This window comes from Pholis gunnellus, assembly GCF_910591455.1.
Source record: "Pholis gunnellus genome assembly, chromosome: 1".
Taxonomy (NCBI): Eukaryota; Metazoa; Chordata; class Actinopteri; order Perciformes; family Pholidae; genus Pholis; species Pholis gunnellus.
The window spans coordinates 5136472-5279460 of NC_136528.1; the positions used below are offsets into that span (position 1 = coordinate 5136472).

General features: G+C 45.1%; 9 protein-coding genes across 11 annotated transcripts; 2 read left to right on the forward strand and 7 right to left on the reverse strand.

Annotated features, from left to right (window-relative positions):
- Window positions 1–3801: 3801 nt before the first annotated feature.
- larp6a (La ribonucleoprotein 6, translational regulator a) lies at window positions 3802–9194 on the forward strand (the record flags this gene model as incomplete). The annotated part of the gene is made up of 3 exons (XM_079166300.1): window positions 3802–4589; window positions 6249–6447; window positions 7240–9194. The coding sequence occupies 3 exons, from the start codon at window positions 3802–3804 to the stop codon at window positions 8338–8340; spliced, it is 2088 nt and encodes a 695-aa protein (XP_079022426.1). The 3' UTR covers window positions 8341–9194.
- A 4748-nt stretch (window positions 9195–13942) lies between these two features.
- On the reverse strand, window positions 13943–20810 carry tm2d3 (TM2 domain containing 3). The gene is made up of 6 exons (XM_079175184.1): window positions 20689–20810; window positions 19966–20067; window positions 18621–18793; window positions 16346–16520; window positions 15504–15579; window positions 13943–15361 (listed from the first exon to the last, which is right to left on the reverse strand). The coding sequence occupies exons 1-6, from the start codon at window positions 20792–20794 to the stop codon at window positions 15196–15198; spliced, it is 798 nt and encodes a 265-aa protein (XP_079031310.1). The 5' UTR covers window positions 20795–20810; the 3' UTR covers window positions 13943–15195.
- A 939-nt stretch (window positions 20811–21749) lies between these two features.
- tars3 (threonyl-tRNA synthetase 3) lies at window positions 21750–31677 on the reverse strand (the record flags this gene model as incomplete). 2 transcript variants are annotated; one of them, XM_079158070.1, is made up of 19 exons in its annotated part: window positions 21750–22314; window positions 22638–22752; window positions 22875–22947; window positions 23209–23313; window positions 23806–23906; window positions 24017–24094; window positions 24967–25104; window positions 25234–25396; window positions 25497–25663; window positions 27056–27154; window positions 28633–28779; window positions 28941–29019; window positions 29140–29204; window positions 29390–29507; window positions 29777–29901; window positions 30071–30194; window positions 30380–30564; window positions 30991–31083; window positions 31357–31677. In XM_079158070.1, the coding sequence occupies 19 exons, from the start codon at window positions 31675–31677 to the stop codon at window positions 22166–22168; spliced, it is 2445 nt and encodes an 814-aa protein (XP_079014196.1). In that variant the 3' UTR covers window positions 21750–22165. The 2 variants fall into 2 exon arrangements, with proteins under 2 accessions (XP_079014196.1, XP_079014195.1); XM_079158069.1 differs by having other exon boundaries at window positions 30380–30567.
- Window positions 31599–44317, forward strand: ulk3 (unc-51 like kinase 3). 2 transcript variants are annotated; one of them, XM_079158091.1, is made up of 17 exons: window positions 31599–31714; window positions 32870–33007; window positions 33279–33419; window positions 33668–33788; window positions 34112–34207; window positions 34439–34582; window positions 34942–35024; window positions 35954–36109; window positions 36252–36357; window positions 36504–36544; window positions 36718–36820; window positions 37189–37253; window positions 37594–37672; window positions 38920–38960; window positions 40934–40981; window positions 41191–41254; window positions 43146–44317. In XM_079158091.1, the coding sequence occupies exons 2-17, from the start codon at window positions 32909–32911 to the stop codon at window positions 43160–43162; spliced, it is 1404 nt and encodes a 467-aa protein (XP_079014217.1). In that variant the 5' UTR covers window positions 31599–31714; window positions 32870–32908; the 3' UTR covers window positions 43163–44317. The 2 variants fall into 2 exon arrangements, with proteins under 2 accessions (XP_079014217.1, XP_079014216.1); XM_079158090.1 differs by lacking the exon at window positions 31599–31714 and adding an exon at window positions 32160–32222.
- Window positions 44318–47640: 3323 nt separating this feature from the next.
- LOC306694709 (growth arrest-specific protein 1) lies at window positions 47641–50368 on the reverse strand. Its single transcript, XM_079157657.1, has one exon. The coding sequence runs from the start codon at window positions 49689–49691 to the stop codon at window positions 48939–48941; it is 753 nt and encodes a 250-aa protein (XP_079013783.1). The 5' UTR covers window positions 49692–50368; the 3' UTR covers window positions 47641–48938.
- A 4232-nt stretch (window positions 50369–54600) lies between these two features.
- Window positions 54601–57856, reverse strand: cplx3b (complexin 3b; the record flags this gene model as incomplete). The annotated part of the gene is made up of 3 exons (XM_079163506.1): window positions 54601–54825; window positions 55041–55128; window positions 57699–57856. 3 exons carry the CDS (start codon window positions 57854–57856, stop codon window positions 54601–54603), a joined length of 471 nt encoding a protein of 156 aa, XP_079019632.1.
- A 23428-nt stretch (window positions 57857–81284) lies between these two features.
- cskl (c-src tyrosine kinase-like) lies at window positions 81285–117768 on the reverse strand. Its single transcript, XM_079185808.1, has 13 exons — window positions 117521–117768; window positions 97098–97181; window positions 93650–93763; window positions 92941–93053; window positions 89049–89268; window positions 86028–86121; window positions 85509–85574; window positions 85296–85395; window positions 85108–85198; window positions 84467–84540; window positions 83652–83847; window positions 83119–83205; window positions 81285–82728 (listed from the first exon to the last, which is right to left on the reverse strand). The coding sequence occupies exons 2-13, from the start codon at window positions 97110–97112 to the stop codon at window positions 82546–82548; spliced, it is 1353 nt and encodes a 450-aa protein (XP_079041934.1). The 5' UTR covers window positions 97113–97181; window positions 117521–117768; the 3' UTR covers window positions 81285–82545.
- Window positions 117769–119416: 1648 nt separating this feature from the next.
- On the reverse strand, window positions 119417–137266 carry LOC306708014 (enhancer of mRNA-decapping protein 3-like). The gene is made up of 7 exons (XM_079175698.1): window positions 137210–137266; window positions 136135–136316; window positions 135287–135483; window positions 129153–129506; window positions 123182–123335; window positions 121761–121978; window positions 119417–121404 (listed from the first exon to the last, which is right to left on the reverse strand). Exons 2-7 carry the CDS (start codon window positions 136296–136298, stop codon window positions 121070–121072), a joined length of 1422 nt encoding a protein of 473 aa, XP_079031824.1. The 5' UTR covers window positions 136299–136316; window positions 137210–137266; the 3' UTR covers window positions 119417–121069.
- Window positions 137267–137436: 170 nt separating this feature from the next.
- cyp1a (cytochrome P450, family 1, subfamily A) lies at window positions 137437–140958 on the reverse strand. The gene is made up of 7 exons (XM_079164910.1): window positions 140855–140958; window positions 139535–140425; window positions 139314–139440; window positions 139124–139213; window positions 138881–139004; window positions 138631–138717; window positions 137437–138519 (listed from the first exon to the last, which is right to left on the reverse strand). Exons 2-7 carry the CDS (start codon window positions 140372–140374, stop codon window positions 138222–138224), a joined length of 1566 nt encoding a protein of 521 aa, XP_079021036.1. The 5' UTR covers window positions 140375–140425; window positions 140855–140958; the 3' UTR covers window positions 137437–138221.
- Between the last annotated feature and the right edge of the window lie 2031 nt (window positions 140959–142989).

Genomic DNA, 142989 nt, shown 5'->3' on the forward strand with positions numbered 1-142989 from the left:
AAAACAGATTGGATTCCACAGCCCCCTCCCATCTGCCAGGTCACACCGTGTCAATAATATCAAGCTTAGCAAAGAGAGGAGGGCTTCAGCGAGTGGGAATAAACAACAATTGTTTTCAGTGAGCTACATTTTGTTTTTTAAATCTTTGTTAAAAGTTCACACGCCTCATGTCAGCAAATTCCCTCCTGTCCTTAGTTGCTTTACCTCCTGCTCACAACAACAATGGCTGCAATTACGCAAGTGGTAAGGCAGGTTTTGACATTAGCATCCACCTAGAGTGACGACCTCAAAGGGAAGTGCATGTGCTGTTCACCCCCTGGCTTCATTCATCTTACTGGGTGAAGGTGGATGGATCTGTTGCACTTAAACCTCTGTCCTAATGCTAGCAGCTCTACTTAGGCACAGTAACGCTTAGAACTAAATGCTAACAACAGTATGCTAACATGCTGATGTTTAGCAGGCAGAACATTTAACATGTTCACCATCTTAGTTTGGCGGGTTGGCTTAGTAACATTTGCTAATTAGCATTAAACAAAGTTCAGCTGAGAGTTGGTTTTTCCTGTATTTGGAGATGAACCATAGTAGGCCTATTGGACAAATTAAAACTGTAACCACGTTACGCATGGCATGGCAAACCATCCAAAAGTCGTTAAAGGGCCACTCCAGTGATTTCGCATTGCACTCTAATTGAGTTGATGGACTCACAAGAGACAGACTGTAAAGAGGATTGCTCAAAACTGAAACAGATAAATGGACACTAGTTGGTAATATGACTACAGCATAAAAGAAAAGAAAAAAAAACAGACTCTACAATTCCCATGATGCAACTCAATGAGATCTTACACTGACCCTGATTACATCATTGGGTGGAAATAACCTTGATGATATCATCTGAGTATTATCTCAGACTTTAGAGAGCTCCATTCAGAGCCACACAGCCACATAGGACGTACACAACTCTTTTCACAGGTAATGTTAGTAATGTTGTGTTCACGTGTACAATCGGTGGAGGGCCCCTTGAAGACATTTCAGTCAAAACCACAAATGTAAATCTCAAGGTGGCGCTTGAGGAAAAGTCAGTGGATCATGAACATCCGTACCAAATTTTGTGAAAATTCATCCTACAGTTGTTGAGATATTTCAGTCTGGACCAAAGTGGCGGACTTAACTCTGACCCATTCGGGATGATGCATCATGAATTGTCTCAGCATTTGAGATATTATAATTAATTAACTTGTTTGTACTACTAGTAGATTCATGAATCTTCATTTACCATGGCTGCATTTGTCCTCTGCAAATAAGGGTCCTTAGAAACTGCACAGTCAAACATTAGGAATGTCAGCCAGTCCTACAAGTTAGACGAAGACTGTCAGAATTCCAGGATATAGACATACTGCAGTGAAAGCCCAGTGAGACTCATCTAAGAGGCTTCACTTCCACTGACTGGTTACGAGAGTAGTATCAATAGGATCACAGCACAATAAACAGTCAAGTTTATTTGAATACAATGTTCCAAGCCCTCCTGGTACCATAAGAAGAAGTAAAGGGACAAGAGAAAGGGACATAAAGAGGAAGGAAACGTGAAATCCTCTGGAGAAGAATCCTTGGGAGAGGCAATTCAAAGAGAGATTCTCCTTGGGGGCGTTGGTGATGCAATAGTAGTCAGAAGTGGGTAAATGGTTATGATGTAAATTAGAGGAAAAAAGCCCAGAGAGGGACTTCAGAATGGCATTGAGTTTCCAGCTCATTAATACACCTAGAAGCATTTTAATTAGTGCCAACAACCCTGTAATACATCCTGTCTTCGAGAGAGGTGTTGATAGGCTGTAGTTGGTGGTGCTGCTGAAATGCATTGTATAAGGGGCCTCTGTTTTTTTGTTCACCCCTAGTGACAAAATAATAGACACATCTTTCAACGAACATTTTGTGTACATTTTTGGATCGCGGTACTCATATGAGGAGGCCATCTATGCCAAACTGGGACAACCTCGCCTGAAAAGAGGAAGTGATCTGCGGTGCAGCTCACGGGTGCTTACAGTGCAGTCCTGACATCACTTCCTGGACTCACAGCTTTTACAACAATCTTCATCTCAATTCTGGGGGTTCAGGAATTGTATTGGAAATGGTTGAAATTACCCCGATGGCAAAGCTTCTTCTGAGAATATACTGTAAATCCTCGTCAAGAAACTAAATGCCTCACTTTATTTGATGCCAATCTCTTCCTCAAACCACTCTCCTCCCTCTTTCTCTCACTCATTGTCTCTCTGTCGCTCTTTCCCCCCATGTTGCATTGTACACAAACTGGAGAGTTGTATGGCATGTGGTGCAGGGAATGAGTCAGACTGCCCACCAGCTGTGAGCCTGGCTTGCCAGTGGGGAGGAATTAAAGATATTTCGTGCAGGGCAGGCAACAGCCGACAACACTGGTGTGTGTGATTTACAAGGCTATTAGGAAGGAGGCCAACGACAAGCAAAGAAAAGCAGGCCTGAGGTATAAGACACATTCAGGTTGACTGTAATAATAATAATTATGCTCTCACCGAAACACCTACATATGGCACTCCTGTGCTACAAATCCCCGGCAATGAAACCAGTGATTCTGGGCACCAACGCCTACTTTTAAAGTCCCAGTGGATCTCTGAGACCAAACAAATGAATCAGAGTTCACTTTGATTTTAGGGAGGGTTCACTGGTCCCATAGGCCAAGAGCAGCAGGGCCACATAGCATTAAGAACACTAAGGTCATGGCCTCAGTAAGCCAACTGTCTCTGGTAATTTGGGGAGTTTTTTCGGATTTGAGGGTGAGTTTGCATGACACAATATTTAGATTTTTGGACTCAATATCCTTCAATCATTCTTCGGTCAATACTGTTTTCAACAAAGGTGTATTTGTTCCACATTTTATACTGTTGTTCGGTCATATTTTCTGCCAAATTAATCTCCCTACATAATTTGATAAATATATATCATCATCCAAAAATATTGACTTCCTCGGCAGCTGTAGTGAGGAAATCTGAAGATCAATCAAGGTTTGAGTTGTTTTCTACTTTTGTCGTATAGTGACTTTTTTGTGGTAGGTAAACTCTAACTAGTAAATTATATCATTTGTAGCCAAAAACTATTTTCCAACTTGTTTTGTTCATAAATGGGAGTAGGCTATTTCGCATGTATATATAGTTTTATACACTGTTTTTCCGTAAAACAAATACAAATAAAAATAGAAAATGCTATGCAGACCATTGTGTGGGGAGATTGCCGTTGCAGAAAATATGACTGAATAACAGTATAAAATGTGAAATAAATACAATTTTGTTGAAAATAGAATTTACTTTTTGTCTTATTTTGGAGGGAGGGGGGGGGGCAAATTCCAACAGAGAGGAAGACTAATGCCTTTAGTATTTTTAAACTCCTTATTCTGGAGATGTCTGTAGTTTTGATACCCTAATGGTTTGCTGCTCTGTGATTTTGACTGCCATGAATACCCACGATTGACTTCCATGTTCCCTCCCTTCTTTTAGGTACAGGCTAACCTGCGCTACTTGGCTCGTGCGTGCCATACGCCAGACGCTGGAGCCCATTATCCAATTAGCGGCGTTAGAGAAGGGGTCGTCCTTGACACGGCTATTTCCCAATTAGAGAGGAACACGTGCATTTGCTCCCCTACTTAGCGCCGGGCCAACGGGTCATTCGTGTCTTCCCAGCAAAAGACAACACCCCTGTGTGTCCAAAAAAAACAACCAAAAAAAAAAATAATACAACCCCGTGTATGAAAGCAAAAAACAAAAAAAGAGAAAGAGGAATATGCACGCGTTGGTGAACGCCTTCATGCGCTGCCTCTCCTTCCTCTTGCCTCCCTCTTGGCTTTGTGTCAGCTTTTGCTTGTGGGCTGGGAATGAGTGCGAGGAGACGCTGCCGCCGCGGCCCAATCCCAGAGCTCGTTTCAAAAGCAGAAAGCCTCTTACATATGAGGAAGTGGCAGCACTAGCAGCGGCAGCTGTAGAAGACCAAGGAGGCTCCAGCCCGTCGGTCTCGCCAGGTCCACCAGGCTGCGTCTCGCCGGCTGCTACGAGCCCCGCTGCTCCTCAGGTCCCTCCGTCGGGTCGGATCTGGATCGGGGGCCTCTGGCGAGCCGTGGAGCGCGTCCTCGGAGCCCCCTGGGTCCTCCTCCGCCATCACTGGTGCCCGAATAAGAAGCGTCGAGCGGCTTTACGCGCCCCGTATCCTGTCTGTGCCTTCGCATCGAGCAAGATTCGAAGCGACCAGGGAGGCGCTGCTGCTGCTGCTGCTGCTACAGCCGCGGAAGGGAAGGGAGCGGGTGGAGGCACCTCGACGTGTTCGCCGAACATGAGCGGGTCCGCGGGGAGCCCCGACTTGAGCCCGGAGGAGAGCGTCCTGGATGCGTCAGCGGAGCGCAGCATCGATGAGGTAATCACCGTGGATCAGCACACGCAGGAGATGGGGACGGTGACGATCACGGTGGCCATTCAGGCGGCGGAGGACGAGGAGCCCGAGGAAGTGTCCGCCAATATTATTGACTTCCTCGGAGGCAGCTGTAGTGAGGACGAAATCGGAAGACATGACAAATCCAGGTTGGACTTATTTGCTACTTTTTTTTATTGTCTTAGTCAGTGATGCTTGTGGTTCAATTGTGGTCAATTATATAAATCACTTGGTGAACAAAAACCTGAATTCCTGGCCTTGACTGACTTACTTTAGTGCACTTGTTTCGTTCATAAATGGGAGCAGACTATTCCTCATGGTAGGCAGACCGGGTTCAGTTTAGGTCGGAGGGTGAATGACACGTTTTTCCTCTTGCTGTCAAGGTTATATTGGAACTCAATCGCATTTCTGCGTGGGAGATATATATATTATTACTGTATTGGCCCGTTACTTCAGTGAGTGAACTGCCGGCAGCGTGGGTATAGCTGGGACTGTTTTGTTTCACTGAAAGAATGCCAAGCGTGTTGAAGGAGAAAAGAAAAAATGCTGTGCAAACATAGAAGCGTAATCCCGACAGGTGTATTGCGGTGACGACAACAGAACAAAGCCACAAATGTGCGGGGCAGACAATAGATGCTCACAATCGGGGAGGCGTCAACGCTCACCCACGGACACTCTCGAGGGTTATTTGACTGGTCAAAGAGTGTTTTAACCACCTGTAGGCCGCGCGCAGGCGCTGCAGAACCAGAGCCACCTGAGAGATAAAGGGATGACACCCTTCACTTTAACCTAATTCCCCTGCGTCATGGCCACGCTATTTTTATCCTCCAGCCTATATGTCCCCCCCCCCCCTTCCCCCCCTCGAAATGCGTGCGCGAGGAGTGAGTCAGTAATAGAGGTCAACAGGGGGGGGCAATCCGTCAGTCCGGTGCCTCTCAGTTTGTTCTGCAGGTCACACCTTAAGGTCTCTCTCTCTCTCTCTCTGGCACAAAGAGCTGCTGTCACACCTGTGTTTTCCTTAACATCTGATATGAGAAACATGCTTTGGAGCAGGAGAGTGCACGTTGTCGGCTTAAAAAAAAAAACATTCCTCCAGAGTGCACTACTTGAGTGAACTTCATTCACAGCCTATTATAAAGTGAGGGGGAGAGAAAAAAGAAATCCCCAACATTTCCGATGTGTTACCTTTTTTAAATCCGCATATTAAACTGACCTCTTAAAGTTCAGCTCGTGGTTGTCTTTTTTTTATTAAATCTGAGGTCCTGGGGAAGCCTGCTCGCGCCAGCTGTGCGGTCAGCCTTGGCTCATGAGCTGTTGACTGAGGGTGTGCACTGGAGGAGGAGGAGGAGGAGGAGGAGGTGGTGATGAGTCATCCACAAAATTTCATCAGACCCCTCACTCTTAATCTGCCAGGCTACCTGACTGCTCTGTTTCACAGCTTCAGCTGGTTGTCTGTCTATCCAGTGTCCCAGATCCTTTTTTTTTTTTTTTTGGTGAGGCTACCATATTCTGTGTGGGAGGGGAGAGCCTGTGACTCTGGCGCCCTTCAGATGGAGAGGTCTTGGCAGTTATTGAGGATTGGTGGGGCACGGGTGTTGAGGTCTGGCTTCTGAGGCATGGTGACTGCACGCAGCTTGTCCACTGCAGAGGGAGATTTCAGGATGAGGGTGTTTTCCTCCCAAATGACTTGTAAGCCTCTGGCTCATTGTAGTAATGAAAGTCAGGTGTGTAACTGTTGCGGTGGTGTTTAACAGTTTTAGACTCACATTTGCATTTTGTCTTCCCCACATTCACACTCACACACACAGCGGTGCCGGCACCAGCGGAGGCGAGTTGGAGGAGGAGAGCTGGCAGCCCCCGGATTCAGAGCTCATCCAGAAGCTGGTCGCTCAGATCGAGTACTACCTGTCCGATGAGAACCTGGAGCACGACGCCTTCCTCCTTAAGCACGTCAGACGCAACAAACTGGGCTTTGTCAGCGTCAAGTTGCTCACTTCGTTCAAAAAGGTAACCATGGTTGCAATGCTCTTGGGTAGACTGGGGAAACACAATAGGAAATAATTGGAATTCCCTGTCCACAAACACACACACTAAATTGTAGCCTACGCGTCACATGCTATAATAGTAGTCATTATGTTCTTTTAATGTTGTCTATTAATATTCCTGCAGCGATTGGCAACCGGATACATGCACACTGACCAAAATGTACAAATGGAATTTTAAAGCAAGGCGGAGACGGTTGAACGAGGAACCTGGGCAGAGCATTTATCATTTTTAAAATTCCCAGTGACGTACAGGCTGTGTAATAATGCTTTTCTCACATGGATTCACACCAGCTGGTGTTTCTTTAGGCCCATGCATGCATGCATATTTGTTGGGTAGTTTGATTTTTTTTTAAAAACTTCTGTTTATGGCACCAATAATCCGAGGCCCCACGCACCCACTCATTTTTAATATAAACAAGGACACTCGTATATGAGCTTGAAGACACTTGAGGTGACGCATTCTACACCTGAGCAACGCTCACGCAGCGCTGAATTGAGTAATGTGGTGAGGCCAGGATGTTTGGTAGAGATATTGATTCAGGAAGTATGGCTGGAAGGAAGGCAGTGCAAGCGCTGCTGACTGATTCTGCTGATGGGCCTTATTGTTTAGCCATTTTTCATTTCACTGAAGCATCATAACTCTCTCAGAGAAGCGATTGCCGGGGGATCAATGGGTGCCCTAATGGTTATGAGAAGGCCCTCTTGGACTACTTGGCGTCTCACCCATGTAACACGAGCTTTGTCTCTTTTGCAGGTGAAACACTTGACTCGAGACTGGAGGACAACCGCTTACGCTCTGAGACACTCTGGTATACTCGAGCTGAATGAAGAGGGGCGCAAGGTGCGGCGCAAATCTGCAGTGCCGGTCTTTGCCAGCGAGTCGTTGCCCAGCCGCATGCTGCTGCTAAGTGATCTGCAGAGGTGGCCGGAGCTGGCAGCTCTCACTAAGGAAAATGGAGGCGGCGACTCAGCAGGAGCGACTCAGCAGGAGCAGCTGATGAAGTTGTTGCTGAAGGAGTTCGGAGCATACGGCGCCATTGCCTCCGTCAGAGTGCTGAAGCCTGGGAAGGACCTGCCGGCCGACCTGAAGAGGCTGAGCGGCCGCTACACTCAGCTGGGCACTGAGGAATGTGCCATTGTGGAGTTCGAGGAGGTGGAGGCCGCTGTCAAAGCCAACGAAGCCGTGGGGAGCGAGGATGGAGGCGCCGGTTCGCTGGGGTTGAAAGTCGTCCTGATCGGCACCAAGCCGCCCAAGAAGAAGGTACCCAAGGAAAGGCCGCGGGAGGAAGGAGGGATGCGCAAAAGTCGCTCGCTCAACAGCAGGGTGCGAGAGCTTCAGTACCACGGGGACGACTCGGCCTGCAGCTCCTCGGACACTGAGAGCAACCCTACGTCCCCGAGGCTGGCCAGGAAGTCCCAGTCCTGCAACAAGCTCAGCCCCACCACTGCGGGCCTCAACATCCAGAACAATCACCTCAGCCCCAGTATGTCCCCGCGCAACAGTCCCTGGTCGAGCCCCCGCACCAGCCCCTGTCCTCAGCGCAAATCCCCCCATTCTCACAAGTCTCCCTTAGCAAGCGAGGGCAGACTGAGCCCCGAGGCCGGGCGCCGCTGGGCAGACTACTCCTCGGACAGTAGCCTCACCCCTTCGGGGAGCCCGTGGGTTCAGCGGCGCAAGCAGGTGGCGTCGCAGGAGAGCAGCCCGGTCGGCAGTCCGATGATGGGTCGGAAGATCCAGAACGCCGACGGCCTGCCACTGGGGGTAACGAGGCTGCCCAGGGGTCCCGACGGAACCCGTGGCTTTCACTGTGTCTCTGTTGCTGAGAGGGGAAAGACTGCGGCTACTCAGACTTGATATGTGGAGCATCCTTACGCATTCCTTTACCCCTCCCCCCCCCAAAAAAAAATAAATAAAAATGATCTATTCGAGCTGTTCTTAGCAGCGGCTCTCAGTCCCCACCCCGCATTCGAGACTGTGTAGATATGTTTTTGTTCATTGTTTTTTTTGTTTTTTTGTTTTTTTTCTTGAGTTATATTTTTATACAACGTTATGAGTTACCATGGTAACATTAGTGATTTACTAATGGGAATTTGAGTGAATGTAAATTGATCTTGCTTTGAAATGGACCACGTCACCCCCATTGCCGTCTAAACTTGTTCTACATGGGGCGGGTTGGAGAGGGAATTCCACTTTTTTTTTTTGTTATTTTAATTGAAACGTGTCCTCTGTCTTGTGTGTAAAAGCTCACAACAGTGTCTGTGGATGGTGTATAAATGTATAAGTGGTATAGGCACATGGACCTGATAGAGATATCACCATATGCCTTTTCTGTATTTGTCTACTGTGTTTTTTTTTTTCGTTTCTTTTTTTTTTTACATACTATTTAAACTGAGGCCATAATCGCTCCACTGCCATAAAGGTTGGACAGCTAAATCTGGACATGTTTTTTTTATTATTTTATTTTGCCTTTTTTAATTTCAGTATTTTCCGTACGCTTTGGCACTAAGTTGAGAAGGGTGTCTTCTCGCCCTGTAAATGTTGATTTGTCCGGCAGGTAGCTGCTTTATTTATTTTTTAAGCTTTATTTTTATTTTTTTCTCCGAATCTAGCAATCAGTCCGAGCTGAGGTTTGAGGGATGTTCGGGTCAGGCAGAAGGAAAAAAAATGCGTTATGTTCTTGCCTTTACATCTGAGCTGGGGTATTTGTACAGTGCAATTCCTATTGTACAAATAAATCACTAAAATTGCAATTGACCAGACTTTCTTTCTCTTTGTTTGTGGCACATTTCAAGGCGGTCATGATGGTCTGAGACACCCATGATCCAATCTTATTTCGTTGTTTTTATTTCAGTATGTAAGTGAGTTTTGATTGAGACATTGTTTCAGTGGCAACACTGTAGAAGTGTCTACACTTGGAAAGCAGAATTGACACACTAGTGTGTTTTTTTTTTTAAATTTTTTAAATTTTAAATGGATTGCACAAATGAGATGGATTATAAACTCTATCAACCCTCCACAAACCTAGCAGACCAGTTGCACAAGTAATCGGTGGCGGCTGGTCAATAGAGGGCCATGGGGCCTGGCCCCACCTTGAGCCCCCCCCCAAAAAAGAAGAAGAAAAAAAATCCTGTGCTTTTATTTTGAAGGGGATTTTGTATGCAGCCTGTCTGCTCATCATCTCCGCCTGTGTGCACGTCTCAGAACGCGCAGCTAGTGGGGGACAACATTTGGCCCCACCGAGGCGGGTCTATGAAGCAGTTCAGCCAATTGCTTATTAAAGATAGAAATGAGTGACATACAATTTAGCCAATCAGCGTCCTCAAATAGATTCAGCGTGGGGCCAACATTGGCCCCAAGCTGCGCGTTCTCGTCAGGAGAAGTCTCTACAGGCGCGCGTGAGCGCCAGCGCGAGCACTCCTCCTCCCTGACCCGTATGAGAGGAGAAGTTTGGCGGAGATTCTGCAGTTAAAGAGCTGATCCCAGATCAGCCTGACCTCACAATCAGACAGCAGACTAGCGGGAAAGGGAAGCTTCTCTACTAGCTGTACACCAGACAGGTTTGGCTAGCTGGATGCAGTCATGCTAATAACTTATTTAGCTTTTTAAAACAACGGGGACAGATCCAGCACGGACAGTTAGGGAGTGAGGGATGAGGAGGTAAGGAAACATGAGAACACCAGGGCACACATGAGAACTCTGTCAAGCTACATATTAAGCAAAGTGAACATCTTTTCTTCTACATAGTTTCATGACAACTTGGTCATGGAGGCATCAACATTTAATTGAGATGGTAAATTAACAGTGAAAACTCATCATAGCTTATATCTATATATGTATGCGTGTGTTTTATATTATACTGAATATTATTATATGATATATATTATACTGTATATATATACTGAAGTCCCTGTAAGGGTGACTAAAATAAGATGTCCTGACGTGTTTATCAAAGTGTTATTTACTGCTTTTTTTCGTGTTGGAATAAATGTTAAATATTTAGCTGCACAGTAGTAATGCATGTTTGATACCTTAATTTCTTTTGCATTAAATCATACTGGGATGTTTGCTGAAATTGATTGGATGGCCCTACCTAGACCATTTTCCACCAGCCGCCACTGCAAGTAACGTGTTCCCAATGCGAGAAATGGTACTCTCTACTCTTCATGTTTTCGTTTTACAGTGTTGAATGTGATTAGGCTTTTTTTTTTTACACGTCAACAGGAAAACCTCAATGTCACAATGTCTACAAACGATCAAGATTGAAGTATATATCGCAACAATAACTGTGTTCACCACCTCCAGTCAACATGTCGTAGCAGAGGCCCCTTTTTTAACTGCAATTTGGAGTCTTAAGTGGATAGGTAGGCACATCTGGACATCCCCATTCATCCATTGTCCAAGCTCTATCACGTTGCATGGAGACGGGAGTGAACAGCAGTTATCAAGTCTCGCCACATTTTTGTGATTGAGGTTTGGATTCTGAATTGGGAGAGTAGGATTGTTGTTTTGGATACAGTGCATTCCTCTCTGGCTTCGGCTTTGTGTTGTCTTGTCGGAAAATAAGTCATCGCCCACAGACTACAACACATGCTCCTCTATGATTTCTCTGTATTTTCTGCAGCATTTGTGTTTAACCTTTCCTTGTCCTAATCTTTTTTCTTGTGCCTGCTGCTGAGGTGCATCCCCACAGCATCATGCTGCCACCAGAGGCTTCATGCCGGAGATGGGAAGCTTTCTGCTCATGTGCAGTGTTTGACTTTAGTATGCATGGTGACCATCTTGGTGCGTCAGTCTCCTCTCCTTGTCTTCTGGCAAAAACACTTGCCCATGATGTGAGCCAGAACCTGCGGTCCACTGGTGTTTCTCCTCACGTAGACATTTAGAATTTTCGGAAAGCCTTTCGAGGGATATTTAGCACATTTTCTAGCATCCTTCCACTTACTTCCACTTGCCCTAATGACTAACCAGCTGTTCAGATACAGATGTGTTGATCCTAATATCGCTTGGTTACATACAAGTGATCTCCACTCAACTAATGATGTCCCTTTTAAAGCATTATTGGCCTCACTAGCAATGATTTGCATGTGGGCGTGAGCACTTTGCGCAGTCATTTTGTTTCATACTTGTTCTTAATTTAGATCGTGTCATAGAGCTCGGTGTCATTAAATCGTATTCTGTGCCGACTGGTGGCAAACTAATTAATTACATCACCCTGATTCAATGGTGTGTTGCAAAAAGAAATTGGAGGAAAAGAAAGTCCAAGGGGTGGTGAATTCATTTTCTTTCATGTCCCGCGTTCAAATGCTCCCCAGCAACCGTCCAAGAAAGGAGCTCACAGTTGGATGCCTGGAGAGTCGTTAAGACTTCTGAATTCACGCGGTCGCAGCATTCTGTTTATCCACTTTGTACTTAGAGAAGTTATCTTGTGTAGGAGGTGAACATCATGGGAGGACACGATCTGTTAGACAGTGCCGTACACATGGGGGGGGGGGGGGTCAGAACCTATGCTCAGACATACAGAGCTAAGTGGTATTGCATAAGAGACGGATGAATAATCTTTTGTTCTCCTCTTCGCACGATTAGCAATTCAAAATCTGGACGTCGTGATTTTCGTCCGCCTCTGATTGACAATATTTTGTCTGGACTCTCGATGGCTGTTCATTCTAACGGTGCGAATAAAGACTGTTTGGGATAAGTACGGCAAAATTAAGCTATTATCCTCATGAGACAAAGCTATAATTACCTCTAAGGATGGTTTGTTATAATCGCAGCAAATGGGGAGACCACAAAGAGGGATAATGGCAAACCCAAATACCACTCTGGTCATTATTTGTAATTGGGCGGTAGCCATTGGTGTATGAATGAAAAGTTATCTAGTGCATTACTTTTTACCATTTACTATAAGATGATCAGATTACATGTTATAGAGTAGAACCTTTGTGTTTGAGCTCAGTATTGTAGAAGTTCATTTCACGACATTGTGCATTAAGCACATTGTACTAAAGAAGTATCATATTCATTATTAGTTTTAAATACATGTACAATACAATCATTCACCAATACTTACATGCATATACGCAGATGGATAAATCAGTGACAGGTATAAAACCACAGCATACTAAAGCAGACTGTAGCAAAAATCCAAATTTCATTTTTATAGCAGCTTTAAAAAAAGGAGTTTACAAATTGCTTTGACAGACGAAGACCAACAAAGCAAGACAAACTAAAAGTGAACTTTTCTGCTATATATTTTAGGGCCTGACCCAGATGTGCTTTAAAAGTGATCAGTAAAATCTTAAAATCAAGTCTTAAAACAAACAGGGAGCCAGTGAAGAGAAGCCAGGATTGGGGGTGATGTGATGTCGTCTGTTAAAACCAGCGAGAAGCCGAGCTGCTGCGTTCTGAACTAGTCGGACGCGGGAGAGCGACTTTTGGTTGATGCCAGAGAGGAGAGGAGTTCCAGTAGTCAAGTCTTGAGAAGATAAAGTGAGTTTTTTTTTCCAGGTCAGCGGGTGAGAGGATGGGTTTGATTTTTTGGAGATGGTTCTAATTTGAAGGAAGCGGAACTTTTTTTTTTTTATTTGTGGTTTGAAGCTTAATTAAATCTGAGTCAAATAGGGATCACAGGGAGCCTTTCATCAACATTTCCAAAAGGTGAGATAAAAAAAAAAAAGAAATTCTAACAGAACATAGGTGAGCGTTTCACGTCTCCACTTCAACTCGGAGTATGTGTGACACACGCTTGCATCAGTCTGTGGGAGGAAGCTGTGAGTGGGCGGTGAAACATTTTGAGGAGCTAGTATTAGGGTGGAGCAAATTTACAACAGCCAATTGGAAAAGTCGACACAGAAAACCAAGAAGTTACTAGAAAGGAAATGAAGCCCACCCCCTGTGATTTCTTTTCTTTTTTTCAACCTCACATTATGTAACATGAGCACAGGGGTTTCTACATGGATTGTTGAGTATAATAGTGCGGTTGTAAAAACGTGACATAACTGGTTCACTATAACTCTGTTCATGTTTAAGTACTGTGTTAGGAAAGCAGAGTTCCCCAGTCACTGGGTTACTCTCCTTACCCCCCCCCCCCCCCCCGTTTAATGTGAGAAAAGGCACAGACATGTGTGAAAATGACACGAGCTAATATTAGAGTCCTGAATTCCAACAGCATTGACGTCGAAGGCCCGAGCTCATGTCCCATCAGAACATCTGTGCTGTTCCCTAAAAGTGAAATGACGCTGAACTCTGACCTCATATCAAAGTATTGAGCGTCTCTCTGTCCGGGATGGGAAACAACGCTGCTCGCTTATTGCGAATGAAAAAGTTCGAAATGTAATTTCTGCACTTCTGCATTTCAGAATTGAAATAGCTTAGCTTTCAGTGTTTTGTTTCTTAATCCACTTCTCATTCCCCCATCAAACGCCACCATAACCCAACGAGTGAATTACAACAGTTGTCATATTTCACAATTTTATTAACATAACAAAAAAAAAAACTTTACAGTGTGAAACAGTTGACCCGACACTGAAAACAGAAAAACATATTTACATGAAGTGAGAGGAAGAGCCCATTGTGTGCCACGCGGCCTGGAGCAAAGAATCTTACAGTGTTAGTCCACAGAAGCCTTTCTACAATGTGAAGAATGATAGTGAAATACCAGCTGAATGCACTGGATACCTCTGATATATATATATATCCCCAACACGGGAAACCACAAGCAACTGCAGTTTTCTAGTGCAACACATTTCAAGGGTTTCACCATGTAGACACGTACACGGTTGAGATTCTGATCTCTGCCTTTCCCAAAAAGAAAAAAAAATAATTCTGACTACAGGTTGCTGCAAGTCATGACAGAAATGAGTCGTTCTGGTTCTCTAACAGTTCCAGCTTGAATATACAGTAACTCTTACGTATTCATTTACTACATATGAACTTTAATAATAAACATTAATTTTCAAACATTATTTGGGCACATTTGGGCTAAAGAACAGCATCGGTATCGTTTATCTATCCCTTAAGGCGATGTTTTTTTTTACAGTTGTGGCCTGACTCAATGTTTGAAAAAGTAAAAATAAAAACAAAATAACAAATTTTAAATAACTGTTGAACTCATCCACAAGACCAAATGTCTGCTGGAAATACAAACACCTGGACAAACTCCCTTCCGCATATTTAATGCTTTCTTTCAGGGCACACATATACTACCTTTTTAGCTTGTCTATTTTGTCTGATGTTACCATGGTTACCATCTGGAACCCCCCCCCCCCACCCCCCATTAATGCGTTGACCTTGCAATAGGGGAGGAGCAACACATGGCTCCAAGGTGGCAGGATGTCGGCGAGAGCGAACCCATCTCTACATCAGCATGACGGAGCCTGACCGCCGGTTAAGACAAAGCAACCAGAAAGACATAATGACCGGCTCCTCATCGCCGCGCACAGATCCATCCGCAGGATCTCAGCAGGAGACGGACGCCGAGTGATTGGGATCGATCTGATGGGCTGTGTGGGTAGACTCGTGGCTGGCGTAATGAGGAAAACACTTCCAGCCAGTTAGCAGATGGGATGGGGACGTGTTGCGCAGCGAGCTCGGGCGGGCAGAGCGTGCCAAGCACACAGCATCTCAGATCTTCTATCTTTGAGGGCGGAGCGGTGTGAAAGGGGGGAGGAGGGGGCACGAAACCACGCAGCCACGTGTCCCGGGGCTTCCGCCTCAGATGTATAGAGAGCCGTCGGCGGGTCCCACATAACCGACTCCTATCAGAAGAACGTCTATCAAAGTCCAAATGCCCAAGCCCCCGAAGCTGAACAGCTTGCCCAGACCCTCTCTCCACTGGCCCAGATAAAACCGGTCGGCCCCAAAACCACCGAGCGTAATGCTACGGAAAGACATGAGAGAAGACACACACGGGACAAAGACAGCTGTTAGAGCACACATCTGGATCCATGTTGACTTTTGTTGAGTGTTTCCAGCGTCTAAGCCGGTCATAACTCTTGCGATGACCCTAGTGGCAGGTTTACCTGAGCGCTAATGCCGTTGACCATTTGTATCCACCCGTCCAGTTACAAAATAAACGTTTCTGAAAACGCCTATTACCTGCAGACAAAAAAAAAATAGATTTAGCGGAAACAAAACATTTCCAAACACAAATGAAGAACACTAAAACCACAAATAAAATGTTGGTAAAACAAATTAGCACGACTGAAAACACATTTTCCTAATTTACAATATCTGTGGAAAACATTTCAAAAAGCTTGAGCCTATTATTGTACGAACTATTGTGGGTTCCCAGATTGTGTACCTGATGAGATCAAGATCCATAATTACTCAACAGTATTATTTTTAGATCACGCTAACAGACAGTCTAACCCGGCATAGGAGAATTTAAAGGAATACTTCATCAATTACTCACCCCGTGTTACCTTGAACTCTTGAAGAAAACTGGTCTTTGAAGTAAATAGGGGCCGTGTTTAAGAATGGCAAAGCTTGATCAAAACATCTGTTTACAACCTCTCACAAATCACATGCATTATCGTATATAACTATAACTATTCAAAACAATTCTTCCTTTCTCCGTTTTTCAAAATCTGCCTTTCCTGCACGCAAGAAAAATAAAGATATCTTCCAGAATTCCAGGTAACACGAGTTGAGTAATTGATAGACAAATTATCATTTTTGGGCAACCATGAATTGGAAGAAAAATTCACATTATTGTTCGAGGCAAAAGGGTCACTTTGTAAATCTTAACTGGGAGAAAAAAAAAAAATCTGTAAAACTCAAGTCTTAAAAGAAAACAAATGCCTGACTGAGACACTGAAGGTAAAGCAACCAAACAGGCTCTACAGCGGAGCCTTCGTCATACCTAAACAATGCACGTGGTTTAACACGTCACAGGTGGCGTTGTAGCGCTTGCGTGGGCAGGACACCGTCATGCAGTTGGTGGAGTTTGAGCAGCGGTACTCGGACGGATCCAGCTGCCAGCAGAACTGACAGCTGATGGAGAGAGAGAAGTTGGTTTGCTGCTGTCCCGACTCTCCCTTAAAAATACAAAGAGACATCAGGTCATCAATACACATGTATTCCAAAAAACAGCTTTTTCTTAAAATCACTAATTCTCAATAGTTGAGTAATATCACGGTTTCATGATTACATAGCTGAGAACTAAAGTATTTATCATCATCATCAACTGTAACAAGTTAGTTTTTACAGTGTAACCTATGGCTACATAAAAATCATTTATACTGGTTGTACAGAAATAGTCTATACACGCTGGTTACAGAAAGAGAGAGGACAACAGCTCCACCCTCAGCACAGAAGGTAATATGATATTCCTGCAAGATTCTGGAAGCAAACAGTAACACCTTGTGGACTACTTCTGGCCGAGTTTGAACTGTTTTGGTTCAGTTTATTACATTAGCTAGTTGAATTTTAGTTTTTAACCTTGACTCAAGCATAGAGGGGGTGGATGGAGGATGCTGGAACATATTGGAAGTGCTGGACCCCTTGCCGTCACTTTTCTACGACACTGTTTGCAAATTAAAATCCATCTTTTACAACAACTTCCTGGTCATTTTGTAGATATACAAAATGCTCCCACAATGCCGAATGAAGGTAGTGCTGGGCGGTATACTGGTTGAACATGTATACATACCGGTTCGTTTTAATTTCCCGTATGATATGAATTGCTGTCACTCAACAGGCAGCTAAATATATTGTTCGCCGCGGAGGGCGCTGCGGTCGGAGCTACTTGTCTCAAGTGTATTGAGAGGGACCCCTAGTCGTGGTTATAACTTTATAACAACAATTAATTATTAACAACTAATAACCCACAACTAACGCTCTGAACAGGGCAAAACACCACAACACAACAGTTTATGACAAATAAACCATTTGTAACACTAATAATTGTACATTTGTAGAATTTCACCGCCTAACTGCATGCTTGGTACAGCTAGCTAGTTAGCCAGCTAGCACAACAGTCTGCTAACAGCGAGAGTCTCTGTCGCTACAGTAACGTTACATTAAAGAACAGAACAGAGCGATGCAGGATGAACAAAGACAGACCGGAGATGCACCGATAGAGGCTGTGCCCAAGAGAGGCGCTGTAGCTGCTGTTTGGAAGTGTTTTGGTTTTAAAAAATCCGACGTTTTGCGAGTTCGTCGAGCCACTGTTGTTGACGCTGGTGGTAACACGAGCAACTTACTCCAGCACCTCAGCAGAAAACGTGTTGGAATACCAAGAGCGTGATTACGGCCGTCGGATTCGAGGCCGTCAACCAGTAACGTTAGCGTGAGTGAAAGTGAAGCCGAAGGGTCAGACATCGCTTGAAGAGGCATTTGCTCGAGGCAGCATATTACAAGAAAAGCAAGTGGCGGAGCGACATTACGAACACAATAATGATCCAGCTATTCAAAGACATGGTCCCGCTACAGACAGTCGAGAAAGACTCAGAGCAATGATTAAAACACTGGATTCAAGGTACGTCTTACCGGGGCGAAAATACTTCAGCCAAACTGCTATCCCAACATCATACGAACAAACGAGCAAACCCTAAAGAAAGCAAAGCCTTTATACACGATAACATTAAAATGTTTTTATATTCTATGTACTCCTGACAGTAGAGTAGTAAGCCATTATAAACCTATATAAAAACACAGTCAAGGGGGGGAAAAATACGTGATATACCGTGAAACCAGCAGAATCTTAAAAAATACCGTGATACACATTTGTGGTCATACCGCCCAGCACTAGTTGAAGGCACTTTTTTTTTTTTGGCGGAAATTAAGCTGGAATGTCGGGGCCCTCGGACATTTTTACAGCTCGTATTCTCAACGCTTCAGGTGAGTGGCCCGACGTGTAGAGTGACTCGTGCGTGGTGAGATTTTCCCGCACAACGTGTCTGGTGACAAAATCGGTTAATACCGACATCCCTATTTATACTTTCTTCAAGCAGCATTCTGATCATTTCCAGTTTCACAGCTGACACAAACGCTACAGGCACAACTTGACTTCTCCTGTCATGTTTCACTTCCCTTTTTATCAATAAGCAAAACTAGGTGTAGACCTCTGACTGTCGATCCTTTTTTTTGAAGGCAGCATATATATCATCTATCACATGATAAAAACTGCTACTCACTATGCAGTGAACTCCTTTTTTGGGTTTACAGGTGAAGGAAGCTGGTTTCTTGTAGGTGCAGTTGGGTTGGTAATTGTGTTGGTAATTGCAGTGCATGCAATCAGCTGGCAGGCGACTACACAAACCCCCACTAGGACACTTGGAAGTGTAGATCTCTTCATCTGCAGGAGACACTGAAAAACGGAAAACATTACGTTACAGCAGTGTTTTTTTTTTCCTTCTAGCAAGAATAATCAATGTAATGTAACAAAGCTTTGGCACAATTTCATGTGGAAGTGAACTTGTAAGTGCGTACCACTAATGGGGGTAAATGACTAACACTCTATCCTCAACAAAAAAACACCAACAAAGGGTCCTTGAACAGGGCCATTCATTCCTGATTGCGCCATTAAGGCTGCCTGCTGGCCAGCAGGACTATAAAAGGAAAATGTTCTTGCTCTGTTGAAAAGTATTTAACTCTTCCAAGTCTAGTCAACATGAGCTCAATATTCTCTCTGATACCGGGTAAAAAAAGAGAATCGATTTTAAAATTAAAAACCTAAAACATATATTTGAAAGTTGACCAATTCCTTCCTGAACAAACTGTTGCTTCTCTGGTCTTGTTTGTTTGCTATAACTAGGGATCATAAGAACAGGGTAATCAATGAAAGCTAATCACTCAGCTAATAAAATACTGCGACTGTATTTGGGAACTTTTTTGTAGATTGTCGGGCTGAGGCTGCAGCCATGACCCATCCCCCCCTCCCTCTACCACCGGTCCCCCCTCCCTCTACCACCGATCTGTCAGACACATCTGTCAGTGTGTATTGAGTTGTTTGATGCAAATGTATTAATAAGGGAAGCAGCTGTGTTGTTATAAGTTAGTGTTAGTTGTCGATATTGAAATAGTCAACAATAGTGATTTATTTAAACATTTCTGCTGTTGCAGTTCAATTATGACTATTTGTTTAGATATGAATAATAAAGCACTGTTGATTCTTTTTAAATTAATTGTCTTTTTTTTCTCACCAAATAATCAAAAAGAACTGATAAGAGTATCGAAGAGGAACCGATAAGCAGTATCGATAATAGTACTAGTAGCGATAAAATACCCATCCCTAGTTATAACATGGACAAATTAAGTCGAAGAAAGATAATTACCTTATTATATTATAGAGGTGACATAACCAGTATACCAATATGCCCAGATTTACCTACTACTCTCGGTTGTGCAGCATTTCTTTGTAAATATGTGCTAAAAACAACAACCTAAGAGTGGGTCCCTTTATGTGTTCATCGTTAACAAAAAGAAACTCTCGTTCCAGGTTCCAGTCAGTGTGATTAATGTTGATTAATATGTGTTCACCTGAGGCAGCAGCAGGGACCACTGGGCTGGTGATGACGGGTTCATGCTGGGCGTCTCTGGAGTAGGGAGGCTGCTGGCCAACGTGAGGGGAGCTCAGGTACCCTGACAAGCAACCACACAGGGAACAGTTCAACTCCCTCATCTGCCACAGCATGGTTATGAAACATAACGTCACAATAAACAATAGCCTTCGTGTTGTGCAGATTGTGGAAATGTTAAGTAATGATCAATAACGTTGATGCATTGGCGTGTTACGAATCAGACACGTTCATAACGTATGGTTAATATATAACGTTAAAAAGTCTAGTGGATGTGTTAGTGATCAAATATACAGTATTATATTTTCGCATTTAAGCTAAGCTAGCTAACGGTCCTGCCGTTCCTGCTTAACAGTAACTTTAGGCTTGAGGCGTTGAACGATCACAGTTATTGCAAATTAGCGTGGTAGTCAACTGTTAGCTCTTTATTATTGTTCATTAAAAATACATAAACTAAAGTGTCTGTTGTATTAGACAAGCAAATGTTCAATTAACGCTACTCATTGTATCCTGTTTGCTAACTAGCTAGGTGCACAATCGTTAGCTCGCTGGCTAACGTTAACCAGTTGAAATCAATGCTAACTGGGTGGGAGGAAGCTAACGTTCGTACAAAAACGACAAATGTAAGCTAGCCATATGGGCGAGTCCCGCGGTTTGACATCTGCAGCCGTACCCGTAACCTTACCGTTAACACATTGGAAGACCAGGTCCATAAACAACACGAAAACGATTCCGTAGGTTTTGAAACACCGACCTCGGTCGGGTCTCCATTTCTGACAGATGGTGGCCATTGTTGCAGCAGCGCTAACCAAAGCTACATTCAGGTCATGTAGGAAATGCGATTGTCAGCGATCCTCTGCTAGACTGAGTCAAGAGGAGGCAAGTGCTCACAAATACAGTAGTTCATGTTTTCGCTGGTTGTTTGACCTCTTAGCTAAAGCTTAGAGGATTCCATGGCAGATGTATTTAGTGGACAACAATTGTTCAAACAGTAATACTTTTGTTACACCCATTCACATAGCCTTGATGCAAAGTGAATTGTTGGTGTTTTTTTATATACAGTCTATGGGTTTGAGTTTAGACCTACCAGCAAAATTAAACATCAACTTCAATATCTTTACAGTGATCTTCAGAATAATAACTGCAACTATAACTTGTTGCGACTACCATCTTTAATTACATTCTTTCCCCACTTATTGCTATGCTTTATATTGTTCACCACAGCTATAACCACAGTTGGTGGCATCAAAATCCATGTTACAAAATATGTTAGTGTCTCCCCAAAACTCTTGTTTTAAAGTAATGTGGAAAAGACTGACACAAAAGATATACGGAAAAGACCTTGTGTTCCATATTTCCCATGACTGTTGAACGCAGCGTAAGCAGCAGAAGCAGAACGTCCTTCCACCCACAGAAACCCTTTGATCCATTCATTATGAACTGCTAACCTGTTATTAAAGTTTCTCCTGTAATGATGTCACATTTAATTCGGTGTTTGTGAGGTATGGCTTCTGTAGAAGACACTAAACTACTGTCCTGTCGTACGCACCAGCGCACTGACGTGGGAACAGATGCTCCTGATTCGATCTCGTCATAATATAGCACGTGGCTCTGTATTGCTCAGTTGGACAAATCGTTGCCACCATTAACGTTAGTACCGGTATTTCCATTGTTGACAACTACCAACAACCAATGCACTTCACAGAAAACTACTGCCTTCAAAAATAAAAGAAAACACCCGTTCAGTTTCATGTTAATTATTTTAATTGAGTAAACCAATCAAGCTCGGTTGCGTGTCTCGATTCAACACAGAGACCTTCGTGAAAAATCAGTGCAGAATTCACATAACCTTCAATATTTATGATCACATCGTTTCTTTAAATTATCCAGCAACTTCCCTTCAGATGACCTTACTTAGACATAATTTAACAACACGTACACAAACGTGTCCTTTTTTTAAATTTTACCCGTCACACATTAAAAGGTGTTACGAAGCACCATTCATCACATTCGGCTCCACCAGTTTCTTCTCCATCTGTGACTTCTGCTCTACACTTCCACTGCACCAGCTCTACATGAGCCATCACGTGTCCCTTTACTGCTCATCAGACTGTAGTTGAGGTATTCCGAGGCGAGGGTCCGGTCTGTCCTGTTGGTCTCGATCAGAACTCCTCCTCTGCGTTTGGACAGCGGCATTGTTTGAGCAGGGTCAGGCGAGCCAGCACCTCGGCCGCCGACAGCTCTCCGTGCACTTTGTTGTCCCGCGTGCGCACGTTGACGCCGCCGGTCATCTTCTCCTTCTCCCCGACCACTGCCAAGACACGAGCAGAGACAACAGCTCGACATGGGCCAAGTCACGCCACGGAGACACAGCTACCCTAACACGTTCCCCACTTTGCGCCGCTGAATTCAACAACTGGTGTTCGGCCAGCTCGGAGGTCCATTTGCTTTATAGACAACCAATTAAGAATCTTTTATTTGCACTCATTGTTATTCTAACGACTCCACTGTGAAGAAGCACCATAGCAGGGTTTTTTAGCTCATTTCATACAAATCACATGTTCTTTCTGTTGATTATTTTTTGAAAACCTTTCATTTGTAGCCACATGTAGCTAGGCCAGTAAATGTTCTCACCAAGAATAAAGTTGTATTGGGCCAACTGAGCGTTACGGATTTTCTTGTTGAGAAGACAGCCGGAGTCAAGGTCAGCGTCTGCCATGAAACCAGCTTCTGTAAACTGCTTACACACCTGAAAGGGTGGACAAAACAAAATCCTTTATGGTTCAGCATTATTATAGATAATCATTGTCTGCACTCATGTGGTGGCACTTGAATGTGGTTGAGATGTGGTGGTGGTGGTGGAAGACGTACCCTCTTGGCGTAATCCTCACAGGACGGGTTGACGGGCACTAACATCACCTGACGGGGAGAGAGCCAGAGAGGCCTGTTGGGAGGACGGACAGACTTTTAATGAAACTAGCGTTAAGAGCTTTGCCACCTACATTTCTCTCTTAAAACTACTGGGTGAAATCTTTATGGTATGGGGATGCTGAAAGGAGGGAGGATATTGTAAAAAAAAGAAATCTCATAATATAATGGCATCTGATGCATCCGGTGAAACATCACTGAGACAATTGAAAGCAGTGAGCAATTTTTTTGGTTTCCTTTTTTAATTAAATGAAAGCGTGACCAGAGGGCACTTCACCATTTGCCTGCGTAGTTCTCTGTGAGAATGGCAATCATCCTCTCCACGGAGCCCAAGATGGCGCGATGGATGATGACTGGTCGGGCTTTGTCATCCCCATCCTTCCTGTAAGACATTGCATCAGAGGGAGAGTATTACGGCTTTCTGGGAAGTGCGCCACTATGAATGCAAACTAGACGTATTCTTGGCCTTTCATGTTTATTGTTGTATTATTCGTCTTTAATTCAAATGAATTCTTATTTGCACCTGGCTAAGTCTGACTGTCTGCAACTTAAGTATCAATATCTATCCATCCTTCCACTGATCTACCGCCTTCTTCACTTTTCCATCTGTAATCCTGGGCTGATTGGACTAACGCACAAACTATTAAACATCTATTGCTGTACAGGATGTGCGGCTTTATAAATCCAGGGGATAAATCGACCCCGTCACCTGCTCAGTGGCTTCAAATTCATATTCATAAAAACACGACTACGTGGAACACAGCGCACAAGCTGAGCCATCTGACTCGGGGGGGGGGGGATTAACATATAAACCCTTGGTGCAGCAGAGCTCACGGACTCAGCAGTGTGTCAATGTTTTCATTAGCTGACTCACCCCACAAAGGTCAGGTCGAAGCGGACGGGCAGCTGGAAGTCCAGTTGAATGGTCGCGCACTGGTGGTAACGTCCAATTGCGTCTTTGATCTTGATGTCGATCTGTCGAAGGCACAGAAAGTAATGCAGGACTTTAAAGACCTCTGGGATTTAAAAAAATATATATATATATGATTTGGCATTTGGCAGGAGAAATCTTGAAATGTTCCGACCTTGGGTCCGTAAAAAGCCCCGTCTCCAGGGTTGAGTTTCCACGGCTCCCCGAACTCGTTCAGGCTGTTCTCCAGTTGCTGTCAAACACGATGCACAGTCAACACGTTAACGAGTTCAGTCTGTGCTTTGCACTGCCGAATCCTGTTCTACGTTTGCATTAGAAGTGATTCAATCTACGACAGTGCGATGTCTTCCAATGAAGACACACAACCTACAGAGATGAGAGGCTCTTCACAGTGACTCACAGATCTGATACTACTACCGGAGCCTCGTCTTTTCTCCTCCCGCTAAGCGCCCCCTCGAGTTACGCAGCGGTTTTGTCGGCCCCGGCTGTTTCGATCAAGCGGAAAATAAGCAGATAACTCCGAGGTCAGAGTGTTGCCAACAGCCCTTTCAACAATTCCAAGTTCAGGGCAGATTGAGTGGGAGAAATAGGCCAACAATAAATGTAGTTTTTATTAAAAAGTGGACACAATAATCAGCCCGGTTTTAAGTGTTGAGATGAGGCATGTTCCAGCTGATCCAAGAGGGTTTTTAAAGAATATATTTATCTTCAGAAGTAGGAGAAGCTTCTCAACCCACGAAGGAAAACTTAACTTATAAAGTGCTTACGTAACATGTCAGCCATTTGTTAAAAAACGATTAGATGCTAAAAATGATTGACCCAAATGAAAGGAAATCGTTTTTAATAGATTTGTTCAATTCAAATTCCCCTGGATTGATGGTCAATAAGAGAACAATGGAGCTGTTTAGCTGAAACAACGTCCTGTGATCAAACAGAGCAGTGAACCAACTCTTGTATTGTGCCAAATCATCTTATTATAGGCTAAACACTAAGGAGTGGCAAAGTCCCTGCATTTCATATATGCGTGTCACCAGAGCAGTGTCTCGCACCCGGAAGGCAAAGTCACATCTTCTACTGCGTATTCTCTTCTTTTGCGGGTTTTACCTTCTCTGCCTGGTTCCACACAGCGATGTCGCCCAGATACTTCTCCGGACGAGTGGAGAGGTGAAGCTGGAAGGAGAACCCGAACACATCATAGACGCAGCGCAGGAAGTCCAGGCAGCCCTTCATCTCTGACCCGATCTGTAGAAAGAAACAAAAACATGACTCAGAATTTTGGAAAATTACTCATAACTTGTTTTCCCCATGTTCAAAGACCTAAAAAATAAAAAAAAAAACTTGAAGAAAGCTGAAGACTACTGTTGTGGTCACCTGGTCCATCATGCAGAAAATGTGAGCGTCGTCCTGCTGGAAACGCCTCACTCTGGTCAGCCCGGTCAGCGTTCCAGACAGCTCGTTTCTGTGGAGGACCCCGAAATCTGCCAGCCTCAAGGGAAGCTCCCTCCACGAGCGAGGCCTGTGGCTGAACATCAGACTGCGGGGGACGACCAGAGAGCGAGGCACCGAAATGACATGAGACACACTTTAAACACCGTTTGATTTACGTTTTGGGGAGATGAGCGATCTGAAGTTACCAGTGCCCGGGACAGTTCATGGGCTTGAGCGCGAAGACGTCGTCTTCCACGGGGAAGGAGAATATGTTCTCGCTGTAGTGTTGCCAGTGGCCGGATGTCTCCCACAGTTTGCTGTTATAGATGTTGGGGGAGGCTACTTCCTGAAAGCCTCTCCTCCAGTACTCGTCCTAGAAAACAAACACAAAACAAAAGCACGTAAACGAGCTCGACCGGCCAGTTGAAAAACGCACAGGTTCTCTACTGAGAGCTGAGCTAAAATCATGACTTCTGGCACAAATCCCCGAGCGACTGCAGTGCAAATCAGATCCTGTGGGGTTTGTTTTCATAAAGCAAAACAGTTTAATGTCTCGTTGAGCTGCAAATATGTGTAACTGTGAATTAAAATCAGGAAGGAGCTTAAAAACACCATGCATGCCAGTACAATTTAGCACCAGAGAGATACAAAACTTCAACGTCATGCGCTAAGTGACAAGTGACTGCATCTCTTCCATTGCAGTCATTAGAAGCCACCCTCAAGTATTTAGACATGTCCTCAAAAACATTTGAGCAATACGTCGTCGAGGGAAATGCATTGCAGATTTTTTATTTTTTTTTCCCCAACACAGTGATAACTGAAGTGACGTGATAATGATCTTGCACCGCTTCTGTGCAATGTATGCGAGGTCTCCTTGGCTCCGTCCGCCGCGTTAGTGTCTTCCGAGATGTCAACACATCTCCGCGGGGACGTCACAGAGGCCAGTTCCTGTGCGGTCACACTAAAACTTCAGACACGTCTGCTCTTATCAGGGAGAACTTCTGCCCACTCGAGTCACTGTTCAACCTAATTAACTACGTATGGAAACCTGTCTTTAAAGTAAAGAAGAAGAAAAAAAAAAAAAAAACACTTTCAAATTTAGCGTCCCATGAGGCCAATCGGACGAATGAGACATTTCTGGTTCCGACACTTCTGACTTCAGCTCCGTGAAAAGCTCAGGTGTTAATTGAGCTTCTCTCGGGCTCCGAGCAGAGTTTGAACTGACTGAGCTGAACTAAAATATTCAGGTCACTGATTACATCATTGAGCTCCTTGGTGATCGCATGTTCTGTAGAAGTTCGTGGTCTGCATGTCAATGAGCCGACAGCCACTACAAGTACACTGGAAATGTAGAGCGTAGCCCGGGCCTCGTGCACTTGAGAGAGGTTTTAAGGGGCTTTGTGTTTTTTCAGCATCATTGTAATGCTCATAAAATACATTGGTTTTCAGTGATCTTGACAGAACATCCATTGAGGACGTTTTTTTAAAAAGAACAAATTATAATAAAGAAGAAATGTTTTTCAGGATCACGAAAAACAACACAGCCTTCCATGTTGAGGGGCACAAAACCTCTCAAGCATCCACAGGATGGGACACATACAAGCATTCACAACAAAACAGCAGACGGCGATCAAAGTCTTCACCTCAAAAGTCTTCATCCACATCGCTTGAGCCGCACTTGCTCATTTTGGTTATAGTAATGAGAATATAAGCAAATTCACATTAATGTGCTGAATGTACTGAGTAAGGGAGGCACCGCTCCTACCCTGATGAACTCCGTGAGTGTGTTGTAGATGTGGGCTCCGCGTGGCATGAAGAAACAACTGCCAGGGCTGAGGTCATGGAAGAAGAACAGCTCCTGATCCTGCGAAGCAGATAAAGAAAAAAATACTTCACATTTCACTTGTTATCTTGCAGGTACAAATAGCAAGAAGCACCGTAGAGAGCTCTGCAACCGTCACGCGGCGGGGCCGTCTGTCAGCGACCGGAAAGAAAACACAAGCTCAGTGGACTCGAGAGTGGAGGAAAAACGGAGAGAGATGGGTTTGGTGTGCCCTGGTAGTCTTATTCATTTCCCCCCCATTTATGTACCTTCCTTGTATTCATTTTTAAAACAGCAAGTTGTCTGTGTTCACACAGGCCCTCGCCTCACCTCTCTGTCTGCAGCTACAGCAGAAACAAATCACATCAGCCATTTACAGCACCAATCCAACAGCGTAAATACTAGAATTATGACGCTGCTTTGTCAAATTCACTTTGATTTGGAAGAAAAACTACAATTAGGCTTTTGTAACTGAAATGTCCAATAAAAAACTCCATCACAGACTATCAGAAAATCTTAAACAGCTGTACGGAGGAACCGTCCTCTGACAGATTGACTGGAACACCTGGTACTTTTGGCCTACTGCAACTGACTTACTACTCGACCTTTGTCCCGGCATACTAAATAGTAAAGGAACGCACAGTTATGCTGAAAACCAACCTGACCAGGACCGGGCTAGTCTGGAAGGAGAGGTTTCCAGGGCAACGTAGGACCGACTTACCTAAAACTGGTTTTAATAGAAATCTCGTTTAAGTAATCTACACCAGGCCTTCTCATGTCAAAACCGGTGAGGAACAACATGCTAATCCAATCATTGATCATAACACGATTTATTTTTCCTTCAATGCTATTGGTTAATATAACTGGATGTTCAAAATATACTGCCATCATGATGCACTACTCAAAAGTTAAGAGTGGCCTTGGGATCATGCCACAGAGCACCATCTTTAAAACAACATGTCGCTTTTGTCACCTCCTGTTGGATTCTCGGGGGGGTAATATAATTGGAATATGTGTTGCTATCGGTGCAGACTAAGGTGCTGCCGCCTGCCGTCTCCCATGCTGGGGAAGCAGCTGGGGTGCTCTGATGACTCACTGGCGGTCCTCGGTGTGTGATGTGAAGACACACAGCGCCCTCGGCTGGTACAAAGCAGCAACAGGCGATTTACTGGAATAAAAACTGTCCAAAACTGTAAAGAAAATGATAAAATAATAAAAAAGGATGACTTAACGTTTCCTAACCTCTGCGTGCCGTTGGATTTTGTTTGTATATTGTTTGCCCGGAAACTGTGATCCGGGTTCGTTCCGGGGTTTCACCACATCCACACAAAACCACAAAAACAGAGAGACTCTCACGAGGAAACACTCCTGCAAAAAGCTCCCTCAAAAAAGGAGATGAGTCAGCCATCATATCATACAATTACCAATCCAAATGTCACTTTGTACTGGGTTTCAGGCTCCGGTTTTAGGGCCTCGGCCAGCTGGGTTTGGTTTGAACAGGACTGCCTACAGTGACTCACTTTGCCAATCTTGCGATGGTCTCGGTTCTTGGCCTCCTCTTGAAAACGTTCCCACTCCTTCAGCATCTTTGAGTCGGGGAAGGAAATCCCATAGATCCTCTGTAGAGTCTCCATGTCGGAGCGGCCCTCCCAGTAGGTGGAAGAGTTCTGACGGCAGAGAAATATTAACATGATTATAGAGGAGCTACACACTGGGAAAGCTACTCTGGGAGCAAATTTTGTGAAATGTTAAAATGACAAAAATGTCAAAGTAAGAAATGACAACATTTGAAAATATTCATTATCCGGGAGAAGGACTTTCCACATACCTTGTAGACCTTCATGGCCTTGATCTTGCCGGTATGCCTGACATGGGGGCCTCTGCACAAGTCGATCAGGGGCCCACATCTAACCAGGATTCAGGAAACGACACAACCGTCAACTTCAAGACCCAAATAGAACTCAAGCATTAAAATAAAAAAAAAGTAGCAAATGAATATTTCTTCTTCTTTGGTATAAGCAACGTACCTGTAGACTGTAGTGGTGGGGGTGCTGACTTTCTCATTCAGAATGCGGCACTTGAACTTGTTGTACTGAAAGAAGCAAACATCTCGAGTTAGTTCGAAGATTTTCTTGTCTTTCATAGATAGATATTTTTTTTACCAAATTCCATACATGCATATAATAATTACACGACTGTGTGAGACTGAAGAAACCACGCTATGCGAGTTCATGGCTCGAGAACATTTTCTCCTCGTTTGTGAAACGGCTCGGTCACCTTGAACATCTTCAACAGGGTCTGCTTGCTGATTTCCAGCCTCTCAAAGGGCTGTTTTTCCTTCACCACGGCCTTACACAGAGTCTCCAGGTCCCCGAACTCCGTGCTGGACACCCCCCTGCAAACAGCACACGGGTTTGGTTAATACGAGTGCTCACAGTCGGTGTTGCTCCGATGCGTCTGTAACTACCGAATGCTGTTCGACAGTGTTTCAGCTTATTGTGGTTTTCAAGGAAAACAACATTTTTTTGTCTCAACAGAGCAAAACCGTCAATTAGTTTGAAAAGCAGTGACGTTCATGATTAGGATTGGACGTATTAAGAATGTATAACATGTTTTTAGACCAGAATGCATGTCGGAACAGTGATAGTGAAAATACTTGCTCACTTCTGTCCATCCAGGAACATGTCGTAGTAGAAGCCATTCTCAATGGGGGGTCCGTAACACAAACATCCACCATAAAAGTGCTCCATTGCCTCCCCCAGGATGTGAGCGCTGGAGTGCCAATACACCTAGGACACAGTACGAGTACATTGTGGGTCGGACATTTTTAACACAGGGGACATTTAAAGGTACAACTGATCACAGATACCGCTGTAAAACAGAACGCATCTCCGAGGTTTCCCCTCCGTAGCCGCCAGGCATGCATGGATCCATTTTAAAACCTCAAAATGTACTCACAGCCTGAGCATCCTCGTCGTCAAAGCGCAAGATCTCAAGAGAGCAGTCCTGCTCGAGGGGTCTGTCCAGGTCCCACAGCTCCCCGTTCACCCGGGAAATCACCGCGTTGTCGGCCAGGCCCTGGCTGAAAGATCAAGACAAGGTGGCCTCAGAAATGCTGCGTCATGAGTTGAGAACAAACAATGGGGGTGCAGTCACACGTGGGGGGAACAGGAGAGTCAAGTCTCCCTCTGAGGCGTCTGCTTGTGTCAGGCAATTTAACTGATGCTGCAGTCGGTGGATCTGGCCAGCTGTTTCAGCACCACCTACCTGATGTCACAGGCCAACTGGTACGGCGTGGTGACCCACGCTTTTCCCGCCACCGTACGTCCGTCCGGCAGCTCCACGGCGACGGGCTTGCCGTCCGCAGCTCTCTTTGCCAGCAGGGCGTCGCTCTCCCTCTTCAGCTCCTCATAGAGGCTGAGGCGCTCTGCGACGTACCCGGGCAACGACTTCTGCTACAGTGGAAAAATATTGCAGACAACAATCAAAACCCAAGACGTCGGATCGCTCAGGACAAACTAAAAAGCATGACCAGAGATTTGTCCCCGAGAGCCATCATGTTTCACGACTCGTGTTTTGTGAAGGGCAAGAACTGTGAGAGTTCGAAGTTGATGGACAACGTTTTTCCTCATGTTGAATTAGTAATGCGAGGATGTCGGGCAGGATTGGAGTGATGCGACGTCATCCGTTAGTTTCATGCACTACTGTTTTTGTTTTGCGTTTGTTGTGTTACAAATTGGTTACATCTGAATTTTGTTGTGCATCCCTGTGTTGCATAATAAACACATTTTAAAAAAGATCCTTGAATCCTTGAAAAGATTCTTTGTTTTTTGGTGATGGACTGAAGGAGTAGAGGTTGAGTTCCTTCTGTGCTTCACCTCTTTCACGGCTCCGTTTCCTTGTCCCTTATCCTGCTTTTTCTCCTTCTTGTTCTTGTCCCCTGGTTTAGTGTCCGGGGTCGTGACCCGCACCTGTCCACAAACAGAGACCAGTGAGTGTCCTCATACAATACGCTCTAATCACTATTTCTGTCTGAGTCACATCATCAGCCTGTATTGAAAGCGTGGCACACACTGTGGCATTGAGTGGGGAAGCTATTTCTGGAAATGAGGTGGTGTTGTTTGTCATTTGGCTTCTCTGGACTGGGGCCCAGCAGGAGCAGCACTGACGTTACAACTACTCACCCCCTCATCATATTACACATTTTAAACTGGGACAATATGCGCCGTCACAGTATTTAATACCTTTTTATCAGCTCGGTTGTTTGTCTGCTGCTCACTGCTGGTGTTTTTCTCCGGAGCTTTGCCACACTTCACTTGTCGTTTCTTGCCCTGCGCCTCCTCCAGCTCCAGCTCCGCCTGCAGACCCCTCCGGAGGTGCAGCAGCCGGTACTGGAGCTTCTCGTTCTCGGTCCGCAGGCTCTCCAGCTCTGGGGAGACCCACGAGGCAACACCGACGGCATCCACGCCGCGGCACAATCCTTCGTGGAGGGTGGAGATTTCCTTGGAGAGGAGCCGAATTTGCTCCTCCTGGGCGGTCAAGCGTGCGGCCAAGCACTCCGCCATCTTTAAATGACGACCCACAGTGACACCCTCACTTCCGGTGAGGGTTTTTTGAAAATAAAACCGCTAACGTTATATATAGTATGTTTATACGGGTATCCCCTGTCATAGAAATTGTGATATATATCTACACACACACACATACACACACACATATATATATATATATATATATATGTATACTTTATATACATATATGCGAATATGAGTTTAAAAATCTAACTAAAGCAAAAGACAATTACCACTTTTGTGGACGAAAGGAGAAATATAACGCTAGCTGCTTGACAAAACATTTGGATAAAATTATGAATTATTACTACATTATTACACCAGGTAGTTATATTTGCGGTCTGCTTTTGTGGTTTGTTTTATTTAAGATACATCTTTCAAACCTGCTGAATAGTGAAAGATATTTTGCAGTAATGAAGTGCCGACGCTAGAAGGCAGTAACGTATTTCCTAATACATGTTAATGTCAGCTGACCACTGCAGTACAGCAATGTAAACACTGACTTCCCATTCTTGTGATGTGGAGCTGTTAGCCTACAGGTAAGTGTCAGCTATTTGCATGTCTGTTTTACAAACCTACTTCACTATTATTTTTGGCGAACGGTTTTACTACTGTGCAGTCGTTGTACAACGTCAGCTACATGCTTGCTAACTGTTCGTTGCCAGCACCGAGAGTGCTACGTTAGCTAGCTCCCAAACCGGTGCACAACAAATCCAGTTCACTAAACTGGCTCTTTACTGTTTCCTTACTCATTAGGAAGACACATGTATTCCAGGATACGGCTTAAGACATTTAACACGCCTGTCACATATTCGGCGTGTATTCAGAACAAGTGAGGCGACAGTAACCAGGAAAACAATTCAGTGAACTTTGAACTTGTTCATCAGAATAAATGGTGCTCCTTACATCGGAAAAAAATACTATCGCTACAGTTATCTCTGTTAATGATTGACAAGCACATTGGTGAAATGATTATTAATTAATTATTAATGAACTTATATTGAAATTGGAATGGTGTCAGATAAACGTTCAGGTCCATGTCCTATAAAGCATCCCCTCTTTGTCCCAGTAGGTCAAAGGTTATTATCCCTATTCTGCAGCTGATCGTGACCTCTGACCTCCCCGTATAAGGGTGAAGAACAGTCCGTTCGTTCGGTGTAAATAGCATATTGATCTTCCATTCCAGGCCAGACTGATTGGGGAATTTGATGTCGCTGTCGTCAGAATGTCCTCCAGCTTTGCTCCTCCAAAACTGTCCGACTTCATCCTCACAGAGCGGCTGGGCAGTGGTACCTATGCTACAGTCTACAAGGCCTACAGAAAGGTGAGTCAGGGGAAACATCACATATATGTCAAAAAGTAGTCAAGTAATTTACTTTTTGTCTTCACTGTTTTAAAGCATCACTACACTGACCTTGACCTCACCATAGAAGTGGTGACGATCGGGCCATTTATTTGTTATAAATAGCATATTGATCTTGCAGAGAAATCTTATTGCATTGACTGTCAACACTGATATTATAAGGCCAGTGTGGTTGTTGTTGTTAAAAACAAAAGTGAAAGCTGAAGATACATTCCCATCTGTGACGTTGCAGGGGGACAGTCGAGAGGTGGTGGCGGTGAAGGTGGTTGGGAAGAAGACTCTGAACAGGGCGTCTACTGAAAACCTGCTCACAGAGATTGAAATCCTCAAGACGATGAGCCACCCTCACATAGTCCAGCTGAAAGACTTTCAGGTCAGCTCATTTGTGTCTTCTAGATGTGTTGCAGCTTGTACAAGGTAATAAAAAAACCAAGTCCATTCAGAGCAACTAAAACTAGTCCCTGCATATTTAAAAAAGGATGTGCATCTATCCACGCAAGCTACATGTTGATTTAGGAGGGCCGTGACGTCATTCGAAGGCGCAGCAGGAAACCACCACTCTCCCAGTAGAGATGGTTTCAACTTCTGTGTTCAACAAGCATACATGCATTCTTTCATCAGTGGGATGCTGAGAATATTTATCTGATCCTGGAGTGGTGCTCTGGTGGAGATCTATCCTGCTTCATACGCAGCCGCAGGATTATACCAGAGAGGGTGGTCCGGCGCTTCCTGCAGCAGATTGGTGAGTCAGACATTTTTTTTTTAACAAAATCACCACACCAGATTTGGTTCCATGTCAACAGAGCCTTTGCGTACCAGTCATTTTGATCTACAGCGTTTTAAAAGCCATGTATGCGTGTAAATTGTTTGAAGAAATAAATAGTAACTCACTCTAGAAATAGCATTCAATTTATTCTTATTCGATGTGTGTGTGTGTGTGTGTGTGTGTGTGTGTGTGTGTGTGTGTGTGTGTGTGTGTGTGTGTGTGTGTGTGTGTGTGTGTGTGTGTGTGTGTGTGTGTGTGTGTGTGTGTGTGTGTGTCTCTCTCTCTCTCTGCACAAACAGCCTGTGCCCTCCAGTTTCTTCATGAGCGAAACATCTCACACCTGGACTTGAAACCTCAGAACATTCTGCTCAGCGGCTCCGTCCTCAAACTAGCAGGTGATCTCCTGTCCACTCACACCAACAATCAAGTAAACACATATTGATTTGCAGTGGATTGAGAATCGAACACTATCATGCTGTTCTGCTTGCGGAGCCAGGAAGTCAACTTTCTTTTTGTGTATAAATAGCTTAGTAAACTCTACTTAAACTTGTGTGCGTTTTGCATTATAAACACGTCAGCTTTAGGAGGGGCTTGCACCCACTGATACCCGTCACATTTGTTCCCAGATTTCGGTTTCGCCCAGTACATGTCACCATGGGATGAGCAGAGTGTCCTGAGAGGCTCTCCTCTTTACATGGCTCCCGAGATGGTGTGCCGACGCCAGTACGACTCCAGGGTGGACCTCTGGTCAGTCGGGGTCATTCTCTATGGTGAGTACTTTGTGTTCACCCTTTCATCTCTTTTAAATGTGTAATAAACCTCAACATGAATGACACACTGCTTCAGATCATCTTCATTTGTGGTGCTGCGTGCGCAGAATGGGGTGCGACGGTGTTGCGCGAGTCCCCCGTAATCTTTTCTAACATCACTTCTTATTCAAAACAATATAAGGCAAATCAGTTGAAGGGCCGTGCAGGCTTGAGAGAGGACAAACAAAATTGTGCCATTAATCATAAACTGTAAACTCTGTTTTTTATTATTATTATTATTATTACTACAACAGTAGGTGCATCAGCTTCCAGATTATCCTTTTGGAATAGTCTACTCAACATTGCTTGTGTTCATATAGAGGCACTGTTTGGGCGAGCACCATTTGCATCAAGGTCATACGCCGAGTTGGTGGAGAAGATCCGGAGCAACCAACCCATCGAGGTAAGTGTTTGAGCATTGGTTGAGTTTCTCATCAGTGAATTGCTTGAAACAGTCAGCAATCCTGCTTAAATATATGTGGGGAGAAAAAAAACCTTTATAATAGTAGATCATCGTTGCCTGTATAAGGTTGACTGGACTGTAGGGCCTCTAGCTGGTACGCACATTAAAGGGATAGTTAGTGTTTTCTTTCTTATTTCTTATTCTGAGTTATTCTGAGCAGATTTATCTTTAATTACATTTGTAATGCTTACATGTTTATAAAAACACATTTCCCCTCAATTATTTAGTTTTTTTTTTTTTTTCACTGTATTTGTGAATGTTCAGCATTAAACCACTAGATGGCAGACTTCAACACTGTCCCCTTACTCCACTTCAGAAGGTGCTCAGCTGAAACAAGGACTCATTGCTCAACTCCAGTCTCCTATCTAGAATGTAAAGAAACAATCTGGGATTCAAATTCATTTTCATGTTTGTAAACTGGGCCTAAGAGACAAAATGTTTCATCTAGAAGTCTGAATTAATGATAGATGTGTAAACAGAGCTGTAATAAATATGGTTTAAAAATGCTAAATTGTTCAGGAGTTTGACATCTTGACATGAAAAATAACCGGTCGCTGACAATTAAGAGTCATAGTTGCGTCTCCGTCCTGATTTGCCGCGCTGAATTGCCAAACCAAATGTCAATCGCCATAGTGACGGTGTCGGAGAGCTGCACTTCTAATGATGGAGGGCTTAAAGGACACTTGAATTCTCGTGTCAAACATCGAGCTGAAGGGATGGCATTAGCACACGGCCCATTACCAGGGGATTCACAAGTGGCGGCGGGAGGTCTCTGGCAGCGATCTGCTGTGCCCCCCCCCCCCCCCCCCCCCCCCCCTCCCCCCCTGTGGCTGGCGCACAGCATAATAAGGTCATGTTTTGTCCATCAGCTCCCTCCCGGGGCCAAGGTATCCAAGGACTGCAGAGACCTTCTGCTGCGGCTGCTGGAGAGAAACCCAGATGCCCGGATCACCTTCGCCGAGTTCTTCGCCCACCCTTTCGTGGACATGGAGCACATGCCGAGCGCCGAGAGCCTAGTGAAAGCGGTGAGAGAGAGAGAGAGAGAGAGAGAGAGAGAGGGAGAGCGTGACCCTGACCCTGCAGGCGTGCATGAGCAATGGGGGGGGGGGGGGGGTTTTCCTGTTTTGCATCCGCTGATGCCAGTTTCCTGTTTTACTTCCTTTTCAGAAAGAGCTGGTCCTTCAGGCCGTCCAGAAGGACCAGGGGGGGGAGAGGTCCGCCGCTCTGTCTCTTTACTGCAGTGCCCTTGAGCACTTTGTGCCCTCCATTCACTGTAAGCACAGCAACAGCTACTCTCACATCCTGTCCGTGGCTTAAGCCCTTCAACAATGCAACCGCCTTTTGTTCCAGCGCAGTAAACTGGCAAGAGCATAATGCGCTAAATGTAAAACCCAAACATCTCTTCTCTCCTCCCTACAGACGAGACGGACCGACAACGTAAAGACGCCATCAGGCAGAAGGTAGGCCTGAAAACACTCCCCGCATTCACATTTGGAGCACGCTCTATGTATGTTTTTTCACACTCTGGTGGGCTTTCACTTGGAATGAGTTGTCTTCTCTGAAGACCATACGGTGTGGCTGGAGAGCATATGGTGTGGTTGACATGATTAAGTTGTGAGAGGACTTCCCGCAGGTCCGCCAGTATGTGTCCAGAGCCGAGGAGCTGAAGGCCCTGCTGGCCTCGGACAACAGGCTGAGCTTTGAGGAGGCCCGCACCTCCAGGGATGTCCTCCGAGGTAAAGAGCCCATCTCAGTGCAGAGGCCGGGGGCCACTGTATGACAGGACAACCTGAGTCATGCACTGTGTGGGTTTTTGTACTTTGGTTATTTTTCCCCCTAATGTTTAACTATTTTTCCGGTGAGTCCGTACATCTTGAAATGATGCTATTTTAGTAATTTAATTAAACTGCTGCTTAGCTAAGATGTTTTCCCGAAAATCAAGATTATGGAATCTTTAACAAAAAATCTAAGTATCTCTAGTCCACAATACTGGAGTCTGAGGATTCTGCCGATTACAAAGTGTTGCATATTGTCTTGCAGAATGCATTGATCGACGTACAGCAAGACTCAAAGTAGTATTTCCTGTTTTCTCCACTCACTCCAGAAATGTCTCGAGACCAACCACGGCTGCTGGCTGCTCTGGAGGTGGCCTCCGCTGCCATTGCTATGGTTAGGAGGGGAGGGGAGGGGGGGGGGGGGGGGGGGGGGGGTGATGCCACTGCTATAGAGAGCCACACAAAGGCAGGGTGAAGCAGAAGTAATACAAGAGAAAAAAACAACAATCCAGCAGGGTACAAACCAATCCCCTTTCAGAGATCGCTTTCCAAATCATTGGTGAACCAAAACCATCTCCTTTATGTGTCTCTGCCGTTTACGGCCTTCATCTGTTTTTTAATGTGAACACTAATGATAAACTCATTTTTGCAAAGCTAACAGACTGAAATAGCGGATCCATGCCAGCACCAGGGTGGCCCGAGTGCATTGCCTCATTTTCAATTTTCCGTTATAGGAGGAGAGCGGGGTGGATGATCTCGAGGCCCTGGATGTGTACCAACAGTGTTTAGGAGAGCTACTGTTGGCGCTAGCAGGTAGATGAACCCCTTTTCTTTCCATGCAAGATGGTTTTTACGCAATTATCGTACTTAACTGCTGTTGGCTACAGAGACGCTCCACTGGAGCCAAGGTTTAAGTCCTAATCTGATACGTCTGCGTTCAGAGACATCACCTCAGACCTCAGGCGGCCATGTGTGATTGCGGCCATATGTGTTATTAGAGAAGCGGACTTGAGAGACATGACCACTAGAGAAATTAATTAGTTAGGGTAGAGCCAGGAAATGACACAAGCCAAGATGTATCTGGACAGGGAAAATGATACGGGCTGAAAGAGAGAGAGACAAAAAGAACTTGGAGAGAGAGTCAAGATACAGAGATACTGAACTGGAAACAGAGAGAGCTTAGCAGCGAGGAATATAATAAGACTCAGGGAAAAGAAAATGTCAGCGAGACGGAAATTAACTGCGACGTGATTTAGAAAGTGTCAAAGACAAACTGACGGATTGGAGCAATGGACTCGGAGAGAGACGGGGCCACTTAATGCGCGACAGACAGACGCACCAGAGAAGAGACTCTCTGTGGCCCGGCGTCCATAAGGCCCGGGCTCGTGAGCTCATCTGGAAGATCGGCCTAATGGGAGAGGTGGGATAGAGTGATCCAGATGTGGCTTTGAGCCGAAATGAGACCCGGTGCCAGCACCCCCCGTGTGTGGTACGAGAGCCCGGGCCATCTGCTTCCCATTCCGTTCACACAGCGCACTTCGTTTCTTTCTCTTTATCACACGCTGGAAACAAATAAAAGATTTGATCTCGCTAATGAACGTAAACTATAGAGGATTCTTGGATTCATAAAAGCAAAGATTTGACTTGAGGTGACTGTGGGATGCTGCAACCTCGTCTTCTCAGCGGAATCGGCAATATACCGGTCCAACCAATCCCCTGCCATCCCGAGCAGCGGGAATATGCATGGAGAAAATAAACGTTTTCTCTTTGTTTGGCTAAGAGCTCTTTGTCGCGCAGCTTCCCAACATGCCTTGCCACCAGAGAGTTCTCCTCCCCTCTCCTTCCTTCTTCCCCTTCCACGGGGACCGACTGTGAAAACACCGGCCTACTTTAGAATCCACCCCCCCGTCTCCACGCCAGCGAAATCCAATCTAGTAGTTGACCTCTTCGTGAACAAACAAGGTGATTAGCTAGCGGACTCTCTCCTCCCTTCCTCTCCTCATTCATCTCTGTCTTTTTTCCCCCTGTCCTCTTTATTTTCTCTCTTTTTTGCGAGCCAGCCGAGCCCCAGGGCCGCAGGAGGGAGCTGCTCCACAGCGAGGTGAGTGTGGCCTACGGGTCGAGCGCCCGTGATTCAGAAGGACTAAGTCGTCACTTCCACCCGAGCCTCTCGGCCGATCACCCAGCGCCATCACATGACCCATGAGCCTTTTCCAGCTGTCACATGTGCATGTTTTGTTTGTGGTAAAGGCCAAATCCATCATCTATATTACTGTTCCACACACACACATAGATCACTGTCCACTTTATAATTGAACACTTAAAAGCTTTAGTGAATTGGTTTTATATCCCCAATGGATCGCATGGCCACTTGTATGTGAAAAGAGACAAACGTAGTGACAACCAAGACAATTATCGCCCCAAGTCGAGAGAGTTTTATAACATCTGTCAGCTCATTGGTTTGGTTTTTACCAACCACAACTTTACTGTTTTGGTTGCAGCCCTCATTATTGTTGTTTTCAGCCACAGCAGGCAGCAGTTTTGAGCGAAACCGCCCCACAACCAATCTAGACAATGTTAGCGACTCTCTGGTGAACGCGGTGTATCACGTGTGCTGCTAAGCTGTCCGATATTTACCTCGGGAGTTAGTGGAAACCAAGAAGAGCTAAACGGAAGAGTGACCACCCGAATGTTACGTTCATCAGATGAATGTATCTGATATGTAATGAGCAACTGTTTCCGAACAGGTTCGCCTTATTGACTTTAGGGTTAGGGTTTGGCCAAGGAGCCAAAACTATACAATTAACTTGTTAATGATTGTCACTGTCCTTAATTGAAATGAACATGCATAGGTAACTTCAAAGAGAAAGAAAATAGATGTGTGTGTATCCAATAAGCGTTACAAAAACATGTTTTTGTTTGGACAGAAAAACGTCTTTGGTGTTCTGATCAATTAATGAAATGAAAGTTAGTAACAGGAGTCAACTTTTAATAGAAAACTTTTTTTATGTAGACCACATACAAAGCCGAAAGTTTGATGGTCCAGTAAAGACAAAAAAACACATGCAAAGGACTTGTGCCTGTCTGCCGTTAAAGCTCCTAATCCCTTGTGTTTTGTGCATTGTTGTTGAGCCAACAACAGACACCAGTATTTCACCAACCAACCCCAGAAGGGTGATGGGGCTTTGAATGAGGCCTCATAGATCTCCCCATTTGAAGTTTTACGGGCGCTTGTCTTAAGTAAATTCAGATGCGGCCGCAATAATCTAACACAGCATTAGGGTGGCGGGGGTGGGGGACTCAATGGAAAGCACGTGTGTGTGTGTATGTATGTATGTGTGTCTGTGTGTGTGTGTGTGTATGTGAGAACCCAGAAGAGGCAGCACACATGCTGCCACGACTGGCCTCCGTGTGTGTTCGTATCTACTGTAGAGCACTCTTTAGCTTTTCAAAGCTGTAACTTAATAACCCAAATTGTCATTTGTTGATATAAGGTCATCGTGGCTAAAGAACAGATACGTTAGTTCCTGTTCTGTGGACTGCGTTTCAGTATAGGTACCTTTAAAACTCTGCAACAGTACGTGAGCCACGTAGATTTCCTCCACATTTTATTGCACTTGATGATTAAAGGTTTAAAGTTCTGTGGCTACATAAGGTTGGAGGTCAGGGCTGAATACTAAAAACCGGTGGGCAGAATGGTTATTTACCGCAACAGATTGGTGTTTTTAAATGGACATTATGGGAGCCGGCTTCGTACTGCGACATAGTGGTGATATAACTAGGTATGAGGTGCAGCCAAGAACCTTCATGATCAGCAGCGGACTGAATACCACAGTAAAGAGCACCCTCAAGCTGCTCGCACATGTGTGCCATATGACATGTTTTCAATTGAAAGATGCTTTTTTTTATTTTGTAGAGAATTATCTTCTAATTATATTATACACCAGAGGCCCTGAAAGTCAATTATAATGATTAGTCTTTATTAAACAAGGACAATGCACAAAAAAATAATGAATGCAGCAGAAAAGAAGTGAAAATTGTAATTACATTTACGGGAATTTTATGTCTCACCAGATTAAAAGCCTCATGACCAGAGCTGAATACCTCAAAAAGCATGTCAAGGTAAGCATGCATTCCTTGACACAATTGGTTTGAATTCAAAAATAGATTAGGGGTAAGAGTAAGACCCCTTTCTGGATACTACAATTTCTTTTACTTAACATTGATGCAAACGTTCAATGAAGGAAAACCTTTTGGTCCCCATATCTGTATGCAATGTCCGTGTTTGGTTGTTGGTTTTGGGTGATCACAAGTGTGTGTTTGTTTATCAGATGCAGGAGACTCAGAGGGACGCGTGTCTGGACCGAGAACATCTCGCGGACTCCGTCAGAAGCTGTGAGTTTCCCTGCAGCGTTGCATGAACCGCTCCTCTGCTCACGAGAGCTGTGTTTTTGAGAAGCCTGCTGTAGCCTACGACTACACGGAGGTTTGGTACGGGAAAGGTGGTGGTGGTGGTGGGGGGGGTCAAGTGAGGAATGGCCGCCCTAAAGTTGCAATGAAATGTCCTTTCATTAAAGCTTTTTTTTTCCACTTGTAAAATATGAGCCATTCTCTTGCTGTGCTGGCCGGCTCCGCAGGACTGTCTGGCTCTTTGATTTCATGTCAGGGCAGCCCTGGGCTCCTCCTGTCCTCTGCCCTCTTGTAAAATCCTGCCTCGTGAAAGTGAGACTCGCTGCGAGCAAAGAGTTCCTATCCTAACACACGCAAACACCAGAAACAACAGCACACATGTACACTTCATTCCTATCACATACTCGCATGCAAATGAGTTTTAAACACTGTAAGAATCAGTGTTCATTCAGTACAAATCTAAATAATGTTACATTTTATATACTGGAACTTCCCTGTCTGTACACTATACAAGCAAACTACTAAACTATATAAAAAGCAATGTATCATTGACAAAAGTTACATTTTACTAAATGAACTGATACACAGCCTAATTCCCAGTATTCTCTGAGTCTTAGTTCCTGGATGGATAGTGGATACCTAAAGCCCTGACAATATCCTGTTCTCAGAAAGAAATTCCTGGGGAATTATGAATTTAAAAAAAAATAATACAAAAGAATGGCGATGGGGGGAAGGGCCCCCAATGACTCTAGAGGCCGCTCAAGTTTCATGAAGAACGTGGCGCCTTATTCCTCTGCTGTTGTTTTAATAAAACCACACCACAGTCAGCCATACTAGCTGGCGCTGATCCAACAGCAGCTGTACTAGAGAGGGTCGCAGCAACGCCCAAGTCTGTCTGGTGACCTTAAAGACCGCCAAACAAGCAGCACCTTTTTTTTCTTTGCTCACAACCCCCCCAGCATGCATATTTCCATGGCTAGTAAAATCATCATCATGAAGATGAGTGAAATGTGTTCAACTGGTACGATGGGAAATGTAGGAAATTGGGGATTTCAGTAGAAGATGAGAGGAAGTAGGGTACAGAGAAAATGTCAATTTATACCAACCTTTCACATTATACACAGTGAAGCTAGAATTCCAATTCCAATTTGCAAATTACTGGTATTTAACAGTGTTTAGTTTTGGATTCACTTTCTTTTGTACATGAAAATGTTAAAAACAGATTTTAAAAATCTCTTGGTGTGAAAAGTACAGTAAAGCCAACGCTAAAATTCCTTGCATTCTTTCTAATGGTCATCAGGGGGCGACATTCGTGTTATTCCCTCAGTAAACATTGTAAACATGAGTTTATGGTCTCAATCTCTAGTTTCAAGTCTTCTTCAATACAGCATGGTGTTCATTTAGTAAGTCATGGTCCAGTTTAGAGACAAATAGACCATAAAGCGGAGTATGCTTTAGAGCGGGGCTACAGGTCGCTACCGCGGCGTTTTTGTCTCACTACATTAACCCTTTCACGGTGTGTTTTCATTTTATGAAAGTAAATTGTAACAATTGGGTAGCCTAAAAAGCGTTCGGCTATACCACTCTCTCGTGTAACTTCTGGTTGCAAAGAAACAAGATGGCAACTGTCAAAAAAAGCCAAAGGCTTCAAAACAGTAGTCCACAAACCAATGGGTGACGACATGGTGACCTACTTCACTTCTTATGTACGTCTATGTTGTCATTTTGTGGATGGCGGATGTGGTTACTGACCCACAGAGTCGTCTTTATTATTCAAACCATGGTGGTACATTTAGAATTGATGATGTGCAGTAATCTTGGGGAAAAAAAAAAAGAAAAGTGAAGCCTAACACATCAATCATTTGTGTTTTCTCAGCTTGCTGTTTGCAGTAAGCCGGACGGCCACCGTGGGAAGCTGGGCTGGGACGCCCAAGAGGAGCATCAGACTGCCTGTCGGTGCTCATGTTGGACACGGAGCCTCCACCTGACCAGGTTTCTGTCGGGGCCAAACTAAACCTGCAACACACCTCACCTTAACCACCCAACGCTGTCCGGGTGGGATATTACAGTTGCCAGCCAAATGTGCCCAATGTTTCAGTTGTTGCTGGAAAGTTGATAATTTGGCAGGTTGAGAACTTGTGTTTATACTTTTCGAAGGAAGAAAAAAAAAAAGAAAAGAAGTTTGGCTGTTAAAATACTGAAAGTAGCTCTAGAGTTTTGGATTTGCACACTGGTGAATGTGAAAGAGGTTCCCTGCTCATTACACGACGTTGTTGTCGCACCGCTTAGCCCTCGAATCCCTCCCCCTGACACGCCATTGATATGTAAATGACAGACAGCTTGTGTGACAATGGCCACACTGTCATGGTAAAACGAGTCAAACAGAGGCTGTTGCATTTATTGTCGCACGAGGAAAAAAAACTGTATTTGCGGGGCGCGCTGTGAATGCGATAAACGCAATCAAATGGGAGCTGTGGCGTGAAGAAGCATCGCGTCAAGTTCTGGACCCGTCATGTTAAGTATATTATACGGAGGCCTCTGCAAACATGCACATACTCCCTCGCCCTCCTTTCCCCACTGCCTTTGCTGTGGGTGGACCACAGGCTCACCATGCTCTCCCCGCTGATGGAGCCCTCTCCACCACTATGAGGGGAAAACTGGAGAGGTGCGGCCTCTGCCTTATTTACACTGGACTTGCATTTTTCGTAGGTTTGGCACTGGCCGGGTATGCGAGGGATCCGGCAGGGTTGCAAAGCCTTCATAACTAGGCCTCTGTGAAAAAAAGCTTAACAGTCGCTGTTGTAGGTCCTCACACACTGTTTTGATTTCAGAAAAGTAAAGTGCATGAATACCTAAAAGGGAGCTTTACTTTGCGGCTGCGGGAACGGGAGTCAAAGGGAGAAACGTTTAAATGTGTCTGCTGCCGAGATTTTCCACACCACTGTGTTGTTGTTGTTTTTTATTTGCGTGTTGACACAGCTGTGATTTTATATCGTATGTATTTATTAAATGAGAAATTCAGTGGGAAAATAAAACCTCCGAAGCCTCTCTGTAGTCTGCAACGTCTTTTTGTCGAGGCTCGTCTTTCAGAGCCTTTGGAAAGAGTTATGTGCCGCCGTGGGAGCAGCGCCGCTGGTCCCTCGCCACCGTCATCATCTGGAAGGCAGCAATGCAGGAACAGCTGGCTCGTGTCCACAGGGGGGGAGAAGGAGGGAGGAAGGCAGGCCAAGTAGGGACATTTGATAATTATATGATTCATGTGGAGGTTCTGCAAAACTGTGGAAACTGATTTTGAAGAATTCCCAGATCTCGAAGAACTGTGGAAATTACACACAGAAGTCGTTACAAGTACATTATCTTTAATTGCGCTCGTCTCCTCTATCATTCATGATAGCTCTAGCTGCTTTTACAACGCTACGGCAGTTGTACTTCTTACTACTGGTTGCCCTTTATTCCAGACAAAAGAAAAGTAACCTCGGGTGGAAATAAAGCAAAGAAAGTTAACCATTTTAGAAAGCTGGAGGAACACTGGATTAGAGCCACCAAGCGTAAGAGTAGTAGAAAACATAAAGTCAAATGTTTGAATTCAAAGGTGCACTCTATGAATTTCTCCACAAAGATCAGTTTACTAGTTCTGGTTAGTCCCTCTCAACCTGTGAAAACTGTTATAAGGTTTCCTGTTGCTCTGTCGGACTTAAAACATGTCTGAGAAAATACAAATATATTTAAAGGTGCCATACACGAGATTGGGAGCAGTTCAAACATGACAACAGTGCTGACAGAGTAAACCGTGTTTACCTGAGGGGGGAACCGGAGGGTGGGTGAAGGGACGGCATTATCAGCTGGAACCGACGTATGAGTGCAGAGCGGCGGCCCTTAACTGGACAGATTGGCACGCTCGCACACGCTACAATATACTAAATAATATGATACATTATGCACTGATGATCAATTATTGCACCTTTAACAAAAAGCCTGTGTTACGATCTGGAGGTGTGGAGTCAGGCTGATGAGGGTGGTTATTAGGTAGGGGGTCTACTCAAAGATGCTGTCTCATTGCATTATGGGGAATGTACTAAATCTCTCTTAAGGACCCCTTCAAAAAAGTGACTCCAAAAGGAGGTCAAATCCTGTAAAAAGAATCAATGAATTGCTAACTTTTAAAAAAAATGCATCTAGCTTTTCTACGAGCGTGTGGCTGTAGTTTCCTGAGGTTTAAACGGTGGTTTTCAGATCTGCCCACGACTCGCAGTAATGTTAGTTTTCTGCCATACCCGCTGGTTAATCACATTCACCTGGCCTGCCAGGTGTAAATCATTTCCACACTGTCTGGTTAAAACAGGGAGCTGCACAGCCCCCCCCCCCCCCCCCCCCCCGAGTCCTGGAGCAACGGAGGGGGCTCTAATTGGCCAACAGGGCCCATTGTGCTGGCTCAGCTTCGATGCTTTAATCACGACATGAGCACGTCGCTGCCAGGAAAACTTTGGACGCAGTTTTGACCCTGGTGCTTGCTTTGTTGCTTGTTCCTGGGAGATCTGCCAATTCATACTACACCCCCCCCCCCCCCCCCCCCCAAAAAAAAAAATACTGACTCTCTGCAACCCAGAGAGGGAGATTCAGAAATGGAAGGACCTCCAAGACTCCCCCCCCCAACCCCCAAATCTCCTCTCCAAAACCACAACCTACGGCATTGTGGCTGTAATTGGCCTCCATTTCGCTGCAGCTCCATCAACACTACTTCTTGCCCTTTCCCCTTCCAGGCTTCCCTCTCTCTCTCTGGCTACCGTCAATGGGACAGCGGTCGAGTCATATTGGCACCGGCGTCGCCCCCAGCAAAGAGGGGTCTCTGTGTTCTAGACCTGAAGGGAACCAGGGTGCCCTTGACTCCGGCACCCCCTGCGCCGAAAAAACATAGAGCGGGTCAGCCGCTCACTGCGGCTCGATCGCGGCCATTATGAATGGGACATTGTACCTACTGGGGGACAAGAGCCCCCTAAATCCCCGGGTCACTCCCACTTTGGAGCGGTGGAGTGCGGGGGGGGGGGGGGGGGTAGTCAGGGGGGTTTGTTCGAGACATGTTGAATAAAGATAATTTAGAAAATGGGCTCCAGCACAGTGCTGCCTCTGTGTCCCCCTCCCTGTTTCCCTCCACACATTCGACTCCCCCAGGCTTCTCTGCTCATGTTTGTTTTGATTTTGCTCCCAGAATCAGGGTGGGAGAGGGGAAAGGGAAGGGGGAGAGGGGGGGGGGGGGGGGGGGTGATTATGTTGGAGGACTTTAAGATGCATGGCAATGGTTAAGACAGATTGGACCAAAACAGCAATCCAACTAAACTGGAGGGAGTCATGCTATTGCTGCAGCCCAAGGCCCACTTTGTCTTTCTCTATCTCGCTGTTTAGTTTTTTTTACAACACAGTTGGACGGTTGGAAGCTCCGGAGGATTCCTGTGGTTAGCGAGAAAATCAGGAGAAGCTGTGCGGAAGTCATCTCCAGGCTTGAAGATGTTGAGATTTGGCACCTGTAACCCAAGTCACAAACGTGTAATTCCTCGTCACGTGCAGGGTCTATTTTGTCACGCAATCCTGGGGGGGGGGGGGGGGCATCCTGACGAATACAAGGTCATAGAAACGGGTCTTTTTATTTTCGGGTCAAGGAACAGGAAAGAGTTTGACATTGGAGGCAGGTTTAACAGAATGAGTTCCTTCTTGTCCTGGTAAACACCTTTTTTCTCTCGGTTTGTTAATGTTTTACTCTCGACACTGCACGGTGGCACCTTTTGGACGTGACTAAAGTGACATTGCTAAATGCCTCTTTTTTTTTTACAATTTGTCAATGACTTGTAAATACCAAAGCGAGTGTGGAACAAGCCCCAAATGGCTGCTTGCTCTGAAACAGTTGGTTCACTCGAGGTTTTGGTCATTAATACAAAAGAAAACAAAAAAAGTCCTCCTGATACACCAACTCAATTGGATAAACTCCAGAGTTTTATTGACTTTCCCTCTGCCCTCTTCTAAAAATCACGGTAGTTTAATTGCAACTTGAGCCTAAATTTGATAGAATCCTGAATTGTCTTTTTTTGCTTCAATCGAGATGGAGCTAGACACTTTAAATTCCTCACCGGCTTTCAGTTACACTGACCTCATCCCTTAAACATTAGACGGGAAGACATTCTGAGCTCACTTGACTTGAGAATGACATTTTCAGACAGTAACCTCTGCTTTTGAGGCTTTCAGATACGGTTCATCACACAAAGTAATCTAATATGGTATACGTATTACTGCACTCAGAGGAAAACCAGCTGATCTTTGTACTTCCTCTCTTGATCTCTCTCTGTGGACGAATCACATCACAACACCACGCATAGCTCATAAACATTTTATTATAAAACTCAACCTTCCCACATGGAAGACACGGCTCTGAAGTATTTACTGCACAAGATGAGATGGGGAAAAAAACCAAAGAGCCTAAATCATTTTTTTCCGCGTGCGCACAAAACCCTGGAGCTACGTGTCCGTACTGCGTCGAAGTGACCGCGTTGGCTTACTTTACTGCATATAACTGTCGAACACGTACACGTTCTTCATATTCTAGCTTCATAATTTAACGTTCAGCAACATTCTTTGAGACGTTGTGACAGAACAAAAACAAAAAAAAGATTAGCTTTGACACAACTTCAAGTGGCGAAGACACAAACCGGCGAAATCGGCCTAAAAGTGGAATAATGGACGAAAAGAGTGGGGCTGAAAGGCTGCTGGTTGGAATCTCTGGGCTATCGGTGTGGACCTCGGGTAACATCAGCAGCAGGTATGTTGACCTTTTGGCACCAGCAGCAGTCAGCTCTTTCCTGGCTTGTAGCTTCAGTGTGAGAGCAGTAATAAAGACAGGGGGTCTTTCTGAAGGCGTGAAAGGGGGCAGGCGGTGGAGAGGAGGAAGAGGGGGTGGGTGGCTGTCTCAGGAAAAGTTCAATAAAACAATCTCACATGGGTGGGGGGGGGGGGCCCAGACAGAGTGGCCTGGAAGAGGAGCTTCAGTTAATTTCAGTACTTGATCCCACAAACCCTCGCCTCGTCCTTCGACTGCTGCTCCTACAAATAGTTGAAGTGCGGTCGCTGCGACAATGCAGAGAGCCCCCCCCCCCCCCCTCCTGAAATGGAGAGCAGAGCAAACAGAGACCCGGGACGGGTCCAATGTTTGTCCAAGGTCTTAATAAAGCCACACTCCCAAGTACCATTGAAACCAACCAAACAAACAGGGAGCTACTTAAAGGCACTCCACTCAGCAACAAAGTCCGCCGTGGTTCACTTCCTCTCATCGTCACCTGGAACTACTTTGTTTTGCCAACAGGCTTCGACAAAAACAAAGTGCACTTTCGCTCAGAGAGAGATGTGCTGTCGAAGACGAATTACTATGCAAATTGTACGGTTCTGGGAAGCACACGGAAATCACTACTGTCGCCCTGCAACTAAAATGGAATGGCAGGGAGGCCTTGAGGGTGTATAAAATAGCTCTCCCTTATCCGGCAGACCTGAGTTCGAGTCCATGCCGAGGCCAATGCCGAAGCGTCTCTAAATCAAGTCACTGATTCCATCCCAACTCCAGCTGGACTCTTGGCTCTCAGGAGGGGGATTTCTCTCTCTCTCTCATAAATCCAATAAATGTTGCATTGTCTCAGTACAATATCCGTGCTAGAGGAAGAAACAGGAGCGTCAAGTAGCCGGGCAACCTCTGTGAACCAGAGGAATGATCGGAAAACTCCTCCTCTCTGTCACCTTTAGGGTCATAGTCTTCATCCTCATACAGGTCCTCCACATCCGGCTGGTCTGAAATAACCATGTGGTCCCCTATGGAGCAAAGTTTGCTCATGTTCTCCTTCACCACCTCGCAGAAGGGCCTCTCCACCCCGTCGCAAACGCAGCGGTTCAGCAGCACGCCGTTCGGGATGAACAACATCTGCTGGATGGTGGCCTTGCACTTGAACGAGCACTTCCGCCCGTTGAACAGCTGCCCGCAGTATGACAGGTAGGCCGCGAGGGAGGCGTGGCAGTCGCCGTCCTCCTCGCAGCGCTGCCGGGCCTCCATGCAGCCGATGCCGCCGGCGTCGCTCGGGTGCCGGCGGGGGAGGCACGGCTCGACGGCGCGCTTGGCGCCGAGGCACTCCAGGTCCCGCGCGCAGTCGCAGATCTCTAGGTCCGGCCCGCTGCGGGTGTGATTGAGCCGGATCAGCGCGTTGATGCAGTGGCTCGGACACTGCCTCCTCGTGCCCCTGATGTTCCCCTCACAGGCCGCCAGGTACTGGCCGTACGCGAGGTCGCACTCGGGCTCCTCGTGGCACCGCAGGAGCGCCTGCCAGCAGATGAGCTGGGCATCCAAGGCCACCAGCACCCAGGGGAGAAGTGCCAGGGCGCCGCACCAGCATCTCATGCTTGGGATGGAGGTCTAGCTCGGCGACGTGCTCTTTCTCCACCAGCGCATTAGGACCAGGAACAATGCGGGCTTCACACTCGGACACACGGACTGGAGTTCATGAGTATTCCGCACACGCGATGCGTTCTGCGAGCAAGCGGCTCGTTACCAAGTCAGTCTTAACAAAAACACACTCGGTCCGTTATTAATGATCCCCCAAAACCTAAGATAAGTTTGCCTCCTCCCGGGGAGCTTTGCAGCAAGGGAAGTCAGGATCTGACTCAGGGGAAATCACCACGCGTGGCTGCAACAAAAAAAAAAAGAGAGAAAAAGTAATTCCGGGAAAGCACGTCCGTTCATAAGTGGGCGACCATTCTCCACAACTGCAGCCCGAGCCCCTCGCTCCGTGCCACCGCGGCGCAGATCTCACCATCCAAAGTTACCGCAACGCTCTCTAAACCGCAGCTTTTGTCCGCGACTCGGTTTGTAGACTCGAACTCATCTTTCTCGCCATCGCCGGTCGCGACTCCTCTTTTCCCCGCAGCTCCGTCGCTTCCAACATCCATCCACGCATTCCGATGTTGTTGTTTTTTGTCAAAACTTTTTTTTAGCTGGAAGAGGTTTCTGTCTGTCGCATTTTGTCCCGCTATGTGCGTCTTTGTCCCTCTTCTCGCTGCTACGCTTCACGGTCCGCCGAGCACTTTTTCCCCACAACACCCCTCCTTCTGTCGAAAAAAAAAAAAAGAAAGAAAAGTTTTCCTTCACCCCCCCCCCCCTCTCTCTCTCTGTCTCTCTCTCATTTACAATCCTGGCCACCGATTGGTCGTCATTGAGGAGTCAGCCGTGGGACCCATTTCCAGGCCTGCAGCACAGCTCCTCTACACGAAGAGATAGTCTGGATAAGAAAAAAGAATGTTTACGATATTCCCTGCATGAAACCCAGGACGCGTGTGGTCCCCTCTCCTCTTGTAGCAATAACACAAGTGAAATAGGGGGGGGGGGGGGGCTTGCAAAGACGCATTCCTCTTGCAAGAAGCTCACATCTGCAACTTCACTGCTCCCTATTTTCAGCGCGGAAAAAAACCCTAAAACAAATCTGATCCCTTCCACAAAGTGGAGAGTTTTCACTGTAAAAGTGCTCGTTAAATGTCGCTCTTTCTCCCCCCTCCCTGCCTGCCTCTCATTCTGCAGGTTTTCAGCCCTGATTGATAGAAGAGAATAGGGGGGGGGGGGGGGAGTATTTTCTGGATCGTTTCACCCCACTTGTGTGAGCTTGGCCATGCAGCGGCCCAGCGTCTCTCCCCGGGGCTGGAGATTTGTCCACGCACCGCGGCCTATCAATGGAGACGGGGTTTTAGGCGTCAATATATTTTACAGCGAGCCCCCCCCCCCCCCCCCTTTCACACCGCACTTGAGAACTACCAAACAGCTCAGGCTTTCCTGCCATTCAAATGGTAACTAACTTGATTTCTTTTTTTCCCCAAGTCTAACCCCCAACTGAGAGGCTGTGCCAGCATAGTGTTGCAGAAGCTCCACACAACCAGACGGGTGTCCGACCTGAGATCTGTTCGATTCTACAGTATGGAGGGATATGCTGTAGGCCTGCAGCTTCAGGTGACACTGACTTCATTAAAACTACCTAGAACCCTGGATTTTAGGCCATCCACACTCTTCACTTGTGACATAAAAGGATTAGAGTCCTTCAGAAATATGTTTTACAAACTACAAATTGTCATACAAATATATTTGATATATATATATATATATATATATATATATATATATATATATATATATATAAATATATCAGATATCATTTCATTCGTGTCCCTGGGGTTTTCCCTCAGTCTTGTTACCCTGACACATTTCTCCATTTTAACAATTCTAGACATCAGAGGTCACATGATCAACAGGAAGTAGCATCATTTGAGTCTCCTGAGGCCCAAGGAAAGACAAGGTAAGTTCTCTCATGTATTTTGGATCATATTGTAAGTATGACTGACAATGTCAACCTAAATGTCCAGTACTGTGTTGTTCTCCATTTGAAGGTGCTAAGTGTTCTCATGCTATTAGCATTGGTGTCATGTGGCTACGTCTCATGTGTTAGCTAACGCTATGATATAACAACTCAGTCCCGTTACCTGTACGGCCGACTTCCATTTAGAAACCATGTCAATACAATAAAATGGCCTGAGACTGACCTTTTTTATTTAGATTTTTTTTTTTAAAGGATTTATTTTGAAAAGTTACAACATACAAATCGAACCGATTCGGTGTAATGGCTCTAAAACATGCATATGATTAGCATTAGACCTATATAAATAAAAGGAACAAAATAACAAGAACAACAGGATTTATAGTGCAGCCCAAAGTAACACCACAAATGAAGTTAAATCAACAATTATAAGCGTCACAGAGCTGCATTTTTATGGGCTGTATTGTATTATTTTGTCTATCTCCTGTAGATCTAGTGGCCACTTTATTAGGTACACTTGTACAATCTATTGCAATTCAATACAAAAGCTCTGCCATAGATTCTACCCCTACTGTATTTTGTCTCCACCTGGTGTTCTGGTTGCTGCAAATGTGCGAGGAAAAATCACACACAATTCATTATTCAAAAAATCAGTTTATTGCAGTTAAAACAAAAACATATCACTGAAATGCTTTCTGAGACAGAATGATAGAGGTACTGTCAAACAAAGAACGACAAGAAACTGTGTGTCATGGCAGCCATTTTCTGAAAAACAAAAACATTTACACAGGATGACTACACACGAAAAAGACAATTGTATATTATTATTATTATTGAATTGTTATTTCAAGTCACACACACACACACACACACACGTTCAAAGCAAAACGGTTTTCTTTATGGCTTCTGTTCCACCTATTGATATTGTCTCACGATTCTAGTAGCTTTATTATAAAAGGAAGTTATTGCAAGTTTTCCTCCGCTTTATATAATTTAAACGTTATGAATATATTGTTCATCTTTCACATTACGGCAAATGTTTGGCCTCAGCTTTCATTCAGCAGTGGTGCGACACCTACAGCAGGGAAATTACCGCTCATCTTTTGTTGCCCATATTTCCTCCAAATTAAAAAGTTCACACTTAAGATGCAAAACTTTTATGATCATAAAGCACCCAAAGGAGCTGACATCGAAGCTGACATCGCCACCGGCACCACGGCTACGATAAAATCAAACACGGTCAAAAATTGTAGCGTACGTGGATGTAACACAACATCAACGACACCCCCCCCCCCCCCCCCCCCCCCCATCCCCTCTTGCTTGGCTCACGTTTGACTAGAAACCAACACAGACAGAATACCGAGTTACAAAAGACACCACTGGACGCATCACATCGGCTAAACAACACGAATCCACCAGCACACAACACGGCACCACTGGGACGCAGTTGGAGGAACGGGTCAAAGGTCAACACTGTGAAGACCTCGGCGAAGAAAAACGGAGCGAAGAGCGACCCGCTGTCGACGGCACGGGCAAACAGCAGATATACGTTTTACGTCTCACACAACATAAATACTTGTATGTGGATTTATACTCACGCCACAGTTACACATGTTGGACATATTTGGGGCCATTTTCCTTCATGTTGGTCAAAGTGTTTTCAACGAAGGCTTTGGCGTACGACTTCTAAAGCATTTACACGTCTCTCATCTGAGCAGCTTTATTTTTTTTTTTTTTAAAGGGACAGTTCACCCTATTCTCAAAAATACATACTTTGACTGTTACTTGTAGTGCTATTTTTCAGTCTGGATGGTTTTGGTGTGAGTTGCCTAGTTTTGGAGATATCGGCCAAAACATATACTTGAAAAACACACTAGAGGCAATATATATGTGTTTTTAAATGTTTGGGGTGAGCTGTCCCTTTAACCTCTGGATGCAGCACAAACACAGATTTGCTCCCTTTGTAGTTGATGCTAAATTCAATCTCGGGAGGACAGTTATTGTACACACTTAAACTGTAAATTCAAATACTACATACAAAATGCAGCACACAGTTTTGGCCTGCTCACAAAATATTCGTTGCTCTTAATGAAACTAAAAGTAAGAAATGTACTGCAACAAACAAGAAGGCCCGTCCTCGTAAAAAAGTAGCTTACAGATGTTGGAGCTCTGGAGAAGACAACCTTGTACGGACGTCCAAGGCACGCTGAAGTACGAAAAGAGCTAAAAAACAACAACAACTTTATAATGATATGTCTAGGAATATATTAAAATGAAGATTAATGCAGCTCACAGGGAGCTTTAATCAGGGCACCAGGGGGCCAACATCAGTAAGCTACTTATGACAAAAATCAGCCTCAGTTGTTGCTCGTAAATGGTTTTGTGCTTTTGTACGTGGAATATAAATAACCCCACACGACTTTTTCCCAAATTCAACACAACACACGCATGGCCTCCTCACAACAGTGTGTGTCTCACACACACACACACACACCTGAAACCTCTGCCTTTAGAATCCCATTGTGTTATCACTGGACACGTGAGGTACGGAGAGAGCCAGGGGGAGGTTAGGGAATGAAGGGAGCAAAGGATTTAATAGATTCATATTTCTCAGAGGAGGAGTTGCTCTGAAGGCAGAATTAATCTCGTCGGTTAAATCTCAATGGGAAGAGCCGAATAAATCTTTTAAGAGTGCAAGTTGGCTAATTTCAAGAAAAATGTGGATGACATTCGTGACTGTTAAGATGTCTGAAGGTCAACAGGAAAGCTAACTGAACTAATAAGACAAACCCCGGACTTTTCTGCAGGGTCTCCGTCTACAGTTACTATGTGCCCACTGACACTCCTCTTAAAGCAATAAGGATACGTCTACCTCCAGAGTACAGCTCTGCCTCTGAAAAATATTTGCACAAGTAAAACTCTAATCTCCTGGGACTCGAGAGCTGGATACGATCACATGAGGCTGCAATTCTCCGTCTGCTTTTTGAGGTCTTCCAGCGTGGCCTGGGCTTTGTCCTTCAGCTGGTCGATGTCCACGTTCTGGATGTTGGACAGCTGGCCCAGCACCGACTGCTTGTGCGTCTCCTCCTGGTTGTCCTCGGCGATCATCTTGGCCAGCTCCGTGGGCAGCACCACGTCGTCCCCCGCCTGCTGGATCTGGGTCTCGTCCATCTCGTTCTGGGGTGGATACCCAACAGGACAGGGGGGGAGAGAGAGAGGGACAAGACGTTTAGAACCAAAAGGTTTTCTAGCCCGTTGTACTTTTAGAGACACGTAGAGTACACGGCTGCGAGGATGTGAGTGTTTTTTACGAAGGCAGTGATACGATCTGCCCTTCAGTCCAAATATGCATCGCTTTTTTCTTTTACCAAAGCAGAGCTGGAGTCGTTTACCTTTGGTAGTCTGTACTTATCCCGGAAATGACTTCTAATGGTGGCTCTCTCTGCTTTCTTCTGGGCAAAATTGGCTTCTCGTTCTTGTCTGCAAGAAAGGAGGAAAAGTATTGCTCTGGGGCAAAAATGACCAAACAGTGTCACTGAAACATACAAATGTAAACCAACTCAGTTACCGAACAAACCCGGCGAAGGAATGTGCGAGGCTTCGGAATAGCGACGGTAACTTCAAGAACCACACATTCAAATCAATACACCCCCCCAAAAAAATGTTTACAAACAAACCGCACATAGTATCCGGAAATGAGGAAAATCTACTGTTCATTACCGCCGTGTGCAGTTGCACCTCTCGGAGCATCACGAGGCTCCTGCTGGATTTGGAGCCTTGGAGGCCTCGGTGAAGCTTAGCATCACCGTGTCCCCCGCTTAACGCTGGTGACAGATTGTAGAGCAGCGGCAGTGAAATGACGGAGGTTCTGCTTATGTTTTGGAGCTCCGGACGCAGCATCCTCCCTAGCTGCACTTAAACATCTGACCGTCTGGGCTGGAAACCCACAAAAGAGCTTCTCAACTGTCGGGCAGTTTAAGGCAAAAACCAATCCAAGAAATGAAAGATGACTCTCCAAACGTCTTCTTAATTGCCTTAAAAACTCACTCTTGTACACCACCCAGCCTACATTATGTGATGCCTCCAGCAGAGGGCAGGCTTTGAGCTGCTGGCAATGCTCTCTCCACTCTGTCACTGGAATATTTATGGCTTCAGTGTCGTTCATAATTGCCTGAATTGCCACATGTGCTGGAATGCCTCTAAAATCACGAGTCAACAAACGTGACACAGTGCATAGCAAACTTGCTTGTACGGCCCGAGGGCCAAACACAGCACGGATACGGTGACGAAAGGCCGCATTTCATCAGAGTCGGCGAAGGTGCTTGTAACAAAAATAAACACAATAGATGATATTCTTCAAAAGGAAATGGTGGCAGAGGTTGCACTGCGCGTGTATCAGCAGCATGATCTAAAGGCAGGGATGGGGATGGGGGGATGGGGTTGGTGCCGGAGTACCAGGGGCATGGTTTTTGTGAAGTGTTTGCACCCAATGTGTCAGGAGGAAGGTCGTTCTATCTGGAGATGCAGCGTTTCATGGCGCTGTCCGTGCGAGTTCACTTTGTGTTAACGTGAGCGGGGAGCCGAAACGGGTTCCCGTGCGGCGCTCGCTCGCAGCCAATGAGCGGAGCTCTGTGTCTTCCCCCCTCTCAAGGGCGTCGGGTTGACCTGGGTTGTCTATGCGGCCCCCGGGTTGCTGAGGGTGATAGAACGTCTACATGTGACACCTCTCCACTTCCTCCGCTCCAGCCTCGTTCCGCTTTAATCGCAGCATTATGGTTCTTTCGGCGATCTATAGGCTCGTGTTTAGCACCTCGGACTAATAACTCACTCCCACTGAAGGTCACATGTGACGGCAGAGCGTTAAGCATCTCGCCATGCCTCCTGTGGAGCTCCGTGGGCCGAGCTGAGTGTAAATGCTGCGTTAGGACTTCGCTTCCCACTCGAAATGCCTACATGCTAGTTTGTGTTGATTGGAAGGAGCCGGTGTGTGTTCCTCTCAGCGGAGAGCGTGCAGTGCTGCTTTAGGACGCCTACAATTTGTGTCACAACTGAAAATATGTAACCAGAATCTACCGGGGTTCTTTCTGTACAACTCTTTATTCCACATCATTGATCTATGGTATAGCTTATTCTACGAGCGGGACAACGATGGCCTGATATGTGAGTCCTGCTCTGAGGGAAGCTTCACGCTAATCAATAGTGAGCTGCTGTCTGCTGGGTCAACTCTTGTCTGGCAAAATGACCTTGTTGTTTGTTACTTCACATTGCCTGCCCCCCCCCCCCCCCCCTGTGCCCGAGGAGATAAAACACCATGACGGCTATGTAAATCAGGCAACATTAACATGTGAAGAATTCACTGCTGCAGGTTAGACACAGAGCAAAGACTTAAGAGATAAAAGCAAGTTGCTGGACTCAGCTGTGAATATATATTCTAAAAGAATCACCTAAGAACATAATATAGCCATGTAATAGAGGCCATACCGTTCTAAATTCAATGTATCCACTTGTTCAGGGATGCAATACATTTGTGTAATGTATATGAATTGCATCCATCTTGAGTAGTAATTATGAATGATAAAAGTCGACTAATAAACAAGACAAAACAAAAAAACAATATTAGTTTATGGGCTGTTTGCAGAATGATAATATCCAAATAGCATTTTTACTTCACCCCACTTTATTTACCAAACAATCTGGCTCATTAGTCAGTCGCACGCACAGTTTCGCCCAAGGCACCAATCCCTGTAGACATTTCCATGGACTAATGATTCCAGGAATCCCAAATTATAAAAAAAACAAAAACGGCGCTACATAATTTGCCGACGCTCAGAGACGGACAGCTCCCTGGGCGAGAGGAGCAGCTGTGTGTGGAGCGCTCATGTTATTGCATTGATGCGTAAAGAGAGCGCGCGGCGCACTGGGAGCGCTCTGCTAATTTACACACACAAACGCACTGTTTAAACATGCCCCGCTCTTCCGACACACGCACACTATTTGTTTTTTTCATCACAACTTCAAACAACCACAAAAAGCTTCAATCATTGCCTTACTTTTCCTCCTCTAACTGTTGCTGGTACTGTTCAAATTCCTCTTGAGTCATCCCCTGCGCGGCGGCGTCCGTCTTCTCCGCTTCGGGTTTCTCCTCCCCCAGTCCGCCCGTCAGGTTCTTCAGCTGCCCCCCCACCACGTGTTTCACCATGAAAGCCATGGCTGCGCCTCTCGGAGAGTCCTGTTATTTTTTGGATCGGCCGAGAAGTTGAAGGCGATGCGCTCTTCGGATAGAGCGGCGGCGGCGGATGAATATCCGTCAAGTGACGCTCAAACCGACACGCGTGTAACTTTCCAAAAAAAAAAAAAAAAAGGCTCGATGGGAGCGATCAAACCGTGATAGGGGTGGGGGTGGGGGGGTTAGAATCTCCAACGGAGCTGGCAGTTTCAGCACCACTGGCCCGTGGACAGCTCCGCGCCGTGAAGAGATGGGAGAGGGAGCCCGTTCGGTTATGAGTCAACAAGTTTGGAGCTGAACTCTACCAATCCCGTGACTCCGTCCGCAGCCACCACACTCTCCGCCCAATCCCAGGCACTGACGGACTGTGTGCGTGTGTGTCTGTGTCTGTGTATGCGCGCTCGAATGGTGCGCGCCGGCGCGTCGCTGCTCCCGTGATTTTGCCGTCTGACGATGGAAGGCGCGCGGAAGGACTCGTGGGGAGGGGGGGCACGTGACTCGGTTTTCTCTTGGCTGTTTTGGTGCCCGTGTCCCTCTTAGGGTCATCTGCGATGTCAACAGCTTTTCTAATTGCAAGTGAGTCAAATGGTTGTCTATTAGGCCACTGGCATGCGTCCGGTCTGTTGGTCTAATCACTCAGAAAATGATGAGTGTCTTCCCAGCAGGGTTTGCCCACAAGAACAAGCTCACTCCCACTGAAATGACGGAGCGCGTGTGCAGCGCGCAAGTAAACGCACCTCGTGCCCCAACGCGCATCTTAATGTCCTCGCACATATTCCTCGCCCCTCACAATTCAGGAGCCGGGCCGACATCCTAAAATTAGAAAAGTTTGCCTCCACTTGCATCAGCATAATACTCCTGTCGTGACTCATGTATGTAGCACCCACAAGTGAGATTATGATATTAGTGTCTTATGCTTATTAGGCCTCCTGTAGGATTTTTTTCTGTGCTACTCCCTCTCATGTTTCTGTGCATCTCTGACGGGTATAGAGGCGGGTGAATAGTTCAACCTCCATCACCGGGAAAAGATGAATTATGAAAAAAGGGGGGGGAGGCTGGGTGGTTCTGGATGACACTGCGTGACGCAGTGTTCGGTCTGCCTAAAAATATGACCTACATGGTGTGTGAGAGGAATATGGAATATTTTAAATCTCTCCTCTCTTTTCCGTCTGTGAGATTCTTGACACCCAAAGTGTGAAAAGGGAACTTTGAATATAAGTCAACAACTTCGGCGTCCTGATCCTCGCAGCAGTCTGACGCTGAAACCTGGCCTACTCCCCCCCCCCCCCCCCTCCCACCCCTCCCCTCCCCTCCCGGTTCCCTGTGGATCAGGAGAGACAGAGAGCGTCTCAGTGTCTTTTTTTGTCACAGGCTTAGAGAGAGGCCCTGTTAGCCCGTACCTGCCTCACTTTATAAATCTCCCTCCGACTTCAAAGCTGCCATCCGCTGAATGGATGGAAACGTAACGCGGTGAAAGAGATCCAAACTGTAATCTCTGTGAAATTTAATAAAGAGAAAGAATTTGCCTAACCAGCATGTTTCGACATCAAATTATATCTTCTTTTTTTTTTAAAGCACACCCATGGGATCTGTTCCCCCGGAGCAGGTCTCACTCACTATTTCTTCTATTTTTTTTTTCTTTACGGATTATCACTGAGCCCTGACTACAGGTGCTCCAGCAGGGGGTTTGAATCCAAGATGACACACACACACACACACACTCGGAGGCTTAACGGCGAAATTCATGCATTTCAGTGAAGACGATGATGACATGTTCTGGCAGCTGAGCCTCAGAGGACAGTCGTGTTGGCCTTAAGAGTGAGACCAGAGTCCCTTTTCTCGAGCTGACGCTGACCCCTTCTTTTTAAATGAGAATGGCGTCGCTTGTCAAGAGGGCTCAATGGATTTATAACGTAAAGCCCCGATAACCACTGCGGGGTGCAACGATGGGTCAAAAACATAAATCAACATGTATCCATGGGCTTCCATGGGAGCGCTCACCCAACGAGCAGACCATCACACGTTTTGGTGCTGCGAAAACGCACCTTCATCAAATAATGACCACAAATGTGAACATAGGTTGGTATTCCTAAAAATTTGCCACGTCACCAATATCAGATACTGAAACAAGACTGCCATCTCACTCTCTTGAGGTTTCTGTTGCAATCAGTAAAATTGTTCCTCAAAACATGATAATTTTGCAAAAAAGAACACGCAATCAGCCGTTTGTTAATGGCGGCAACCTCCGGGTCTGAAATCTGAAGCCAATGCGGAAGTGGCCTAAACCTGCATTCTGCTGGCCACCAGGGGGCGACTTTTCTGGTTTGCAAAAATAAGTGAGATTATATAGAAGTCTATGAGAAAATGACCCTATATGACTTGATTTATTACCTCAGTGAACATTGTAAACATGCGTTTATGGTCTCAATCACTAGTTTCAAGTCTTCTTCAATACAGCGTGATGTTCATTTAGTAAATGATGCTCCATTTAGAGTAAATGGACATTTAGGGCGTGGCTACCTTGTGATCGACAGGTCGCTACCAGGGCGTTGTCCGTGTTTTCATCTTAGAACTTTAACCCTATCACAGTGTGTTTTCAATTTATGGAAGTTAATAACATTTTTGTTTGCCAAAAAATGTTAGCGTTCAGTTGTACTTATAGCTCCACCCTCTCGTGTCACTTCTGGTTGCAAACCAACCAAGATGGCGACGGACAAAATGTCAAATTTAAGGCTTTAAAAACACAAACCAATCACATCATGGTGACTACGTCCACTTCTTATATACATTTGCTAAATCAGAGCATGTGGCAGTAAAATTAGACCTTTGTGGTCAGATACAGAAACAACATTATTCACTGTACCTGATTCATAAATGCTCATGTAAATGCGCCCTGGCTCCTGTTTGTGTTTGGTTCATTTTACTGCTTACGGCACCGTGACAATTAACAGTTCTATGTTAAGCATACATGAAGCCAAGTGCATGCAAACCCTGCACACAGATGTTTACTGTAAAAGCCATGCATGGCTGCACACAAACCGGACACGTTACTTTCCCTTACTGCGTAAACATCTGTGCTTAGTCTTCAGAAGTGTCTTTTTTTTTTTCTCCCCCAGCTCTGTCAAAATGTCATTGGTGAAAAACGATGCAGATGTAGAACGATGATGAAAAATAACAGAATGTGCGTGCAAGGTGGGGAAACATTTGGCCTTCAAATAAAAAAAGGAGAAGTGAATGTTTGAATCAAAAGGCGACAAAAGGTTACAGGAGTACGACACACTGTGGTTTGTTGCGAGGCAGGAGGAGGGATCACGGCGTGAGTCAACACGCGCCGGGAGCATCACGCTGGCTGCCGCCCAGTCACACTTCCAGCCTGGTTACACTTGATCTTCTAAGGATTATTAAGAGCCTGTGTGGGATTGGGAGAGATGGATTTATGTACACCATGACACATGCACACACACACACACACATACATTTATCCTCAGCAGCCGAATGTTACACCTTTTGTTTCTTTAGTCAAGGGATTAGACTCATCAAACAAATGTGCCCTGCAGCAAACAATAAGCGCATTCAGGGACTTTTTTCTTTTTTTCTATTCGCACAGGCGGAGATGACGCCATTAGCAAGTCGCTGGGATATCTTTTTTAAGGAAAGCAGAGTGTGAGCTCCCCCCCCCTCGCTCGTGAGATGACTAAATATCACGCTAATCCCATTAGAAATGAAAAGTGCTCCGTGCACTCGATGACAAAATCGAGGAAGGCTCTGAGGCCGTTTGGATGGTCTGACGTTTTATTTGCATGAGATTTTTTTTTTGTCTTCCCGCGTTGGCCCCTCGAATGGAGATCGAACGGACAGGGTCACAGCGGCGGCTCGGCGCCATACGGTGGGAAGCGAGTCACCCCAGCGGTGTTGGTTTGACGCCCCGCAGGCTGTCTGGGAGGTGTTGAACTACACTGCATGCCGGCATGGCAACTGTCCCCCTCAAGCAAACGTCAACGGCTTCCTCCTGAGCTGAACATTATGGCGCCGCAGCGGAGCAAAAGACGACCATCTCAACTTTTGAACTTGACATTTAAAGCTGCAGTAAAACTGGGTCTGAAATGTGGTTTGTGTACATGTTGCTATACAAACTATAACCACCATACAGATATAATTACATTTAAAGAAAATCACTACATGTCTTCCCAAGAATAACTCTGGCTAATCCACCAGAGCATACTGTCTCTTCAGTGGAAAGTAGTTGAAAACTGTTCACAGTGAGGTCTGTGGATTATCCAGGGTAGCCTACTCTGTTTCTGGAAAGAAATGTTAAATATATTTTTCAAATGTTTCAAGCAGATTCTGTCGTTTTGGGGCAGTGGCAGAGCTCTCAGAGACAGACCTTTTCCTGCATACAGCTGCTTATATCAATAATCAATCATTTTTATTGGATCATGTGCATCATCAGCAGATGCAATCTCCTTTCCAGCTTGTTTCAAGAAACTTTGACGAGAAAACAGTCTATATATCCATTTCAGAGTTAAAAGACAAATTGTATCACTCCTCAACAACCTGGCGTCAAAGAACAAGATATGAACAGTAACATCAAAAAGCAGCCACGGTGAAAAAGTGAGGCGAGTTCTCTTAGTTTCGTGCTTTTGCTCATGACTGTTAGTGCAGGATTCACTGTTTAAAAATATATATGATACAAAAAATTATAAAAAATATAATGAAAAAAGTGTAGTATTTCATAAAAATGTCATAAAAAAGTCACAATATTATGTCATAAAAAGTCATAGTATAGTGTGTCATAAAAAATGTCATTAGAGCGGCTGAAGGGGGAATGAAAACGATGCTGTAGGATCATCGGCATTCCGTCTTCTTCTCTTCCATCACCGGGTGAAAGGCGTGATGAGGCCGCTCTGCGCATCCTCACCAACATACTCAAGGACATTAAAAGTGTGAAAAGAGGCTGCTAAGAAGACACACTCGGCCACAAAATTCACAGCAGAAAAATGCGTGGATCAAGAGTGAGAAAGACGAAACTTAAATGTTCAGAGAGCTGAAATAGGTTGTGAAATTGAGTGTGAACAGTAAATGTCCCAGCATGCCGTGATATTTTAAACAACAGTCTGCTTCCAACTGGGGACGTCGCTTCAAAGTGACAATCCCCTAACGGACAAAGGTTAATAAAGGAAGGGTTTTCACATCTGTGTTCCTTCTTACCCACAATGCAATACCTACACTTCCTGCAAACTGCAGTGCTGTTATAATACTCTCATTTACACACACACACACACACACTCACTCACAAGTGTTGTTTAATCCGCACACAGTGCACTAAGTGTTGCTGCCAACCTGTTAAACCACTTTCAAGAAAATTGCCCGACATGAAATGCAGCTCCTATCTCCATGCATGTGCAGACTAGTATTAATATTAGCTCGCTCCAATTCTGTGCGTTTAAATGCACAAACTTGTATTAGTGTAAGTAGCTCCGGTGGGTTTAAACCGTATGAGCATTTTGCAGCTTTTATTGCTTGTACCAGCCGGGCTCCAGGCTGTGGGCTAAGTCGCTGCACAGCGAGACAGTCTGCGATATCATCTGTGCGCTAGATTTAAAATGATTACAAAAATAAAAGAGGAGGGGATGTCAATCAAAATATAACTGTGGCTAAACTAGTAGTAGGGAGTGAAAGTAAAATCGAGCGACAATAACGAGAGAGATATTGGTATGTAAGGAAAATGTGTCATTCAGGAGACAGCAAAGAGAGGCGGGAGAGAGAAGATGGCAAGCAGGAAAGGTCATGGGTGAGATTTGAGTCCACGTCATGAGCATATGGATGAGGCTGTGATGTCTAGCTTCTCTTTCCTCTCGTGCTTCTTCGAAACCTCTCCCTCACTGCTCTCACACTTTGGCTTTACTCTCAGCCTTTCTCCCCCTCTCTTCTAACACTTCCTTCTTATCCTCCCTTGCCCTCCTTCCTCACCCCCAGCCCTCATTTCTTCCCTCCCTCAAATCCCTACCACCCTCCCCCCCCCCCCTCCTGCCTGATTTAGACCTCCTGCCTGAGAGGAGCATCAGAGCACAATGGGTTGGCGCTGGCTGAGCTTAAATGGAATGAGAAAACCGTAAAATTCTCCTTCGTGGAATAGAAGCAAACAATCGGCGGTGCGAGGGTGAGCGGAGGAGAGGAGGATGAGATAAAGCAGGCCGGGTGGCAAGAGGAGTGAGACAAGGATGGAGAGAAATGGCTGCTGGGATGGCTGGAAGATGGGGTAAAGGTCAGCGGAGAGGGGGGGGGGGGGGACGGGACAGAGAATGAAGGTTTTTAATTCCAGAAGCCATTTTTACAACAATTTGTTTCATGACAGTTTTTGTGACAGGCTTTTTAATATACTGCAGATAATCCCATGCTTGTGTTTTTTTTTTTTTTTAGGAAAAAGGTCCTCGATTTGAAGACACTTTCAATAACAATCTGCTTTGAGTTTCATATGAAGCTTTTCAAGGATTTTCTAAGTTCGAAGGTGACAGTCTCTACTTTCTACACCCTGTTTCAGTTATAATAGTGTCTACATGAGTATAGAGAATCCATTCACTTTAATTACATTGAAAATGTATATTAGGTTTGATGCTATATACCTAGTTAAGCTAGGTGGTAAATGTCCTTCAACAATGTGACACGTGCTTGGCTGTGTTTGACATATGCCGTCATTAATATCAGGTAAAAGTGAGATTGTCTAACTTTTCAAAACAACAAAATAACACAATTGTCCTCTTTTTGTCCAAACAATAGTTTGTTGACTCTGTGACTCTTCGCTACTTGTGCTAGAGTTACGCTACATGTCGCAGATAAACATTCCAATGGCTTTATCGCAGTAAAATAAGGCGTAAACATATCGTCTCTCACCAGAAGTTGTTTGTTGTTGCTTGTGGGTCCATTCCATGGATGTATAAAGAGAACTGGATACAGCAATGGAGGCGGGGGATCTGTTCATTCAAAGTTGCTTTGTGGCGCATGAGGCCAAAAAAACAGTTTGACTTCTGAGTGTAAAATTCAGATAAAATTACCCTGATCTTCCGGCAATCTTTCGCATCCATGGGCCCAAATAGAGCAAGGGCATGAGCGTTTCTTCAACCCCACCTCCCAGCTCGCTCCGGACCGAGGTCTTGGGATATTCAAGTGTTCGTACTGGGAAGTTGAAATACCTCAAAAATCTCTTTCCCCATGTAAGTCTATAGGAAAAAGTATTTTTTACCACCGTTTGGCCACTATACAGATATTTTGTTTCAAAAACCCGGCGCTCTTCCTGACAGCTTGGTCCAATCCATCGCTCTCAGGCCATGTCCACACTACTCCGTTTCCATTTGAAAACGCAGATGTTTTGCTACGTTTACGCTGAGCGTCCACACTACGCCGGCGTTTTCGAGCAGCAGTTTCGAATATATTTTACTGAGATGAGTTTTTATTGTTTTATATTACTAATTTTAATTTTGTGTGCTTACTGTTTTCAAATGTGTGCTTGCGGTACTCATTACACACTATACGATACTTCATATTTCCCATGATGCAGCATGCCCCATCTTCTTTATATATCTCGTCATCTTGCTGTGACCCCTGAGGTCTGCCTGAAGCATCATACTCCATCTGTTTCTTGTGTGTTAAAGAGTTACAGCTTCCTTACTCCCTCTCTCCTTCTCCCTCCCCCCTCCGTCTCTCTGACTCTCTCTCGCAGCCATGCCAACAACATACATTCCTTTCTGCTGCTTACATAACTCCCCTCCCCCAACAGCACCACGAGAAGTTATGACAGAAGTTATGACCCCAAGTCTGTAACACGTCCTCACTTCTGTAAAAACAATGTATGCGCTCTCACTCACACACACACACACACACACACACACACACACACACACACACACACACACACAGGCTTTGATGTCACTGGAACGATGACGTTTCCCAGCAGCAGTTGAGTCACAGCAGAGCTCGGCTTGTATTTACATTCAAATAAATACAGCATTGGTGTGTGTGTGTGTGTGTGGTCCCCCCAACATTTTTTTGGGCCGAATTTAAGGATTTAAAGCAAACAATGGAAAAGAAAAGAGAGCCCCTGCCTCAGGAATGAGAGTGATTTTCTGGATTTCCGAGACCCTTATGGCGAAGACGTGCCGCCTGCAGCCTAACTGTCAGCCACACTGACCCAACTCCCTCCAAAATATCCTCACCGACAATGTGTGTGTGTGTGTGTGTTTGTTCGCCTTTGCGTGCAGCTTCCCTGTCTGTCCATCCACTGGAAGGTTTTGAGCACCGATGTTGAACGCGGTCTCAGCGGACACAACCGATCTGAGAACAGCTCAACCGTCGCAAACACGAGGCCGCGTGGATTCGGGACAGACCTGCACGGGGGCATTCTCAAGCGCTATAAATAGGAGTCCGACATTTGTTTCCAATCACGCAAATGGTGCTTTTTAGAGCTTATTAATGGCAGCATGCAAGTTGTGTGATTTAACTTTCAATGACATGCACGACTTCATGGGGGGAAACAAAGCTGATTAAATGCCTATCTCCAGCCGCTCTGGTATCAGATGTATCTGAAACATCTGTTTTGCTTTTTTCATACGCTAAATGTGTGACATATGCTATAACTAAGAGCATCCGCTCCCTCTCACAAAACACAAGCAGCTGACCTCACAGAGCTGCTGCTCTGCACAAACTCCTCCAAGCTCGCCTTGCCTGGTGACCTCATCTGATCTCGGCGCTCGCACATCACTGCCTCTGATGCCCAGTTATCCTTAGAGGCCTCATAACCGTAAACACCAAAATATTAACACACACACACACACACACACACACACAGTGATTTAGTGAGAGGCCGTGTTGTTCCCCATGTGAGGAGGGAGTATGAGTCAGTATGAGTCAGTGTGTCCCTGTGCACGTGCAGCGGGGATGGGTGGAGGTGGGGCTCGTCCTCATCCTGTCACTTCCTCTGTTCCTCTGCCTGCTCAGGTTCTGGGACGACCGTACGGACAAATAAACCGACCTCAGATGAAGAACAGGTTATACGTATCGGCCTCTTCTTCAGCTCGCACCGATGGCCACAAAAAGTCTTCACTTTTCCAAAAAGGACATTTGTTAGCTACGGCACAACACTGGACATACAAGGAACAGTAGAGCTTGCCATGTTTCTCTAATTAGCAGTAACAGTAGAAGAAGAAACAGCATATGAAATGCATATTCTTCATTATCATAATCAGTTTATTACATTAATTCAGAATTACAACAAAAATACAGTTGCCTGATAAAAGTTTTTTGCAAAAGCTGGATAAAGAAATGATATACAAAATAAGAACTGAAATGATAAGGGCTTGAAGGTGGCTTCTGCACTGGTCCTGTCATGAAGAGGACAAGATGTATCAGTGAATTAAATTGAACCAAATTTTTCTGTTGACAATATGCTACTTGGTGTATATTGTACAAATTAGTGTTCAAACAAATGATCACAAGCTAAACGACACACAGCAAACCAAAGGCAGGTAGTGCTCCAGCTCAGAAATACTGGCTGCTTCTCTGCAAAATGGAAATGCATGTATTTGGGGCTTAATACGACTTTTACGAGATGTTGCTTTTTTATTCTTAAATTAAGTGTCGGTGCTCCAACCCCGCAAAGGTCAAATTAATTCACCTCCGTTGTGTTGGGATGAAGAAATCGCAGTGAAGGTATCCCAAAACCTAGACAAATCCAAATGTTAGGTAACACTAGAGGTAGTTAAGAAAGAAATAGAAAGGAGTAGAAGGGACATTCCCGTTGAAATCAAGGTTGCAGGATGGTGAGAGCGTGAATGTGTACAGTTGCCATGATGACCAATGTAGCGAGCTAAATTCCAAATAAACTACACAGACTTACCGCAAGTCAGGTGAGGTTTTGCAGTAACGACTAAAACGAGCATGTGGAGTACTAACGTTATGAAGGTATAGAGAGCCAGAGTAAATTAGTAGAATTGAACTACATGCTACATCCACTCATTCTTGTCCCAGCGTAAGAAAGCACATTTGCTATCTTTTCTGTAATCAGTGTAGCGTTAAAGAGTGGTAGAATTAGAGAGCTAGCCAGCTAACTAGCGGACAGCTGGCTAGTTAGCTAGCCTGCTAATTCAACTGTGCTGCAATGTGTTATGTTCAACATTTCTCATCAAGGAAAAGGAGCGTCTTTGTTCCAGGAGAGTCTCTGAAATGTCTCATATTACACATTCTTCACCACATCGATCAGCTTCAGGGATTGGCTCTTCCTGCCCTGTGACCGATTGGTCTGTGCTCAGACACACTTTTCAGCAACATCCCCTTCTTTCCGTAGACCGTGTCTTAGTTCCTGTGGCAGAATTTATTACCTTTTATGGCGGTGAGGTGAACAGGTCTGGTTTCTTTCACAGTGCACAATACATTCGGTGACTTTACTTTTAGTTTAAACCTTTTACAAGTAAATATATTGTATCACATAATATCCATCACTAGGAGCGCTTTTAAACATAGATTTCTCACAAACGCTACGCTGGTTACAGAAAATGAGTCGACCAGCGCGGTGGTGGCAGTGTCCACCTCACCCGCCGCTCCAGAGAAGGACAAGCTAACTAGCTAATAGCCAGCCACCCGTCTCCAGGGGCTGCATCCGCTCTCTTCCCGGCGAGCTGTGACAACACTTTACAGCTTCACTGACCTGTGTTGTCACCATAACAACTAACAACAAAAGCCATTTTCTTTTGTACAAGTCAAATGAACACATTTCTTCCCTGAAACCTGTTAAAATGTTGGCTACAGATAAACGAGACGTGATAACACTGGACTCCCTTCTCCTCGAACATTCAAGCCAGGTTTCCCCAAAGCCACTCGCCCAGCAGAGCACAAGGAGTCGTTACATAAGACCCTGTGTGTTGGTAAATGTCTCTGCCCAACCTCATGCGCACCCCTTCCCAAACCCAGACAACACGAGGCCCGCTCTGATGAAACCGACTGAAAACGGCTCATATGCTCTACTGAATCAAGCCCTCGCCCCAAAGGCAAACTCATCATCTTCATCCCTGCTGGAGCGATAACGGTCCCTTCCTCTCCTCCCTCTTCCCTTGGTGTCAGACCTTTCGCTCACCAAAATTCAATTAACTGTGGCTCAATCAGAGCGTCACAGCCGAAGGTGAAGGTTAGGCGAGTTACCAAAGTAGGCCGTTGACGTCTGAGAAGTCAGGGACGTGTGCCGGAGCCATCAAACTTCCGGGAGGCTGGACAGGATGTGGGATTTATCTGACAGGCTGCCTGAAGACGTTAGCATTCCTGAGCGTCACGGACCTTCGCCAAGGCGATGGTCTTCTCGCCACGTGACATAGACGGCTGCACGTAGACGTTTCCCCTCGCAGCCATGGGAGAGTGTCCGTCACGGCCTGTCCCCGCCAACCATGCGACCTGTCACAGCCCAACACCGCACACCTGGCTGAGGCATCACAGGAAACGCAGCAGTTATATAAACGCCAGAACAAGACAAATCCCTTTGGATACGTTCAGCTGCACAAGTAATCAGAAAGACCATGATATTAAAAATGCAATTAAATGGCACGTCGTATCTGTGTCTGTTCAATGTCATATTTGTGTGTTTAATATATAAGTGTTGAATATCTTAAGCCTTTTTAAATTCGTAGCAAATGTGCTAGAGAAATGCGTTTTAAGACAAGCATTATGCAATGAAAGATAAATACATAGAAGTTGGCCTGATGGCTAGACAAAGACGGACTTGAAGTCCTTAAACGTAGACGAAAACATGCTTTTGACAGGTAGGCTGCCGGTTTAAATCCCTGGACTTTCTGGCAAAACCTGGACCGGGATGTTTGAAGTCCTTCAGCCGCCTGTCCTGACTGTGGTGGTGCTCTACCTGTGAGTGCTCCTGTGGGGCTGTTAACAGGCCAAGGAAACATGAATTGGTTGAACTGAGGCAGCTCTCATTTCATGTCGTCAATATGTGATTCACAGAAAGAACATTCGCTATTCAAATTGCTCGCTGTGGGTGTCAGGGTAAATGGCACTGTACATGTATGTGGATTTAGCTGCCTCAGACTAACTCACTATAAATGCAGGTAAAGAGCAGCAAGCAGCAATTTCTCCACACAGGAGGCCAAAGTGTCAGTTAATCACAGCCTCAACTAATGCTCGCATCTCTTCAAGCCAGTGCAGAGTTAAAGTGAACATGGGGCCACGTGCGTCATGCACGACGTCGCTGCCCACGTCTGTGTGTGTGTGTGTGTGTGTGTGTGTTACTGATGAGTAATCCAGCTTGGACCGAGGCAGGAGGCGAGCCTCTGAAGCCAAGTCTCAGCAGAGCGGGGAAATATTGAAGCACAGACCGACGGGGCTGAACACACCGCTGATGCAAATCAGTGAAGGCAGAGACGGGCCAGTTAGTCACCTGGGTCAAAATTCAACTGTTTGATGTCCATTTGATCCCATTCGGTGGTTTTCATGTCTCAATGACATAATATGATAATAGGTTGCTAGTTCATTAAGGCAGCCAGCTGAGCTCGAATGAACTCTTGACCGTCACCGTCGCGGCGGGAACGATCCGCAGCAGAACGGCTGCAAGAGCACGAAAGCGGTGAAGTGAAACTGGCCTCGGGCCTGCACGAACAACGAGAGGTTGCATGTAATTGTTACGTAAAGTGTATCAGTGGACGTGAGGTCACCGCTGTCGGCCGAACCAGGGGTCAGATGGCAGCCAATCCAAGCTCCACTCAACCAATCGTGCAGAGGTGACATCATCCCGCAGGAGGAGCAAGCACCAAGCATTTATCCTTCCATTTTAGTTTTGACGGCTATGAGGAGTAGAATACTGAAGAGCTGAAACAATTTGTGGATTAATTGACGAGTGGAGAAAATTCATCTGCCACTATCTTAATAAAAGGTTAATAGTTTAAGCAAAAACAACAAACCTTTACTAGTTCCAATGTGAGGATGTTTCTGTTTTTTTTTACCAGCGTTGAATTTTTCCATGATGTTTTATTTTTGCCAGAGACTACCCTTACCTTAGTGGGGGCAGTGGCTTAAAAATGAAATCTTAATTAATTTTCTACAGGCTTGTTAAATGAGATCCAGGTTGAATGAAGATGACAGGCGCAAAGTCATCAGAAAAGGCAAAACTATATTTAGGCGGCCTGCAGGTGTCTAAGAATGCATGAGAAGCAACATATTCAAAAGGAGCAAATTTCCCAGAAGACATCTGCTTGCACTGGACAGAATTATTAAACAAAGACTCCACCTCCTCCTCTCATAACACTGGTGGGAGGGGTTGGCTCAGCACTGCTGCACCGCTATCCGCCAGGTCACCAGACTATCGCAGCGCTGACACATGTCCCGCACTAAACAATCACATTTAAAAGGGTTTGCCTGTCAAAGACCTGGTGTTTAATGAAGCTAAATGTAGTAACTGACATAAAATCCTACATTACGGAATTATTTGAGTGCATTCTACGACTTATCAAAAGGAAAAGGAAGTCCTGCCTCTGGGCGTTGGTGAGTACGAGGCAATGGGTCCATGCCAAGTGAGATGAAGAAGAGGAGGATGTCACACCAGCCTTAACCAGCATTTTCTCAGTAAATCCCAAAAGGGCTGAGTCAAGGTGAGAGGGGATAGCATAGTGGGGGGGGGGACGGATAATTACTGAGCTGGTTATCAACACGCTGACATTGAGGCTGTGATGTTTTGTCTTCTTGACGCCGAGGCTGCCGTGCCTCAGCGTGCATCATCTGGCTGAACCAAAAATGGTCCATCAGCACACCAGATCTTCTCAGGTGGAGGTCATTGTAAACATGAGTTCATGGTCTCAATCGCTAGTTTTGCAATACAGCATGATGTTCATTTAGTAAATCATGGTCCCATTTAGAGTCAAACCGACCATAAAGCAGAGTATGCTTCAGGGCGGGCTTACTGTGATCGACAGGTCGTCACGGTGAGTACATCCACCTTTTACATAATGACTGGCACATATACAGAAATGTTGATTAATGTGTGTTGTCCTAAATCAAACAAAATCCTCTCTGCAAACCCCACGGGCCCCAACATGAAATCATTGTCTAGCACAGCAGGAGTTACAGGTTGAATTGTCCAGTTGTAATGTCGTTGTTAAATGTGTTCCAGGTTCATGCTCACCTTTAGCTGTCCACCAGATGTGCGTGGTCGAAGTTATCTCAGCTGAATCCATCAAATTTGCCCGACACGGGAGTACAATCTTACACTTATCTTTAAGTTCAGCACCCACATTATCCCCGCAGGTAGAAATCCGTGTTATAGTCAGGATGTGAATAACAATAATTACAGCGCATTATCACAATCATTATATTTCACAGAGTGATGAGGATAGCCGTTATGCAACATCCACAACACACAAAAGGTGGTAACGTGCTGTGGTGATCAACAACATGATTTTGAATAGCTCTGCTTTTTCTAATGATCGCATCATCACAGTTCCCACACAAAGCAGCCAACAGGAATACATCGGCCATTGCGAGGCGCTGAGGCGAAGTGAAACAAAAGTGAAAAGGGGTCGAGCAAAGCCCCGAGTGTGCTTCATGTTAGAGACCTACAGCACCCGGCGGCGTTGTCCATATCAACACAAGCTTTCATCGAAAAAACCACACAAACCCTCCTACTGTATTTAGCCTTCTGTTTGGCGGTCATGGAGAACACGTGTGTGTGAGCTCGCCAGCAGCTTACTTTGCTGCGGCTATGTGATCATACATGTCTGTTCACATGCGAGTTGCCGCGATGCATCAACTTAATTAACGTAAACGTGCTCGGAGTCATTCCTGCCCAAGGTGGAGAGAGAGAGACACACACACACACACACACACACACACACACACACACACACACACACACACACACACACACACACACACACACACACACACACACACACACACACACACACTCTTCTGCCTGTGTATGTGGAGTAATGTTCTCCTTGTAGATATAGCCGAAACAAAACCCCTGTTCATTTGTTGTTCTTAGTGAGCCATTCCTGCCTATATATATATATATATATATATATATATATATATATATATATATATATATTCAGGGAGCCGTGGTGGTCTGTGCCGTGGAGCTGCAGCTGCTGACTTCTGGCTGCGTTCGTTAGCTCCTGTGTTTCTACAAGCTCTGGCTTAACAACCCCCGCACGGGCTTGCAGCCCTCATCTGTGTCTCTCCTCCCCCTGCCCTCCGTGCAGGGCTGCAAGGAGTGAAGCTCAGACGGTGTGTGTGTGTGTGTGTGTGTGTATGTGTGTGTGTGGTCCCCTCCTCCCTCCATGGGTGCACAGGGGGCACTGGGTGGGCAAAGGGGGGGGGGGGGGGGTTATGGGTGCTCACAGAGCGAGTGGGGCCCATTCTTAAAAAAAGAGTTTGTCACAAATTCGTCCTCGCAAACAAAAACAATATTGGGTGAATATTATCGTGTGCACGCCTTAATCCGGCACCCCATCAAAATATTCATACACGTTGCTGCAGTGGTGAGTTGATGTGCTCTCAAACCCCAAGGCAAGTCCTTAAATTGCTAACAACCCCCCCCCCCCCCCCCCCCCCCCCCCACACACACACACACACACCCACACCACCATCACCAAAAAAAATCAAAGAATGTAGCTGTAAACGTACAGTTGTGACAAGCCTTTGACTGTTTTATTTGCGGTCTCTGAGGCGTTTCGTGAACCTTAACATTACTCATGGTTGGCTGCGGTTCCTCGTGTGTCACAACAGTTTACAATCCGTCCTCTGTGGACGTTCGCTACATCAACAAAAAAAACAGAGCCCGGGTCATTTGTGAGGGTGGAAACCTCGAGACTGACTTTTTTTTTAGCGACAGAAAATGTTCTTCTCCTCAGTTTATCATTACATCTCAGCAACTGTCGCACCACGCATGTCAGCGTCACTGTAAGTCTATGTGGCTACAGAGTTCTTGTGGGTTTGCTTTTCTTTTTAAATACAGAAAACTGTGATTACATTCGGTATTAAGTCTTACTCGCACTCACGCAATGAATGTTGTCAGCTCATGCAGCCTGACACCCGGCCTGCTGCCGGTCTATAAAAAGTGACAACAAAACACCTACTTCTGAATGAGAGCGAGCGTGACGAGCCGTCGGTGTCAGACTCTTTGCTGTGACTCACACAACGAGGGATTCATCAAACCTCACATCATCTGCTGCCGGGCCCCGGCACCGTCGGGAGAGAAGATGCTTTCAAGCTGAACCAACAAAAACTTTGCGCACTAGCGTCTCCAAATGGCTATAAAAAGGATTTGAACTTCAAAACCCAGAAATCCTGAAAGATGATGTCAGTGAGCTGCAGCCTGGCTGTTCGTGTTACCCGATCCAAAGCAGTATGTGGCGCTTCATACCACAGGATGGGTGGGGGACTGATACCTGACGCAAGGATGGATGGGATGCCTTGGTCTATTTCGCCTGTCAGTGTAGATAGCACACTTAAAAATAAGTTATTTAAGCACAAGGGCTAGCTAGCTAGCTTGTTTTCTCATAGTGCACTATATAACATCACATGGAGAATGTAGCACTCTGAAATGCATCAAATCCACTTGTTACACTTCTTTGTTGCAGTTCAATGAGTCACACAACGCTAGCATGTTCACACAGATTACATACTACTTCAATGTTACAACATACCTCCGGCATATAGCCTCACACACGCTGGCAAAGTTACACAGCTGAGAGAGGGCAACCAGGTCAACGAGAGCGGTCAGACTTGAAGTCGCTAAGTTGTGGCCTGAAAACTAAAATAATGACTTTAAAAAGCTCCAGCGACCCCTTCAGCTTTAAAGAGAGAATCGTTAAAGCTGCTGAAGCCGACATTCAGAGAGTATAATGTGATTGAGGGATAGCCTCCACACGGCTAGTGGAGGCTAACGGTGCTAACGCCACAGACAGCGCAAAGGAAACGGCCTTGGTGCTGACAGAGCTGTCAGTGTTTACCTGAGGGGGGAATCGGAGGGTGGGTGCTACGCTTCCGGGACGCCGTTTTCAGCTGTAACTGCCTCAGGAGCGCCGTGCAGAGCTGTGGCGATTAGCTAGTCAGAGGGGCGCACACACACAGAGAGAGAGAGAGAGAGTCACATGCATTAACATGCATTTGCGGGGCTGGCTATGTAATAGTTGTTTGCTGCAATATCAAAGCTCTGAATTTCGAATTTAGCACCTAAAATATCTAAATGTATTACTTCTACATTCTTCTCTGATGCAGCTTTATTTGTGATTTTATGTTGAAGTTGTTCCTGGTGCAGCTTGTTTGTTCCTCTCTTCTGCCATTTTCAGCATTTTTAAGACAGCGAGATGAACAATGTAGGTTGGAAAGCTACTAGTGGAGTGGAATGGTATCACAATGGTGACTCCCAGGGGCCGTGGGGCCCTTCACCCTCTCTTTATTGGGATGTGGGTTGGCACGGTCCCCCCCCCCCCCCCCCCTCCCGCTGGCCACCAGCAGGCCGGGGGCCCTGAGGCAGGGGGAGGTGAAATGTCAGGAGCGAAATGCAAATTCATGCTGACAAGCGGCGCAGAAAACATGTTCTCTGCGACTCGGTGGAACCTTGATATTTCTCAAAGTCAAATGAACATGTCAGCCAACACTGCAGGGCAACTATTGGGTTATTTAAAGAGGAGGTTCAGAAAGCAGGCCGGTGTTACATCACAGGCAGCGGGGACTGTTTACGTGCAGCTCAGCGGACAAGGCTCGCCTTTTGTTGTGGTCGTTATCCTCCTCCTCCAGTCTCCCTCTGTTTGTGAGCCATCACCGACTCTCAGAGTGAGACACTACGAGGGTGGGCCGATGGAGGAGACACATACTGGCTCGCATTAGTCCGTCAGTACATCACTGCTGCGCTTTCATCCTCCACATTTGCTGCCGGGCCCGGTCCCCGTGTGTTATCCGCCTCCAGCACTGAGCTCCCAGATGCACTATGTGGCTCACAGCTCAGGCTTTGATTAGCAGCAGGACACCATCAAGACCTAATAATAATAATAATCATAATAATCTCAAACTGTATTAATTCAGCCTGCTGTTGCTGTTGAATGCTGTTAAAGGGTAAAACGTAGCGGGAGGATGCACATAACACCTAACCTTGCTTTGCTGGTGGCTCAGTGGGTGGTAATGTCAGTCTGTTGGTCAGTCCAACGCTTTTGTCCAGACGGAAATATCTTTAAAAATGATTGGATAGATTACCACAAAACTTTGTTCAGACACTCATGGTCCCCAGAGGATGAATATGGGGGATCCTCTGATGTTTCCTATACCGCAACCAGCAGGTAACATTTCAGTATGCCCAATACTTCAGTTTATGACCAAATCCCCTGCAAAACAAATGGCATTCCCATCAACATCAGAGGTACTTTTTGTTAATTAGTAAATGTTGAAGATGGTGAACATGCTAAACATCAGCTTGTTAGCTTTGCTATTGTGAGCATGCTAGCATGCTGATGTTAGCATTTAGCTTAGAGGCAGGGTTGGTAATATTGTACAAATAAGTTTTTGATATTTTTGTTGAAATTGTCATATCCTGACAACAACAAATGCCTCAAATGCTCTGACAAAAAAAGTGAAGTAATGATTGGCAGGGCTACCTGCCTGTAAGTATTCTGCCTGCTAGCTGCTAGCTTTTCAGCTCTAACAAGAGCCATGTTCGTTGTCTACGATCATTAAGATAATCATTAGCGCAGTGGTTTTGGAGGTAGGCCTGAACTTTTGGAGCGAGTGCTGCTAGCTACTTTTCATTGGAAAAGAGTTGGCAACCCTGGACTGTGTTTTTTCAGTTGGATCATTTAAAAAATCTTGCGTACTCTTGCTCTAACAGCGCTAACACCGCCACGTTAAGGGATGGACTCACATTTGTTCAAGTCTGTTTAAAACAATACCCACATGCCCATACATTGAACGTTTTATTTGTTGTTGGACGTGTTCCTCCTCCCCATATGGGCCGTGAAGTGACCCCTTCCTGGTGAGAATTTAGAGATGGGAATAAAATCCATGTTGCTTCTTCGGCGTAAAAAACACAATCTAACCAAATTAGCCAGATTTAATACGCTTCAGCAGTCTGTGTTGGACAAATCAAATGAATCAATCTGCCAATGTTGTCGACTTTTTAGTACAACATTCCCTCAGTTTGTTACTATGTCTCCACTGCAGCTCAGCAAGGAAACAGTCCATGAAAATATTTTATTACCTACACTTTTCACAGAGATGTGACAAATGATTGTGTTAGGATAGGATCTTGTCACAGCTAATATAATTACAACGACCCAATAAGATGTTTTACTGCACGTACGTGCGTGTGGATACTGTTTTAAGATAGACTGGCAATATGTTAACCTATCCTGTCAGGGGTTGAATTCAAAATGTACGTGCTGCACAGTATGTACCAAATGCAAATTAGTTTTTTTAAATATAAAATATGTCTGAATAAACCATGAGCTCATAATGCCTGCATCTAATTTATGTCTGAATATCTGTTCCTTCAGTACAGGGAGTCGTGACGATGCTCTCCGGCTGTGACGTCTGAGGTCGTGTCACTTCTGTCTTGAAGCTTATGGATCGTCGCTGCGCTGATGAGTTTACGAGGTCATGCCCCCCGCGGTCAAGACATGAAAAAATACACAGAGCTCTCGATGCAGCTGAGAATCAGAACCCGCAAATGTGACATTGAAGACGTCAATATTTATGCGGCACACGCAACCAATGCTGCATCAGAGTAAATAGAGCGTGCGGTAGAATCCACCCTGAATGCTGCATATGGTGAACAAAGGAGGGATTCAAGCTGCTAAAACCTCCAACTCCACAAAACTGCTGAGACACAGCAACAAGGGCCTGAATGCAAAAAGTGGCACTCATGTGTGAAAGGCTGACTTCACGCGAAGATAAATGTCCCCCAAATAGAAGCTAATTGCAACAGGAAACTGCATATTTTTAGGCCGTGTTTGGCAAAGTGGCAAGCCCGAGACAGGAAAAGGCATGTGAATCGCCCGAGTGATGTATCCGTGTGAAAGGATCCTGTCACTGAGGACATGTGCACATTTGACACAGCCGGCCGCACACTGGCCTGATAATGTCAATATCATTTCAGTCATCTCCTGTCAACCCCGACGCCCCGCTCCTGAAACGAGCAGGAAATGGAGGCTTAACTCCGACGCTGACTCAATGTATAAACAAACCGCTCAGTGTCAGTAACTCAGGGGAACCCAGACTTTCTCCTCCTGCAATCTACTGACTCTCTCCGACCGGCCTTTAAAGGAACGGTTCAACTTTTATTTATTTTTTTGGCAATCGATACCACTCTCGTGTTCGTAGGGCAAACTATGGCGCTACGGCGAGAAGTACAAATAAAATGAAAACAGTGATGGTGGGAAATCTGTTAATGCCGTGTGATCCGGGGCTAGAGATGTGCGTCTTCCCGGTGAGTCATCAAGAAATCTGCCATGCGGTAACCAAGCAACGGCACATGAAGCCGAGGCCTCGCCGCCTCACCCTCATTCTGTCACGCATGTAAATCCGTCAGGTCCAGGGCGACAACGCACATGCTAACTCCACAATAAGACACGTGCGGCCCTCAGCATCTTCCCTCGGACTCGTCCCCTCCCCACCAAAAAATGGTGTTGGCGTAATCAGATTAAATCCAGGAGCTAATTTGTTGCCGTCGAGTGTGTGCCTCAGTAGCACAGATCCATAACTTATCGAAAGCTGATTAACGCACCAAACCTACTGCTTGTGCCTGCTCGGAACGCCGAGCTGTGCGGTTGTCAGGATTGCTTAAGTGTGAACGGACGACCGAGGCATCCCGACGTGAGAGCTGCACGTTAACGCTCACTCCTGTCACCACAAGCTCTCATCACAGCGATACCTCCAGCTGGGCTTTACATTTTCATTTTTAAATGTATCATAATAGCACAACGGTTACTGTACTATGGGTGTTTAAATGAAGGATGTGCTGATATGCAGGCTGATTGTTCGGAGACAATGACAAGATTGAGTCTCCACAGTGACTGCTGTGTCCAGGCACTGAAGGTCATTTCAGGATGCAGCTGCTTCTGACCTTTGACCCCTCTGACTGGTTCTTGTGTCTTGTGAGTTTGCTCTTGTCATTGTCCTAATTACATTGATTTTGACTATATGCATTGTCCGTTAATGACTAAGCATCATGTCATGCACGTATTCATGTATCGGTTTTCTTTAACAAAGCAAGAATTATGGTCTGGAGAAATGGGGATTGTGTGGTGATTGCTTTATCCCTGTTTGAATCAGTAGGGAACAGCTGCCTAAACGCTGCGGGGAGAGTTTGTAGCTTGTGTGCTGCTGTTGTTTTCCTGCTAAGCTAGTTTAGCATAGTGTGCGTCCCAGAACACATGTGCATCACCAGAGTACAATGGTTTTCTTCCGTGGTGGGCGTGTCAGACAGCACGTTGGGTGGGTTGCCAGGTTGAGCGCAGTGGTTCCACCGAAAGAACATTACATTTCCCACAATTTAAGCTTCTGCATTTTCCAAATGAACTCGTACTATTCAAACGCATTGTTTGGTTCGTAAGCCCGTGTAGTTCAGTGAGCAGTTTCACACGAACTTTAACTTTGACTAGCAAAATTATCTTTTAAATTGACAAACATGTGTAATTCATATCGCAAAATCAAACGCCATCGCCTACTGTGCATGTTTCTCCTGAAATGAGGTCCCATGGGGGACACCGGAAAGCTTCGCCTCGCTGTTGATCGTGTACTGCAAGCAGCAGTTTGTACTTTGTAAGGGCACAAAGGGCAGTTATGTATACTAAAACTCTTTTAATCAGTTATTTAAGCTCTGTGTTGCTCCCTTTGAGGACTCGGACTGAATAAAGCCTCCCGGCGGTGACGTCTGGAAGTCAGGCGACATACAAAAATGTTCCCCGAACCGACTAATGAGCATTTTTTTCTTTTTTTTTTTGTTGAGCCAGTGAGGAGACAAACTGAGTGCGGCGGAGGGAGGGAGGGAGGGAGGGGGACCTCTGCAGCGGGCCCCGTCTCGTGCTGCCGTAGCAGGGCGGTTAAACCGGAGCTGGCGTGATACGTCCTGACAGCGGCACAGTCTTGGCCACGAGCACAAACTGCCTCGCTTACGTAACCAGCCCATTGTCACCGCCTACGTCGCTGTCATTACAAATCCATAGGAATCACATCAAAGTATACAAGACGAGGTTTGAATGAGCGGAAGCAGACGATAAATCCAGTAAACTGGTCTCGTCTCATCCCAGTCTGTAAATGATGCTGGAGGAGGAGCGCGGAGGCGGCACAGTTGAACCCAGCTGACACAACACACTCCTTCACACCTTTAAGCCTCCGCTGACACCTCACCACCTGTTCGTGGCACTTCTGCGATCAGAAGATGATCACTGGTGGACTTTATTTATAGCTCGTGAAGAGACTTTTTTTTGAGTACAGAGGTGAGACACACTTTAAAAAAAAAAAAAATAGAGCATCAGTCAGCCGCTTTGTCTTGTGACCCCTCTTCACGCAGCGCTGAATAGTTTAAAATCAAAAGGACTATTTTCTCTGTTCTCTGTTTGACGCGATTCAAGGAGACAGGGAAGCTGAAACACGAGTCCGCGTTTTAGAAAGAAGACAAAACCTGTTGTAGTGACGACGCGTTTTCCGTCCCGGAAGCCTAAAAAACCCAGACACCTGGATGGCACTTTGAGCAAGGCATTCATCTTAATACAATACTCAAATGTACACTGAATTAGTTCTGGGTCACTTGAATCATTCATCCTGTTCATATATTTTTGTTTATTTGTATATTCTATGTATGTACGTTGAGAGCAATGTGTAAACCGGAGTCATACTCCATGTATGCGTCAATAAAGCTGATTCTGATTCTGGCCATGATGAAATCCCTTCATAGTGTCCCCCACAATAAGATATTGGGGACCGCATCTTGTGTTTGTGCAAAAAAAACATTAAAACATTTTTTTAAACAACGCATTTTTTCACAGAACTGTGGATTTCGTCCCCTCATCTCTTCCATTGTGAGCGCCTCAATAAGGAGTCTGTAAATGGCCAGTGATTAGAGTGAGCAAAACGATTCCAATGTATAATCAAGAGTACGACTTGAAAAATGTGAACCCACCCTTTAGTATAGTCATGCTAATCTCAAATATGTCTTCATACACTCTAGGACTGTAAACCATGTTGTAGGTTGAAAAGTGTTCTTAAGATCTCCATTGTGGAACCTGGATGGGTTAGGGTTAGGGTTAGGCCCTCTTCATCAACCATTACGGCTAAATATTCAACTTGAAACCCTGAGACAGTGCGCCCTCCGATCCTCACACACACACATACACGCTGATACAATGATGCAGGTGTTTCCACGCTGTTCAGATGGAATGATTTATTCATAATCATGGTAGCATAATAAAACAATGAACATTGAAAGCACTGACAGTTGAACCCAAGGCCTCTCACACACAGCATGCACCACCCCGACCCCAGCGTTCACAGAGACACTGAACGTTCCTAACGCCAAGAGAAAGTCCTCCTTTTGTTGTTTTGTATTCTTCGCCCTAGTCAGTTTTTTCCTTGTTCGTTTTTTTTTATTTTTTTTATGTGAATCCTTTAAATATATTTTGATATAAAAACGAGCCCACGTATGATGAATCAACCATGTTTGTGAACTGCCTCTCCACCCGTCTCCCGTTATTGTCCTGTATGCCCCCCCCCCTCCTCCCCTCCTCAGTCCTCCAGACTATCGGCTAGAGGACAAACATGATACTGGCCTCCTACATCCTCTCTCTTCCTGTTCACGCTCTCTTCATGGACACGTGGTGCAAAAAAAAAAAACTCCCAGTCTGATAGGGTGATGATGGCGGTGCAGGAGATGGCACTAAAATAAAAAAACGGTTCGATAACCTCCCTGAAAAAAAATGAAAGCAATAAAAAAAGATCTCTTAAAAAAAGCAATAAAAAAAACTACAACAGTCCAGCTGAAAGACATGCTGGAGGGAAGTGTGGAGCTCTGTAGACTGGAGGCACTTTAGCACAGAACGAAGGCCCCACGCCTGACACCACGCCGAGGGGAGAAAGGGAAGGATGGAATGACGAGAGCTGGGCTGAATTCATGCAGAGCAACACGGCGATGCAGAGATCCAGGAATGATGGGGGTGGGGGGAGAAAGAGCACCTGACAAACATGGAGGAAAAAGGGCCAGCCTCCCCTCCAGTTAATGCCATGTTCAGGAGAGGAGGAGGAGGGGAAAAAAATAAGAAAAATAGGGATCTTCCAGGTGGAGGAGGAAGAGGAACTTGGACCAGGAGAGAGGAGAGAGAAGAGAGAAGAGAGAGACAGTGGGGATCGAGTGAGGAAAGAGCAGTGGCCCGTCGAGAGGAGAGGAAACAGTCTGGCAAAAGCTTTACAACACAAACAGGGAAACGGTCCTTGTGTGGAGGCAGAGGGCGGCCGGCGGGAACGCCTTAGGTCAAAGGTGGGGGGGAGGGGGCCACAGTATGGCAGTCCCACAGGTCAGCAGGCAGGAGGAAGATGCTGTGGTCCCTCTTCTTCTTCTTCTTCTTCTCCTCCTCCTCCTCCTCCTACCACCACTGTGTCTCGCCCTCCCCCTCTCCCCCCCCGCCCCCTGTGTCTCCTCTTCACAGGTAGAGCTCCTTAGCTCTGATATGCTGCAGCTTGTCCCTCAGCATGCGGAAGGAGGGCCGCACGACAGAGTCCAGGGTCCAGCACTGCTTCATCAGGTCGTACACCACGGGCGGGCAACCGTCAGGGGCGTCCATCTTGTATCCCTTCTCCACCCGGGGCACCACCTCTTTCAGCGGCTGAGAGACGGGGGGACGGGGGAGAGAGAGAGAGAGAGAGTTAAACATGTAAACTGATGTTCAGCTGCACCGTGGCATCCAAACTAATAGGTTAATGAACAAAATGACTAAACATTTAGATGCAACAATGCAAAAATATTTAAATTCCTAATAAAGCACACATCGTGTCACATTTGCTCCAGTAGTTCTAATGGCACAAATATCTTTGAGGTCACTTCACTAATTCTGTTCACAAATAACACACACACACACACACACAAGTAAAACACACACAAATAAAACAAACACACACACATGAACACACACACACATCCCAGCAATGAAGCCTGCCATCTGCTGGTGTGCCTCGGACCTCGGCGAGCCACACAAATGTGGTGTTCAGGTACTTACAATTCTAGGGTAAGGCACGCGCCCGAAGGAGTAAATCTCCCAAAGCAGGATTCCGTAACTCCAAACGTCTGATTTGGTGGAAAACCTCTGTCGGACAAAAAAAAAAGAAAAAGGGGGGAGCGTTAATTTACACATCAGACAAGTGCATTCAGGTATTTTCTGCTTCCTCTAGCCATAAAAAATGCTCTTGCCTTGTTTGTTTTGGTGCCATTTCAAGAGTTCAAGTGAGGAAACATGAATAGCGTGACAATAAACACAGACGTAACAACAAAATGTGCTCAGTGAGTTTGAATTCCACGTCAGCGTAGGCTCCAAAGAGCATGTGCACATGCAGATTTGAGGGAAGAAAATGAAGGAAGTTAAACTACTGCTGCTATCAAACAAAAGTGCCAGGAGTAACATTTTTAGCACTTTGAATGTTAACGATAGCAGTGTCAACCTTAAAAGAGTGTACTTAAGAATGGTCCTACTTTAACTCTTTCTAATGCTGGTACTAGATGAAAGTCCCAGTGCATTAGCTCATCCCCTCTCACCTTCTCTCTTATTGCCTCGGGGGAGGTCCACTTGACGGGCAGCTTGCCCGTGTCCTGTATGGAGGACGCCTCCTTGGTGAGGCCGAAGTCGCTGACCTTGGCGATGTTGTCGTCGGACACCAGCACGTTTCGGGCCGCCAGGTCTCTGTGGACGAAGTTGTTGGCCTCCAGGTACTCCATGGCTTCGCACACGTCACTGGGCGAACACAGCGAGACAGGAGACATGACGGCTGAGACGACGGCAAACCCACAGGTGTGCGTCCCCCAATCTACGTGGACATTTCTGTGGCCTCGCCAGACACGTCAAATGACAAATGCCGCTCAAATATAATTGGAATCAGAAAGTACTGCAGAATGATTTTCCTCCTTTGCTCGCTTCCTAAAGTCTAATCCCCTGCACATGTCTGACAAGGATTCAGTCAAGGGACACGTGACTCACACTGAAAATGAATCATGAAATACTTCCTTGTGGATGCATGGTTTCATGCCTGTGTTGCAGTCATTTTGAGTTGTGCCGGGTTACAGCGTCGGCTAAATGACTGTTAAGAGTTAAAAGACTTTGAGGCACTTGACTCGCAGATAAAGCGCCCACTTATCAAGGCGAACAACCTGCGCGATGGTTGCTTGGGTAAACAAAGGCTTCTTTTATGTTCGCCAGTTTGTGAGCGTGACAACGTTCTCTTGAAGCTCCATTCAGATCCTGACAGCTAAAGAGCAGCAGTTTAACTCTCGACCCCCCCCTGAGCTGTGCTGATTAAACGTTTGTCTGTTGTACAAATGTAACGAGAACCTGAAGAGAGGTGAAGAGGACTCACAGCGAGAACTTGAGTAAGCAGTCTCCGCCGAGCACGGTCCGTCCTCTGGAGCGCAGGTAGTCCACTAGGCTGCCCTGTGACACAGAGGAGAGGAGGACGTTTTCAGTATGGGGGGATTATTCGCTCTTATTAATAGATTATTTCGGTGATTAATAAGAACAGCTTAACATGTGCTCATCTCTATTCTAGGTTCCATCTATGACATAAAAAGGAATAGTTCCACATTTTTGGCAGAGAGTTAGATGACAAGATCGCTACTACTCTCATATCTGCACAGGAAATATGAGGCTGCCGCCGGCAGTCGGTTAGCTTAGCTTAGCATAAAGACTTGAACCAGGGGGGAAGACAGCCAGTTTGGCTGTGAAAAAAAATAATCCACAAAGTATCTCAGATGCGCCGTTTGTCGTTTGTTTAATCCACATGTTACGTTGTGTACGGTTCGGGTGCCAGACTACTTCTTGTCAGGGAGCAGTTGCCAGCGGGAACTCCGACGTCACTGCATCCAGCCAAGAAACGGCCCCGTACATAATCCCCCGTAAAAACGGCTTCCGCTTTTGTAGAGATTAAACCAACCACATACAGTTTTCCCAATACTGTTTCCACATGTATTAAAAACATGAAAAAAAACTTGTGCGACGAACCTTGGCCATGTACTCCGTGACGATGTAGAGACTGCCCCTCTCCTCGACTATTACACCGAGCAACTGCACCAGGTTGTTGTGCCTCAGTTGCCTGAGAGCAGAAGCAGAAAACATGTGATGGGAACAATACATTTAAAAGAAAATGATAGAAAACAACTTTTTACGTATTTACTATCAAGGCATCTTACGTCATGACGGAGGCCTCGGCGATGAAAGCCTGCGCCGTGGCGTCATTTTTGATGCACTTGACCGCCACCTTGTTCCCTCTGTAGTCTCCTACCATCACATCTGATGAGGACACGGTCGGGGGGGGAGACGTTTTAGTACAGTATGAGAGGCGACCGTGGCCTCTTGTTACTACGGCTCACATATATGAAATGAGATGATGCAGAAATCCTCACCTCCAAACTCCCCTTTGCCAATGGTCTGCAGGAGTTTCAGCTCCTTTCTGTTCAAGGCCCAGCCGCCTGCCAAGAGAGGACAGATAACACTTAGCAGGCTTCACAGGCGAAGACCGTAACGCTACAAGTCTAATAGCATTACTGTAAAAAAAACAATGTATATATTCATAAAGGAGTTTCAAATACATCTTCTAGTCAGAGTACTTCAACTCTCTGAATGACGCATCCGTTATTTGGGAGGAGAAATGTTGATTTATCCGAACGGTTAGCGTTAAAGAGTTAGCGGGTCAGAAGGGTACACGGCGAGGAACGAAAGAAAGCCAGAGGAAGACTCGGGTTGACCTTGGGAACTCATCCCCAGACACACCAGCATTAATTACCCCTCTGTCGATTAATGCCATCAGGACCCACTGTCTGCACGCTGAGCGCTCGGGAGGTTATTGTGACAGTACGGAAACACAACAATGACAGCGTCCCCGGGGGGGTGAGTGGTGTTTAATGAGCGCAGTGTGTCCTTACTCCTGGAGAACTCGTCTTGTGCTGCCACCGTTCCCTCCATCAACTTGGGTTTGATCAGCCGGGTGCAAAGGCCATCGGCGTCTTTGGTGTAGTGCTGGGGACAGACAAGAGACAATTACTTTCATTGTTCTTTTTCAATACGGGAGGACAAGAGTCAGTGTGTTAAGGTTGGAGATTACGTTGTCATTTTCATAAAGGATTTCATCGTTTGACTTTTTCTAAACCCGATGTCTGCGGATTATACTGCGATAGTTCACTCTCACTCGACCTATTGAATGGAGGGCTGATGTTAAAAGATCAAATCTGAGAGGTGGATCCGTGTACAAGCTTTTGAGGATTCAGGCAAGAGTTGATGTGCGGAAGCTCAGTCGACGTCATGCGTACGAGGAGATCAGTGGTGTTCGCCTTCAACGATGAAGAGGAGGAAACTCCCGCCACAAAAGATGAATAGAAGGAGATGAGTAGAGGTAACGCTTATTGGAGCACTGAGCTCCTCAAATCAGCTCCAAGGGCGTAAAGAAAGTAGTGAAGTTCTTTCTTCCATCGTTTTTCTTTCAGTCGGACACTCGTCTCATACACAAACATAATTGGACTAAACCAGATCACTGAAACCCAATGCAACCGTATTGCGATCATTTATCGATTGAGGTGACAGGATGGGTCTTTGTAAATGAATGAACCTCTGATGAAGATTGACGGTATGCACGAGGCGCCTTAAGAGGAGCTGTGAAGGCTTTTTGTGAGAACCAGCAGCAGCAGCAGGAGGATGACAAGTGGGTGGGCGTGAGAGAGGTCAATGCATCTGATCTTTTACACCCCCCCCCAATCAATTAAAGCAACAGAAGACGCTACCCCACCGAAAACAAAACAAACGGTCTGGCTTAAGGTTGTACAACTGCAGCATGCCGAATAGACCACAGAGTGTAAGTCGCTGTGGCGACCACCAGGGGGCAGCATGGTGAAGGAGGGGAGGGGAGGGGGGGGGGGGGGGGTCAGCTCCACTACATTGTTCAGCACTGTGGCCACTTATGTCGAAGAACAACACACAAATGTAGATTCAACACTTTCAGACAACTCAGAATGTTGCATAATAAGCACCGCTTGTTTCCTTAAAATCCAGTAATTTAATGCGTGAAAATGTGTTTTTATAACACAATTGTGCTGAATAAATCAAGATCCACCCATATGTAATTAAAGCAGAAGGGTGTAAACACAGAGTACAAATACTGAATGAGGATTGTAGTTGTGAAAAACGTTCCCCCCGTGCTGTCACACCCTTTTAAAATAACACACGGAGCCATCTTTGTTTCACTCCATGCAGAATCACGGCATTCATGGGACACATAATGACATTGTGGCTGCTGTGATTGACAGGGAGGAGGCCCGGGTGTCTCAGCATATATGCGTGTATAAATATAAATATATATATAAACACACAAGAATGCGAGGCATCCTCTCACAGCCTGTTATGGAGAGAAAGGAGAAGGCGCAGGGGAATGCAGACGGTGGAGAGGATAAAGATGTAGTGAGAGAGAGAGAAACTGAGGGCGGGCGAGGCGGGGGAAGAGGTTGAGGTGGATAACAAAGAGAGGAGGAGAGGAAGCAATATGCCAGGTATACACGAGGGAGGTGGAGGAAGGGAGTGGAAGGCAGAAGCAAGCCTGGGGGGTGTGAACGAGAGAGAGAGAGAGAGAGAGAGAGAGAGAGAGAGAGAAAAGATTGCGGGCGGCTGATATGTAGAATGCAGCGGGGATGTAGATGGTCTCGGTGCCAGCTGACACATTCCTGTCGTCCACTTCCAAACGGCCCGCGAGGCAAAGAGATGGGGTCCAATTAAAAGTGTGATAGGCGTCAATCCAGCTCCTCTCTTAATCTGAGAGGATGAAAGCCCCCCCCCCCCCCCTCCCCCCTCCTCTCCTTTCCTATCACTGTCTCACGTCTTCCCCTCTCCACACTCTGTCCTTCCTGTGAACCGTCTCGCAGATAACAGGCAGTGAGTGAGAGGATCAGACGGCTTTTTGAAGAATGTGAACAAGTACTTGAGTCTGATTTTAAGGGGGAACTCCACGGGGACACTCAATGTGTGTGTGTGTGTGTGTGTGTGTGTGTGTGTGTTTCTTATGTTTACAGAGTTATGTAATCGTACCACTGCATGATTGATCGCAGTTTAACTCAATTTAAGTTGACTAATGGCACGCCATTTCAAGCTGGATTCCAAATCTCAAATCGTAACATGATGAATGTAAACAGACCTGGATTGCTTCAATAGACTGATTGATCATGAGTGGGGACTTCTTGGTCTCCAGGTAAAGATCGGCGACTGTTTTTGCACATAGATTGAAAACAAGAGCTGACAAAAATCCAATACAGCCTCCTGGGGCTTTAACTAATGAATGACTCTGCAGATTGTTTTCTTGAATAGTCATTTGGTTTATAGAATGTCAATAAATGGTGAAGAATGCCCGTCGCTATTTCCTCCAGTCTAATGTGAGGTCTTCACTTTAGCATGTTTTGAAATATTCAGTTAACCGTCAAAGAAAACAGCAAGATAATATTTGACATTTTTTGATTTAAAAAAATAAAAAAATAATCAAAATGCAGATGTTTTCTCTGACGACCAACGGACTCCTTTCAACTCTCCAGTCTTCCTGAGGAAACTGTGATGAGGCATGAAGTTCGTGGAATCCCGTTTTCTGCCGCTGCAGAACGAGTTGCCGGTAGCCTGACAAAGTTCGCGCTACATCTCGATGGCTTTTTAGGAGAGAGGAAGTATCTTCTGGGGCAACATGAAACGAGAGTGGTCAATGGTTTCCTTTTCGTGACCACAACTTCCTTTATCCGCGGTTTGGCTGAAACACTCTGTGACTTTCACTTCTCATGATGATTAAGCTTGAAGACAAACCGAGCTACTGGCACAGATAACGGGAGGCCAATTACACTTTTTCCATCTGCCAGACTGAGCGCCAAGCGGAACATGGGTACCAAGAGCATCATGTGAGGAGAAGATGGGAGTCGCCTCACCTCAACCAGCTGCATGAGGTTCTCGAAGTACTCCTCCTCGTCGATGGTGAGCTTGCCGTTGTGGTAGATGATGCGGTAGTGCTCCACCTTGCCGTCACAGCTGACGCACAGGGTGTAATCGCCGGGATAGTTGGTGCTCTCCCTCACCAGGAACAAGCCCGTCTCCGGAGGGTAGAGGAGCCGCTCGGCCTGCTCCCGCGTTATCTTCCCGTGGAACCAGCTGCGAGGAGGGAAAGGTGGGCAAAAAGTTAATGACAAGACAGGGAGAAAATGATGGAGAGATAGTGTAAAAAGAAGGAGAGCATATAATGAAGAGGGAGAAACAAGGAGATGGTGAGTCAGACATCAAAATGACAAATGTGGACAAAGAATGTGAGCGAGGAAAAGGGAATGGTTTGACATTCAAAAACTGGCATGTACTGTTCGCATGCCCACACACACACAGTGCAGACGTTTATATAACAATCGCAGAATATTAAAGAAACAAGTGTGATCCATGCGCTGCTACAACTGAAATCCTCATCTGCTCTGTCAGCGCTGCTATCCGCCTCCACGCATCGCGGCCTGCAGCCCTTCTCTGAAAAGATCAAATAAAAACGAGAGCCTGTCGCGTTGACGGGAAGCCGGTCGGCGCCACTTCCGGTCCGTTTGGCTTGAGCGGAGCGGGGGGGGGGGGGGGGGGGGGGGGGGGGGGGGGGGAGTACCTGGACCCAAACAACAGGAAGCTCGGTGTTCTCACACACACACACAAGGAGCCTGAGGCAGAGTCGGAAACTGACACGCACCAACTGCAATAACAGGAAAGTGCTCAGACGAGGCGTTGGACCGGACACAGCCAAGTCACCAGTTCCTGGCGGAGATCAGGGAGACCAAGAGATGGACTGACTAAGGAGTTTGATTTGTTTTTAACTCGAGCTTCTGCAGAGATGGAAAAGAAAAGCCTGCTCTCTGAGAACAAATGAAGCTCTTGCTTTGCTGGCTGTGTAACCATGCTTCACCCTCACCATATGGCCCGGTGGCTATAGCTATATGCTACTTATTGATGGATTAGACAGCTGCGTTACAGTGAGTGCCTTTACATGCACATCAGAATCCTGGCTGTCAGCATTACCATGGTTTGGGTGATATTGGCAATATGGTTGTGTACATGGAACACAGAGAAACTTGGTTATTCACACACACACACACACACACACACACACACACACACACACACACCTAACAGTATGCTGATTTTACAGTAGTCTGTGTGCAGTGTAGTGATTCCTTAACATGGCAACCTCTTGTTTCTGACTGGGTTTTTGTATTTAACAGCAAATTAATTGTAACCTTTGATCTACAACATATCCAAGTGTAATGTATGTTACATTTCCCAATGAAATACAAAATCCTCATTGTAAGAATTTGGATATCGTTCATCTGTGGTCCTGAGCTCACACACACAAACACACACACAAACACACACACCACCATCCCATCGATTCATATCACTCCTCGTGTGAAAAGGTTGTGTTAGAGGCAAGTGGTAGCAGCCTACAGGGTCTCTCTCTGTCCGTCTTGGATAGTGAAGTAGAGGTAATCAACGGCTCCAATTGATTCAGCCTTGTTTTCCCGCGGCTGCCTCAGTCACTCCCTACGCCTCTTCTTCACACTCGTCCTCCTCATGCAGCGGAGGCCCTTGTGGCAAAGCAGCTTAGTGCGGGTTGAGTTGATTAGATCAGTGCGGGCGGCTTCTCCGATCGCTAATCCGAGCGCGGGCACGCCAAGCGTGGCCCTGCCCAGAGACAGACACACACACACACACACACACACTTGGCCTCTTTGGTGGACACACACTGGCTGCTCTGTCTACGTTACTCAACTGCAGTAGTCGTACATTAAATCATACTGAAATAAAGGCACAAACCATGTGGTAAACAACAGGGAAGGAGGACTGAACACCCCGGCATTCTTTAGTGGGAGGTGCACGTTATGTGTGGCAGATATCTGCCACACGGGGGCAGCAGAGAGAACAAGCTGTTGGGACGCCATTGCAAGGGAGGGGAGGACTGTATTCACTGCCGAGTATCAATCGGTCAGGGCTCGAATGGGGACAGGAGGGACCACAGCTGAACCCTTATGTAACCCAGAAGAGGAGGAGAGGTCGTCAGGGAGACATCTGTTAGAGATTCATAACTAAAGTCAAGGAGTCCCCGTGGGTTACGGACGATGGCTCCAGATAATGACTTCTGATGACTTGAGTGTTTAAAAAAAAAAAAACACTTCTCAAGAACAGCTGTGAGGACATGAGGTCATCAAGTAGAACCATGCAAACTGTTTTCGTGAATAAGTGAGAAAAAAAGAGAGGCAAAAGTGGACTACTTGTCAGACTGCAGGAATCATAACATGATCAATCAAAGTGATCAATCTCTGAACTTAAATCTAAATCAGAGCGGCAAAGTAGGAGCTAGCACTGGAGTTTAGTAGCTCATGCCGCTGTTGTTGTTGTGTTTGCAAAGCCCTCCCGGTTGCACGAGGCTAACTTAAAGATAGCTCCTCAGACCACACATGCAGCGACGTGCCAGAGCTGGGTGACCCCCCGTGACCACGCTGAAAATTGGTGCAGAAGGGCGGAGTCAGTGGCGCAAAAGGGAGAGAGGTTAAAGCGCTCAGCGGCAGTTGATGAAGTGAGACAAAGAGGGTCAAAAGTCTATTTAAATGTTTCCTGCCAACAGGATGTTACAGTGGCATACCACCGCTGAACAACAGACGGGTCGGCTGAGTCACACAAGGCAGCGCCTAATATCGTAAAGCCAATATTATTATTATAATAATAGAGATTATATTCTCTATAAACTGAAAAAAATTATATTGTACAAATTGTTGATGTATACGTGCATGCTGCAAATAAGGGTACTGATTCAAATATTTTAAACTTTATTTAGTATTATTGTTATCAGTGGTTGGTAGATTTGGACACAAAACACTGTGGGGTGTGTTCTGAGGACCCTCACAGCGCCACACTGGTTTCTCCGGGTCGGTTTTAGGGGCTGTACACCGACACAGAGGAGACCTGCAGTGAGGTTACACGCTTTTTCAGTGTAATAGAGACCTGTAGTGGATTTAAGTCTCGGTGGGAAATTGGGAGTGTTTGCTTCTGGCCTCAGACACCTTGGTACTGAATATTAACTGTGCACTTTCAGACTTTATGTTCAATAAGTCTCAAATGACCTCCATTACCTCATTCTATGTTTATCTTCTTTTATTGTAAAGCACCCTGGGCTGTATTTCTTGTATGAAAGGTGCTAAATAAATATAGTTTATCATCATTGTTATGAATACAGTTGATGGTGGAACATGTCTCACAGAGCACCACTTCTCTGTGAGAGTAACTATCCTCGTCTTATAATCCTACACTTCCTCTTAACTGAAACGCTTAAATTAAAAACTCCTCTTAATCTGTAAAGTTTAACTACTGGGCACAAATGCTTTGGCGGCTATGAGATGTTGTCATCTGAAAGCCATGTGATGATACCGCTGCAGCCCGTATTGCTCTCGGCCTTCCTGTCGCTCCTCATTTGCATATGCCTGTCGTTATGTTTTGCCTCTTTTTTAAATAGCTGCCGTTTCAAAGAGCCTGATTCACATGTAGTGCACAGCTGGTCCTGGCCTCTGTGGCAGCCAGATGCAGACAAGAGAGAAGACGCGCATCACGAGCTGAAAGACTGCAAAAGATGGAATTTCCATCTTTTGATGCTTTAACTCACTTTTTGAAATCAACACTACATTTTCCCGCGCTGCAGGGAACTAAAGTCTGATGTCTCACGACAACTTGTTCACACACTTAAAAAAGGAAATGATGTAGCAAAGTTGTAGTTAGTTTGGGTTTCCTCCATTACCCCGTGGTACTTACGGCATGAGACTGAGCTTCCCTCCTGACTTGACTCCTTCCCTTTTCTGGACATAGTTAGCCGGGATGGTGCCCTCTCTGCCCACCGAGTTCCTCGCTCTGTACCAGTTGGGATCCTGCAACAGCCAAACGAGCAACAACACAGCCTTAGTACTGGTGATAATAACTGAGGTAAGCTGGAGGTCCTCCTGTGGGTGAGGAGCATTAAAGTCCCTCATGTCCCTCTCTAAACACAGGTGGCAGCAGAAGTGAAGCAGTGGGGTTACACAGCTGCAGTACTCTACACGTACTGGAGAATGGATACTTAAATGTCATGACCTTAATTCATTTAGAATAAGTAGGTTGAGAATAGTGCTGCTTGTCTTGACAGTCCTGCAAATTTAAGATGACATGATTGTAATCCGCAAGGTCACCATTTATTTTTTCCCTCAATATTGCAATTGCAAATTTCCAGTATTCAGAACATGATCATTAACCGGGGAAACAGAAACGGCGCCATATCATTCTATATACTTAACTGTACAACCTCATGAAGAAGTACGTTAAAATGAATGAACATTTGGCCCGGATGGCAGCTATGAGCAATATATATATATATATATATATATATATATATATATATATATATATATATATATATATATATATATATATATATATATATATATATATATATATATACATACATACATACATACACATACACACTTACCCTGGTGGCTCCGATGATGGTCAGTAAATCTCCTTTACAGAAAGGCAGGTCCTGTTCGTTGGCAGTCTGGAAGTTGTACTTGGCTACACACTCTGTGCCAGTCGACCATGGTGCCTAAATCACATCAGACAGAGAAGAACAAAGATTCTGTGATTTTCTTTCACACATAGCACATCCTTTATAATTAATTGCAAGAAAAAAAAGACATTTAACATAGCTAGAGGAATGTTATAGTGGTAATATGTACCATTATAAACTTCAGCCTGCATTTTCAAAACACATGTGACAGTATCTTAAAATGAAATTGAGTGCAAGCACAGATCCCCGGCAATAATCGATCTCTGTGCATATGCATGCTAACACCACCCACTTCACGGATTAGAGAGATGAATATAACCCGAGGTGGTTGTGTGAATCTTGGCAAAAGGTTGAGGAGACTGTAGCTCCTGCTCGCTGCAGGGCAGTGCAGACAGCGAAGTTGAGATGAAGTTTTCAGGCTGCACGGTAAACTGTGAAACCAACAGACTGGTTGGAATTAGGGCTGCAACTGATTATTTTAATAATCGATTAATCTGTCGATTATTTTTTAGATTAATCGGATAAAAAAACAAAAAAGCTAAACTCAATACACTAAACTCAACAAACCATCGGCCTACATGAAGTTTCATGTGTTGTGAAGTTGGACTCATTCCTATTGCTGACCTGTCCAAGGTCAATGACCACGTTTACATGCACACCCATATTCCACTATTATTCAGAAAATCACAATATTTTGAATTCAATGACTCATCTAAACATCATACTCCGTTTGGATATTCTGAATTAGGTCTTATTCCGAATGGAGCATTTCCAGATTAAGACATCTGGGATATGCGGATATTATTCCGGTTTTAGGACCAGTCTTTGGACATGTATACAGTGCGTTTGAAAAGTTGAAGTAGAGATGCATGCTCATAAGAAAAGCCTACATTTCTGGTCGGAAGAAGAAACACTCCTACTTTTAAGCAGTGTGAAGGACTTGGATGAACAGTTTTTTGGATATGCGCAAATATTGCAACACCGACCCTTTCAAGAAGGTGGTTTTACGTTATTCGGAATATGCACGGCTGTATGTAAACGGGAATATTCATTCTTATTAGCCATGCAAACAGCTTAGTAGGAATATTTTGTCTTTTTTGGAATAAGGGCAAAAAACGGAATATTGTGTGCATGTAAACGTAGTCATTGACTACACAGCTGGGACAGTCTTCAGTGTTTTCACTGATCCCTCCTCAGAACTCATAATGCTACGTGCACAGGCGGCACAACTTCCACCTTCATTCATCTTGTTGGTGTGTTGGAGTGTTGTGAGCTCAGGTAATTTCTTGCGTGGCTCCACACAACAGGGCAGAGGCCTAAAAAACTCAAAACCCCTGTGTGGGTTTAGCAGTATCTTACTTTTAAAGACTAAATTAATCTGTGCCGTGTGTGAGGGACATCTCCTGTTCTCTGGCTCATCTTAAACAAAGTCATTACATCACAGTCGCTGCCTCCCAATTTGCTTTTCTGAATACGTCTTGAAAAAGGCCAGCTGCGCTCATCGTCAGTCACTCTGAATAATGTAAACGTGGCAGCAGCGTGCCTAAAATATAAATGGAAATGACAGCTGGGATGAGGAGGCTTTGTGCATTCAGTTTGCGCCTGTTACATCGGCACGGTGAGCGTGATCAAAAACATACCGCGATAGAGCGGATGAGATGAAACGAGAAAGCCGGAGTACAAAGCAGCAGGTGCGAGTCCTCGTACGAGCCGCTTTATTCCCGACAACACACGGTACAGCTGAGCGCGTCCGAAGCGCTCTCGGGCCAATACCGCGTGATGAGTCTGGACCACTGGTGATGGCTGCGACTCCACGGTGATGTAGATACAGAATCACCCTTGAATTCTCAGCTGTTATTAACTTCCAACAAAAGGACTTTATGAAAACTAGTTTTACTGGACAAATTGTGTTACTGGGGATATTTCCTTGAGGATCTTTAGTCATTTAAAATGTAGCCGAGTACACAAAGCAACGAGGGAAGAAAACCACAGGCTGCATCTCACCTGAAGTTGCATTCACATATTTTTGTATCAAACATAGGCTTACCCGTTACTTCCACTTTATTGTTTCAGCTTTGACTGAAAATGTCTAAAAGGCATATTCACGTTAGCATCTTCCCCCAGCATAGTCACACATATTTGAAGGTGTATAGTGTTTCATCAATACTTGACATCCAACTCTAGTTCACCTCCTGATTTTCCCACAAGTCAGTTTGGTTTATTACACTCACTGAATCTTCACAGTTCTGTGACCAGCACAGGTCACAGTGCAGGTCCTCAAAACAGTCTGGGTCCAATAAATTCGGTGACCTCTTGATCTATTTCTGGAAACTCGCCGCTATTCTTTAAGCCAGAGTCACACTGAATCCATAATGCATCGATGGTGCTATGAACCACAGAGTTTTCTGTCAGGGTCTCAAGGCCGAAATATTCTGACATGATTATTGATTGTGGCATTACAACATCCATTATTATTAGTTGCAATTAACATTTACTACCAAAAACATGATGAAATCTTCAGAAGTCTGAATCCAGCTTTGTCCTTTTGGAAATTATTTTTTAAAAATCTTTCCCCGACTGCAGTGGAGCGTCGTCGTGTGTCAGATCAAAAACGACCGGGATCAATAAGGACATCTGAAGGCAGGAAGCAGGAGAGAAAGTGATCGGAAGCCAGCACTTGTGAAGCATTAGTTAAACCACTGCGACGGTCGGGTAACGTGAGACCACTAAACACGGAGCCGGGCACTTTGATGGACGTGTGCTCAGCAGCTATGTGCATTCATGCACCGCTACAGATACGGGTTTCTGTCAGCACCTCATGCTCACGTTGGTGTGTGTGCCAGCTCGTTAATCTGTATTTTGAGTCGAGTCGTCTCAGGGAAACGGACACACGTGACAGGAAGGTATGACCAAAAGGTACATATTTTGAATAAGAACAATACTTAACAAGGTGCATCTTTCATTCCCCCCAAATCCTCTCGGTATGTTTTCTTAAAAAAAAACTAATGATGCCAAATTCCTTAAGTTAACGGTTTGATAATTGATTGAAGCAAAACTGAATAACTTTTGATTTTGAAATGCTGGTTTGACAAAACAAAGAAACAAAGAAGTCACATTGAAAGTTTTTATTTTTTTACGTCATTTAAAAATAATTAGCTGATTAATTAGTAACGGTTAATGATCATTAGTCGTAGCTACGTCCGTGGTTTACCCTTTAATGTCTCACTTCCTTGTTAATATGGACTGTTAGCTACTGCTTGTTTAGATGCGTGTAGTTTTATGAAATGTAGAGCAGGTCGTGTTTACAAAGCGTTTGCCTACCTGTAAACCTACTGGGTAGGTAATTAAGGGTAAAAAAACATTCACTTACGTGCATCCCAGACATGATGAAGGGAATTGGGCAGCAGGTGTCCTCGGGCAGGTAGCGGTCACTGTTCAGCTAGTACCATCAGAGCTGTGAAAAATACAAATAAATCAAAGCATTAGAAATACAACCAACAACCGGTTTATAAATGTAAGATGTATTCTGTCTTGGGGCCATTGTTTTAGAACCATAAGGCCTCCGATGACAATGGTCCATATTTTAATATGTTGACAAGTGTATATGGACATTTCATTTATGGACAAGCAAAACCAAACAACAACAGCCGGCTTCCCAGTCAAGTAGATGAACTGCCGACATAATAAAGTTACTGTCCTTGGTGCAAATGCATTAAACAAGCCTTAAATGTGCAAATGTAAACACACATTGCACATGAAAACTGTTGAGATGTGTTGCGGCAACTGTAAAACAAACTAAAATCCCACCGTGGTACAAATATCATACACGTTTTTATGATTGTAGTTCAATAAGAATGAATGTACGAATCACAAAATAAATACATTTTACAGCACAACAAACTCAATAGGGTTTTCTAACACTAACCCAATGTAAGAGATATGAATATATAATACTCAATATCGGTGATTCCAAAGTGTGTATTTTTACATCTCTTAACCGCCACACGGACCTTAAAAAGGTGTTAAATCAGCTGTTTAAAGGTGTAACATTAACTGAATATGGCCCCCCACAGCAGACTGCTTCCATTCAAAGCTTCTCACATCCGACCAGCCGAGAGAACAGGAAGCTGAAAAACGGGGAGGGAGGCGAGTGAGAGGGAGGAAGTGGTTGGCGCATATTTTCCAGTGCTTTGTACGAGGTAGGGAGGAGCCTTTAGATGTCCAGAGTGAGTGTGGGTACTCTGGCCAACTTGTCAACAACTTGAGTATAATTCATAACTCAATGATCCCGGCTAAAAATGTGTTCTTTAACATCTCCCTTCTCTTTGATTTCCCCTGCACTTCTGACGCAATAAATAAATGCCCATATCTTTCACTTTGATTAAGTCCGTTTCATGGAAAGTAACATTTTGTCCACTGAGCGAGCCCGTTGCTCTCCCACATGCAAAGCAGCTGTGTCATTTAGGAGCCATGAGAATGATGCATCTCCTTCAGACGGCCTGGCTAGCATGCTCCCTGAGAGCATCTATGGCCGAGCTTCACAGCGCCGCTGTGTCCTGCGCTCAAACAGGAAACGGCCTAATTGCAGGCCGCTGCAGATCTGTATGTGCACACTGACGGAGCCAAATATATCCGAGGCCGAGCTGCTCCGCTGCGCCCAGAGGGCACCCGCTTCTTTTCCCTTTGCCGTACTTTAACGTTGTGAGAGCAGCACTGCTGGAACCGAGCGGCGTGGCTTGCCAGTCAGAGGCCACGCCGCCCAGCCAATAGCGAGAGAGAGTAAGAGAGAGAGGGCGAGCGCTATTCTTATCTCTCTCCAGCGACGAGGAACGCCTGCAAGCTATTCAGGAGCTTCGGCATCACACTGCTCACATTGCTCAAGTGGTGCTCAGTAAAGGCTGCGAGTGAAAGAAGTTCTGCTTCAATTGAATTGTCTTTGGCGGACTGTAGAGTGACGCCACTGTGTACACTTTCTCACGGAGAAGAATATGGTCGCAACGCCCGTGCTGAAAATAAATTAACTGAGATGCCATCTATGTTTTGAGCTGAGAAAGAAGGCATAGCTATGTAGTGCATGTGTTGAGATCAACAATGGCACTGCGCCAAAAAAGAAAGAAAGCAAGGTGCTATGTGTATTTGGGCGTGTTGCTACAGTTACCAGTCAGAGGAAGAAGCTTATCAGACACCAAGACACAGCACAACAGTTTATATCCCTTTAAAACAGGATTTTACATCTCTGGAAAGTTATTACCACAGCGATGACTTGCTACTCTTGACTTAATGCCTGCCATGTAAACCGTAGAATTAGCAATGGTGAAAGGTACTTTACCTGGTTTGTGTGTGTGTTTTGCATCGATTGGCTTGGCTTGAAGACAAAGCGTTTCCCGTTGATGTTGCCCTGCGGAGCAAAGCATTTTTTGTTGCCGAAACTAACAACGTTCTAATTTGTTGACTAAACCTACGGTTCCGTACTTATTTGAAACCCCACCATGATGTTTCTCTTGGCTTCGGTCGAGGACTAGCCGAGCGCTCGACACTAAACCTAACAGAGGCATCACTTTCCTTCTCCTCTCCTCCTAATTTTCTGTCCCTGTGCAACAGGGGCTGCTGCTGGCAGCGCCATGGCAACACACGGTGATGTAACAGCAGCCTTCTGTAGCGCTGCCGGATGGCAGTGATATCATCACCGCTTGTGTCCTGCGCGCCGTTTTCATTCGAACTGTTCTACTTACGCACCGTTCTACTTAAAACGGTGCGCCCGACTCTTTGTGCTCCACGTCTGCTGCTGCTCCGCAGCCTCTTTGATGAATCCAGATGAAAGTGATAAGAGTGACTTTGGGGTCCTGTTGCTCATCTACTAATCATCTCGTTACACCGCATTAATATTTCACTGCCCTGTGCCTTGTAGACAAATCCCTGCATATTCATTATACTTTTGAGAATAAAGCGATGTTTTGTTGTCCGCTCTACGCCAGCATCCAGCCTCCTGGAGCTACGTGCTGCTCTGTTTAACACAAAACGTGACTGCAAAGAGACGGCAAACAAACAAAAAGACATCCTGTGGCAAGTCTGCGTCTTTGCTCTGAGCCACCCGGGCCTCGTTATGGACTTCTTAAAGGTGTTGGAAAACAATTCAGCTCCATCTCTTCCAGCTCGCTGAGTCAGCAGTGAAGAAAAGATTCCTGCTACACTCACATATCGGGGGTGAAACCAAAGTACAGAGAAAAGGAAGGTTTAAATTATAGATAATAAAACGGTAACTTTGACAATTACACCGTTTTACACACTGTTACACAATTACACACTGTTTCCTTTGAAAGGTATGCTGGAGTTTGTGTAGTTCATTCGGGTCTCTGCTTGTCATATTGTTTCTTTTGCAGCGGAGTTTGATCACAACAGCTCATTATGCAATGTGCTTCTCTTTGCTCCGTGTAGATGCTATTTGTTTGGACACCATTAAACACCACGAAAAATACAAAACCCAACTGGATGAGAGACTGACTTTATTCTGTGACGTACAGACGATGATGGCAGAGTAATAGCACGTGATTCACAATTGTGAAACTAAGTTTGTCTAATAAAAGCTTAAATCACCAACTTACAATTTCACAAATCAGTCTCCCGGTTCCCTGTCAACGGAGAAGATCTGTCTCTTGATAGTTATGAGCATCCTATCTCCATATTTCTGCTTATAGAAGCAGGCTACCATTTAAAATGTCAGGCATTTATCTTACACTCTAATCCAGCTCCTATTAGCTGACGCTCATCCGAAAGAAGCACAGCGCTGTTTGTGCTGGAAACCTACCATGTGAATGTTTAGCTGATTGTTGCTCTGTCAGCTTTCCCTGCAGAAATAAAAGCTTTGACGGAAATCCCCACGGAGGGCTGGTGTTTAACTGAGACTGCTGTCAGATTCCAAAACTACGGTGGCAAAAGCCTCGGGTTGTGTCAACAGGAAGTGTGGTCCGAGCAGGACCAAGGCCATCCGCAGATTACGGTCCTGCTAACACAGCGTCTACGGGAGCTTATAAAAGTCTACCTTTAAATCAGGATGTCATTAATTGTGCCGGGGGAAATTCAATTTACCGAGCCGCCATTAAACAACAGCTCCCGTCACACTGAACAAAAGACGGCATTATATAAAATCGAGCAGTAAACAACATTCCCATCAAATTCCAAGTCTGGTTAGTCAAGTTAGGCCACACAAGAGCTCTGTATGCTGCAGAGAGAGCACTATACACACCACGCCAACGGGATTCAGGAAGCATTCGATCTGACCAAAGTCCTGTCATGTCAGGGTTGGCTTTTGAAAAAGAGAACCACAGTCTGTTAACCAACTTCAGGTGCAGACACAGAGCTAAACATCTGTTTATGTACAGCCCTGTCTATGACTGACTGCCTTTGGGGCCGGGAGGGGAGGTGGATGGGTCAAAACGTCTTTCAAATCACGAGACCGGTGTTCCTGTCCCAAAGTGTTGTGAAGCGACATATTCATGGCATTCTTCCTAAACCTAACTAAGTTTGTTTTGTTGCCTAAACCTAAAGTTTGTTTTGTTGCCTAAACCTAAGTTTGCGTACTTATTTGAAACCTCACCATGATGTTTTTCCTAAACCTAACCGAGTGGCTTTGTTACTATTTGAAAGTCTTGCTGAGCTACACCAAAAAAAAAAATCAGTAGATAAAAATTGCGTGACTATGTCATAAGACTGTGTTGTATCGAATTATCAAAGTCGGTGTCAACCTGTGTTAAAAGGTTTACTTACAGTATTGTATAACCACATGTACTGACTGTCTATCTCTAACCATGTAATAATCCCTTCAACAAAGTATAGTGCAGCTATCGGACCTTGACTCAGGCTTAGCAAAGACAGTAGAGTTTATATGGTAGAGTGTACCGTGAGCAAAAGAAACAGGGGGGAATATTATGGAAATGTGACCTACTGGGTATGCAAATACACAACATAAGCTCACAAAAAAAACGCTCACGGTGCTGGAAGCTCTGCAGAGTAGACAGCATGGAACTGTCAACAACAAATGACTCGTGGCGGCATCACATTGCCCCTTATGTAAAGGACTTGACAGCAGGCCTGTTTGCAACAGCAAGTGATGAACACATGTGAGGCTAATTACCAGTCAGTGAACAAATAAGATACCCCTGGTTGGGAAATATGCAAATACAGACGAGTGGACAGAAATGAGGTAATAGATTTTAGTGCCTGTCACCAACTAGTATTTACCCGTCAGTTTCAAATTTGAATATGTATACATTGCTTCTTCTCAATTACAGGATAAACCCTTCGTCTATATGACCAATCCGCTGTTCAAACTGTAAGCCCTGGCTTCCAGTAACCATGTTGAGTCGTGTGTGACAAATATAGCCCAATCAAAGGAAATGCAGGCGGTCACGCTGAGTGCAAACCAACAGTAAGTGCAAGTCTAACGATAAGTGGCACACACGGAAACCACAGACAACAACGACGTCTCCATTACACCACAGCGTAGTGCAAGGCCGACAGGCTGGCAGTTGAATAGGAGTAGAAAAAAACCAAATATGACTTAATTTTTCCCCATTTGTTTATCATCGCAGGTATGAAAAACAAAAAAATAAACAAAATTACATAAGGAAACTCGAGTCAGCAAAATGTGTAGTGCAACGTCATGTGAAGGTCTGTACTTTTGTTTTGAGGCTGATGATGCTTTGCTCATCTCATTTAGACTCATGCATGTTCTGCCTGTTGCTGTGTATGGCTCCACATCCAGATATTGTTAAGTTTTCCACTCAGACAGCGGGATTATTGTCCTTAGCGAAGATGTACAATTAATGTGGAGTCTGTATTCGATACCTGATCGGTGCAGGGGTGAAGCAAAAATCCCCGTACAGTTTCTCCACCGGGTCCAAACGAGGCCAAGCAGCGTTCTTTTAAAAGAACTCCAGAATAAGGTTGCATATGGAAGAAATGTCCACAATGACGCCCCGATAGGAGCCCATCTGGGTATATCTCACTGGAGGAAGAAGCTCCACTCTGTGACACAACCGTACAATCAGAGTCTTGCAGTGGGTCCAACGACTCCAAAAGAGTGCAGAGTCTTCTCTCCAGCGGATTGCATCTTGACAAATGTGTCACTTCAACGTTTCAGTAAATATGAGAACGGATCAGACTCTGTATCGGCAGATACCCCCCAATATTAAAATACTTGGATTGGGGCTAAAAATACCTGATTGGGACTTCTTTAACCACAGCTGTTTAAATACAAAGTGACATAGTTATCTTTATTGGAGACCTCCTTCTCAGCGCCTCTCAATGCAAGGTCCATGGTCCCTCTTGCTTTAGACCCGGTTATATCTAGGTCTGTGGCTTGTTGTTAGTTGTTCAACTCTCTTTCAGACAACCCTTATATATTAAATACTTGATCTCACTGTCATTACCCGCCGAGCACGTAAAGAACAGCGGGCATTCTGGCTCAGACACACTGACTGGAGTGAATGAGCTGAAGACTGGGATGTTGATGTTTAGTGGGGTTGGCAGTAAAAGCAACATTTTGACACGAGTCGGTCAATAGATTTATGTTTATTTTGAAAATATATTGCATGTCTAAAATGTCAAAAGATAAGAAGAAGATAAGGGTGGTTACTTTGTAGTGCCGACCAACACAATATACAGGTTAAACTAACTTCCATCATGTTCTGTATTCTATATTAAATCCATATGCTGATATAGAAATGTGTCAACCAGCACTGATGCTTCAACGCCACTCAAGCTGTTCCCTTATAATTTGCGGGTACATTAGTCCATTGAAGGCTAATTTACATATCACTAAGCAGGACTGCTTTAAGGCGGTATTTTTTATATGGTAGTAATGATTAAGTACCTTGATTTGTTAGGTATTTCACATGCTACATTAGCTAAAGAATTCAGACGATGAGCAGGGTAATTAAGAGCAGATATGCAACTTCAAAATATGTCCCTCTCCTTGCTGGAGAGAAATCTAAATCCACATCGACAACATAAATCACGTCACTAATCAAACATTTCAAACCAGCGAAGATTAGAAATATACGACTAAATATGAACTTTAAAAGGCTCGGGTGCTGAGCAGATCGATTCCTGCTCCTGAGAGAGACGGCTGAGATTCTACCGTAGTTGAGTACAGACAGGTGCACGGAGGAGACACTGAAAACTCAAGTAGAGCAGACGGACAGGAGAGAGCTGCGAGGGATGGTTAATAATAAAAAGAGCAGAAATAAGTCGAGAGAGACTGTGGCGTACTCAGCCATTACGACCGCGTGCTGCCATCTGCCACATGAAGCATATCTAGCCTTCTTCACCTTTTTTTTATTTGTATTATTGCTGTGGTGGCATTTTCACTGTCCCACAGAAACTCGGTTTCTCTGCTTTTCTCTTTGGCTCAACCGCCACAGAAGGAAAGACAAATGCAGGGTTGAGGTTTGCTGTGATCTTTGGGGGAAAAAAAAAAATGCTGCCCAAATCAACCACAGGCTTCTAACATCATCAACCAGCAGCTGCACTGGAGGGATTAGAGATAAGTGCCTTGCTCAAGCGTATCTTGCTGTTAATCATCATTCCGGGAGGAGAGGGAAAGCGAGATTAAAGACATGTCCTCTGTACAGATTCACCAGATGGCTTCGGAGGTTTGAACTAACAACCTCCAGTGCACACTTGACACTGGATCGCTTTACTGACTTTAACAGATAGTAATAACACAACGAATGCAACACGTACCATGAACGCAACCAGGAATACCAACAAAAGAACACAGTGGTGTTCTACTGGAGTTCTGAACTGAGCAAGAGAAGAAGAAAAAATTGCATCCTTTTCTTTATAGCGGCGCACCGGAGTCATGTGCGTGTCTAATCTCCCCCCCTCATCTTTATCTCACTGAATGAAAAATAGAGCAGCGTGACGGGGAGACCTCTCCCAGCGCAGGCAGACAGGTGGGTAAGACTGCCTCTCTGACGCAACGAGTGACGGGCTCGGGCTCACCGCGGGTGACAGATTACAAAAGCGGGGAGGCAGGAAATGGGAGAAAGAAAGGAAGAGCCAAACTCCCCTTCCCTCCCCTCCCCTCTTGAGCCTCTGGGAGGCCGCTGGACTGGAGAAAGCGGAGGGGAGGAAGGGTAGTGGCGGCGGCTTATTGTTAGAGCCCCATGCGCTGCGGTTCCAGTGTCAGCACACACTCGACCAGGACCGGCTATTTATATCCTCTCAATATCCATGCAGGCGGAGGAGGGCTGCAGTCGCTTTTCATCGTTGCTTGTGTTAAGGAGACGCGGCGTGTGCGCCTGCTCGTACTGCTTTTCTTTCAGGGATTTCCCCCACTAACGTTTGGACCATGTTGGCTGCCGCTGCTGTACACTGTTTTATAGAAGCGCCAAGTACAAAAATGTAGCATTGTTCAACCAGCTGAAACAAAAAATGAACGGCTAAACTATATGAACAAAGTTAGAGAAAGAAAATACGGGGTCTTTAGTCAAGCTCCAAAAAAGCTGGACCCTACATTTCCCATAATACAACTCAAAAGCATCTGCCGCAATATCGCATGATGATTTCATCATCAGGGTTTATTTTCAGTTATTTTTAGTTAAGAAGGCTACATCTTAAAGAATGAGACTGGCATTCTTTATAGTCTTATATTATCTTGGAAAAACTATTTTTTGCAAACAATTATTTATCGGAGTCAAATTTTTGCAGGTTGCAGGCTTGTGGAGGATTCTGGGAGGCTCTGTGCTCCTCTGACAAGACATCTGCTTGGCAGGTGCACACACACACACACACACACACACACACACACACACACACACACACACACACACACACACACACACACACACACACACACACACACACACACACACACACACACACACACACACACACACACACACACACACACACACTCTTCAACCTTAGCTTATCCTCTCACTGTCAATGAATAAACAGTGCACGCACACACACATCCACTGAAGTACCCACAAAATGCCCTCATCCTCTGGCCTATTATATGCTGCTACTTGCACACATATGCAAAACGCATTCTTCAACCATAGTTTAATATATGCTGTCTCTCAAACACATACAGAAGTTGCATCAAACATCCCAGGAGCTGAGAGAGAATGAGTGAGGAAAACGAGGAAGAAGGGGGGGGCAGTTGCTTGCCGCTGCTTTCATTGCCTCTCCTCCTCCTTTGATGGCAACACATGACAAGCCCTCCATTCAGACCAGAGGAGGAGGAGGAGGAGACGAGGCTGCGAAGCACGAGGATGGAGACACAAAGAATGTCATTAGCAGCAGCCACAGCGGGATGCTGGTACAATATGGCAGCGGCATTAGTGGTGACTGGCGCTCCAAATCTCTTCAAATAAAAAGAAGCATTCAGAGGCAGCAGCACTGACACCATGGAGGAAAACACCAGGCTCAGTGGACAAAAAAAAAAAAAAGGAGGGAGAGAGAGGAACGTAGGGAGAAAATGGAGACTGAAAGGGAGAAGCTGAGGCAAAAATCGAAAATCACAAAGCACACTGGAATATTATTTGGCTCCAAAAAAAGAGATTATACAGATTACCTGAGCACACAGTAATCCCAAATTGAGAAATTGACTTGTGTAGACACAAGGACAGATGGAGTAAGAGCTGTACTTTCTTATGAAACATGAGACGCACTCATCAGGTTGTCACGTTCAACACAAGAGAAGACAGCGGTCCAAATTTGGGGCGCTGGAAAACTGTGCAACCGTTTCTGCTCGGCAATCCTCCCTGAAATTACCTGAAATATATGATTTAGCCGTATTGGCAGAAAACGTGGTAAAAGTCAGTTGAGTGAAGCTGCCCTGACGTTCATTACTCTGTTCAAGTAGTTGTGAATTTGAGCTGCATTTCAGGCCCAGCTGAATACCTGTATTTCTTTTCTTTTACGCGACATTTTCTGATTGGAAATTCAGGAACCGTTTTGTTCTGAGGACGCATATTTGAATTCAGAGTTCACGGCGAGAGAGAGAATGTATAGGAGACAGCACAACAACAGACATGGGGAGATGTAGAACAGGGGGATGATACACACACACAGAGACAGAGACAGAGAGAGAGAGAGAGAGAGACGCAGATGGAGAGGACAGAGATCAGGAGAGGAAAAGCGCAGCAATGGAGGAGTGGAGCAGAGGGGCGTGGAGGACGGAGGATGGCGGACGGCTGCCGCTGCTTAATATTAACAACAGTCATCTGTCGGTTCCAATGCCAACCATGAATAATAGAGGCTCCACCCAGCTATGCCAGCGCTCTGAATTATTAATTCACAACCACAGACTTGCATTAGCGCACAGTGTGGGGGCACTCTTCGCAGCGGGGCACAGGCCTGCTTAGCTCCAACCCTATGCGTGTGTGTGTGTGTGTGTGCATGTGCACAGATTCGACACTCTCCTGCATGCATATTCACGCATAAGTTTGTACTCTCTGAAGTGTCTCGCAGGTTTTTCCCTTAGAAAACTTCCACTGCTGGTTCTTGGAATAAAACATTGCTGTTAATGTCACGTCACCATATTTTAGAGTCGAGGATTGATAGTCGAGGAATTATGGGCATTCAATCAACACTACTGAAGAGTCTTTATGTCTGTTGCTGAAAAATGGCAAAACACTGATACAAAATACTAGAGGAGTAGTTGGTTCCCCAGATTTTTAGGTTAAGTGATAAAAAAACAGCCTGGCCAATATCTAGCAGAATAACCAGATTATAATCACCAGTGTTTCAGCTACAACAGCACGACCCTGGAGACCATGTTAACTAGGTCATTAGCTTCTTTTCATAGGCTCAGTTAAGAGATGTAGCCTAATTATCTGACAGGAGGACCGCCTGACGGATGTAAATCAGTGCACCGCTGCTTCGATAGTTCGTCGTACATGCAGGTGAAGGTCTGGGCGTGTGTCTGTGTCGGTGTGTGTGTGGGAGTCACAGATGAAACACTGTGGCATGTGATGTCACTTCCCATATACAGTGTGCCCCAGTTTGAATCACACCACACAAACAACAACGAGTAATCGTGTGTTCACACACCGGCTGAAGCGGAACAAAACACAGCTGAAAAATCGACACTGAACAATGTTATGTTCTAAAAAGAACATAGAGCTGAGTTAAAGTATTTGAATGTGTGTGTGTGTGTGTGTGTATGCACCACATTCAGAGTGTGTTTTCACCTGTAGAAGAAGGACAGTGGGTGATGAGGTGATGGTGAGCGATATGGGTGAGGAAAGGCAGACAGACAGACAGTCACACACACACACACACACACACACACACACACGAGGGATCACGGAGGAGAATTTCTGCTAATGCAGAGCCAATGTTTGCAGAGGCAGCAACTGCAAATCTTGCCCACGGAGAGCAGGGCTCAGGAATTTCTACGGTGAATTCACAAAAGCCTCGCGCTCTCACGCACACACAGCGCAGTGATAACCCCGTTCACTCTCACAGCCTTAAAGAGAAGTCTGTGTGAATAGGCCTGAGCAGTAAAGGACCGCAGTAGCTTTTCAATATTCCCTCTGGGAACAATGTATCGTTTTGTACGCTGTAACATTTCTATTGAACATGATTTTACGCGAGAACAAACTCTCCTCTAAATGTAACCTGGTCTCATATTAAATAAAACCAAGACCAAAACTGAACCGCTGGTGTGTGCGCACAGCATTAATGGTTCCTACAAATCATAGCGGTACCAACTACCGGTTATTCTTTGAGCTGCACCGATTACTGATTGATAGCAAAGGAATCAGCTACTATTCTGATTATCGATTTATTGTTGGGAGTCGTTTTACAGTTTCACAAATGGGAATTTATTCTGCTATCTGGTCGGCATTTTCCACTTTCTATTCCATTTTCTGGCATTTTGTAGACCAGACGATTAATAGAGAAAAATAACTTTAACTTATCATCAGCTGCAGCCTGTGTCATTTTTATTATGCATTTGTCTCTGATTATGTTTTTAGCCTACTAAATGTCCTAGAATAGCCAAAAAATATGTGTTACAATTGTTTCTAAGAGTTCAATGTGATGTCTTCCAATGGCGCGTTATTTTTCTGGTCAACAGTTAAAATACTTTTATTCAATTTACAATTATACAAAGAGAAAAACATTGTAGGCCTAATGAAATAAACAATTAGCAAAGACATTGTCGATTCATTTTCTGTCAATCAGCTTATCGATTAATTGCTTCAGCATTGAATTAGATTTTTCGAATACAAAGTGGTGACACACGGCAGAGAGACAGCAGGAAGGACCAGCTCAGGACTCCCTGTGGACACCGGAGCAAACATCCTGACCTCGCATCGCATTTTACAGTTAAACAGCATGACGCAGGCTCTTAAGAATGTAGTAGAATGAGACTTCAGCCGTGTGCTGGCTTCACCAACAACACACCATTCAATACATTTAGATTGCGCTTAGAACAGTGTACGGGACTGTTGCAGGAAAACAGCCTTACGAGGGTACTTTATTGCTGCAGTAACATCACGGAGACAACATGGAGGGCCTCCTTTGCCAATAACAATAGACAATATTCTGGCTGAGCTAAATGCAGGAAGCATGTTTGGCAACAAGCATGAAACTAATCTACAACTTAACATGTATCTAAAGCCCCTAGCATGACACAATGAGGTTGACACTGAAACAAGCTGGGGGGGGGGGGGTGTCTGCGTATTCTAAATGGCGGGTACATTCCTACGCTCCCCAGAGAGGCGAGACGGGGCCGTGCGGAAACTCCAGACCGGTGGCTTTGTTTTCCTTATGACGCGGACCCCGTGGTCTACTCGGAGGCAAGGACAGCAGAACGGAGAGTGACCCTGTGATAATATAAATACGAGAGCGCACAAGTCCGGGGTGGCTGCGGAAATGGAATGAGCGGAAGTGTTGATGCGACTGCGAGTGAGTCGACGAGTTAGTGACGTCCGCCCCGACTATAAATAAGAATCACAGTCAACCGCAGTCATCACGTTTCTTCATTTGACCGACGCAGCAAAAAGCGTGGGTATCGCCTCACTTCATTGATCATGAAATAAGATGTATTGGGTTCTGGGTGGATAACCACCTTGGCGGAACAACTTCCAGCGAGAGAAGCTGTATCGGGTGGACAAAACATTTCATACAAGAATAATAAAGCAATGTTGATTCTTTTCTTTATCAATTGTCTTTTTTTCTCAGAATATAATCAAAAAGAAACCGATAAGCAGTATCAATAAGAGTACTAATATTGATCAAATCCTACCGATGGGACAGAGAGGAACTATGTACATGCACAATCATATTCTGAAAATGATATCCTGGTTCTTTACTGGGTTACATATTGCATGAAACAACCGGTACACAGTTTATTCCAGGCATCTGTTTGGAGGGAGATTGTCTTTTAATATTTAATAGTTTTCGTCCTGCGTTCTGCAGTGGTGTGTTACTTTGACACTCACAACTCCATGGAAACAGCACCCCAACACAAAAACGGGATATTGTGGTTAATGAGTGCATGCAACAACTCCCATTCCGTGAAGATATCCTGAGTAGGACGATGATAACAGGGTGCACGCATGCGAAGCGAATGAGCGAGAGGAGCATAAGAATTAAGCAAAGAGGCATTGGCCCACATGTGGAGTGGGGCTAGCTGACACGTTGGTGAGTGGTAACGAGGATCCAAATAAATAATTAAACTTATTAGATACTGGAGAACAGGATCCCAGCTTCGGATGTGACAGCATTTGACAGGATGTAGCTGAAACCCTTCTTCAGATATGGATAATTTAACTAAATGTTCAACATGTCCAGCTGTGATTGAAAAGGTATGGGCCACAGGACACACGGTCACGATGATGGCTTTCCTGTGCTCCTAGGATTTGCGTGTATGATGAAATGGGAGAAGATAAGTCCTGAAGAATGATCCATCTGCCTCGTATCTCTAAATCCATCATTCTGGATCTATTTCTGCACCCACGATGCAGCCTTCCTCTCAGTAAGTCATGGGGCTCATCACAAACGTGCCCAGATGTAGGCCGCGATCAACAATAAGCATCTCTATGCCACGCAGCTTTTTAATCTCTCAACTAAAAACATCAGGAAAAGAATGTTTGCTTTGATAAAAGAAAAAGAAAAGATAGCCTGAGGGAAATTTCTACGCAAAGGAAACACCACGTTAAATAATCTTCCCTTCATAGAAAAGGCTGTGTTTGAGTAGAGACCTAATTCAGGTCACTTAGCTTTCCAGCGCTCTCTGTGGCATCATTACAGCAGAAGCATTTACGTGCATCTTTGTGAATCTGAGCTGTGCGATGCACTTCAAACACGACTCTGGAGTGCATGGGACGGCGGATAAAAGAGGAAGCACTGGAGCCTCCCCCGCTGAGACGGGATTCATTGTCACTATCGTCGCCGTCAGTGATTCATCCTGTGATCTTTTTAGGAAATTCCCAATAATGGCAGTGGAGTTTACTACGTCTATAAAGGGGGAAAACCCGTCAACTTTATACTGACTGCACTACTTCCTCTTTGTCTCCACATATTGGCCTACATACGATGGACTAGAGTGAACCAGGACACAAGCGTTGTTGTTGTGTGCAGGGAGACAAGAGATCAGACACTGGAGGTGAGCATGGGAAGGCCCCCGGTCTTTGGCTTGGTCCACTTCCTGTTTGAACAGGGAACTCATGTCCTGAGTTCAGAGATCAGTTTGACACTCCATCGTACATTTGTGTTCATCACGAGCGCTACACACGGTGACGTGGTGCATTCTCTGGGGATTCATATTAGTAACAGTTCATGGGTTAAAAGACCAGATGGTAATGTCTGATTTGGGCTAATCCACTGAAAAAGATACCTGACAAATTAAACTTCACTGCAATGAAAAATCATTTAACTCCAGTTTTGACCTAAAGCTATTCTGTTGATTTGCAGCTTTGCTCCCAAACGCCTCAATCGACTATATATATTAAATCAGTGACAGCTGCTTCCATATATACGGCATGGAGAATTCACAACCAACGGACAAATCTCAGGCTACAGTGTATATCATCACAAATGCTTAATAAAATGCCGTTACAATTGACGCCCTTTCTTCCCCCGCTACAACTCTAATGCACATTTTCAACAGATTCCCTTTTCAAGATGAGGGCGGTTTAAACCCGAATAGTCACAAAACAAAACCTCATTATTCAAAAAAATAAGAAAACCAGGCTGAGGTTGGACATGAGGCTTGAGAAAAGTACAGTTTTGGTCATCAGCATTATTTCACACAGGGACTAAAGGCGACTACATCAAGCAGCAACTGAACTTATCACAAAAGGTGAAGATCTTATCAAACTATCAATGTCAACGTCAGCTGGAAACGTGAAAGGTTTGATTCCTGGCACATGTAAGACGGCGCTCAGCACTGCTGATCAATTGCCATGTTTAAGTTAGACTCAAGTTACTTTATCAAGTTGTTAGTTTGTTTTACAGGCGCACACGACTTTTCCTTTCTAAACACAATGGGGCTGGAATGCCTTATCACATACCCACAATACAGCAGCTCGCTGTATTACAATGCCCCGCCACTTATTAACTTATTTTCTTATCAGATTCAATCCTACTCTAGTTATATAGGGCGGTTTCCCCCGTTTAAGCCAAATAATTTAGTTTTAGTTAGGAAGGTAATGTGGGGAGAATTTGACAGAAACACAGAATTTCTGTCTATATTGTGAACATTTATATAAAAGGTGGCAGCTGCATGGTTTCAAAACACAGTTTGATAACATCATCGTATCTACATCATATTGTAACACGATTAGTTGGTTGTCTGGCGGGACACGATCGATGCTTAAACGATATCATGACTGATGACAGACTAGTCAAAATAAAAGCACAAAAAACTAAAACACTAAAGTGCAGCCTCAGATCTTTGATTTGACGTGAAAAGTGGTCTCATTTTTCATTAACTCATTAAGTCTTGCGCAACCCCAAGAAACGCAGACTGACCAGTCTTTGCAGTGTGTGTGTGTGTGTGTGTGTGTGTGTGTGTGTGTGTGTGTGTGTGTGTGTGTGTGTGTGTGTGTGTGTGTGTGTGATAATAACGGTGACTATGTTCCATTTATGTCTCAGAGCTGAGAATTCTCCACAATAGTGTTTCTGAATGATCCCCTCAGGTAGAAAATCGTTATCTGTATAATAAAACCTTTCAGCTGCACTGGTGGGGGTCGTCTGGGCTGATGAGGCTCCTTAGAGGTCATCTCTACCTCTCAAATGTGGCAAGTGCAAAAACGCGCGAGTAGACAGTAACATGTTTGTTTGTTTTTTCTCTGCTGTATGGATGGAGTCCCCAACCTTTTAACACCACCATAGGTCCAGTAGCAACACATGAACAGTGCAAAGAGTTAACATTCACATCGAGAAATGACTTTTCTGAAATGTTGCATTATCATTTATCCGTGTGAGAAACAGTTCCCGGTGGGAAATCTCCGCCTGCCGTGGGCGTAGATAGTGAGAGACTGGGCATGTGTCCGGCCTGCGGCTCTACTCATTGCATACACTGTGCAGCTCGCCAGCAGGCGTGGCGGTAGAACCCTCCCGGCCCTTCAAGGAGCCGCCTGACTGCCCGGCCGCTGCCCAGATGGAGAGGCCTCGCTGGGTTTTGCGCGCAAGATGGCAGCCACAATGTCGCTATTCTACTGGGAAGGAGGACATGGAGGGAGGGGAGGAGGGGGGGGTCGTCGCTTCTATCGCAGCTCAGTAGGTGCTGAACAGAGAAGAGGAGTCTCAACAGCAGGGGGTATTTATCTCCATTGAAGGTTTTTGATTGTCACGTTCTGATCTAGGTAGCTTGGCCACGTCTATAGAGCCCCTTTAGTCAATCCTCCTTTAACATGAAATGTGATGGTGTACTGCTATGCTGCTGAAAGCTGGCGTTTCTCCTCAATGTAGTTAACGAGAAAGAAATACATGGACTCAAAGCCGTGGTGTTTGTAAAATAATATCAGAATTGACCAAATCTATGACGCTTCACAAGGAAACGCTTGTATCACACAGTAAGGGACTAAAAGACTATCAAGGCAGAGATGAACTACCCGCAGAGTAAAAATGAAGACAAATATCTGCAACTGTTTTGATAACGGATTCATTTTGTAAGCCAAAGTACTGAAAGTTTCACTGGACTAAAATGTCTTAAATGTGAATATTTGCTGTTTTAATTTATTTATATATTTTTTTAATCAGCTTTCGCCGACGGTAAATTGAATATATTTGGGTGTTGGACTGTTGAACAAATTCCAAACAATGAATTGATTCATCTTGATAATAATCTGCACATTAACTGATAATTCAGATAATCAGTAATTGCAGCCCTAACAGAAACTCATATGTAACTAAACAAACACTATGTGTTGTGTATTCACTTCACACTACCAACAGCAATCTGAGTAGCATGATGAGCAGGAACCGCAGTATAGTTTTTAGGAGGAATTGTCCAAGAAAAAGGCAGTCACATCAGTAATCGTGATGCGATACACTTCTGTGGTCTCTACACACATTTAAAAAGAGGAAGCACTGCAGGTGAGATGCATATCTGCTGCCAGTTTCACTTTCCATCACTCTTCCCAAACAAGTGAACCGTGGCGCTGCTCGCCACTTTGCATCTCGCAACGTTTGCAATAAACCTGCATAACTCGGGAAGTGCACGAAACCATATCAGACACAATAGAACACATCATGGTGAGTATCTGGGTACAAAGACGCAAGCGCCACTAACACACCATACCAGGCTGCTGATATGCAGACGGCCGTCAGGTTCGTTATGTTGAATGCATCTCTGCAGAGTGACACAGCTTACCGTGCACCATCTGTGATGTCCTGTTGCTCGCGAGTGTCAGTATACTGTTAAGCTCTGCACCGGCGTCTCCACGATAAATCCCCCTCTCTGTTATTGCACTTGCTGATTAAAGAGACAGCGGACATCGGGGAGAAGGGGCCGGAGGGGAGGTGACGGGACTAAACGCGGTCATTGTGTCGAGGTCAGCAGGCCCTTGGACGGGCTTCAAATGTGCAATGAGACGGTCAGCGTACAGACAGAGGAGCCATTACTTCCCTGTTGAGAGCGCATGAGACGGGGCTCAGAGCTTAATGCAAGACAGCAACGCGGCTCAGCCCCTCGCAGCTTTTAGGATCGACCAGACAGCGAGGGTTTACTCCCACCCCCCCCCCCCTCATAACTCATCGCTAAAAAGGACAGAGCTGACATGAAGCCGGGCCTGCAGACATATCCGGTGGACATGTCCCGTCATCTCTAGTCCTCGTCAAGCTGCACCTCGATTAGATACCCCGATACATCCGAGCCATCAGTCAGTCGGACAGATGGGGAGAGCGCTATTGACAAAGAGAAGAACTTAGTGTGGTCGAAGCCACCTTACTAGATGAGCCCGCCTTAACAGATGGGAGAGCTGCACAGTCTCACTACTGAGATCAGGGCTGAGTCATGCTGTGTTTAGAGGACTGGTACATTACACGCTGAAATAAAACAGTTTGTGCTTAAAATGGCTTATTAATCCTCGCACCAAGGCATTCATCGTCTCTACTCCAACTGCAGCCCCTTGCGGCACTGCGTTGGGACACACCGGCAGCAGGTTAGCCCGTAAAAACGCAGCAAATGGATCACTAACATGTTGCGGTCTGGCTCACCGGATTCCTCTGGGGGGAGAACGAAGGCCGAGCCCTCACACCCTCCACCTTCCCCCCCTCCGACCGATCTCGGTAACAAGATTTCTCTACCAGAAAACCCAAAGCTATCATGCTGCTTCATCCTCATTCTGCACTCATTGTAATCAGCGCAGCAACAGTTAAGACAGGTGGGCATCATAATGAGATAATAACTGTCTCTCAGAAACAAACAACGGACACCTGCTCAAATTGACTGTCATCCCAATTTTTTGACAATCACACAGAATAATTGCAATTCTGAAGACATATTTGTGTTGTTAACAAAACAAAAGCCTGCAAACTAATTGTGTATGTCATAATCAAATCAGACCGTCCACTTAATGTCTCTATCCAGATTATAACGCAAATTGCTAGTCAGCCTCAAACGGACTAAAAAACAGTTATCAATATAGGCAACAAGATCTGGAGCGAAGACATTTCAGATTTTGAGCAGTGACAGGTCAGATAACAAGCGACTGCACTGAGATAATATGCTACGATTATTAGATGTGGTCCCTGAAAACAACCCAGGAGTAGGATTGTAAGTGCATTGAGCAGAGCAGTCGTGCATTCTTCACCTAAAGAACACAGCAACACTGTGTAAAGTGACAATGCAGGCCTGCTATAGACGTCGCTTTCGGCGGTCATGCCACAGCTTGCAAAGGTATGTACATTTCAGTCAGACAGTCAGTCCCGCCAGTGACTTGTTTGTCAGTGGGGGAACTGACAAACAAGGACGAAGCTGCAGGGATGGCAGACTGGTCGGATTTATTTGAAAACCAAAAGCATTTAACAACAGCCCAATTTAATATTGAATGCATTTCATCTTCGTTAACCGGCGTATTAGCCACCGTGTTAAAGTGTCGTTGAGCAAGATGCTGGAGCTCTTCCATCTCCATGGTGGTGTTCAGTAGCTGAACCTGACCTTTGACCTCCCTGTGGAAGGGGTGAAAAGCTATATCCCTGAGGGATAAAAAGTATGATCATAACAGCGTTGTTGTTGGTTTTTAACCAATGATCTGCTCTCATTATAAACTCTATTGAAGCACTTCTCCACAATGATACAGTGACATGTATTTGAAACAAAGACGAAGGCTTACGAATGTTACAATGGAATACACATCATCTTCAAACGATACCAGCGGAGAGATACAGGTCAGTGTTTCCCCGAAGCAAGGGGGCTGAACCTCAGCTCCAGCACCCCCCCAGCTCTAGTGCAGCGTGTAGGTGGCTAACGTCTGGGTCCATTATCGGACAATCTCGTGCTTTATTACTCTTCGTTCCCAACATAATACAAAACAATAACAAAAGGCCCAGACCGCAGAATTGGCGCCAGTTTGACATACATTTGGTTTTTATTTCGACGACACATTAACGGTCAGTTTAACGAGATTTTACACACATCCAAAACGACGCCTCCGCCTGTAGCACAACGCTGCACGGTCCCTTGTTTAACCGACTCTCAGCTTTATATTTGGGCTTCCCTTCAGTACTGAACCATACCGTGTCCAACACATATTTGTAGACAGAGAATACAGTGAAAGATAAAAACTACAAAACGTTGGCCGCGACCAACGCGTCCGACTATGGAACCAGGGAGAGGAGGGTGGGTGACTCGGAGTTTTTTTTGGCAAAGCCGCAAACCCACCCCCCCAAATAAAACATATTGATAGGTAACATAAACGAAAACACAATTGTCTTTAAAATGTTACCTTATATTATTTGGCGTGTATGTGTCTGTTGCTCTACTGACCGACTGGCCGACAGGAGGAGTACAAATCAGTTTGGACCTAGCATAAACAGTGTCCGATAATGGGTCTCGTGACGTTACATTGTACGTCCACTAGCAGCTAACGCTAGCGCCCTCAAAGGGGTTTAACGTTAGCTCTGTGCAATGTAAACCCGTTTATCACAACATTCCTGAGCCCTTAAGTGAATGTGAAGTAAACCACGGTCAAATACAGAATAAACAGCCCCAACAATGACGTCCCTCTGTGCGCTAACGCTTTAACCGAAGCTTCACGAGCTAAAAACGTTGCAGCAGCAACACAACGAGACAAAACAGTGACTGCGCTGTGGGCAACTCACCTCAAAAGATACCGCTGTGGTGTCGACCAGATGTTGCTGCAAATTAGTGATGAAGGCCCATTAGGATGACTCCTAAGGATGGGGGGTGGGGGTCCAGCTTTAGCGGCGTTGAGGATAGACAATCCCAGACGTGGCTTTGCTTTGACGTTTGTCCGTACTCGGTCTGCATATGTGTGTATGTTTTTGCGCGTGTGTGTGTATGTGTGTGTGTGTGTGGCGGAGCTCTGCGAGGCCTGCTGCTGGAGGAAATGGTCTCCGCTCCATCAAGGGAACACGCATGCGCAGAGGAATAGTGTAGCCACGGGGGGCGCGAGCGGTCTGCTAGCACAGCCGCGTGGCCAACAGGTGGTACTGTCAACTGATGTCGGACTTGTTACTGAGGGAGATTGTCCCTGAGCTGTCTGCCTGCATGCTGCGTTTCAAACCGGGTAAAACCACAGTATGTCGGAGTACATGACGGTGTTTACATGCTGTAATATACTGGTACATAGCCTACTACTGTATCCGGGCCAAGTGCTTAAAACTGGATTCCCACACTAGTGATTTTTATTGACATCTTCCCTGAGGGTAACCGATGTGACCAATTATGCATTTAAAAATAGCTGTGTAGTGGCAGTAGAATAAGCTACTGTTACAAAACACACCGTTTCTGTCCTGTTACACATTCACTATGATATAAATATACAGATAAATCCCACAAGCACCCCCTTATTTATCATATGTTACTCTGGTTTGTGGGAATTTGATTAAATGCACATTTGTTTTGGGAATACACACTGCATTATTAAGTATAGTGTCTGCCTGTTCAGGGGCCCAGTGGCGAAATGTACATGCTGAACATTTCCTAAATAAACATGTTTGACCGATTACCATAAATACCACACTAATTATAAACAGGGGTCCAATAGCGGCCTCCTTTGTTGGGTAATCACAGGTGTAACTAATAACATTAATGACGGCTCCACTCTATCTCCAAATCCAAATTAGTTAGCTCAGAAAGCAAATATGCCCAGGAAGGAGAACACCCGAATAAAATGCAGCCGTAATTAATGTTATTGCTTACACCTGTGTTTATCATACTATGTGTTTATCATGCTGTGTTTAAATGTACACAGTAAAAAAAAAAAAGAAAAAAAGGCCCATAATAACTCAAGCATGCCATCAGATGTATTTGGGCCACTGACACACACACACACACACACACACACACACGTCACAGTAGGAAAAAGCACAGGTGCAAATGGTAAATTAGTGACGGCTTAATTCCACTTAGCTGCTTCAGTTTCAGGGTCCTGGTGTCATGCTTCCTGGGACACTTGACGAGAGCAGAGCAATCGTTCGTTAGAAACACGTGCGTTTCCTGCTATGACAAGTCCAAACATCTGCTGTAAACACAGACCCATTAAAACGTGTAGAACTTAATTGCAGCGATAGAAGTATTTATATTTACGTAAGTTAAAAAATGTCTAGAGTTAATAGTATTATGAAATATTGTAGATTAAGTAGCACAACTATAGTCACTCACCATGCAGAATGGCCCCTTTCAAAGTGTTATATGAGTGGATAACTACCTGTAATGCGTAAATGTGCTCGTAGCAATTGAATGTTGCAGCAGGTCAAAAAGCTAATGCTACCTTCTTTACTGGGTAGCTGAGTTCATATAAACTGATCATACCTTCTGATAATATCCAAATCCAAAGTAGTAATTTACAATAGCTGTCTAACAAAAATAGTGATGTGAAATTACAGTATTTCCCTCTTAAATATAGTAGAGTTGAAGTATATAGTAGCAGTACACGGAAATACAGTATCGTGTCTCAAAACTTCGGTGTAGTTGTGTTGTATTTCTGCAATGACCAACAACGACATGTCTCACAATTTCAAACACGTCGGTTGCAAGGTTTTTATTTTTCATTTGCATTCTCGTCAGAAGATCAGGATTCACATGTAGACCTAAAGACACATTATCAACATGTTTTTAGAGGACGCTACATTTGCTCTATACCAGGCTTACATACAGCTTTGTCAGAAATAACCACGCAGGCTGGCAATAAATTAGTCAAAAACCTCAGGTACAAAATACCTCCAAGTTGACTACACTTCCGAAAAAATGAGATACACAAATCCATCAGCACTAAATTCACATTATTTTGTACATTTTCCTTTTCCCCCCCACTCACAATAATTAATCTCAAGAACATCCCTAGTCAAAATTTACAAGGAATGTTTTGTTTTGTTTAAACATGATTGCTTCATCACAATCATGATTACATTTTAAGTGTTTGCTGTAATGGAGAAGAAAAAAAGTGGCTCTGAAAAAGCAGAGAAAGAGGCTGCAGTGTCTTGAACTGCTCGTGTTTCCCTGAGTGGAGGTTTGATTTATATTAATATTACAACCAACAACAGATTAGCCTTCTTCTACTCCCAGGTTTGAACTTGTACTTGAGTTTTTGCTGTTGGAAAAGAAGTCCATAACACAATACCTTAAAAAAAAGACACCTGCATAATTTCAAAAGCGCATAGCTGCCAGTCTAAAATCAGGTTGTCCTTTTACTTGTAAAGTTGACAGTTTGCTGATCTGAGGTTTTAACAGAAGAACGCTACGGCGACCAAACCAGAGGAATGGTTACGTCACTGAAGGTGGCTGAATCTGAGGTGCCGAAAATGAAAAATAATTCTTAGGCTTCACTAAACCAAACTAGCTATAATCCCTAGAGATTAACCTGGCCCAAGATGTTTTTGGTGCTTGGAATGTGTGCTTCAAAATCCTGTCGAATCTGCAAGACTTCAGAAATACAGAAAATTAATCCTCAGGGGTGCCAGCAGCTACTTTTCATCGTCAGTGGTTATGAACTCACCCAACCGGGCGGAGAGAGTGCTATCGGATGTACTGTAAATGTAAATATAACGTTTTTTACATTTTTCATTCATTGTTCCTGAGATGTATTCCAAATATAAATACAAATAATACAAATATAAATTCTGTGTGACAACCCATTTTCAGTAAAACATGCTACAACCATTACTAGACAAAACACACCTATTTGAGTGAGTACAAAATTGCATGAAATGGAAAGACAATGGAGATGTGGGCCACATGAATGTCAGGTTTGGGTTGGCAGACGGCTTTAGGCCGAGCTGTGCACGGGGGTCACGGGGTCGGGACTGGCCCACACATGCAATCTGGAGGAGGAAACAGGAACCGTGTCTCTGCTGCTCTGACTGGTCACCGACTCACAGTGGTCAGCGTTTTGTAAACACATTCACATCGTCATCCAGAGCCCTTATCAAAACACGCCAAAGAACAGGAAACCTTTCCCTCTCAAAAACAAGAGGCGTCGCATACAACGCGCGGCAACCCCCCCCCACCGGGAGTTTCCAGAGGGGCAGCGGGAAAAGACCTACGACTACGACACTTTACGACTAAATATTCTTTAGGTCATATTGTTGCTCTTCAGCTATTGCCACATACACAATCGTACCATTACCCACTGAATAGCAGACCGTTCCCTCCTATTGTAACTGAGTTCAATGTCAGTGGCTTCTCTCTTATGGCGTGTGTAGAGGAATGACAAATTTACATCCGAACGGTGAGTGGTAACGGATTCCAACTTCCTGGAAAACCAGTTTAGGGATGCCAATGTCACAGAGGTAGACCCTGCTCTCCGTCTCGGCTAACGGTAAAGGAAGGCCTAAAAAGAGGGTCCACTTCGCCTCGACAGCCTGATGCTGGCCGCCGATCGCGGGATCGATACTCAGGACGGGAGCCCGGTTCTGGTTGGCCCAGTCGGCGGCCGATTGGTACCAGGACTGCTCCCTCAGCAGTGGGTTCTCGTGGCAGTCCAGGCAGTTGATGACCAGGTCGACCGGGCTTGTTGGCAGGTCTGGGACAGAGGAAGAGGAGGAGAAGAAGAATGAGGCATGAAGTTGATGAACAAAGACATGAGAATACTTGGGATCTGGCTAATAACTGAAACCAGGAGACACTCCTTACCATCTATGTAAATTAATTTAAAATGTGTGGAGTCATAAATGATCGCTGCGTGCCTTCAATGCTGCTGCTCCACTAGAGGGCGACATTCATCTGTGCGTGTCTGTTCCAACAGGACAGCATTAGCTGTTCCTCTCACAGAAACTCTGAATGATATTCACATGGATCACCAGCACGGCCCTTTCCATCAGTGTCACTAACTCCACAGGTTAGCCAACAATCCACATACTCTCCGTTGGTGTGTTCTACCTTTGACGCTGGCCACCTGCTTGCTGCTGGTCTTGCTGTAGAGGTGGACCTCTCCGGTGACAGACTCCTGCATCTTGACGAAATTCGGCAGGAACAGGATGACCTCCACTCCGTGGTTGGCCAAATGTCGGCCACAGCTGACCCCCTGGGCTCCCTGGATATGTGGCCCACACAGGAGGACCACAGTGGGCCTCTGGTGGACGTTTTTGGGGGTGAGTCTGGGGACATTCAAGAGACGACGATATTACTCCAGGAAGAAAGAAAGACAGCCGATGTAGTATTCAGGAGTTGAACAATAAATATGTGATCAAACAAACATGCGCCATCTCCAACATGCTGACTGGACAAGGACAACATAAGACATGTTTGTTTAAACATACACACATGTAACAATAAGAGGTAACTACAAGTAGGTTAAAAGACTGCATGCACATTGGCTTCAAAAACAAACAACTAACAATCAAAGAACAATTCTTTGATTGAACAAAAGTCCGGAAACGGCACTAAAAGTGGTCAGAAACGTTCATTTACGCACAGAGTCGCTCATCTCATAATTGATGTGGCCTATTAGGAATTGGGTCGCAGTGGTTTGGAATTTTTACAAAGTGGGTCCCGAGAAGAAAAGAAAAGGGAAACACTGGTCTATGACATCATCTTTCTTAAATTTAAACCGGGACAAGGTTGCTCCCAAAAAGAAAAAAAGAAAAAGTGTTTCATCAAACAGTGTAAGAAGAGATTTATTTTTATAATAATAATAATAATAATAATAAAAAGCTGTCCATAAAATGAAGATAAGAACATAATTTGGTTAGTTTTCTAAGTGGCTTCAGGCCACCTGAAGGTTCTTTGTTGTAATCAGAGGCACTTTAGTGATGAAGATGAAGATGAAACACTGTTGTCCACCATCTTATTTCTAATCACAGTTTTAAAATGTTCCATTTGTTGTTGTTTTTGACTACTTAACATACAAGCAATACATTCATTTGAAGCTTGATTCAATGCTCGAGTATGTGTACACTTTGAGTATAACTTGAATGGCGGGATGGGGAAAAAGTGGAACACCACTGATTCTCTACATTACACTTGACCTGAGCAGTAGTCTTTGGATGTTCTTGACCTGCCGTGTGACTGCTCACCATGTAACGTATGTAGGAACTTGGTAATAAAGATAAGTGCCATGGAAACTGGAAAAACATGACATGAAAACAAAAAGGTTGGACGGACCTGCTCTGATGATGGTATAACTACTCAGAGAAGGACTTTTGGTACATTGTTGCGCAATCTTCTTCTAATTAAACCGGTGACAGTGGCTCTATTTGCAGTGCGCTGCACAACCGATGGGTCGGTCGAGGTCACCCAGCCTTTTATTTCTTTACACACTCGGCAGACGTTGCACCAGAGACCAAAGTGGTATTTCTCACCTGTTTGGTCCGCCCAGCAGAGTGAGAGCCATCTGACTGGAGCAGACGCCGGTCGTCTCCAGCCTGCGCTCCAGAGACAGGCCCCAGCGCTCTGCAGCTGCCAGCAGACGCTTGTGAAGCTCATAGGGGACGCTGGGAACCACCAGGCCTGAATCTGCACAGAGGCAACACAGAGGGGAGATGGACAGCACGTTAGTGCTGTTCTATAAACGTTCTCACGTCTGATGCGACACAACATAAGAGCGTGACAGAGTAGATGAAAACATCTTCCTGTTCTAGAAAACGTCTGCCCAGATGAGGTGTCCTTAAACAAAACACAAGGAGCAAAAAGAGAATTTCAACAATAAACTGTCGGTAACATTCCTCTGTCACTATCAAAGTCTTGTCAAGCGAAATGTTGGTAAATGTTGTCCCCGTAAAAATGATTTCTTATTTTATGTCACAGTGGGATAAATGCCACTAGGTATATTTGAGGTACGCTTAAATTCAAAATCTCATACTAAACTCCTGAAAATACGAAAAAAAGTTGAAGAATTTGTGCTCTTACATTCCCGCATCCGTCGGAATGGTCTGACGTGTATCGTATTCCTAAATTAGACCGGCACTGTCCTAGATCTTCATAAGAACGAGAGGTGAAACCCAGAAACCTGACCCCTAAGATAACGACAAGAGCTGGCCTATAAACACGGGAACCCGCTCCCCCTCCGGGAGTTAGGGGGGGGGTGGGGGGGGGGCTTTCCTCCTCCTCCATGACCCTTTCTTGTTCCCATCACGGAAGATTCTCCATTTCCTCTCCTGTTTGTCGCTGCTGTCTGTTGCAACAAAGGGGAGATTGGCAGCCTTTACAAAACATGACAAACGCGAGGCAGCCTATTCCCCGCGGGGCCCCGAGTTCACACGCACCATCCCCGCCGCGTCTGACCAATCTTCAGCCCTGAGCTCCGGGATGGACCCCCCACGTCAGCTGCTGTCTCAGTCAAAACATGCGGCAGGCAGGTTGGCGTGACAGCAAAGGGGACAAACATCACATGTGTACATATATGAACACCTGCACCTGTATCCCAACGGCTCGTGGTGAGAGATTGGGGAGGACTAAACACGAGGGAGGCACGGCGGTAACAGTGGACTCAACCCCGTCTCTTAAAATGAATTGTTGACTGATCTACCAAAGGCTGTTAAACTAACTACCAACCATGAAGTAATTCATAGACTGATTTTGTTGGTTGAAATATGTCAACTTATTTGCAGTTGCCTTTTCTGTATAGAACTGTGTTATTAAGCATTTTAAAGAATACACAACTGTTTTCAAATGGTCATTTTAATGGAAACACCTCCAAAACTCTCTTCATTGCCGAGTGGACTCGTTCTGTGCACCGACAACTACAGCAGTTCACGCTTTTCTCATTTGGGGCCAAACTCAGACATCGGGCCTCATGGAGGAATCCATACAAGAAAATATCTTCAGGAACATACATATTTTTTGATTATTATATATTTTAGAGTAGATATAACAATTGGATTATTAAATCTATGGGCTAAAAAACACTACTGGTCCAATTAAGACTATAGCCCTCTCGAAAATCACGTTTACTTTAACAGTACCTCAATTTTACTACTGCTGAAATTCTTCCAACAGGCAACTTTTTTGGTGGCATTTCTTCAGTTCTTGGGCATGTGCATACAGTACAACACCTGCTCTTATACAGTGTTTAGGGAACGTATCTTAAGCTGATAATCAGTCATACGCCTCCAATGTATGATCAATACAATGTGTGATTCATCTTTCAGAACACCTGGGTAAGAGCACATTTGGATGGTTCAGAGAGTTTGGTGTATCCAGAGTCGGCTTCTCTTATTTTTTCTCATTACAGAAAATTCAGAGACATTTAAGAGAATGTTGCTGCACGAGGCCTGTTGTCGTTTGCTGGTGTCAACAAAGTCCATTTGGCAACGGGGAAGCAAGGCTCTGACTACGGCAATTCCATTCCTTGTGCTTGCTTGACAAACATGCAACACACACACCACTTAAAACACTGAGTAAACTACCTTTTTTTGTACACTTGCCCAAATAGCAATGTAAGACTTGTGATTGGCAGCAGGGCAGTGGCACAGATCGGCCATATCAAGCTTGTTTTTCTCTTATCATAACCATCTTTTTAGAAAAACGCTTCAATCCCTTTGTCCCCCAACCTTGTCAGAATTGCTCTCACCTGCGTACTTCTTTTTTTCTTCAACAACTGTATTAGAGAACCACAACTGTGGTTGTACAAACTGAAGCGTGTGGAAACCTTTAAAGAGCCGTTTTGCTAATCCCTAGCTGTCTATTGCCCGTGGCAGATCAGAAGGGTTATGAAAGTCAAGCTGGGGGGAACTGCAGGGCTCAGGATCCCTTTGATAAATAAAGCGGCTGGGAGGCAGTTAATTCCTTAATGGCCTCCTACGGATCTCTGGCCTGGTAGCTGACAACTTGGTGGCCAATCTTTGCACTGCCACCGTTTCACCCTGGCATGCAAAGCGGACAGAGTGATACACGCACACCCACGTACACAAGATAATTACTTATAAACACAGACTCATGCCGTGCCTGGCTGACATTCTTGCTTATCTTTAGGTCGGCCCTGATCCCCTCCCGCTCTTCTTTTATTGATACCGCACAAAGACGGCCAATATGTGACAGAAATGCCGATCCTCACGTGAGGAATAAGCGCAGGAGCGTCAACTGCCTCTTGTCATGCAAACTGCTGCCTCGAGTGCAGAGCTCAGAGGAAGTGGGAGTTGCACTCGTGCGCACCGATTGCTTTTCAACCATCCCGCCAGGTGCGCTTCTTAATAACTCTCTTGCTGAAGTTGCAGCTACCAAAAACCCTCAACATACGCACGCCATCTCCTCCTCCCTCCCTCCCTACCTCTCTCTCTCTCTCTCTCTCTCTCTCTCTCTCACACACACACACACACACACACACACACACTCTCGATGTGGTGCAAAAACAAAAACTCACCAGTCAACTAGCTGAACCGGGTAGCCGTGAGTATGCGGCAGCACTAAAATAAACTGAGCTGGAAGCAATCCTTCAAGCATGACAAGGGAACTGACGGGACTGAAAGCAATACATGCCGGCTGGATGCGGGCCATGTGTGACTGAGGATAGTGCTGGGTTAGGGAGGGTTAGACGAGGCCGTTCCTCTCCGCCGCACCGCCAGAGTTGAACTATGTTGACCTGCACTCTGAGGAGGTAGCACGGTGAGGGGCATAGAAAAGCAGCTTAATGCGGTAATCTGAGAGATTCCTTTCTATTTTCTTCCCCATTTTGGTCATATCACATCTTGGTCTGACACCTTGGCCCATAACTAGAAATATTGAAGTAGTTCAGCATATCGAATGAAGTGGATGTACTTGCATGATTCTTGCAATTTTGGGGTTTGATAATGCAAGAAGTTGCAAATCATGACGTCAAAAACTGTGGACTTAGAAGCGATCAAAGAATCTTTCTCTCACTATATTAAATGACATTTTAGGCCATCATCGCGTGAAAACACTGTTGATCTCTGGAATTTAAGAACTTTGTAACATCAGCTAAAATGAATCTGAAGGTCTGTGGATCACAACGCCAAAACTGAAGCTTGAAACTTAAAATGCATCGCAACGTTTTCCTTCTCTTTACCAGACAGCATGCAGTTTTCAGGAGAAGATCCATCCCAAGGTCACTGGGTCATAAGGGTTCAAATAACTTGTGATGACACATGTAGGGCTGCACGATTATGGCCAAAATCATAATCGCGATTATTTTGATCAATATCGAGATCACGATTATTAATCACGATTATTCATTAATGACCAGCTACCGGACCTTAGATGCTTGGCGGGGGAGGGGGGGGGGGGGGGGGGGGGGGGGGGGCGCTCTACTCGCTACTCGCAGGAGAGCGACTGTACTGTTGCTACTTGCAGGAGAGCGACTGTACTGTTGCTACTTGCAGGAGAGCGACTGTTGCTACTCAGGAGAGCGACTGTTGCATCGTGCGCGCAGATCGGGCGGAACACCGCCGTGTGTGATACAGAGAGCAGGGGAATTGTAAACGCGCGACCATGTAGTGACAGATGTGACATGCCACCATGTAAATAATTTAAGCACAAGTACTCGTCCTTCAAGCTCCCGTCTCTCTACTCTTCTACAGGGTGCGCGCATGACAGCTCTCATCTCGTTCGCCCCCTGGTGGTTGGCTGACTGTTAATTGAGGAAGCGCTTGATTTGATATGTAGCAGAGCACGTATTTTAAACGTCAATATCGCAGACGATCATGCTCATTTAATCGTGGCAGCCAAAATCGTGATCGCGATTAAAATTCGATTAATTGTGCAGCCCTACACACGTCTTTTGCATTGTGCTTTCTCCGAAGCGATATGGCATACGTAAATAAATAAAAGAAAACCAGCTGACAGTTGGCGTGATTGCAATCTGTGTTGCGGCCTGGCTCGTTTGCACAGAGGTTTTGCTCCACAGCTGGAGTCAATCACACAAGGCAATAGCAGAACTAAACTTACACGGACTGCAACAATTCTTTACACAATTAACAATAGTCTATAGAAACATGCCTATCAAACACCCATGCCAGTGCGCTATGGCAACCCTCGCACAGAGTGTTTGTTGTTCTTTCTGTTCTCATACTGTTGACTTATCTGTTTACTGGCAAAGATTCCGGGTCAAGAGCGCTGCGGTTTGTTCCTGCTTCAGAGGTGCTGTTTATGTAAGGCTGTGCGGCGGCACGCTAATTACAGAGTGCAGAGGACGCAGATTACGATGACAGCCCTGGGAAGCAGATCTGCCTACACGGTAAGAAAAGGAGGCTCTGCTTGGCGGTGGTCTGCCGAATGGCGGACGGCAGCTCCTTACCGAGCTGCTCGGTGTCAGACCGACAGCCTGGTGATACTTGCTACAGTCATCCTTCTATTATTGTTCAGGACAGGTTGAGATACTGCACGTAGAACTTTGGGTGACGACTAGAGAAACAGGTAGATTTCGCCAGAGAAATAACGTCCCCAACTTATTCCACCGTGGCAATGCACACTAGCTTATCTTGAAGACCAGACACAGGTGGAGTTTGATCCCTGTAGTCGTGGTACGACACCTACTCAAACACCGTACGACTCAGCCCTTTTCTACGACACCACCCTCCACTGTTCCTACAGAGTGAACGCCGGGGCCTGTCTGAGCATGCCATTAACTTATCGTGTGTGTGTGTGCGTGCGTGTGTGTATTAACCAGTTACGTAACGCTCAGGTTCCTAGAGTAAGCAGAAGTGTGAAGAAGGACGGGTTCATCGTCTGTGGGCCATATAAAGGGGGAGGGGGGTGGAGTCAAAAGTCATGATGACCAGTAACCAGGAGGTTATGATTCCAGTCAGCCTGCCCAAAGGTGACTTTTCTCCGGCTAATGTATCCACTGAGACCCCCAGCCGCCCCCTTTATAGTGCATGTTGTTTTTCCTCATTGTGTTCAGCAGAATGGGAAGCTACGGCACATTCCTCAGTAAGCGCTTCACAGTATTGTGCTCAGGATCGAATGTAAAAACAAAACAAAAAAAAAGAGTCAACTTTTGGCAAGAGCTGTAACTGTGCTTCCAAACGGTGTTTGGTCAAAGATTAAACACGGTCGAAAAATAAAATAGTCCTTCCAAAACAAACACTGTGCACAAAGCTGGCATGCTCACTGATAAAATGTGGCGCCATAAAAACCTTAAGACCCGCTCTGAACAAACCCCGACTTATTCCGTTTCTGTCCTCATAACATAGATACAAAACCGCATTAGGACAAACTCCTCTCGGCACACACCTTGTTTTTAAAAACTAGCATTGTGACTGACAAGAAAAAAAAACTGCCATCAAGTCAATAACAACAGGTTGTTGTTGTTTCTTATATTGCCTAACAGTGTGTTGGTCCGCTGGTAGTGTGTGCGCACATGCGTTTTGTTCTCACCGGTACAGTACTCTTTGCCCCCCTGCTGGGGCACCGTTATCTGCCGGTATATGACTGGCTTCGCCTCCAGGATATTCTCGTCATGGCGATAGGACAGGGGCTTCTGATCGCCCTGCGTGTTGTGATGCTGCGCCCTGCTGCCGTGGCCGCCGGTCCCGGCGATCTGGGAGAAGACGGCGGCTTTGTCGAACAGAGCCAGGTTCCCCTCAAAGTCGAAGTCTGCTTCCATGTTCTCTTCGGTCCCGGCTCCGAAGCACTCGTCGTCCCTCGTCCTCGTCGGGCCTCCGTTCCTCACACTGTTCTTCTTCTGTGTGGCCTGCGTCGCCCCTCTGCTGTTAGATGGACCTGTGGGGGCTGGAGACATTGAGATGGAAGCAAAAAGACACGAGTCAGTCATCCACCCGCACCCATGCCCCACCTTTAGACTTTCTGACAGTCGTTGTAATGTCATATTCGTCTCGTTGTTTTGTCCACCGCTATCAAATCACCTGTTTTTTGTCATGCGTCGCCAATAAAGAAAACTAAAATACTAAATTCTCTTGGCTCGCGTCCAGGGTAGAAAGAAACATCACATTCATGAGCAAATAGACGTCCAAATAATCACATCTGATTCGATGTGCAATGATTCATTAATAATTACTAAAATAAATGAAGAAACACTGGCGTGAACAAAAATCCAGGGGGACTGCTTAATTTGAATGCAGAATGTTTACTTAATAAGTTTGCTTGATTCAACTTTGGAGAAAAATAAAGATATTTTCCCACATCATTGCACATTTACTTCTGTATATAAAAATGTTGAGCTACAATAATCTAATCAAAAACGAGAATTGGTCTTTAATTCAACCAGTTAATCATGAATTCAGTTGCATCTACGATAACCAGCAGTAAAGATGGTTTTAAGGTTGATGCCCAAAAATATAAAAGGAGACATTTTGGCAACACTTTACTTAAAGTCCCACTATTTAGCATAAAAACATGGGATATGGAAGCAATATAGTTAGCAGGTTAATGTGTTGGTCACCTACTATAACTTCCCCTGTGGGCACTCTTAAATGGAGGCTGGTGTATAAACTTAATTAATGACAATATAGTAAAACACATATCAAATGTGTACACCTTTCCAGAAAAGATATTTTAGGATCACTACAGCTGATAAACCGAGGGTCTTTGACAAAGAGTACGATGCTTTGCTCCGAGCTAACAAGGGCCCATCTGGTCTTTCATCTCAAACCCAAAATACACAGATAACTCAGAAATCCTCCCATTTCTCTGCTCTGCTCACATGCTAATGGCTTCTGAAAGGCGCTATGAGCAGTCTTACTGCACATCATCGGGCTGTAAATGGTGTGATCCACACACACACACACACACACACACACACACACACACACAATACATGACTGGGCTCAGCACTTTCAAAATTTTGGCTCGATTGCTTGTAGCTCCTTCTGTCTCTCAACTCTCTGTCTGGTACTTTTCTTATCGTCTCAGTCGGTTACTTTAGCCCTCCGAGAACAAAACACAGCAGACGCACAAAACATACAATGGCCGACCGAGCGGTATTCAATAAAGTTTACATACGTGAACAGACAACAAAAAAAAAAAAAAAAAAAAGAAAAACTGGAAAAACCTGGCCTTCAACCCCAACGATGCTGAGCTCTCACGCTAACCGGGAGACAGAGGCACAGTCTCACGCTACTGTCACTGTGGCAGCTAAGGTACTTTGGACTCTCTCACGCAAGATACTGGGAGGCTCAGTCACAGTACACTGGTATCGATACCAAGACACGAACTGATTATAAGCTAATTCGAAACTTGACTCTCTATCATAATGAGGCCACCAATACAGACAGCACTGATTTGTTTTTCTTCCACAAATATGAAGTCATATTAACGTTCTTGATCCTGCTCTATACACTAACAAGTGCACAAGTGTTCATAGGTGATTTACTAACTACAAGAAGCAAGAAAAGCAGCGTGTTGTTGGGGAGAAGGGTTGAGGGTTGGTGTGTTCACCTGTGTGAACAGGGATGAAAGCCAGCAGCCTTATTAGCACACGCCAACAATGTCTTTATTTACAAGGAAGTGTTTTGTCATGCAGCGAATCAGAAAAAGTAAATGAACTGGGCAGAGCTCCAAGTCAAACAGGCTAATGAATAACAAGCGAGGAGACGCAGAGTGAACTTCGCCGATTTCCGTTTTGACAAACTTGCCACCACAAATTAGTACACAGGTCCACGGGCCAGGAATATTTCAGAGTGAAATGTGGGCGATGGTGAAACTGTACCGCTAAAAACATGCATATTGAAAACACAGTGCTTAACTGTAACAATGGATCAAATTAGGGAATATTTGTGACTATTTTTAAGCGATCTCCCAACTGGTCACTAAACATCCGATATTCAATTTCAACTGCAGTCATTTTTCACCAGAGTGCCGTCATGTCACTGACATCAAGAAATCAGTTGATATGGGTTTAGATAGAAACAGAATCTACAGGCTAAATGCGTGCAATGCAAGACCAAAGGGACTTCTGGGAATAACAACTTTGCGTCTGATTAACATCCAGTCAGAGATGTGGCGCACGCGCGCGCGCACGCACGCACGCACGCACGCACGCACGCACGCACGCACGCACGCACACACACACACACACACACACACACACACACACACACACACACACACACACACACACACACACACACACACACACACACACACACACACACACACACACACACACACACACACACACACACGCTCTCAGTGTGAAGTTACAGGAGTGTGAGGCTAAATAAAACATGGTTGCACAGAAACAACCTTTCCAATAAACATATTCCATAAAGTTTTACAAGAAATCTGAAGCAGCGATTCATTAAAAAAAAAAAACTGAACTGTAGACAATTTCACTCCATATATAGAGGTAGAATGCTGGTTTTGAAGGGCATAGTCTTATGGTCCTCTTCCAAAATGCACTTTTAATGAGATGCGCATCATTCACAAAAGCGGTTTCTAAATTCCCATCCTACTCTCCCAGAAAGATAAACGGCAGATATTCAGAGAACCATTTCTGGAATCCGCGATCTTGTATAAGCAACGCTCCCTCCCTGCTTTCCCTTGTATGTGGCCGGGCGGCTTCTTGGGAGCATGGCATTGCGTGTGAAAGGACCGGCCCTGCCCAGGCCACTCAGCACTTTGGCCCCATGCAATTTGGGCTCCCCTGCCACCAGCCTGAGAGCTAGAGATTAAAATAAAAAAAGTTTAAAAACCCCCCCCACAAAAACGTAAACATTGCTTCCACAATTGATAATGCTTCTTTTTGCCTTCCTGTCGGGGAGGGGGGTTTCCTGTGCTGAGCGGGAGGGAGGGAGGGAGGGAGGGAGAGGAGATGTGGAGAGAGAGAGAGAGAGAGAGAGAAAGAATGGGAGGGCACTGAGGCACGAAAGCCTGGCTTTTGCATAACCTCCTCTTTAGGAGCAGACACGGGGAGGGAGGGGGAATGTTTATTGATCTTAGTCACACACATATTGTAAAGAGGAACTTTGGTACAAGCCTTTAGCACGCTATGGGAATCTTAGGAGGGGGGGAGGGGGGTCCCATGCTCAAGCTTCTGTATAGGAATGAGTGACACGCAGGGAGTAAATAGCTACGAGTCTTGCTGACACAAAGCAAAAAATGAGAGCAATATGTACCCATTTCTTTTCATTAGAAACAAATACAAAAAAAGTGAAAGACTGTCTTCCTCTAGCTAGCTCCCTCTTCCATGCACAGGAAAGGCGCCATGGCAGAGGTCATTTTTACAACCCGGCTGAAGAACATTACGCAGAGTCTATTATAGCCAATGCTATTGACCTCTGACTCTTCCATTGTTTGGTGATCCTGAGTGTGAAAGTGAACCGGCGTTAACTGATTCTGGCAGAGGCCACGGAGCTGTCCAAGCAGACTTCCTGTTGACAAGAACAAAATGCTGTTTTTAGGCTTTATCTAATCAGGGAGTTTGAGCAACACATTCTGATGTTCACAGCGTACAAATGTGGGACGGGGAGAATGCAGATGTGCATTTCTGTATCAACATGTGACGGCAGAACGGTCCTCACCATTTATCACATTTAATGGTTTTTTAGAGGTATTTCCATAAACTAAACCAGAACAAATTGCTGCCATAATAGCAAAACTACGTTAAATTGAAGGTTTTATAATAAGCTTTTTCTCAAAAAAATAAAAAAAATAAAAATATCTGTCAACAAAATATCCAACAGCATGACATGATACAGCCTCTGAACTTTAAACATAGAGAGTGATTGCTACACAGCTACAGACGACTCGTATTACGTTCTCCAATGACTCGACGTCTGCCAGAGAAACAGTGGTCACAAGTTGACCCGTATCGCCCCGATGACTAAGACACTGGACAAGGAACCAGCTCATCAACACTACAAACCACAACCATTACTACAACTCTACACAGTCTGAGCTCTAACAACAATAATATAAGCTTCACAAAGGCAGAATGTTTTTGCTACGGCCACTGTGTTGCACGACATTGCTTGGTTTTCCTGTTACCATGGCTGCGGTCAAAAAGTTAAAAGAAAAGTCTGTGAGGGTTAAGGACTGTCCCACTATTACATTGTCGAGGGTTTGAAGGCTCTCTTGCAGACATTTCAAGCATTTTAAGAACCCTTTCCGTAAATCAGCACATCTGCAGACTTTGCCTGAGGGAATTACCCACAATTCATAGCAACGTGACGTTAAACACAGGGTTACCAGCGGAAGTCGGAGACGTAAGAAAAAGACGGCACATGGGTGTTCAGCGTGGCATATTACATTTACACAAAACCATTTGGGATTAAAGATGGAACATAAAAACACGATAGAGGCTATATTAAACAGCTAGTTTATTCATTACTATTTCTTACTCATTACTATTAAAGCCGTTTTGACAAAAACAAATAAATAAATAAGAGTATTTGACAAATAACTCATTTCGTGAGGCAAAAGCCTAGAAGACGTTTAAATCAGGGAGTAAAACAATAAAAATAAGACACAATTGTACATAACATATGGCATCAATATTTCCTATGTGCAATAATTTGTTTATTACAATTGTATTTATTACAAGCCTATCTTGCATTTTATAAACTGATGCTTTTTTCTTTTTGCTGTAACACTGAAAATCCCATCGCCATGGGACTACTAAAGGATGTATGCAGTGGATGTGTTAAAAACACATCAATGAGCCACAATGCTGCACTGCGTGACATGTTCCTTTATTACCATGAACAAGGACAATATCATTTTTTTGGAGTCTATCTCACATCCTGGTACTTTCACACAAAATCGGAGGCCGGAAAGTCCTTCCCATTGTGGACTAGAAAACATCACGCGCGTCTGTTGTACAATCAAAAACAGCAACGTTGGGTGACTTTACATCTTCAGCCCGTCTTCGGTCGCATCTTTCTGACATTTCTAAAAGAAGATGGGTAAATTGTGACACTGCTGTGCGTCACATTTCCTTAAGTCGAACAATATCTATGTTCTGTTGCTCAACAGAGGAGTGGTGTTTGGCCATCGCTGTGGTAAATTCCTGGCATACAGTACACGACTCCCAAAATGAACTTCGCAACAATAGGACTGGGAAATGCAGCGACACGGTGAATAAGCAAAATCTTTAAATAAATGGGTCTTTCCAAAGAAAAGGTGTGTCAAACCGTCTTAATATTTTGGACAATTTGTAAAAATAGCTTTTCTTATCTTCTCGTATTCCACTGCACAATCATGCTCCACTTGGACACTGTCCACTTGTTGCAGCTTGTTTATCAGCTGCAGTGTTGGGTGTCGCAGGCTTCGGGACAAAACCCTATTGGGTTATCTGCTGCTGATGCCAAAGCAAACTTTGTGTATCCATTACTCATTAGAACGCCAAAAGACATCAATTACACACGAGATGTCAAACAATTCAATTCTCCCAGTTTCAATTAAAGGCATTACCAATTAATGAGATGTTTCTTTATGCGGCATTCTACACTGCAGCTCCTTATTAAGCATTATAAACCTCTAATGTCAGTATTGTCTATCAAAGACAGTTAACCGGGAAGTGTGATGAAACCCAGGCTCACCCATCTGCCTACCTCTGCGTAGGATGGTGATTGGTGCAGTGCTGGAGTGGGAGCTGCTGCTCGTCACATGAGGGAGAGCGACTCTGTTACTCTGACCATGGCGTGCTGAAGGTATGAAGCTGGATTCTGTTGCAGCTCTCTGACCGGGGCCGGGCTTCTTGCCTGTATTCTGGATATCTAGGAACTTCAACTCCTTGATATCAATGGCACTATAGAAGACAAAAACAAATGACTGATCTTACTTAGAGCTCAAACTGCAATTCAATTTTCAGTCAGCATGCCAAAGCATAAAACGATCAGGCATGGCCCGTTGAGCACATTGGGTGGACAAAGCACTAACATTTAAAGAGATAAGGGTTTTAAGGCTGCACAATCCTAAAAATGTGGTAAAAAACAAACAAAAGTATTTAAATCAACATCTAGAGCTGGACCTGAATTTAAAATGTAGACGGTGATATATATATATATATATATATATATATATATATATATATATTTTCATCCAGGAAAGAAGAAAAAAGGTAAAAAAGAAGAAAATGGTCAAAAGCAGTCCTGTATAAATGGTTTTACTATATCTAACATGCATTAAAAACAGAGCACTTGTTTGTCAGCCCTTTTCACCAAATGTCATTTAGACCCTTTAACAACATTTCACACTAAAATATAATCTCTTTGGTTGCGGTAATAATTATAAATCCGATTCATGGCTGAATGTGAACATTAGAGACTTGTTGGTTCCCACCAACAAACATTGCCCAATGTAAAGCGTTCATCATTGCCCACGGTGAATTGGTTGAATCTGTGCGTTTTCTGTCGATGCTTGATGAAGAAGAAGTGTGCGCATCCTTCTTCTTTCTTACCTGAAAGTGACCTCGGGAAGAGGACATCTGACACCATTGTGATAAGGCTGTCTCAGCGAGATGGTCTGGCTGGCGTGATCGACAGATGACACCTCTCCCTGATAAATTCCCAACGTCAGCCCGCAGTTTATAGACACAACACTACCCAACCAGTCTGTGGCCATTCTGTTCGCTGTGATCCTCTGGTTCAAACACACAAACAAGAGAAATCAACCTACAGTAACAGTAACTTTACGTCTATTTCAGCCAGGTCCGTCACTGCAATCGAGTACAATGAGGATATTAAGGGTTTTAGCAACCTGGGAGGAGTTATATCTGAACGTTTTGAAACAGACATTTTAGAGGCTGATATAAGTATTTTAGAATTGGTGTGCTGTAAAAATTGGGGGATTGTTTTAACAATTAATTATCTTATCTTATTAAGTGTTGCTAAATGTGTGGAGAAATGTTTTACCCTGTACACTGTAAACGAAGACGTCATACAAAGTGTCATGGTCTGCTGGTGTACTCGGTCCACTAACGTTGCAGCACCTGATCTTAATTAGCTAGCCAATTGGTCCACGCTGCACCACTGCAATGTACCGTTAGCTCATTTGTGAGTTAACGTTACTTCCACCGGTGAAGAGAAGACTACTGTTAAAAAAAGACAAGTTACATTCGACTTGAACTGGGATAACCGCTAACTAATTGACAGCGTACTGTTGCTAGGTGCTCGACGTATTATAATGTGTTTCATTACCGTTAGCGAGCTTTGTGCGACTATTAGCTTAACGTTACCGTTCATTTAAAAAGGTTTTTCGCGTGTGTCTGAGGTAGAATTGACTATTAAAAACGTGGAGGGGGGAAATAACCATAACATAACATCCATGAGGGCAGCGTTCAGAATAATATACGGGAAATCACAACATTAACTACCGGTATGCTGTGCTAACTTAGCTAGACAGCTAACATTAGCTTCGCCTCTATATCGATATCGCCTCTGTATCTAAGATGACTGTTGTAAACTTGACACGAGTCTTTACTTCTCTTGAATACTCAACCCGCATATATTCAGTCGATAAAAGGACAAATGTACCTTGTCGATAAATCTGTAGCGTGGTGTCAAGGAAAGCTGCAGCTGTTTTTTGTGCCGTTTTCCGGTTCGGTGCGCGACGTCACTTCCTTTATCTCCCACGTGGGTTTGTTGTGATTCTTTCTCTCCCGCTTTCTCTCTAAAGTTTAAACTAGTGAGCGTATCCACCTTTATGTGATGGCCATTACTGTGTTGTTTTTTCAAATCAAGCAAACGATAGGAACAAGATGATCATTAGAACATAGTTTATTTGTGTGGCTGATTACTAAGGATCACATGTCCTTACATGCTGTACAATCATGGATACATTAGAGATACAAAATACAAAATTTTCTCATCTACTAGTATATTCCAAGAAATCACTGGAACTCTTTTGGTGTCCTGATATTTCAAATAGATGCACAGCAAAACTATTTACCTCAAAACAAACACTAGGCACTAGAAACAACTTTATAAAATACAAAAATAACTTGATATACACACAAAATCACATTTCGGGGTACAAATATAGCTTCACTGTCTTACATCCACATTATAATGGAATAAAAAAAATTATTTGTTTACAGGTATACATTGTGTTCCTGTGTCACAGAGGACAAACAATTGCAACAGTAATGCCGATCCGGTAAATATACCGTGTGTCCCAAAGTTGAACGAGGCAACTTAGTCTCTTGAGTGTTTTACAACTTCTTAACGGGAGCAGTTTTAGTTTAAAAACACATGAGAAGCGGGTATCTCCTTATACTTCACTGAGAAGCACCAACCATGTGCAGGAATATCTCTTAGAGAACCAAAAACAAACATGACAAAGATATGTTCACACAAACGCAGACATCTCTGACAATCTGCACATTTTACTCATCTGCTTCAATGCCCTTAGCTCTGTAGCTCAAAATCAGCATCTGGTGCTTTACATTCTGAGAAAGATGCTTCTTTCGCTGACTGATATCCTAACAGTGCCCTCCATACAATGGCAACTTAACACCACCTATTGAGTCACACACTGGAAATAGCTTCACTGCTCACTCCTTGCTCGCATCGTTGCTTTGAGGTGGCAGCGCTTGTGCTTCATCGTGAGGCCATATTCTGGGGTCATGTCCAGCAGCTCTCCAGGCATCGCGTAGAAGTGCAGTTTCTGGACGATGATTGCCAAGAAGAGGTAGACCTCGTTCCGCGCGATGACCTCGCCAATGCAGCGCCGCTTGCCCATGCCGAAGGCCATCACCTTCTCCCCCTCCAGCTTGTTGAGCTGGGCGCCGTCAGCGCTCAGGAAGCGGTCCGGGTTGAAGGTGGATGGGTCTTTCCACAGCTCGCTGAAAAGTGCAGAGGATGAAGAAAATAAGATGTGCTGCACAATCATGGAACTGGTTTGTACTTGAGCAGCTGTGTCAGTCGTCTTAAACTGTTTTAATTAGGAAACTTACGGATCGTGGTTGACCTGCCACTGATTGATGAAGACGCAGGTGTCTTTGGGAATGAAGTAGCCATTCAGAGACGTGTCTTTTGTGGTGCTGAAAAAACAAAGGGCAATGCGTTAGTCCGCTGCATATTTGCAGGTTTACATCTAGGTTTACGTGCTGTGCTGGTCCAGTGAGAGTTTAGCATGTCATTAACAACCATTTCCACCTGCACGTGTGGCACTCTCATGCATCTTAAAAAGGAGATGAACCTCACCAGTGAGGGATGGTGAAGGGCAGTAACGAAGAATGACGAAGGAGCTCCAGGATGAAGGCCTCCAGAAAGGGCATGTTGGGTTTGTCGGAGAGAAGGGGAGTGCGATCCAGACCCACTTTGTCCTCTGGAAAAATGAAAAGAGATCGGAATGAGCTTTCCTGCATTACTGGTTTTGATACTACTTTTTGTGATATGAATGGACTATCCGAGGAAGTGTTTTGTGTAAAAAATAGTTGTACTTACTCAGCTCTTGATAAAGCCTCTCCTGTATCTCCGGGTAAGCCACCAAGTACATCACTGACCAGGACATGGTAGTGGAAATGGTGTCAAAACCTGGAAGAGAAACACCTTTGTAAGGACACTTGTCTTTTGTTTATTCACTCATTCATACTTCTTGATCAGATCATTCAACGTGTGGAGAAATTCAACCTACCAGCTCCAAACAGGTCATTGACAATTCCCACAATCTTCTCATCTGACATCTGGATGTTGGAGTTCTCATCCAGCTTCCGGTCCTCGCATTGATCGATGAGGGAGTCGGTGATGTCACGAATGTGGTCCTGAAAGAAGATGATTGCACGTTCATATGCAGCAATTGAAGTGGGGGGGAACAGTGTGTCATTTTTAAATGAAAAACGTGGAAGAGACGCGTACCTTGTCATAGGTGGCGTAGTGCTCGCTGACGATCTTCTGCACGAACGTGTTGAAGCGCGCGTTGATATTCTTGAACTTCTTCATCATCGTGCTGGGCAGGAACCGGAGAGCCGGGATGAAGTCTGCGGGGTTGCCGCTCCCCACCACCTGGCTGAACTCGTCGCTGAGGTTCACCAGGCTCAGCAGCTCCTGGTCGTCGTGGTTGTAGCGGCGGCCGAAGCACATGCCGCAGATCACGTTGGCGACGGAGACCACGATGTGGCGGAAGGGGTCGAAGCTGCCGTCGGCCACCATGACGGTGTTGAGCTGCTCGATCAGGTACTCGCCCTCCTTGCAGATGTGCTCCTCAAGCATGCAAGAGTACTCCGGGGTCGTGCCCTCCAGGCTGGAGAAGGAGCGCAGCGCGCTGTAGGCGAGCTTCCTGCGGGCACGCCACACGCCAGCCTGGTCTGTGCTGAAGGCCAGGCTCTTGCCGTCGTTGATGAAGCTGAAGCTGTACAGGTCGGGTCGGCCGGCGAAATCCTCCCCTTGCTTGATGAGGGCCTGGCGCAGCGTGTCGCTGCCGCTCAGCACGACCACGGGGCGCATGCCGATATGGATCTGGAAGATGTCGCCGTAGCGCTTGCTCATGGCAGTGAGGCTCAGGTAGGGCTTGCTGCCCACCTCCAGCACGTTCCCAATGATGGGCAGGGGCTTCGGCCCGGGCAGCCGACGGAGCCCCTCGGGGATCTCTGTGTGGAAAAACTTGAAGATCAGGTAGACCAGACACAACATTGTCATGGCAACCAGACTCTCAGACACCGACACCGGACCGATAAATGGTAGTATCGTAAGCACCATGATGACGACTTCTTCTTTTTTCTTTTGTTTTTATACTGGCTTCTGCACAACCTGGAAATTAAATAGGAGGGGCATTAGAGTAGTGAGGGCAGGGAGGAGGAGAAGTGTTGTGCAACAAGTTGACTGCATGCGTCATAAACTGTGAAGTAACTCAACTAAATGGCCCACAGCATGTGTTTGTTATTAATTAGACTCTATAAGTTTGCATGCTGCAGAAAACTTTTTTTCACAATGCTATATGCAACATAGTCTAGTTTACTACCACTATACCATGACTCACAGAAAGCCTATTAATACGACACAGTGATTCAAAAGAAAGCGTACGTTAAAAAGGTGCAACTGCAAAGAAAACCAGACGCGTACTTATTAACAGCAATGCTTACAAAAAAATCTGCACTCAGCACTTTGCTCTAATCACTCTGACATTGTTTGCTCAGTTGGAATCCAATGTGTCATCATGTGCATGTATAATAATCTTACCTTAGTGGAGCAACAACGGAGCAGCAATGCTGTGATCCCAGAGAGATAGTAAGGAAAAAATATAGATCATTTAGTAGAGTTAATGCCCGAGTTTACTCTCTTAATGTCTCCAAAGCAGAGAATGGGCTCTTGCTCTTATAGTGCGCTCCACAGCTTCATTGGCTGCTCTTCATGACGTAACCCCGCCCCCCCCCCCCCCCCCCCCCCCCCCCTCCCTCGCTCTCTCTGTTTGTCATGAATGAAGTTTAGTACAGAGAAAAGGTGTGTGTGTGTGTGTGTGTGTGTGTGTGTGTGTGTGTGTGTGTGTGTGTGTGCGTGCCTGCAAGACTTCATGTCAATGAAGAAATTGCATATTTTACAGTTGTTGAAAGAAATCTTTTAGGTAGTTTTTTTAAGATGCTATCTATTATTATAATATATATACAACATGTTTTACAATATTTGGACTATAGTAGCTATACGTTATAATTGTAATCCCTATAAAAAAAATACCCGCGCTTTGATCTCATCAGTGCCAGCTCCCTGATGCAGTAACCTTCTAAATTGTAATCAATATTTAAAAAAAAATCGAATCTACTCGGCTATCAATATCTCTCACAAATGATTTATGGCGATGGTAGGTCGCTGCTTCGATGAGCTGATACGTGTATTGTGATTTCCTAATGACTTGAATCAGGGAAGCTTGTTGTCAACGTTGTGGTAAAATTGATTTTATTGGTCGAGACCGAGACGAATTATATGTATTTTGCAAGAAAAAAAAGGTCCATCACAGATACATCAAGCCTGAATGTCAGGACAATTTGTATTTCCTCTAGAAAGAATGGAACAGTGACTTGGCTTTTTTGACTTCTAAAGTCAGTCCTGTTTTCCCCGCAGTGACACAATCGAGGTTTTGGTGCGTGAGAATAGGAATTTTTGCGACAACTTGCACATGCAGCTACCACCCAGGCGGCTTTAAGTCCTGATACAACAGTCAAATGCCATGTCGTGCTTGTACCTGTTAGTTCTGCGCTGGAGTTAAAGATTGACCAGTTGCGTGAGAGCGCAGTGATCAAACCCTCACCTCCCCTTTGAGGAGGAGGATGGGTGGGTGCGGAGGGGGAGGCAGCTGGAGTGCAAAGGGTAGATGAGTTCAATACCATTCCTCTGTCACCTTTGCAACCTGTTTTATACCCACAGATCATTTCCCAAGAAGCTCTGTGCCTTTTGGGGGATTTGAAAAAAAAAGAATATCTGATAACTTCATTCGATAGATGAGCTGAGAAATGAGAACTATAATCCTCACTAATTAGTTTCAACTTTTAATATTCTAGGCTATCTGCAGCAGTCCCAACCGCGGTCGTGTAGACACTCTGTCCGGACTCATTGCGCAACAGGTGTTAAACGAACATCTGTGACCTGTGACAGTCGGCGATGGAGAAAAGACAGATTTAAAACTGGTCCCCTGTTTTTCTGCTAAATTATGTTCTAATTATACCAAATGGCATTGGAATAAACATCCACTGAAATCAGACAGAAATGTATAAGAAATAAAGAAAAGAAACACCTGCTTCACAGCCTAAATGTAACCCTCACATATGTTCTCAGGATACGCGTGTCCAACATGTCTTCACCTTTAGAGGAGGAATTATTTCATGATTTATTTATGATAAAGTAACGACAGCAAGTTTTGAAGGGTTAATAAAAACACACTGTTTGCACATTATGGGTTATTATTAGGCGTACACAAGACCACCGTGTATTTCAACTCGAAGTGACTTGTTTGTGTTTAGAAATAGCCCCACACACATTTCAGGCAAAACCATCGTCTACCACGCATAAGAACACTGCCAACCCCCCCCCCCCCCCAAAAAAAAAGTAGAGCTATGAAATCCGGGAAAGAATTTGGATTGAAGGGAAAGTCCGGCAGGTAAAAGTTTGGGTTGTGTATTTATTTGTGCGTAATCCGCGCGGCTCAGCGCTGTGCTGATCCTTTGTGTGTGTGTGTGTGTGTGTGTGTGTGTGTGTGTGTGTGTGGGGGGGGGGGGGGGTTGACTCTCCGGGGACTCTCTGCCGTGCGCCGCGGGACTGCGCCTCTGGTGCTGCAGGTTGCGTGAGAAGCGGAGCTGCCATCCAGAGGGGAGGGTCCCGGTCTT

What these genes read in the sequence shown, in the direction of transcription:
- tm2d3 (XM_079175184.1), bottom strand. Translation starts at nt 20,794, where the DNA reads ATGGCCACCATCTGTCAGAAATGGAGACCCGACCGAGGTCGGTGTTTC. An exon ending in GGTCTTCCAATGTGTTAACG is followed by an intron (nt 20,068 to 20,688) that starts GTAAGGTTACGG and finishes GTTGCTTGTCAG; the next exon opens with GGTACCTGAGCTCCCCTCAC. An exon ending in GGTCCCTGCTGCTGCCTCAG is followed by an intron (nt 18,794 to 19,965) that starts GTGAACACATAT and finishes TCCGTTTTTCAG; the next exon opens with TGTCTCCTGCAGATGAAGAG.
- ulk3 (XM_079158091.1), top strand. Translation starts at nt 32,909, where the DNA reads ATGTCCTCCAGCTTTGCTCCTCCAAAACTGTCCGACTTCATCCTCACA. An exon ending in TCTACAAGGCCTACAGAAAG is followed by an intron (nt 33,008 to 33,278) that starts GTGAGTCAGGGG and finishes GTGACGTTGCAG; the next exon opens with GGGGACAGTCGAGAGGTGGT. An exon ending in TCCAGCTGAAAGACTTTCAG is followed by an intron (nt 33,420 to 33,667) that starts GTCAGCTCATTT and finishes TTCTTTCATCAG; the next exon opens with TGGGATGCTGAGAATATTTA.
- LOC306694709 (XM_079157657.1), bottom strand. Translation starts at nt 49,691, where the DNA reads ATGAGATGCTGGTGCGGCGCCCTGGCACTTCTCCCCTGGGTGCTGGTG.
- cskl (XM_079185808.1), bottom strand. An exon ending in CCATCATCGGAGCCACCAGG is followed by an intron (nt 93,054 to 93,649) that starts GTAAGTGTGTAT and finishes TGGCTGTTGCAG; the next exon opens with GATCCCAACTGGTACAGAGC. An exon ending in GGGAAGCTCAGTCTCATGCC is followed by an intron (nt 89,269 to 92,940) that starts GTAAGTACCACG and finishes CCCTCCTCGCAG; the next exon opens with CTGGTTCCACGGGAAGATAA.
- LOC306708014 (XM_079175698.1), bottom strand. Translation starts at nt 136,298, where the DNA reads ATGGCCACAGACTGGTTGGGTAGTGTTGTGTCTATAAACTGCGGGCTG. An exon ending in CTTCCCGAGGTCACTTTCAG is followed by an intron (nt 135,484 to 136,134) that starts GTAAGAAAGAAG and finishes TGTCTTCTATAG; the next exon opens with TGCCATTGATATCAAGGAGT. An exon ending in GCAGGTGGCCAGCGTCAAAG is followed by an intron (nt 121,405 to 121,760) that starts GTAGAACACACC and finishes CCTCTGTCCCAG; the next exon opens with ACCTGCCAACAAGCCCGGTC.
- cyp1a (XM_079164910.1), bottom strand. Translation starts at nt 140,374, where the DNA reads ATGGTGCTTACGATACTACCATTTATCGGTCCGGTGTCGGTGTCTGAG. An exon ending in CAATGACCTGTTTGGAGCTG is followed by an intron (nt 139,214 to 139,313) that starts GTAGGTTGAATT and finishes TTTCTCTTCCAG; the next exon opens with GTTTTGACACCATTTCCACT. An exon ending in CCCTTCACCATCCCTCACTG is followed by an intron (nt 138,718 to 138,880) that starts GTGAGGTTCATC and finishes TTGTTTTTTCAG; the next exon opens with CACCACAAAAGACACGTCTC.